The following is a 144179-nucleotide window of genomic DNA, read 5'->3' as shown; positions in this document are numbered from 1 at the left end:
ATTATTATTATTATTATCTAAAATGTGCATTGCATAGACATTATAAAGATTGTTCTAATTTGTTTTTAATCCTTACCCAAGGACATGCCCACTGATTTTAGAAAGAGGGGAAGGTGAGAGGAGAGAGCAGGAGAGAAACATCTATGCAAGAGAGGAATATTAATCAGCCACTTCTCAAACACTCCCTGACCAGGGACCAACCAACCAACTCAAGCACATGCCCTGACCGGGGATCAAACCCACAACCCCTTGGTTTCTAGACTACTCTCCAATCAACTGAGCCACACTGGCCAGGACAGGATTGTTCCAAAATTTGATGTGTGTTTATACTTAAATTAGCTTCTATTGCTGAGAAACACACCACCCCCAAAACTCAGTGGCTTTAAAAAAGAATCATTTTAACCACTCATGCGTCTACAGATGCTCTGGCACTCAGCTAATCGAGGCTAGGTTTGACCAGGGACAGAGATACATGCTCTAGTGCTTGGGAGGAGCTGTAAGGTCAGATGGCAAAAGTTATGAATAAAGACTGAAGCAAAAACTTGAGGTCAATGATACACCATATCACAGATCTTAAGAAATCAGTTCAATAACTCAACACGCTTACTTCCGTTTTATTGTGGTAAAAAAGAAACAAGATAAAATGTACCATCTTAACCATTTTTAAGTACAGTTCGGTGTTATTAAGTACATTCACATTGTGTGAGCATCACCACCATCCACTTCTAGGATCTCTCTCATCCTGAAAACTGAAACTCTACCCATTAAATAGTAATTCCTCATTCTTCCATCCCTCCAGCCCCTGGAGGCCATCATTCCACTTTCTGTCTCTGAATTTAACTACTCTGGGTACCTCGTATAAGTGGAAGCATACAGTACTTGCTTTTGTGGCTGGATTATTTTACTTAGCATAATGTCCTCCACATTCATCAAGCCACAAAAGGAGACCATAATAAAGAAAAATGCCACTCATGAACACAGATGCAAAAGCTTTATACAAAATGTATGCATAATGAATCCAAAAACACATTTTAAAAAACATGATGACCATTGAATTCATTTCAGGAATGCCAGAATATCTTCATTTTAGAACCTATTAATATATTTCAGCAGTGAATAGATTAAATTTAATGTTTATTTTATAAAAAGCATTTGATCTTAGTAAAAAAATTTGATAGAATTAAACCTTTAAGCAACTTTGTAAGTATTTCAGCATACTCAAGTGAGATAGTTTGAAAAGTGTTTAATGATTTACAACAGCAAGGGCCTAATGTTGGGAAATCAGCTGGGACAGTACCTATCTCAGGTCATGTTCCCTTAAAAGCAAAGTGAGACAGGAATTCAGATGAATGCATTTTACTTAGAGTGTGCTCCAGAGAAAGGGGGTGAGGGATGCAGGATATGGCAGGGAAAGAAACTAGCAAGAATATGATCTACCTGCAGGTTAGCTTCAGTCTGACCCCATAGAGAGTTCTGGAGCATTAACTGCAGAACAGTTGGTCCCACCTGCAGACAGCCAGCCCAGAGGCCAGTCTTCATGCTCCTTTTTCCCTCAGTCACTGGCCATGGGCCACCTGGTGTGGGGAGGAGAGATTGAGAGGTCCTGACATCCCTGGAAAGGCAGCCTTTTTTAGGTCCAAAGTGATCCTACCTGTCAAGGACAATACTACATATTGGTCATTAGTTAAAAGTTTGTAATGTATTCTGAAGCATAGTGAATTGTCCTCACAGACTGCCCACCCCAAGGTGGCACCATACTGCCCCTTCGAGAGGCCATTCCACCATCCTTTCAAGCTGGTAGTTTCTGAATGGTACACAGTGCAGTCCCCATAGTCCTGTGCTTTTCTAGTCCTGTGCACACCAAATTTGCTGTAAAATGTACCCCTTAGCAAGGGTCACCAACCCCCATGCAACAAACTGGTACCAGTCCGTGGCCTATTAGAAAGTGGGTCGCAAAGCAGGAGGTGAGCATGAATGTAATGTGCTTGAATCCTCCCCACCCAAACCATCCCCACTCCGTCCCGGCCTATGGAAAAATTGTCTTCTGGTCCCTGGTGCTAAAAAGGGTGGGAACCACTGGTATAAGGCAATGTTGAGCAGATGATCCCATATTCATAGATGGAACACTCTGTAAAACCTTGCATAGTGGTTTTGACCTAAAGTTCTGTAGGGGTTTTGGCCCAACCAAATACCAGTCCCAGTCAGGGTGAATAACTCTCCTTTCTAAAATTAAAGTGGTCTGATTAACTTGCTACCAGGTGACAGATTGGTCTCTTCAAAGGGTGGCAGTAAATCAGAAGCTCAGCATTGGTCTGTGGTTGCTGGGTCAAACATTCAGTGGTGGTAGTACCTGGATTAGCCCTGGTGAGAGGAGGCCCGTGCTGTTGGACAAACATGCATCCCTCCACCATCTCTGTTCCATGAGCCCACTGCACAGCACTAGGGAGGTTGAGAATAGAAACTAGCCAGCATCTACTGGCCAAGTCATCCTGTTCACTGGGTTGCTTAGTGCCTCTTCTCTGGTAGATGCACATTTGTGAGCATTAACAAGCAACACAAAGATTCTCACACTTGGTACCCTGACCATAATCCATGCACATCTCTCCTCTCTAAACTTGCTTATCTCCAATCTTTCACACATACTTTTTTAAAACCTCTGAATAATCAGCAAAACTATTCACCATTGCATAGTAGTCTATATATATCTTTAGCTTTTAGGCCTAAGAGCTCTTTTAGGGCTAGAAATAGAGCAAAGGCCCTGATTTTCCATTGCAGTGATTGATCTCAGCATTCTGTTCAACTATGTGTGAGGTCTTGTGATTTTACATATTGAATAATCCCCTCAAAGGCTGCCCACCTCTCTTATTATAGGACCAACATATCTATTTGCCATCTGTAGACCTCTGCAGACCTCTGTGGATGAGGGCTGTGCCAACTCTGTGGCCCATTCTGGTTAACACCCACCTGGCTTCTGAAGGTTAAATGCTGCGCCTGACACCACTTTGGCTACTATGGATACCAATTCTGGAATAATAATTCCTTCCATCAACCTCAGCTTACGAAAGACAACCTTCACTGTGCTTTTCAGCAATGTTGGTGCTCCCCTAACCAGCACGTTCTTGGTTATTATAGAAAACAGGGGCTCTTCCAGGGCCTCCCAAGGAACAATGTGAGCTGGTGGTTTCCTGTTCTTATAGAGCCAACCCACTGCAGCAGGCCCACCACTCTGAGCTTCTGGCCCCTTTCCCTACAGTCTGCCATGGTGGTCTCAGCACCTCTACTTCAGTTAGCACGACACATCACTTCTTCTGGGCAAAGTCATCCAGCCCAGTCCTCACTCCCTGAGCCCCTGCCAGGGTGTTCACTCTTACATAACAGGAGAGTTTCTCCATAGTGCCAAATGCTCCCTTATCCAGATTTACTGAGAATCTGGCATCGATCACATGCCCTCAAGGTCCACTCAAGAAACAGGTTTTCTATTCCCACCAGTACTTAGTAGCCAAGGCCTGTAGCTATGTTTACATCTGCCTTCTCCTCCATCAGCCTGCACAGCACTCTCCCAGTCAGGCCAGGCCAATATTTAACCTAGGGATGAGTCTGCTGGTCTGCAAGGGTGGGAAGAGCAGGACAACATTATCCAGAACAGTGTTGGCCTCATTTAAGGCTCTACATGGTCCTCAGGAGGGAAAGGGATGCTGTCCTCTATGAAGGGGAATGGTCCACCTACTGAGTACAGGAAGCCTAGGGGAATTTGAATATTTATGGGTTATGAATACAAATACCCAAATAGCTCTAGCCCAAGCTTCAAGGTTCTACTGCTTCCCTACCAGGACCCTGACTTTAGCAAGAGAGACTTGCCAAGGCTGAGAATTCAACCTTCTGGAAAGTTCTGCTACCCTAACCAATCATTTCTTGAGTCCACACCTCAGCTTTGTCTGTCCTCTAACATTAGGAGAAATTAGAATTTCTCTACTGCTGCCAAAGAAACCCTCTGGCTTCTAAAGTTTGCTTTGAATTCATGACTGACAGCCCCGAGCCTGACATTTTCTTCCTTCAAAGCATCCGTCCAAGTTCCCCAGTTCTACAGCTCTTTGATTACTGAGATATACATTCAAACCTATGAGATATTGTGTGAGCCATGCATCTATTTCTACCCACACTCCAACTAGTGTAACACCAGTAGAAATCTGTACAATTGTGCTGACACTGCACACCAGGGACTAGCAGTCCAGGGACTACACCTTCTAGCAGTGACAGTGCTGATGAATGGAGAAGTGATGAATTATTCATTAAAAGGGGCAGGTTGATATGCATTATGGGAAAAATGGAGACAATGGATTCTTACATTATACCATATACAAAATCAATTACAGGTAGATTATAAACCTAAATGTCAGAGGCAAAACAATAAGCATTTAAAAAGTACTCTCATGACCTCAAAGTAGGAAAGATGTCTAAACTAGATACGAATGTACATACATGAACACACATGCACAATTAGAGACCAGAGACTCTCTTGCACATGTGCACCAAGAGACATGAAGAAACCATTTACAGCAGCATTGATTAAAAAAGGACAAGTTCAGACTGTCCCTTGGGGGGAGAATGTGTAAACAAATCATGGTCTTTTAAAAAAAATAACGGAATACTATGTATTACCAGGCCAATAATGGGAATGAGTGAACCATAGCTACATACATGTATATGAATAAATCCTCAAAAATTTAAAAGCAAGTTACCTAAAAATATATACAGTATGACATTTTTAAAAAGTTCAAAATCAAGTAAAAGAAACAATGCTTAGCGAGTCATGTAAGTATGGTAAAAAACTAGACAAAATGAAAAGAAATAATTACTATAGAATTCAGGATTGCAGTCAGCTCTGGGTGAAGAGAAAGACACAGGATCAGAGAACACAGCATGTTTAACAATGTCGATCTCATTAACAACACGTATGTTTGATTCTTTTCTACACATCTAATAGTTCATAATTTTTATATAAAATAAAACTTATTAGGCAATGCTCTGCCTCAAGCTTCTCACTTTCTAGTAAGGGAAGTCAGACACATAAAAACAAGCTCAAGTATAAAATGTATAAGAAAACTGTTTCAGGGAAAAAGTAATTAATTATAACTGGGAAGATTGGGGAAGGTTAGTGATGTTTGACGATGAACCTTGAGTAGATTTTTAAGGAGCAGAGAGAGGAGAAGAAGTTACCATCCAGGCTGACAGCAGATTAGAAGAAGGTGCAGAGAGAATGCCAGGAAAATGAGGAAGATGGTACAAGATTGATTGTATTTCTTAGGTCTTTCTACCATCCCCACTACCTTAGAACAACTTCTATACCCAGGGTCTACTCACAGTCTCCACTGAGATAGAAAGAACAGCTTCTGAGCACAGAGAAGCCAGCCTGAACTGCATCCCCACCGTTCCCCACCTCCATGACCTTGGCCTGCCCCTCACTCTCCTGTGTAAAGTGGAGATGCCATGGCTGCAGCAGAGCAATTTCAAGGCATGAAAAATGTGGGCAAATGTTAGCTCTCGGTCTCAGGACACTTTTCTGACAATGGTTTGATTTTTATCTTTGGCTTGATTTTTATCCTTAAATTCTATGTAGCACACATTTTGCTCAGAGGGAAGGTGGCCTCACAGCCAACCCAGACATAACTTGTATGACTTGAGGCAAGTTGTTTGACCTTCCTGAGCCTCAGCTTCTTCACACTAAAAGCAGGAGAAACAATGAGTGAGGGACAAGTAAGTAGATGTCATCTCCCTTGCCATCAACAGGCAGTGGCTGCCTGGCACACTGAACAAGGAAGATTTCTGAACTGCTTTTAGCCTCTGTGAGAGAGAAGATCTGACCAGCTCATGTCTGATCAGTGGGCCATTGGCAAGGACGGCAGTCTTTGTCCCCTTCTAGGTTCCTGTGAAATCAGAGGCATCACGAGGCAGCTGGTCAATGGTCATCCAGTGTGAATAATCAGGGTTACAGTGAACTCTAGCTCATCTGGCTCTTCTTTACCCTGAGTAAACAAGCCCATTTATGGTCCAGGCTGATTTCATCCCTAAAATGAATGTCACAAAGAGCTGAGTGTACTTTCAGCAAATGTCCATTTTTAAGTTCATATCTAAGGTGACATCATGGACAGCCTTCCAGATGGAGAAGAATCTTTTCTGGAGGAAAGTTTTGACCTTTCAAGAGGGGGATTTAAATGGCCTCTCCTCATTTCAACCAGGCCTGGGAGTTCTAACTTTGATAACCAGTGCTCATAAAGGTTAGATGTGAAACTTTGATTTGGTATGAGTCACCACTGGCCACATGAAACAGGGCATACCCTGTCCACTGGAGAAAAAGTTCCCTGTGGCAGGGGCGGTGGTGTGAGTCAAACAACAGCTCCTCCTGAGAATCTTCGTGCTGATTATTTCCCCCGCTTCTCTCAAGCACATGGGGAGCTTTTTCCTTTGTTTAAAAAAGTTAAAAACAAACAAACAAGAGGCCACCAACACACCCAGTGGGATTTCAGAAGTTCATTTCCAAATTGTTACACCCTGAATTCCTTTGAAGGAATCTTTTTTTTTGTTTGTTAGTTTTCACTTTTCATTATGGGACATTACAAAATTTTACAGAAAGGATAAAGTATGAGCCGCTATGCAGTGATCACTCAGCCTCAGCAATCACGAATTCATGGACAATCGTGTTTCCTCTCCACCCTCCACTTCCTCCTCCCACCCCATCCCCTGGTGTATTTCAGTAAATCCCACATATCATAGCATTTCATCAGTAAATAAAGAATAGGGGTTTTGAACTTGTGTTTCATGAGTTAAATAAGAGATAGCCAAGCTAGTTGACACTGCCAACATTAATAACCCACCTGTTCCCGCTCCCCTTTTACAGAGGGCAATTCGTCCTTGCCACAAGGGGAGTGAGTGACAGGGCCAGGTGTAAACCCAGGCAGTCTAACTCAAGCCAGGGAGAAACTATTTAAACGTGGAACCCTGTCACATTGCCAGTAACTCTCTAATGAGAAATGCCAAATGCGGAAGGTAATGGCTAGTTTGCTTAATAGGCTCAACCAATATTTTCTGTAAGCATCTGGTATATTGAGAATAACCTCTTATTCATAAATAGTGGTTCATATTGATTGCCCTATAAGAGTTATTAGTGAGCATAATTTCAAAAAGAATAAACTAAAGTTCTGGACAGCCAACAAAATCCCTGAGACATTCTCTGGTAAGGGGTCTCATACGCCGATTTCAAGAATAACTGTGCTTCCTATGTAGGCTATGTGTTTCTATCAGCAAAAGCACCTGGAAAGGTCAAAAACATCGCACAAATGTAAGTGATGTGTCTCCCTCTCCACAAACAAACAGCCAGCAGTTTCTCCTGAACAAGAGTAAATATTGCACCAACTCCTGAGTTGCTTGTAGGTATCTAAAGGGCTAATCTTGTGGATGGCTGTCACAGCAATTCGGGCTGTGACAACAAACGTAAGTCTGAGGGAATGAAGTGTGCTCTAGACTCAGGAACACGAGAGCACCTACAGGAATTTCTAAATTACTATAAAAACCACTTGTCTCCAGCTTAGCCCTACCCGCCAATGCGCAAGTGTGGCCCAGCTGAACCCCAAAAGGAAAGCATTTGTTTGGATGTTGGACAGGACACAAAGCCACAGAGGGAAAGTTCATCCGAGGAGCCGCCTGAAGTGAGAAGGAAAAAATGCAAGTAATAAAGGAATCTCAAGAGGCCCAGAAAAAAATAGAGGCACTGAAATGACATTTCCTGTAGTTTCAGGGAAAACATCCACTGACCGCATCGCCCGGAGTCTCGTCCATGATCCTGCGGGTGCGGAGGGAGTGAGAAGAGGCGGGAACTGCCTGCCCTCTTCACGCAGTCTGAGGCCTCGAAACCAAGATATCTGCTGCCCTTTTCATAAAGCCCTCTTTTGGCATGTGAAAGAATGAAAATTTCTGAAAAACAATGCATCTATTAATTTTTTCAGCGTACCGAAAGGAAAAAATATTTACTTAGGTTAATCAAGACGAGCTTCCTTGAATTATTTTTGCATAAGGTGCTTGAAAAATATTTCTAAACAGACATCTACTGCAAGCACATTTTAAGGCAATTTAGATTTTAGTATGTTCTAGTGAATGGTTTCCTATATTGTAGATTTATCCCCAAAAAGTCCTTTAAAAAGTCATGGTCACTTTTTAAAATAAGAGCTAAATAGTGTCAGCTTTCTGAGTACCTTTACCAAGTGGTGATTTTTAAATTATATTTTAAATTTTGACTTAGTTTTTTTCCTGGATATAAGCTAGAAAAAGTCTGCTTATTCAGAGACATTTGTAAGCTACAGGAAAATTACCGATTTCAATGAGCCATGATTTCTCCTCTGTGAAGGGTCTAAGTTAGGGTATGAATCGTCCATTACAATGGCTCAAAAAGAGACTGGAGGCCGGGGGCAGGGCGGGGGGGGAGCAGGTGAGCAAAGCAGGAGGCACAGTGGGAAAGTCTACAAACCATAATGAACTTCATTTACGGGTGGCATGAGCTTTTTGCATCATTCACCTTTGTTTCCAGTCCCTAGAGGGCCATTTCCTGCTGATTTCCTTAAAATGGAATGTCGAGGCCATCCCAGCCTTATTCCTTTCATCCTCAAAAAACTAACAGCCTAAATTCAGCTGCGGTGCTGTTCCAAAGGATCTTACCAGGCATTTTGTCTCGCCTGAGCTTAGCAAACACTTGTTCACTGCTGTGCTCTGGTTCTCCTGAGCCGTGAAACAGCCAGGGACCACTTGTCTGGTAGATACACTGAGAGCCAATAAACATTTATGTGAGTATTTGGAGTTTAGATTCTATCCTGAAGTTTAGACAATGCTGACCACACTTTATTTTTAAAATACCTCCTTAAGTAACTATTTAGATTTTGTTTGTTTTGAAAAGCAGAGCTTTAATGACTAAACAAATATATATATATATATATATACCAGATACACCTCTGCTCCAAAGGAACCAAGAATAAATTTTCCAACCACAAGTTCTTAAATTCTAAACAAGGAAATGAATGAGTAATCTGTTAAAAGTACACCCTCTCCAAAATGGATAGCTAACTTTGAGTGAGGCAGGGTTATGATTCCCAACATACAAGTATTATGTGCATACCCTCAGGTAAGCTCACAACTCTTCGAGGCAGCAATATGTGAGGAAACCAGTGCATAGAGAGGTTCAATCACTGCCCAAGTCCCAGTGCCATGAGTGGCACTGCCAGGATTCAAACCCAGGCTACCCATCCCGGAGTTCATGTTAACTGCTCGTTTATGACAGCTAGCGTTATCCAGTGCTCTCCCTGTGCAGGCACCATGCTGAGCTCTTGACTTGCATGATCTCAGTGGCCCTACAAATTAGTACCATCATTACCCCCATTTTACATGTGAGACTCTGATGATTATGGTTCACTTAGAGAGCTAAGCTCACTTTTGAAGCCACATGTATCTTGTTATAAAACCTGCTCTTACCCGAAGTGTGCATCACTATTCCTGGGTTTGTATACTTCATGCATTCAGGTAAGCTAACATCATGCACATAGATTGCTATAGCAGCATGTGTCAGGCCTATGTTTGAAAGCAAAAATTAGAACAGATAGCATAGTAGGATACATAGGAATATAGAACTGTTACTTTTTCAGAACCATTAAGAAGAATGCCAGGCTGAAGATTACATTGTTATGAATAATGATTTGCTGAATCATCCATGTCCAGCCAAGCTTAGCATAAGGAGTAATCGGTAAGTGGCAGAGCACAGAAGCTAAATGCAGCATATTCTGCATACTAGAGCTCAGTACTCTTCAACTTTATACCAAATGCCTCTTTTACTATTGCGAAATGAAATTGATAGAAAACAAAACCTACACACATATCAAAAAATTTTAATGTGTAAAGATTTCTTTTGGATTCCAGAGATATTACAGAGTTATGTTATTACTACAAAGGAGAAACTTATTGTGCTACAACAGCACATTACAGCTGGCTTCCGGCAAAATAAACATCGTGAGCTGAGCATGTGTTTCAGCCTCCACACTCCTGAAGGACCACTGACATGCCAGTGGATTTTTAACCATAAACCATAAATTTTCTGATAAAGTGGGGAGGGGGTTGGAAGGCAGAGAGACATATGGTAATTGACTTAGCAGAATCAAGAGAATTGAACACCAACCCAGTAATGGGAAAAGTCCAGAAAGAACCACTGCAACAAACAAAGGATCATGGGGAGAGCCGGTCAAGATGGCAGCATATGTAAACATGGCCCACCTCTTCACACAACCACATCAAAATCACAGCTGAAATATAGAACAACCATTACTTCAGAGCCATCAGAAATCAAGTTGAATGAAAGTCTGTCAAACATGAAATTAAAAAAAAAACCCATATCCATCAAGACAGAGCTGGCAACCTGGTGCCATACCTGAGACTCCTTCAACCTGGCTAATACTGTTTAATCCACCCTGTAGATCCACAGAGATGCTGCCCCACCCAACTTTCAGGCCCACCCAGCCTGCTTTTCCATATGAATGTCTGGTCTTGGCTTATGCTTCACAACTTCCTAAATCTTCTCAAACAAATAACAGCTGGCCTCAGTGAGCCCCAGGCCCAGCACCAGCAGCAGCCAGCCTACATTCACAGCTTGGCTTCACCAGGAATCTCCAATCCCAGTCCAAGTAGCAGCCATCTCAGATTGCTTTATAACCCAGGCAGGGTAGCACTGGGCAAAACATAGGTGGCAGCTGACCCTGGCCTCCACCCGGGAAACTCCAGAGCCAGTGCACCCAGTGGACAGCTATAGACCACATTGGAGTACCACCACTCTGCTCCTGCACAGCTGATCCTCCACAGAGGGCAGAGGTTGGTGGTCAGTGGTCATAGCCAACCCTTGCAGCTGACTGACCTGGGTAAATGCCTCCCATTGATCTGCCAACAGCAACCAAGCCTCAATTATAAGAGGAGAGTGTACTCAGCCCTCATGAAGGGTGCAGCCCAAGTACCCAGCCTGGGTGGTAGAGGAGGCTGTACCACTGAACCCTATAGGACACCTACTACATTAGGCCCTACTACCAAGACACAGAGTCAAAAGAGCTCTAACTAATACACAGAAACAAACACAAGGAGGCTACCAAATTGAGGAGACACAGAAATATGGCCCATATGAAAGAACATAACAAAACCCAAGAAAAAGAACTAAACAAAACAGAGATAGTCAACCTATTAGATGCAGAGTTCAAAACACTAGTAATCAGGATGCTCAGAAAAATGATCGAGTATGGCCACAAAATAAAGGAAGAAGTGAAGGTCATACAAAGTGAAATAAAGGAAAATATACAGGGAACCAACAATGAAGGGAAGGAAGCCAGGATTCAAATCAACTATTTGGAACAAAAGGAAGAAGTAAACATTCACCTTGAACAGAAAAAAGAAACAAGAATTCAAAAAAATGAGGAGAGGCTTAGAAACCTTTAGGACAACTTTAAATGTACCAATAAGCAAATCATAGGGGTGCCAGAAGGTGAAGAAGAATAGCAAGAAATAGAAAACTTATTTGAAAAAATAATGAAAGAAAAATTCCCTAATTTGGTGAAGGAAATAGACATACAAATCTAGGAAGCACAAAGAGTCCCACACAAGTTGGACCCAAAGAAGACCACACCAAGACACATCATAATTAGAATGCCAAAGGTTAAAAACAAAGAATCTTAAAAGCATCAAGAGAAAAGCAGAGAGTTACCTACAAAGGAGTTCCCATAAGACTGTCAGCTGATTTCTCAAAAGAGACCTTGCATGCAAGAAGGGGCTGGAAAGAAGTATTCCAAGTCATGAAAGGCAAGGACCTACATCCCAGATTGCTCTATCCAGCAAAGCTATCATTTAGAATGGAAGGGCAGATAAAGTCCTTCCCAGACAAGAAAAAGCTAAGGAGTTCATCATCACCAAGCCATTATTACATGAAATGTTAAAGGAACCTTTTAAGAAAAAGAAAAAGATCAAAACTATTAACATCAAAATGACAACAAACTCACAACTATCAACAAATGAATCTAAAAAATAAAAATGAAAACAATAACAAACTAAACAAACAACCAGAACAGGAACAGAATCATAGGTATGGGGATCATTTGGAGGGTTTTCAGCTGGGAGGGGAGGGGGAGAAAGGGGGAAATGGTGCAAGGATCAAAAAGCATAATTGGTAGGAACAAAATAGACAGGGGGAGGTTAGGAATAGTATGGGAAAAGGAGAAGCCAAAGAATGTACATGCGTGACACATGGACATGAACTAAGGGGTGGGGGGCTGTTGCTGGAGGGAAAGGGGTAGCAGGCAGAGGGGGTCAAAAGGGAAAAAATTGGGACAACTGTAACAGCATAATCAATAAAATATATTTTTAAAAAAGGCCATTGTGACAAACAAGAAACTAGCTAAATTTCCGAGAGTTTTGAGGCCTGCCTTCTAAATGAAAAACTGTTGTAACCAGAAGGTTTATAGGAAACTCTTTGATGTGTGAAGATTAGATTGGGTGATTTCTTTGGCTTTTCGTCATTCACTTAGAAAGATCAGTGTAATTCTCTTATGGCTTAACCTAAGCCACTGGCATGTGTCATTTCTGGATGGTTCCTCCTATCGGTTGGTGGTCCGGGGCATGTATTGTCAGAACCTCCGGTTCTACCATGCCTGCTTATCACACTCTGTGACTGAGCTCTTTCCAACTGTTGAAACCACTTCCTAAGTACAAGAAATGAGTTGTTTTTCTACTCAAGTAAAAGGCGAGATATAAACACAAGCCCTCTTAAAAGACTGAATAAAATTATGCCAAACTGAAATACACGCCTTAAAAATCTGAAAATAATCACCCCTTTGATAAAAATAAATGGTCTAATCAACTGTTATTTTTCTCTACATACTGTCTTACTAAGGCAACATCAAAACACCAAATGGGAAGGTATTATAATTTTTTTCTTTATCAAAAAAATAATAATCAACAAGGGTTAGTGTGCAAAAGTTTCTGGTCTTTGAAAGGGTCATAGGGGTATCTGCGTATATTCTCTATATGGTCTTGATTGATGTGGATACTAAATAAATAGTAAACACCTCACTAAATGAGCATTTAATACTAATGAATGCTAACTCAAAATAGGGCATCAGAAAAATCACAGAACAGTGGTTTTAACCACATAGGCTAGGGTTTACCTGGTCATCTGCTGCAATAAAAGAAAACTTTTCCTTCTTCTATCTTTCCTGTCCCCAAACAAAGCTTGTGAAATGGTGCTTTATAAAAAGTAATGTAAAGGAATACAGATATTTCTTTTTCATATATTTCTCTACTTCTTTATTCGAGTGCATGTATTTTGGTTGTTTGAAAATTTAGGCTTAGGGGATGCATGAATCATATCAAAGTTTAGATCTGCAGGAACATCTGTGCATTTTTATTTCAGAGTTTTCAGTGAAAACAATACAAGTTGACTCCAGCCAATTTATGCACATGAACACTTCGTTGGAAAAACAGCTGAAGGGTTCACAGCATCAGAAATCAGGTTGCAGACAAAGACGCCGGGCAGCTGAGCACATCACAGGGTCATCACTACCAAACAACGATCACTTTCTACTTTTGGTCATCCTTCTGCCACTCGTCTCCATCCTGCCACCATGTTTAATCTCTCACTGCCTTGAGTGTCTGCTTCACTCCCTTAAAATTCAAAGTGTTAAGTGAGAACATCCAATTGTCCCAGCCTTGCTCATGAGCTCAGACTCGACCCCAGGGAGAGGAGACAGAATACTTTTCCCCCTTTGGGTTCTGTAAAGGAAGACCCGACCAAAATTCATACATTTGGGTGTTCCTCAACATCAGAAATGGAATTCCAATGTTGGACAACAAAAAAAATAACATACGACTACCATAACAGGTTGCAAACTTTTCAGCTGTTACTCCTAATAAGAAATACATTTTACAATAGTCACCAACATGCAGATGCACCAATGCATGTGCACATAAATGCAAGTTTCTCATAATACTACTTACTGTTACCAATCAGACCCACCACCTGCTGTCCTGTGACTGTTGCATGAACACTAGGGGTGCCTCCACAGACACGACCATGCAAATGACATTTCTAGAGTCTGCACTGCACAACCAACCTGCACGTACTTAGCAGCCTTGTTTGCAGTGCACTTTGTTCTCTTTTCTTCCATTTAACTTTTTGTAAATGTTCATTGCAAACCACTACATTGACTTCATGATTCATGCTATGGACTGAATTTTGCCTCTCACTCTCCAACCAAAATTCAAATGTTGAAGCCCTAACTCTCAATTTGACTGTTTTCAGACATATGGTGTTTAGGAATTAATTAAGATTAAATGAGGTCATAATGGTGGGTCTCTAATCCAATAGGACTGGCGGCCTTATAAAAATAGGGAGAGAGCTCCTCCCCCTACCCTACCCTGTTCACCTGGTGGGTGCGCACACACCTAAGAAAAGTCATGTCACCACACAGCTGGAAGGTGAGCAGGCAGCCATCTGCAGGCCAGGAAGAAAGCTCTCCCCAGAACCAAACCATGCTGGCCCTGCTTCCAGACTTCCAGACTTCCAGACTGTGAGAAGATAAATTCCTGTTGTTTTAAGCCACCCAGTCTATGGTATTTTGTTAGGACTGCCGTGGCAGACTAGGACAGCCCATCAATGAGTCGCAACTCCCATAGTCTAAAGAACACCACATGGAAACATATTGATCCCTTTAGAAGGCCATTTCTAGCTTTAGATGCTCCCTGATGGTTCCAAGCTGCACCTATTCCAGAGGAAAACTTACTATTCAGAACTTCCACCTCCCATTTTCCCTCCCTGGGCCTTTGATCCTTGTTTATTTCCCATTGGACTGCTTCCTTAATTCTACCTGGGTCATTAAACAGGTCGCCTGCCTCCTTTTCTTCCTCTCTTCCTCCCTCTCCCCTTCCTTTCCTTCTTTCTTTCCTTCCTTTCTCCCTTTCTTTCTCCCTTCTTTGTTTTTTCTTTCCTTCCTTTTTGCCTTTACTCCCTACTCCCTCTTCCTTCTTTACTGCTCTTGATAAGTGAATTATTTCAGATCTCAACACTTCCTTAAGCTACAACATCTGCTGACAGCATTTTCACTAACTCAAAATGGATTTCAAGTGCATAAGGATCAACACTGAATATTTGGCTTTAAAAACTTATAATTAGCAAAATTATAGGTTTTACAAATAAAAAAATAAAAAGGCTGGTTTTTTTTTAAATTTTGAAAACAAGTCTAGCTTCACCCACTATATAAAATTTAATCTAATGTGGTCTGGATTAGGACGTAGCCAAGAGAGATCTCTATCAAAGGAAATAACATTCTTAAAAATCCCCTTAAAAATGGTGTTATCTCCCCTGTACCTTGTTCCTACTGGTCTTGTATTTTTTTAAAGATTTTATTTATTTATTTTTAGAGAGGGGGGAGGGAGGGAAAAAGAGAGGGAGAGAAACATCAACATATGGTTGCCTCTCGTGCACCCCCTACTAGGAACCAGGCCTGCAACCCAGGCATGTGTCCTGACTGGGAATCAAACAAACGACCCTTCGCTTCACAGTGCGGCACTCAAACCACTTAGCCACACCAGCCAGGGCCCTGCTTTTCTTGTTTTATCTCCTCTTAGCACTTAGCATTGGCTTGTACTCCAGCTAAGAATGTGTTTTATCTGCCTCTTCTTTTCAATCTCTCCTTTTCCTGCTTCTACACTTTAAAATGTTAAAAAGGTCAAGAATTTTCATACATTGATTTTTACTACATTCAATTATTTTGTATGAATCATCCCATCTTATCCTCATACCCCTGGGGTAAATCCTCTTAACTCTACTTTAAAGGGGAAGACTTGAAGGCTCAGACAGTTTAAGCTAGAACTGCAGTAAATTTTGTCCATTTCCAAAGTTCGTGACTCTTTGTTTTCTACAAAATTGCCTTTCAATTGCATTATTGTACTCAAATCCAACCAGAGTACACTCTTTCAAAAATTCTATATTTGGACATCAGATGTCCTAGACAAGGATGCACCATGACCTACTGCTCTTTAAGTACCCGCAAGTTCAAGTTCCAATGGTAGGCACTGTACAAAACTCCCCTGGATGACAAGGTCTGTCCCATAAGAATTTATCATCTCTGCCCAAATGGGCTTCCGTTGAAACTTTCTGCCATATTTTGAAGAAAAATCCACCACGTTGAAAGCTTTATAGTTTCCCTGTTACTGTATTGAACATCTTATATCTTGCTCTCAACAGTAGCTATAATTTGAATCTATCTTCATCCTCCCATTCTAACCTATGATAATAAGCTTTTGTTCAGTATCTAAGAAATCATGTATTTGTAAAAATAGGACAAGACAGTAGTCAGAAAAACCTAGGCTCTTGTTGTGGTTGTAACTCCTGGCAGCTCTGGGTCTTTGAGAACATCAGCTTACTTTCTTAGAACATCATCTTTGCAGCCCTGAATTAACAGAATTCTACTAAATCTTCTGTAAGGTCTGTTTTTGTTTTGAAATTCAAATAATCTTTTCACCTTATAATATATTCTCAGTGTATCATTGTTCAGGCTTTTTGTAGCCATGAGACTAAAAAAGAAATGCTGCTAAACTGTTCTATTTAGTTCTATCAGTTCTAAATATCTAATTCTAAACACAGCTTTTTAGAACTACTGCTATTTTTTAGATTAGAATAAGTTGTTTCTCCAAAACGTGGGTGTTAATATTGTAATGTTTCTAGATCGGCAGGGAAAGCAAGGGAAGGGGAGAAAAGGATGTGGTGAGGGCAGGGCAGCTGGAGCACCTCAAAGGAGAAACAGTGGTCTGTCCATGTCCGGGGAAATCTCTCCGCCAGGCCCTGCAAACAGGACTGAATGCGGGAGATTCCCCGGTCACCCCTTCTGAAAGTGCCCTGAGGTGTCCTCCACCTGACCCCGGCGTGGGCCCTGAATGACCAACTGGTTCGCAAGCACGCAGCCGGGGGCTGTTTTCACTCTTTCCCATCCTCTCTCCTTTTAAAATGGAATTTCAGCTTTTCAAACAGTAAAACTTTGAACACAATTCAATACAAATCCTAAAGCTTATCTACGTGTAAACTTTCAATATTTTAAAAAATGCAAACAAATCAGACTCCCAGAGCAACAGAGCATCAGTGTGCTTGCATTTCTTGGCACAGCAAGACACTCGGAGACCAAACGTCTCAGGGTCATCCTTCATGCACTTTGGCTAATCAAACACAGCTACTCCCCAGGTACACCCAGATTCAATATTTTATGCATTGGGGAAATTTGAGGACATAGACCAGTGAGGGGATGAAGAAATTGGAAGTCCATGTGACTAGGTGCACAGTGGCACCTAGCCAGCCAAGCACAAGATGCCAATGGGAGCCTGTCAGTGCCCAAATGTCCTAGAGGCACCTGGAAACTGCTTTTTAACTAATGTGTGTTAGGGCTGGCAAAGGCCTGAGATGCAAAAAGACCACAGTAACACCTCCCTCACCCTCCAGCCTTATAGATGGTGGACAGCCCATGCCTACACAGTGTGCTTTGAGGGGCTTGGGAAGGATAACCTCTGTTCTTCCTACAGAACAGATTTCCCCACCATGCCTGAGATTTCATCATCATTTGGTCTCTTCAGTCAAGCACTGCCCTCTCTCTACTTTTCCTTCAAATTACAAATACTCCTGGGAATTATATCCCACTCACTCCCTGACACTTTACTATGAATAAGTCTAGTAAATGGACCAGCCAGTGAGGACAGAGATTAGATGGGAGGAGAGATGTGGTCTCAGGGGAAAACCTTCTCCTACATCACAGATTTGCCTGGGACAGGCCCCATCCCTATGACACGCACTTCACTCCCACGGCAAGGGGAAACCTGAGATCATGCTATGTTTTCTTGAAGCATTAAAGCATCTTCCCAGGATGGCCTAGGTTTGAAAACAGTATGGCAAAGGAAAGACACCAAATGAGAAAACAATAATGAGCATGCACAGGGTACCTGTCACTGCATAGGTTTTCGATACATGTTCCCTTTCCTAACGCTGCAGTGTCTCTGCCAGAGTCATTCTCCCACACCAAGCTGCATGCCCTGAAAGTGTAAGTTTCACATCTGAAATGACTGGAAATTTAAAACAAAGTTTATAAGAAATTGATCTTTGGGAAGGAAATGTTGCCATGGATACTAGCTCGGTCCTCTACCTGTTCAATAGCCTTGGTTGAGTCCAGCTGATAATTTAATTAGAGGTGAGAGTTAAAGAAAGATTTAAAATACCATTGATCATTGAACAACACGGCAGGGGTGAGGGGAACACCAACCCCCTGCACAGTAACAAATCCACATAGAGCTTTTGATTCCCCAAAAACTTAACACCAGTTGTCCCTCAGTATCTGTAGGCAATTGGTGCCAGGAACCCACCCCCCATGCCAAATGCTTGAATGCTTGAGTCTCTTATAATTAAAAAAAAGGTAAATCAGTGCATAGACTGGCCCTCTGAATCTGCAGACACTCAACCACAAGTGAAAAGCAGTACAGGTATTAAAAAACATTGACATATAAATGAGTGCGGGCAGCTCAAACCCATGTTGTTCAAGGGTCAACTGTACTTGCATTATGAAGAACACACTAGAATAGAGAGCCTTTCCCTAAATATTATTTGCCATTGCATATATCTCTGGGTCATTACATTTATAAGTGTTCTAAGCTCACAAGGCTGATTATATAATACATTATGATAATACAATAGCTCCTTGATTTTACATGTTAGTTTGTACTTTTTAAGGAAATAGACTTTTCCTGTTCCCTTTTTATATCTGTTGAATGAAGATATTATCTTCAATGATCTCACCAAACAAAAAAAGTCCTCACCACCTTGTTCATTTCAACTCTCACTACTCACTAACCTTTCCTGCACTCTGTCTCTCAGCCTCCCCACAGTGCAGCCTGGGCCTCTGGCTCTCATCGTCCTGTTTGCAGTTTCCTTTTCCTTCCTTCACCATTTCTTTGGGGTGTCTGTTTTGCTTTTCCTTTTTTTATTTTTAGGTTTTTGCTTTATTTTTATGCTTTAGTGCTACTCCCCATATGTCTACTTCTTACTGTTGCTTTTCTTCCTTAATTTTGAGATACTCATTTCTTTATCAGTTCACTGAACACACATTATGTACTTGTCACATTAATAAGTGCAGGGGGGCCAGAAAAGAAAGGCACAGCCTTTCTGTAAGGGACTTATAGTCGAGAGTGACAAATGAGTAAACCAATCTTTGTCACACAGCAGGAAAATACATGCCACGGAGGAAATACTGAGGTGGCGGGGACGCTTTCTAGAAAAGCTGACTCTTGAGCTGACTCCTAAGGCACCAGAATTCATGGGGGTCAAGCAGGCAGAAAGGGGGAGCTGGGAGGAACATTCCAGGCTGAGAGAACAGCCTTTGTCAAGATGGGAAGCAAGGGAAAGGCTGCGCTAGACTGGGTGACCTCAGTACTGGGACATGAGGGGAGGGTGCTAGGAAATGGGCCCGGAGATGGGCCTTGGTGAGGTCTCTGTGCACTGTCTGTTGGGGTAAGGAACTGGAATTTCATGTTGAAAAGGATGAAGGGCCATCATGTGTAAGTAGTGGAGTGACACGCTGAGAAAGACCATGCTTGCAAGGCCTGAGAGGAATCCCCAGGTGGGGTTTGGGGGCAGAAGAGCAGGAAGACAGTGATGCAGGTTACAAAGGCTGCAATGTGGGAGTAGATTTGGTGAGCGAGCAGAAATGTGGAAAGAGGAAGAGTTGAACATGGCTCTCAGAATACCAGCCACAGGGTGCACAGTAATGAGATTCCCTAAGATGTGGGCAGAGCAGCAGGTTTGGGAGAAAAGAAAGAAAAGTTTCCTTTTGGCCCACCTATGACTCGCACCCTGTGCATCCAGGTAGGGGTGAATAGAACTCAGGAAGGACCAGTGTAGGGGTCTCCAAAATGAATCGTGGCAGGTGGTTGCAGGTGGGGTGAGCCAAGGGCTCTTCTCCCTGGAGCCAGCCACTTTGCCTGACATGGCTCCTACCACTCCTAACTGCTCCCGACACAACCACCATATTGGCTGCTGTCATTCTCATCAGCCAGGGCAGCCAGCAAGACTGATGATGCCCAAACTCACCCAGCAGGTGTCCCATGACAAGAGCAGATGGCCACCTATAACTGCCACCATGGCCACCCCCTGCCAGTGGCCTCCATGTGCAGGGCCTACGTGTCCATGAAGGAGGTGAATGCACAGATGTTTAACATCCACAATAAGAACAGCAGCTATTTTGTTGCTGTCTGTGACATCCTGCCCCAGGAACTAAAATTGCTCACCCCTTTATCAGCAACACCGCAGGCACCCAGGAGCTGTCCCAGTGCATCTGGAGGTATTCCTGAACTGGTGCTCAGATGTGGGCATGGGGGAGAGCAACACCAACAACCTGGTGCCAGAAAACTGGCACTACTGGGATGCCACAGCTGAGGAGGATGTGAGTTTGAGCAGGAGGCAGAGGAGGAGCTTGTGGCCTAGAGCCGTCCTGGTAAGGAATGGCTGCATGTGGGCTCCCTCTTCGCTCACAACCTGTTCTGTGGCAACCAAAACTAAACCAGCACGCCAAGCTCTACCCCACCTGAGGACATGGGGCTGCATATTTCCTCTGCCTGATAATTCTCCTTGGTCTTCTACCTCCTCACCCGTGAAGTCTCCTCAGAGAGGTCTTCCCTGATCTCCCTGCCTAGGAAAGTATATCTGTTATTCTCAGTAATGGCACTGTAATTTTTCCCTTCCTGATACCTAGGGCAATCTGTGGTTGAGTCACTTACTTAGTTCTTCATTTTCTGGCTCTTTTACCAAGCCTCATGGTGGCAGGGGTCTGGCCTGTCCTGCTCACCACTGTATCCTGAGCCTATGACAAGGCCAGGTACACAGCAGGCCCTCGGTCAACACTTGCCGAATATGTAAATGAAGGATGCACCCAAATCTTCTTCACCAAAGAGGAATGTATCAGCAAGGTGCCAGCAAGAAACCACAGCAAACTTCAACTGAGGAGAGTTTAATGAAGGGGTGGCTTATCGAGCAATAGAAGAGCATGGAGAAACCAAAGGCACAGTGCAGAACCTTAGGATGGGGGCAGTGGGTGCTCCATTACCACTCCAAGGCTGAAAAGACCTGGATGGAGTGATTGCCAGTGCCCAGGGAGAGAGCAAGCAGGAGAGAAGGGCCAGGTGGCAGCAACGAGGACCTTGGCCTGAAGGAGGGAATCGAGGAATTAAGTGCCTGACTTCATGTTCTCCCTCGTCGCCTGCTGATCCCCTTTGCCCAAATACAACTAGAAGTCAGAGATGATGGTGATGAGAGAGCCTGTTAATGTGGTCCACACAGGCCAGCCCTCTTGGTCGAGGGCAGGTAGAATGGCAAATGGAGAATACGAGGCCTATCCAGAAGGCATCCAGCAATGTACTATGAAAAATAGGGACATTTATTGAAAAAGAAACAAGAAACATTGTATATAAAACAAGGACACCTCAGTCCCCTTCAAGTAGGCACCTCCTTGGAGTCTCACACAGTTCTCCCAATTGCCATCAGCTGCCCCATCATATTTTCCTAAATCTCATCAATGGTCTGAAATCTCTTCCCTTTTAAAGGTGATTTTAGTTTTGGGAAAAGCCAGATGTTACAGGGTGCCAAATCTGGGCTGTAGGGGGCTGAGTCACCTGGGTGATTTGATGTGTCACCCAAAAACTCTGCACAAGACATGATGTGTGAGTGGGCACACTGTCATGATGAAGCTGCCAATCACCAGTTACCCACAGCTGTGGCCTTCTGAATCATCTAAATAGTTCCTGTAGAGGAATGTTCAAGCTTAATGCAAAATTTGATGCAAATTTGTTGCTCTTCTTGCTCAGTCATTTTGAATGTGACAGCCACACAGTACACATGCTCACTCAATGGTGTGTACTGCCCCCACTGACTAGTACAGTGAAATCATTGTTCACACACGCACATTCTGGTCCACTCTCCTCGGCTGCCAGGTTACATGAGTGTCATGCAAACAGTTCTTGTTTTATTAACCATGCTGGACTTTTTCCAGACAGACCTCATACATATCACATGGATCACAGGACCCAATAAAACACACACACACACACACACACACAGACTTTTTAAATTGAGACTCTCATCAACCAAAAGGGTATGGCTGTATGTTCAGACTACATTGCAAAGGTTCCTGGTAGACAAAAAAGCACCCTCAACCCTAGAAAAGTCAGGTCTGATCCCAGCAGCCAAGGATCATATGGGAAGCATTTCCAAAGTATCTTCTCAGATGCTTCTCTCAAAAAGATGTGTTACATGAAAAAATGGGTAACAGAATCAAATAAGGTGAGAAAATCCTGAGTTAAATTGATTTTTCACTGCAAGGTTTCTCAAGCCCTTTATTGTTTCAGTGTTCATGGTTCAATTCCAAAGGAAAAAGCTTCTTGGTAGCCTCTCGGCGTGCTCTTCAGCATTCACCTGAGTGCTGCCCTGACGGTCAGGTTACTGCGGTTCTAGCTCCAGAACTCAGTTCTGTCACTGCCTGGTTGCATGGACACTGCAAGTCATTTGACCTCCTTGGGTCTCATTTGTCCTCCTTTGTCCAAGATAAGGAGTTGATCTTAGATGTTCATATTTTTATGATTCAATCTCTGTCTCAGAGTCAGAGTTGACTAGTACATTTGAATTTCTCAGGGCAAAAAGCCTGAATCAGAAGAGAACCTCAGAGTGACAGCTTCTCTTTGGAGTGTTCAATGGTGTCATGTTCCCTTCTTGACCTAGACCTTAGTCCTGACCTTGTTTGTCAACAGCCCTGCACAGCTCGGGCCTCTGGCAGTGACACACGCTGACCCGACTGCCTGGAGCAAATTACTCAGCCCCAGTTTCTGCCCAGTCTGGTTCTACTTCCATGACTCAGTCATCTCTATCTGTGACACTTTAGTATTCTCCACGGTCATCCTGCTGTGCCCAGGATCACATGTCCTGTGGTTCTGAGCTTAAGGACCTCACCAGCAGCTCCACCCATTCTGTCCCAGCAGTTTTCTTCGGCTGCTGATTTCTTTTCATACCATCATGTTTATTTCTGTATCTTCCACATTTTCCCTACCAACACTGGATAGCAGTTTTATCTTTTCTTTCTCTTCCCAAAGCTGCCCTTTCCCTCCACTTTCTGCTTCCTGTGGCTTCCCTGTATTCCTTTGCGCAGAAGTTACCACTCCTTTTCCACGCTGGTGCCTTCAAAACCAACCTTTCCTTCAAAGAGACATGATAGCAAGTTAGTTGTTCATTAGGGCCACTATGTTGACACTGGGATATGTCTGAGTGTGAAAGGGGGTGCCAAACAACATGCCAAACATATTGTACCAACAACAAACATAACACAGCAATTATGCCACAACAATAGGTGTAAACAAGGACTGTCCCAAACAGGTTTTATGGTCACCCCATTGTATTCAGACACACGACATACTATACCACCAAAATTTCCTATCATTTTCTTTTAGGAGGTGTGTTTACACCCTAATCCTGCAGATCTGAAGCATTGTTCCTGGCTGCATGGTTTCTTGAATCACATGTATTGCACGCTTCTGACTGTCCCCTAAATCAGCCAGATTCCTCTTCCAAGTGACAAGCTTCCTGAATGGGCAGCTAAACCTGCTGCCATGTTCAAGGTCTTGGTCACTGAAGTTGCAGTTCAGATCACAGCAGCAGCTGCATCCTTGCCTCTTCTCCTTCCTCTGTGCAACTTTCTTTCCTACCTTCCTTATCCACTTTGCCCCAACTTTCCAGCTTAATCTGATTGTCTGTGTTTTAGTGTGTCTACTGGCATCCACTGCAACATTTGCCAGGACTTTCCCAAAGTCAATGGCAAGACGTTTGTATCATCAATACCCAGACCTTTGCTAGCCTGCTTCTGCTGTGAGATTTGTGCTCCTCTTCTCTGCAGCTAGATCCTTTTTGGCAAGTGTCCACACTGATTCCACCAGTCTCTGTGTTCTTTTGCTGGTAAAACATAGAATCTCAACTCATGCTAATTTAGCCCCTTCAAAAATTCATTGGCTCAAGGATCTAAGAAAACTTTTGACAATGGGAAGGACAGGGATGCAGAGGAAAGAGTGAACCAGAGATCAGAGTGCCTCCCAGACTTTGTTGATATCTCTTGTCCTATTTAAGGTCATCAGCATGCATCTCTCTCCTAGATGACTAGCATTACCATTAGCATGTGCCAGGGAATGTGGTCTCTGAGCTTCCAAGTTTTCCTCTTTAGTGGTGTGTGGGTGCACGCACACACCTGCAGCCACAGGTATATTTCCATTAGTCCCTGTATGTGAACTTGGGGCCTGGCAACCAGGAGGTGCTGAATCACACTGGGCTGGAAGGGCACAGGAGGCCTAGGCACATTATTATTATTCTCTCTCTGAAGTATTGTTGAATGTGGGGCAGAGATCTCTTTACCGCTTGGTGATTACAGGAAACAGGTATCTTGGTGGTCTGTGTACACTGGTGGCTTCTGTTGCATCTCAGCTCAGACTCTTCTGCCAGTTTTTGTTGATGACTGGGTAAGGCAGAACTTATTTCATTTAACTGTTGTGCTTGATAAATGTCAGGCACACCTGAGTGCTTTTAACACAGAGAAAAGTAACTTCATGGCATTGGGCCTCCAGTCCAAAATCCAGAACCCAGCTTGGATATGAGCCTCAGTATCTAAGTGAAACAGCCAGAGCCGGAGCAAGAAAGGTAGGGTAGTTTCCACAAGAATGCATTTGCTGGGCTGAGGATTCCTGAATTGCCCACCTAAGTTAGGGAGGCCTATCCAGCAGCATCCACCTTTCATCCTCCTGGCCCCTGGGGGACGTGCTCAATGTCTCCTGCTGACCATGCAACACTCTATCAGCACAACTTACTCTAGCTTCTTTATTTGTTGTTGTTTTATTTTACTTGTTATTATCAGCTGCTGGTGAGGTTGTTACTTTGGGAAGGTCCTCACAGGCTGTCATTATATAATTGCCCCAGCTTACCACCACACAAGCCAGAAATCATCCCTAACACCTCCACCCAGTTACTTCTAGCACAACAAACAACTTCTTATTTCCGCCCCCTGGCTTGTTTCTCTAGTTCCTCCCTCTGCCAGGCTGTGTCCCCTGGCTTGCTGGGTTAGTCATATGCGTGTCAACTTTCAGTGGAGTTTCACCATGTAGGCTGTTTTGTCTGTCTTAGTAACTCCCAATTTTCCCTTACCTTTGACACATTTCTTTCTAGCACCTTGAACTTCTTCTTCAGATAACATCTGATACTCCCTTTTGTCAAGCTGCTCACACTCTTCTTTGTATATCTCTTGAGGTCTTTTTTGAGGACGTTGTTGCCCATGCACCCTTCGACCCACATACCACTACCCACTCACACAGACACCGCCACCATCACCACCATCTGGTGTCCTCAGAACCCTCTCTGCCCCTCTCCCTCTTTCACTTTATGGGTCTAAACCAAGCAAGGCCATGACTGAAGAAGAAGGAGGAGGAGGAGAGGAGGAAACAGAGGAATATGGTTAAAAGAATAAAATGGAAATAAATACATGCCTACCAAAAATCACTTTAAATATAAATGGCTTAAATGCTCCAATCAAAAGACATAGTTTAGCTGAATGGATAAAAAAATGACCCGTATATATGCTTTTTGCAAGGGATCCACCTCAGAACAAAAAGATATACACAAACTAAAAGTAAAGGGATTTTTAAAAGATATTTCATGCAAACAAATGGAAAGGGAAAAAAAACTGGAGTAGCAATACTTATATGTCAGTGGTACCAACATTTTTGGCACCAGGGACAGATTTTAGGGAAGATGGTGGGGTGGGGGGTGGGGCGAGACACAGGAGATGGAACTCAGGTGAGCTTCCCTTCACCTGCTGTGGATGGTGGGGATAGGGGGTTGGGGGATGGCTGACAGGAGGTAGGGCAGAGCTCAGGTGAGCTTTGCTTGCTAGCTGTGGAAGGAGCGGGAGGAGACAAGAGGCTACCTCATTCTTTCCCTTTCCTCTTCCTCTGTGACTCATTACGTGTGTATAGATTAGTGGAGGCGGTCCCTCAGGGCACTGAGGCTGCGTTGATGTTAACTTACAAAGTCCTTTCCTTTCTCCCTCTCTGTGCTTCGATTCTGAAGTTTCTGTTGTTTTGTCTTCAGGTTCTTGGGCCGTGTGCAATCTGATGTTAAACAAATACAGTGTAATTTATATTTTATTTTTCAGATCTATAGCTTCCAGTTGGTTCCTTTTTTATAGTTTTTCTTTCTAGGCTGCAATTCCACATCTATTAACTCTTCAAGTTCATTGTTTTATTAAATCCTTGAACAAATTTATAATATGTCTTAAAGTCCTGTCTAATAATTCCAACATGTCATCTTTGGAGCAGTTCCTATTAACATTTCTCCTGGTTATGGGTCATTTTTCCTGCTTTGTATCACATATAGTAATTTTTTAAAAATATATATATACTTTGAAATGCTACTTAGTGCTAAATTTTGATGTTTTTCTTTAAAGAATATTGGGTTTACTTTCGGTGATCCATTGATTTACCAATGGATCAGTTTGATCCCGCTGAGCCTCACTCTAGGCTTTGTCATGGCAGATGTTGGGTGGTCCTTGCTTTAGATGGGGCTTTTCTAGACCCCGAGGTCCTCAGCAAGCTCTCACCACTCTGGCTAGTGGGAACTCCAAGTCGCCCAGCTCTGCATGGCTTCTGGAGGTTCTGTCTGGCTCAGACCCTCCAGTGGCTGTCCTCTGCCCACCAGGGTCTTACCTTGCACCTGCACAGCTTAGTCCTCAGCAAAGACTCCAGAGGACCGTCTGAGAATGCAAGGTTTCTGGAGCCCCTTCTCTGTCAGTGTCCTCTCCCCCAGTTCTAGCCACTTTAACAACAGAGCCCATTTGCTGTTTCCTCCGCCCAGTGAGACCACTGCTGTCTGTCCGGGCTCCGTTTTCCTATGCCATGGTTTGGAAAGTGCCCCCAGGAAGATTCCAGGGTGAATGTACTGCTTCCTTTTCCCCAAGATCACAGCCCTGTACTGGCTGTTGTCTACTGCCTGGAAACAGTTGCTTCATATATTTGCCCAGTTGTGTCATTTTTTTATGTTGGGAGGGTGAATCTGATACTTGTTATTTCATCATGAGTAAAGCTCCTAGTCAACAGTAAGCTAATAGTGTGAAGTTTTTAGGGAGTCAAAAGTTGTATGAGGATTTTCAACTGCACATGAGGTCAGTGCCCCTAACCACTGTTTTGTTCAAGGGTCAACCATACTGAAGTCTGTCCAGGAGTTATCCAACCATGCAATAAGAAAATTAGAGACATTTATTGAAAAAGATACAAGATACAAGAAACATTGTACACAGGACAATAATGCCTCAGTCCTCTTCAAAGTAGGTACTTTGGGACTTCACACAGTTTTCCCAGTTGCCAGCAGCTACAGCTTCATATTTTCCTGAATCTCATTGATCGTCTGAAATCCGTTCCCTTTCAAAGGTGATTTTAGTTTTGGGAAATGCCAGGAGTTGCAAGGAATCAAATCTTGGGTGTAGGAGGAGTGAGTTATCTGAGTGATTTGATGTTTCACCAAAAATACTCTGCACGAGACATGATGCATGAGCAGGTATGTTGTCATGATGAAGCTGCCAATCACCAGTTGCCCATAAGCTGAGGCCTTCCGAATCATCCAAATAGTTTCCATGGAGAATGTTCAAGCTTAACACAAAATTTGATGCAGATTCATTGCTCTACTCACTCAGTCATTTTGAGTGTGACAGCCACACAGTACACAAGCTCACTCAACAGCATCAACAGTCCCCACTGACTAGTACAGTGAAGTCATCATTGTTCACACATGCGCATCCAGTCTACTCTCCTTGGCTGCCAGGTTACACTGATCCTGCACAAACCATTCTTGTTATAGTAACAATGGCAGGACTTTTTCTGGACAGTCCTCATATATCTAAAGTAGATGCTGGTTACTGGGACTTGTGAAAACAAGAGCCTGCTCCTTTGCAGGTTTTGATTGATGGAAAGATCTTAGCCAATGCAGAGCCTGATACATTGTTAGCAAGTTAACAAGAACCTAAGTAGTCTTAACCATACACACTAATGGTACTTTATAAGGTAAAAATGCAAGATGAGTCATTCAGATCACAGATAAGTTGGGCCAAGCAGCAATACAAAATCACCAAACCATGGGAGTAACGCTGTGTCCTCTCATAATGAAGCAGCCACCACAGGTTGCACCCTGTGGGTAGACAAGGTGTTGGTGTCGTGGAAATGAACACATGCATATGGGGGAAGATTTCAGACATAAGCTCCAAAGATAGTGCGCATTTCTGCATTTTCACTTCCTGTTGCACAAGTTCAAAAGTAACTGCAATGGATGAAAGTGATTTTCTTTACCGCAAAACTACTTTCAAGAGTATCCAAATAAAGATGAAAACTAAGAAAAATTTCATTGTCATCTTTAAGGTCACTAATTTAAGGCATAAAGACAGTTGGCAAATGCTGCTCAAGGCACCCAGTACCAGACCTGAAATAGCTCTCTGTCTCATTGGAGGAGATCAAGACAGAATAGCCAATGACTGTCAACTACTCACTGTGTTTTGCACTGTATGAGCATGTTATATGCACTATCTTTTTTATTCCTCAGAGCAACCTTATGAGGTAGCTACTATTACTATCACCCCATTTTAGGGACAAGGAAACCAAGACATTTTTTTGACATCCCACAGTTAAGAATGGCAGAAGCAGAACTGAAACCCAAGTGTCTCTGATTCCAAAGACCACACATGCTCTTAACCACTACATGCTATGCCATATGTGTACATTAGGAACATGCCAATGCCAAGCAGTAAGCTTATGGGAAAATGCCAAAGTGAGTGACAAAATACTGTTACAGAAGGTCATCAAAAGAGCAAAAGGCACCTGGAGAAGCTAAGAGATGAGGCTTGATTTAAATTCAGATTTGAACTTGTAGACAAAAGATTCGTAGGATGATGTTGAGGATAACTACCACACCTTCTCACAAATACTGCCATGGTGCTCTCAGAGAAAGAAAATTGGCCTCATGAGTCATTAAGCTGATTTACTGTGACCTTTCTTATATAATTTTATATATAATTCTTATATGTGTACATAAAATTTTATTAAAATTTCTATAAATATATATCCTAAAGTATATATATGTATATACATTTATAGGAGTACTGGTTAAGGCAAGTTCACATAACCATGTGTCAATCATCTCCATTATAGATGAGAAACTTCATAAAGTCTTGAGTACTATAAGGATTGATGAAGGTATTGGGAGAGAATTCTCCATGGGTCTACTTATTTCTGCATGTCTAACAAACACAGGCTTCCTAATGGCTCCTTGTCCTGGACTGTCTTCAAGTTTGTTAGCAAACAGCCTCAGAGGATATAATGTTTCCCCTCTGGTGAAAGGGCAGGCATGCTTACTCTCTATCATAAAAGATTGGGTTCTCCAAACTCAAGCCCCTCTCCTGTATCACAGCCCACTGCACTTGTAGGCATCTATCTTGGCCTGTCCACATTGCCCCATGGGACTTGGGGGCAAGGAAAACTGACACAATAAGTGGTCACATGCTACTTGCTGTGCCCCAACTGATAAAGTCATTTGTCTCTGACCCAGGAATCTCATGTCTCTGGCAACAGCCTTGAAACTGTGGCAGTTAATTATGAGTAGGGTAAAACTTCAGTCCCTTCACACTTTAGAAGATAGGAAAACTTAATTTTTTAGGTAGATCCATTCTGTCCTCATCCTTATTGAAAAATAAGGCATCTGCTTTGGCATCCGTTGGGTCTATATAAAGTAGATCCACCTTAGAGGTGGGAGAAACCAAGGAAGATGAAATGCCTGGGTCTCCCCTGAATGCTCAGACAGGGTGTCCAGGGACCAGGGTTAGTCAAGGGCAGCCCTTTCCATATCCATACCCTCAAGGTGCTCAACATCCAAAGCAAGGATTGACAAGGTGGCCCCTGAGCCAAATCTGGCTCACCTCTGTTTTACTAAGCAAAGTTCAGTATCTATGGCTGCTTTTGTGCCACAATAGCAGAGTTGAGTGGATGCGATACATACTGTATGGCCAACAAAGCCTAAAATATCAACTATTTGTTCCTTTGAGGAAAATATTTGCTGATTTCAGATCTAAAAGAAAAGACAGATACATAAAGAATGAAATATTCCCCCAAAGTATACTAAAGGCAGTGGTATGAACAGAACATTATGTGAGAATCAAACAGAAAGCCATAAACACACACACATGCACACACTAACATACACATATGTACTTCCCCCACCCCCTTGCACACATGCATCGGTCATTTACATGCATAATCTTATTTCACCCTCACAGCGGCTTTCCTAGGCATATAGACTGGTTCAAATTTAAAGTGTTGCCACTTACTAGCTGAGTGATTTGGGATAAATTATTACTTAACTTCTCTGTGCTTCACTTGCTAAGCATGAGTAATGCTACCTTATACTCATAGGGTCCTGGAAGGATTCAGCGAAGGCGTAGACTAGCCTCTGACACACAGTAAGCAATATGTAAATACTTGTTACTCTTTATCCCCACTCCTTTCCAGAAGAGCAGACTGTGGAACAGAGAGGTGTAGTAATTTTGTCAAGGTCACACAGTAGAAAAAGGTAGATGCAGAACTTAATCTCAGCTCTAACTCCACACCTGGGCTTTTCACCACTGTTATGATATTGCTTCTCAATAATAAAGGCTTATTGAATTTATAAGTAAAATCACCACAATAAAATGTCTTTACTTTTTAAAAAAGTCTTATTTTTTAAATTATGATTTGTGGTTTTTATTGGCATATCCTATGGGTCTCTGCACTGACTGAGTTCTGAAAGAGCCTCAATTGAATTCATTATATTAATACATTCAAACCTAACACTTTGATAGCTGTTCTTTGAAGTCACAACCACTTTTATTATTAAAATAATTATATTCATAGCTTTAAAAGCAAAGCTTTGTCAGTAATCTATATAATAATATTCAAAGTAATTTTAAATAAAGAATACTTTTGAATACTAAGCTCCAGGAAAACGATTTGATACTATTGTATTCCTCTAAGAATATAGCAAAGTGAAGTTTTCCATTTAGTTTTCATAAAGTCAGTTTATCCCACCCTCAGTATTCAGCGAGTTAAAACAAATAAGAACCATCAGTGTGTGGATTACAGCCTTCTTGTGAATGGCTCCAAGGGGAAAAGTCACCATCCCCTGAAACACCTGCATCTTATCCCCAGATTACTATAGTAGTACTAGAATTTTCCTCTCCCCTTGGCAGAGGAATACTCTAGTAATATCTTGTTGAAGAAAAAAGTTACCATTTAATGAATTCTATGTCAATAAAAAGAACAGGAAGTATCCATTTGATTTAACATATGGTTTTGAGCTTCTAGAAAAGTATTTTTCATGGATGACAATGCTCTTTCTTTGACAACAAAATAATACTTTGGAAGTCTTAAATATACTCACTAAAAATGCAGTGCAAAGTGGAATCCATTTATGACACCTGCTCAAAGGCTGGAGGCTTTGAAAAAGAATTCTGTTTATTTCTTCATTTAACTAATAGCTATTTTTGAAAATTAGATATTAATTTTAATGAAATGACTTGATCTCCAAAAGAGAAACTGTAGCTTTTGATTCTGACAAACTCACAAGTAGCTTTTGTACAAATTGTTTTGAAATCTCACCACCTCAGCAGTTTCAGAGTTTCACAGTTTTTAAGTGACAGGGTTCTAACTCAGCTCTCCACAGCTGTAGACGTCACCCCACATTTCCTGGATCTGGTTCTGACTGAATAACATGTTATTCCTGAAGGAGATCCTTAGCACGTTCTCTTCCCATTGCGGTGGCAGAGGTCACATGTTTTGGACAGCGCAGCACAAACGAAGGGGCTGCTGCCGGCCTGGGTCTTTGAGTAGCCGTGTGGAGCAGGATCCTCTCCACAGACCTGTGTGTGACAGGTAATGTGATAAGAGGCTTCTGTGTTAAGCTACTGAGATTCAAGGATTATTACCACTGTATAGATGTTCTATTCAAATACAACTGTCTTTGCTTCTTCTCCAAGTGAATCATCTTCTCCATCCTGATCCATCTTGGAGAAGATGAACCACTTAGATCATCCCATTGGTTTGTAGAAGCTCTTCTTTTCTTAAAGATATGAACATTTTATTTCTCACATATGCTGTTTTTTTCCCCTGCCTATAATTTTGCTTACCTTTTATTTTACTAAACTGAAATAATTTTGCTTATCCTGTATTTTTCTGAACAGGAATTTAAAAGTTTTATGTAGCCAAACTTGTCAACTATATTCTGTGGCTTCTAGGTTATTGTTGTTGTTGTTGTTGTTGTTGTTGTTGTTTTTAATCATAAATAGAAAGGAGCTCCACTTGCCAAGATTACAATTTTCCAATTGTCATCCATTGAATAGGCCATCACTTCCCCATAGGGTAAAAGATCATAAGTTTATGCCTGTTTCATGCTAATTTATTTATTACTGCTTTTTAATATATATTCTTATATATGGTGGAGGCAATTCCCCCTTATTTTTCTATTTCAAAATATTACTGGCATTCACATGCATTCATTCTTCCAGAAAAATTTTACAATTTGTCAAGCTCCAGAAAAGAAAATGTATTGAGATGCTATGTGAAACTATACTAAATTCATATTTTGATCAAGAAAATGCTATCTTTATTTATTTGGACCTCATTAAAATTTTGTTTTTAAATGTATTTTTTCTTAAATCTACTTTTAGGTATTTTATAATTTTGTTGCTATTGTGAATAAGTTTTCCTGTTCTACTAGATTGGATTATTATTAAATTTTATGACTCTGTACTTAACTGGTAACACAGAATAGATAAACTTCAAAGACCTGGGCATATAATTTAAACTCATTCCTGTTAACAATCACCCAGACTCTAGTTAAGATAGGTGGCATACATAGTGTCTCAAAGGTGAACAAACGTCTTTGGCGACGCCAGACGAGAAAACGTGGCGTCTGTCTACCCGGACCGTATCGCGGCGGCTCTGCATGGAGCCTCTCCTTCACTCCACCTCGATATTGGGCCCCATGAAAACTCTTTCCAAAACTTACCAGGAGGTTGTTTTTCAGAAAGGTTACTTTCTGTATTATATTTGTGGTCTGTATGAAGCTCCCAGAGAGGAATTCCCCGGTCTTTGCTCCCCGTGAGAAACTGCTCTGTGCTTGCACCTAGCGGCCCGGATTGGGCAAACGGAACAGACTATTTCCTTCCGCACGGGCTGCTGGAGAGCATGGTCTCAAATTTTCACTCACCTCTAAAACATGCATAAGATTTTCATGGATGCATTTGAATTCTAAGCTTATTTCTGGCCATATTGAACTTTCTTTCCTACATTTATGCCTGTTTTTCACTTATTATTTTGTTTTAATTTTAATTTAATTTATTGGGGTGACATTAGTCAATAAAAGTATACAATTCTACAACACATCATCTGTATACTGTATTGTGTATTCCCCACCCCAAGTCAAGTCTCCGTCCATCACAATTTATCCCTCTTTACCTTCTTCTACCTACCCCCACTCCACCACCCTTCTCTCTGGTAACCGCCATACTGTTGTCTGTTATGTTTTTAGAAATATTTATAGCTCATGAGTCTTTCTCTTTTTTTCTTTGTGTAATTCCTTCACCCTTCTCACCCAGCCCCTACCCCTCCCCTCTGACAGCTGTCAGTCTGTTCTCTGTGTCCATGAGTCCGTCTCCACTTTGCTTATTTTGTTCATTAGTTTCCACACATAGTGAAATTATACAATATTCACTTATTTTTATTTTGTTACATCTTTTTATCTTTGAAATATAAATGCTCCTTGGATCAAAACAGACTTGAAAATGCTTACAAGAGTTTGTAACCTCTAATCCATGTGCTAGTTCATGAAATTGTATGATAAATATAATTACCACACTAGTTGATATACAGAACTTTATTTTGAAATGAATTATACCATTTTTGAAATTTTTCTGCATGAAGCTGGTTCATGCAGAAAAATCTTGGCCTTAATTTCTAAAATCAAACTCACTTTTAAAAATCTGGTAAAACGGTAAACTTTTAAACATTAAATAGGTAATCTTTAATGTCTGACCAGGAAAGAAATACTTGACGAGATTCATCATATTACTTATTTTTATCTCTCTTATTGTTTGAAATGCATGTTTGCTCTGTTTTGTGCACAACTCCTCAGCAAAGATTTATTCCATTTCTATATTTCAAAGTTTTCCAGAAAAGAAGAATGTTTAAGTTGTTTAAATTTAAAATAATGTTTTTGTCATCCAGCATTAAAATGTGTAAAAGCCAAACAGAATTTCTCTCAACTGAAGGTATATTTCCAAGTCCACATAGATAGGACAAATACAACTTATGGAAATAGTTTTTAGAAATATTTATAGTTTAATGAAGTATCTTAGAAATTGTTCTAAATAAGTTCTTAAAAATGTGAACAAAAAATTTAGAATTTGTAATACTACAATAGATCTATAAATATTCAAACTATGAATAATCTTAACTCTATGAAAGTGAGAAAGGTGACTGAAGACACTAAACACCATTGGGTTTATCTAACCAGAGGCTGAAAACCTGCTGGAAGTGTTCGGGGCATGAAGAATGACAGTGATGAGGCCGCAGAGTTGTCTGGGATCAGCAGCTGAGTATTGTTACAGCAGGAGTCCCAAAAGGCAGAGATGGTCCTTAGGAAACACTGTGGTGGATTAATTTTGATGATAATAAGGGACTAATAAGGGACTACCTATTTATGCTTTTCATGAGGGACAGGAAGCATATGATGATCTAATCAGACGAAGCATTTGCCAAAGCCTGGATTCAGAAGCACAACCATATCTATCCAAGTTTCCTCATTTCTACACAGGGAAAAGCTTTCTAGTACTTTTATTTAAAGAAATAAAACTAATTGGAGAACTTCATAAAAAGTGTACAGAATTAATTTCTTGTTCTTTGAGCCCTTGTGTGTTTGATCATTTTAGAGAAATCTGTAAAGGTCTGCTTCTTTACTTTTCAGCTTCATCAGTCCACCTGGATGGAACATGAGGTCAACAATGTACACTTCAGGACGATGGCCCCCAGTCACTCCCTTCTGAGATTCACTCATCAGCCTAACTTCATTCCACGCTCTTCCGTAATCCCCTCGAACCAAAGAGCAGCCGATGCCAATTTTATCAGCCAGAGCCTGTGGGTGAAAACACGAGATCAACCAAGAGTGAAGAGGGAGAGGGGTGGGGGAAATCCTTAGTTGTAAGACCCACCTTGGTTGAATGTGAAGTACACAATTCTTGCAAAGAAGTGCTTAGATAGGAGGCTGAAAAAATGTGGAATATTGTGATAGGAGCTGATAAAATGTGGTGGGTTCCCTTGTTTCTCAAGATCCCGTAGATTTAAAACCTCTGTGTAGGTTCTGCTGGGAAGTGACATTTTTCAGGCAGTTCCACTGCATTGTATCAACACAAGACTGATAATATCTTTGGAGAAAAGCTATTCCACAGGCTTTCAGCAATGGTACATCTATCAATCTTTCCATGCGCCTAGGCTGCTCTTTGGCTGTGGTACACAGTGAGATTGAATGGAGGGACCAAATGGGTGGGGACCTATTTCTAGCCAATCTATTCTGGGTGATGTACATAGACAGATGCTATCGAGCAGGAGAGAAATTGTGAGTGGTTGGTTCCTCCTGGGCTGCCTGCTGCCACCTTCTCAGGGGTTGCTTATGTTTTCAGGGAGTTGACTCTTCAATTTGTCTTAATCTTGACATTATTTTTTAAATAGTAACCTTAAAGTAACCTGGAAACTTCTTAGCCACATTACAGGGGATAAGAGAGCTGGCTCAGACTGCCTGGGTTTGAATTTCAGCTCAGCCACTCACTAGTTGTTGTCACCTTATGCAAATGACTTGGCTTCTGTGTGCTTCCATTTCTTCATCTGTGAAATGAAGAGAACAGCAGTCTAACCACCCTCCTCATGGGGGTTTATAAAGATGAAGTGAATTAATTCGTGTCAAGTACTTACAGCATGAATGTTGGCACAGAGTGAGTACTCAATAAACGTGCCTAGTACTAGAAGGCAAGAATTGTGTTGTTTCAATAATCTCTATATTCATGTATTAAGGTAATGTATCTAATGTATAGATAGCACTCGGTGATACTGCGATTTCTAATTAGAAATATCTATTGGTCTTCATCAGGGTTTCTGGCACAGAACTCCTAAAATCCTTAGAATTTCCTAAGTGAGAGCCATAAGGGTATCTTTTGTCATGCTAATGAGATGACTGTTGGACCTCACCTGAGGATGGACCTGGTTGCCCAGAGAATCAACCACTTGATTAGAGGTTTGGAACTTTCGGTCCTACTCCCTCCCACTTCCTCTTCGGAGAGAGAAGAGGCTGGAAGTTGAATCAGTCAATGGCCAATGCCTATGTAATGAAACCTCCACAGAAACCTTAAAGGACAGAGTCCCAGAGCTTCTGGGTTGGTGAACAGGTAGAGATTTGGGGTAGTGAACCTCCTGAGGAGGTGGATGCTCTACACCCTTTCCCCACACCTTCACCTATATTCCTCTCTCCACCTGGCTGCTCCTAAGTTATATTCTTTTACAATAAAATGTAATCTAGTAGGTACGATGTTTCCCTGAGTTGTGTGAGCAGCTCTTACAAATTAATCAAACCCAAGGATGGGGCTGTTGGAACCTCCAACCTGTAGCTGGTCAGTCAGAAGCACAGGTGATGATAACGTAGGCTTGTGACTACCACCTGAAGTGGAGTAGAGAGCCATCTTGTAAGACTGAGCCCTTATTCTGTGGAATCTAATGCTATCTCTGCATAGACAGTGTCAGAATTGAATTGAACTGCAGAAACCCAACTGCTGTCAGAAAATTGCTTTGATGTGTGGAACACCTTCCCTTCTATGTTGGAGTTAGTACTGGAATCATTTCACACTCATAGTCTCGTGGGGTAGAGAGAAAAAATAAACATACAGAGGTTTGCAAAAGTATGTTTACAGTTGTTCACATGGAAAGTAATACAATAATTAATAAATAATAATATAAGGAGAAACTCTGTGTTTGGCAGACTCACAACTATAAGCCTACTTTTGCTTACCCCTGTATAATAATCTTTTCCAAAACAACTTTTCTAAAATAACTGATCTCTTACTCTGTCGACACATTAAATAATCAAAAGAACCCTGTGAAAGAGATACTATTGTATTTCCTGTTTTATAGAGAGTAAAGCTGAGGTCAGATAATTTCTGCAAGGTCATAGTAGGTGGTGACCCAATGTGACAGCCAGGGACTCTGTCTCAGGAGGTTGAGTTCTTAACCTACCTCCAGCTGAGATGAACCTGAAAGTCTCTTTTTTTCTTTGTGAAGTGAGAAAGCAGGTGATCTGCTTAGAGAAGAGATGACAATGGAATGGCTTAGAAAGAAGGGCCGATGTGGGGCATAGCTGCTGAGGAAAACAGGAGAAGCCTGCGACTAGGAGCTGGGGAAAGGTGGCCAGGCTACCTGCTAGTCCACCCATGATGGATGCCCTGAATCCGCTGCGACAATCCTCACTGTCATGTTCTGCAGCTGAAGTGGCATTAGTGGAAAGAACAGGCAATCAGACTGGCGGGCTGGCCAGGCAGAGGAGTAAAAGGATTGGAGGATAAAAACGGAGGGAAATTAGTGAGCAAATTATAAGGTCTGTGGATAGTTCATCTAGGCTTCCAACAAGCAAAAATAAAGCCAAACTATGGAAGAAAATGGGAAAGACAAAGTTAATATATGTAGGAGAAATGAAAGATTTAGGAGGGATTAAAGGATAAGAAACTTTCTCAATGAGTTAAATTAATAGTGAGAATTTCACTGGTGGGCAGGCAAGGCCTGTGTAATTAATTGCATGACTCAGTTGAAATGTGGGAGGTAAAGAATTCAGTTTGATGTGTTCTATTTACCTGTCAATAGTAAACCCATCAGCTTACTGGGACTGATGTTCAGGCTTCCAACTGGATTGAGTGACATTGATGACTCCATTCACAGGAATGGTCAAGGTAAAATATTCTTTTCTTAACAGAAATGGGTATAATACTGATTATTAAATAAAATTTAATGAAAATTTCACATTAAAAAAGAATTCAGTTTGACATAATGTTATAGACTGAATACTTGTTCACCCCCAGATTTACACATTGAAGCCCTTCCCCTCAATGTGATGGTATTTGGAGGTGGAGCCTTTAGAAGGTAATGAGGTCCAGATGTGATCAGGAGGGTGGAGCTTCCCTGGTGGCATTAGTGCCCTTAAGAGAGGAGGGAGAGACCAGAGCTCTCTCTCTCTCTGTGCCAGGTGATTTCACACTAAGAAAACGGCAGATGCAAATCAGGAAGTGAGCCCTCATCTGACGTTGAATCTCCTGGCATCTTGATATTAGATTTCTCAGCCTTTGGAACTATGAGAAATGAATCTTATTGTTCAAGGTACCCAGTCTATGGTATTTTTTTATAGAAGCCCAAGCCAACTAATATGGTGTCTCTGAGACACTTAAGTGTATCTAGCTAAAGGGTGAGGAGATACACAAATCTGGAGTCAGGAGATGTTTGTGGGACAGAGGAAAGTATCTGGAAGGTAGGTGGTATTTAAGGCCACAGGAAAGGATGGCCTCACCCTGTGAAGTACATAGAGAGAGAAGAGAAAAGAGCCTGTGTCAGAACCTTGCAGGACCCCAATGTTTGAGAGAGGGGTGGAGGAAAAGAGGTCTCCAAAGGAGACAAGATGAAGTAGTAAGAAAGGACAAGGTACTAAAGAGAATGGTGTCAAAGAAAGAGAATAATCAATGACAAATTGTATTGTCTATCAAGTAAGACAGACAATAGATCACTCTCGTCCTTCTTGAGAGGGAGCAAAGGCCATACAGCAGTGAGTTGAGAAGAAAAATGAGAGCTGTGCCAAGGAGGGACAAAGAGTTGAGATGACTTGGTTTTGACCATGAATGAGAACTGTCTATGGGTAGAAGCATTATCGTAGGTTTTCGTTCAGATAAGCTTGGGTTGACATTCCAGTTGTACCTCTGGTTGACCTTAGGTAAATTTCTTCTCTAAATATCTGTTTTCTTATCTCTAAAACAAGGAGTCAGTTCACTGTTGGCATTTTTGAGACTCTTCGCAATTATATTTATCAAGCGTCTGGCACACAGGTAAAAACGGTGGTGGTCATGATTATAGGGGCTATAGTAGTGGCTGTGGATATTATGAGAGAAGAAAATATACTTACTCCTCAAGTATTGTAGATTTAATTTTAGATTTTAAAGGAGAAACAGCTAAGAGAGAGAAAGAGATTAAAGTCAGGAGAGGAGAACTGAAAGAGCAAGAAATCCAAGGAGTTAGGACAGACTGACATCTCGATTACAAACAGAATTAGGGACTGGAGGCAACATACACGTGGATGTAGTGAGGCTTACAGGTACTTGGGAGAGGATAAGAACTTTATGCATTCAGTCTATAGTTTAGAAACCATTTTCTTAGCTCCTTTTACATTACTGACACTGGATACAATGGAGAAAAACAAAGATTTCTTAAACCCCATCCTTCTCCAGTGTACTGCACTTCAGTGGATGACGCCACTGTTACCAGCTGCCCCTCCTAGAACTTAGAAATAGTTCTGTTGTTCTCCTGTTTTCTCTCACACCACACCTATGCACTCAGCAACTCCCTTCCGCTTTATCTCTTAAATTTCCCTCTAAATTCGCCCCACTTTCACATCCTCGACTATGCTTTCGGTAAAGGTCATCCGAAGCATAGGATGACCTTTGCTTCCTATGGTCATCCTATGGATGTGATCCTATCCATACTTCTTGCTCCAGTAACCTTCCAACTGGTCTTCCTGTCACCAGTCTTGCCCCTGCTCTAGTCCATCCCACATTCTGTTGCCTGAATGGTCTGTGAAAATAATGTTGCCCACTCATTTCCCCTCAATAACTCTTGGCGGCTACTCACATGGTGCTTTATGATTTGGTCCTTTAGCCTCATCTAATTCTTCTCCTTTCTCCATCCAGACAGACTGTCCCACATTTCCCAAATGGCCCATTGACTCACACCTGTTATTTTGTATAAAGTTTGCTTTGTTTAGAATACTCTTGCCTCCTTCTTTACCTGTTGAAATCCTACGTCACCTCTAATATATATCATTTTCTCTTCTGAAATTTTCCTGACATTGCCTTAAGAACTCACATGCCTGGCTTAGGTACGCCTTGTATACAGGGGCAGTCACTTCAGTAGCTTTATATTCGAAGACCCCAGAAGAGGCCATGGCCTCTGATTGGTGTATGATAAATATTAAATGCATATGCTTTTAACAGTCTGTGAATATATATGTACTTCTGTGTATGTGTATACACATACATATATATATAGATCTCAAATCTAAGTGATAGGATTAATATTGCCCAGTTGGCAGCTGGCTTACTCTATTATGATAAAAGAGAAAACATTTTTACCTAATGGCAAATGAGGCAAAACATCTTAAATACCTTGAAAAGCAAAGCTCGATGGTAGAAGATCCCTTCTTTGATCTGCCCAATTGGCACAACATTGGATTTAAGTTGAAATTTTATTTCACTTATATGAAGTTGCCAGCCAAAATTCTGTAGTTTCTCTTTTGGAATTCTACCACCCATTTTTTCTGCCACATACCTGTGTCAATTACAATGAGATCAAATCATTCAAGTTTAATATCTCACTTTGGATGCTTTGATTGTAACTATATGTGTAATTATAAAAACTATATTCCCTCTGATTTTATTGTTTGCTTTACTTTTTAAAATGCACATACTATAACTAGGTTAACATTAGGCTTACTGTATTCAAAATATCATATATAAACTGAAATTATAATGATTTTATTCAATGCATGGATAGAAATGAATGCTAATTTTCCCAATAAGATATGAATCAGTATCATTAAATTTGTATCAATGGAGATTTAGAATTTTATCCTATTCTTGAAAAGTATTTGTAAATGTCTGTCTGAAATCCAAGGCACTGTACTAACATATGGTCCTTCTTTCAAGAAATTTAAACTCAGAGACAAGACAAACACATAAATTTTCCCATTAGACTTTCAAATATTTTTAAGTTTTATAATGTTTTGCTTTTAAATTTCATTATCCTTTAAATTTAGTGGGAGACATGACATTTATCTAACACTGAAGTCAGAGGAGAGAGGGAGAAGCAGAAAGGATAAATAAAAAACAGCTGAGGAGGCAAGGTGGCCGTGGTACCCTTTCCTGCGGGCTTCTCCTAATACTAGGCTCTCCCTGAAGAAATCAGGAAACGCACCTGCAAAAATCCTCTGCAGACTAAGGCTACTGTGTCTTAGGGTAAAGTCAGAACTGCATATTTTAAAGAAAGAATTTCTCCTTGTTGCATGTGGAAGGGAGCAAAAAACAATCATGAAAAACAAGGGAAAGAGCTGAGGAGAAAGCTTCTGACCTGACCCACAGTCTTACCGCCCAGGGGCACTGTAATGAAGGCCAGCAGCCGAAAGCATGGAGACAAATCTCTGTGTCTTTGTCCTGCTGTAGGCTCAGGTTAAAAAACAATTATTTGGGAATGATGAAAATTATTTCTGATAGGAACAAAGCATGAGGAAATTTGACAAATGTTGAAATGAGCTAAACCAGAGTTCTGCTTAAGTCATCACTTCTCAAGGACACGAGGAAATCTTTGGTAGCCAAAAATGTTTTTGTCCAGTTTTGCCTGATAAGAAGTCAGTGATCTGGTGGCTGGACTTCTTGTAGTTGTCACATTCAGGTTTGATGACTGCAGCTCACTTCTGTCTGGAATAGATGCAAGTTCCCATGGAGACCGCAGTTGTTGCGCAACCCAGTAGCTCACCTGCTGGTTGGTGTCAGTCAAGAGGGCATCCTCCGTTTCCAGTGATTCTTGTTCCCTTGCAGCTACCAAGTTAAGGTCTCAGCTTCTCTTAGTGAAATCAGATTAAACACTGAGCCTGCCCAAACATTTTGGTAGGCTCACTCTCCCACTTTAGAGCAATGTGAAACATATAAAAATGGGAGACGGTTGTTTGTATTAGTGAACAACTTGTGAGTTTACAAATAATCTACAATTGAATTTATTTAAATTGTGAACACTCTATATACCTAATGAATGATTTACTTTTCAAACTTTTGGTTCATTCATAAGTTCTTCAGGATCACATTGAAAGATGCTTTTCAAGGTTTAGCAGGAGAAAATGATGGGCTTGTTTATTTGTTTGTTTGTTTATGTATTTATTGTAAGGCATAGTTGCCATATGTACAGGCATTTTTCTTTAAACAATTTCTAACTTCTAGTTCTGATTCTTGGCAGAAATCTGATATAAAATAGAAATTGAGAAAATTTTTTAAATTTTTTAAGATTGTATTTATTTATTTTTAGAGAGGGAAGGGAGGGAGAAAGAGAAAGGGAGAGAGAAACATCAATGTGCAGTTGCTGGGGGCCATGGCCTGCAACCCAGGCATGTGCCCTGACTGAGAATCAAACCTGTGATGCTTTGGTTCGCAGCCCACACTCAAACCATTGAGCTACGCCAGCCAGGGCTGAGAAATTTTCTTTTAACCCATTGTGTTTCTGCTTCAGAGTCAGAGGTAGGGAACAATAAAGCTCAACTTTATTATGGTGTAGTGTCTGAAAATTGGCTAAAAATGCAAACCAGTAAAATAAAATATTTTTCAGAAATTGAAAATGAATATGTGTGTATAGACAACTTACTTTGCAAGAGCTTCAACCTGTTCCTTTGTATTTGTTATGGGAAGTATTGATTTGGTCACTTCATACACATAAGCACAGAAGTCAGGATCAGAGGGAGGGTACCATTCTCTACAGGGGCCTGCTTCTGCAGCCCATTTTTGTGCTGCCGTAACCTCTTCCTCCTCCTCCAGCTTTTCCTCCTCTTTCTTTCCTCGGCCTTTCCTTTAAGAGTAGACAACAGCAATCAAAATGAATAAGCACTCACTGTGCTCTGAATTAATCTGAAGAACATCCCAGAAATACTGTTTATACCTCAACAACCACACCACATAGTTGTCAAATTTTCAATGACAATGATACAGTTTTAGAGTTCCTATGTTTTGCAGTAGAAATTAATTTTCAAGAGAACACTACAGGATTCTATTGGTCTTTTCTACAATTGCATAGCAGGCTGCTTGGCCCATCACAAGTATGCAATAAATATACATTGAATTGGGAAAAAATAGGTTGTCTTCTCAAAAAATCTATGCTGGTTTCATATCATCTCTTGTTTCAGTTGACACCTTCTTAAGGAAAAATTTCTATCACAGTTTTTTAAGAAAAATTATCCAAAACATAGGAAAAGCAAAACAAAACAAGGATGGCATGAAATTCATGTCATGCAGGGGCAAAGGCTCATCAAAAGTTTATCTGGGGAGATGCACTTGGTTATTTTTTATTAGTAAATTTGTTGGAGTGACATTGGTTAATAAAACCATACAGGTTTCAAGTGTACAACTCAACAAAACATCATCTGAACATTGCACTGTGTGCCCATCACCCAAAGTCTCTCTCCTTCGGTCCCCATTTATCCCTCCTTGGCTCACTTTCACCACCCCACGCCCCCTTAAAATGTACTTAGTTCTCCACTTGGGAAAAATGGAATGTACTTAATAAACAGTAAAGATACTGTTTAATTAAAAGATATGATTAATTAAAAGTTCCTGACTTAGACATATTACTCTAAGTAACTTAGTTATCATGTAGATTTTTGTTTAGTTAAGATGCAAATTTCTGTCAGTGAAAAAGATACTTGCAAAGGTTATGGTTTATTGTTCTAGAGGATGACTAGTATCCAACAGGATGGTTTTTTATGTGGAAATCCTTTTCTAACATTTCTTAATTGAATACCTAGCTTCTCAAATGTTCTTTGAACCACTATTGACATCTTACTGACTGTCTCTAACTAATGAGTTGAGCAAAAACAATGGTGTGGGTTCTTTCGCCAGGTAACATGGAATAAGCACTCTTTACCCTGTCTCTCCCACTTAATACAGTCATAAAACCTGGGCAGAATATATACAATAACTGTTTGGAGACTCTGAAAAGTAATCAGTAGCAGAGAGACCAGAGAAGACATTGAATTACTCCTGAACTGTTGGTGAGTTTAACTTGTTTATTTTCATCCACTGTTCTACAAGCTGAACTGAACATAGCCCCACATCTGAAAGTGGGCATCAGCACAAGACAGCTGAGGCTCAAGGAGAAGCCTGTTGGAGGAACAGGAAAAAGAAAGTGAAGAAAAGTCCTGATTGTTCTCTTATTTCTCTCCATTCTCTTGTGCTCCAGCCCCTAAGGAATCCTGTGACAGTGGTTACAGTGATGGCATTGGGGTCCCTAAGAGCCTAAAACTGCCTTACACTCACTCAGTCCTCCTGCTGTTTGGCCGCAGATACGGATGCGGTCATGGCAAGAGTGTGTCAGGGCAAAGTTAATAAAGCTTTTAGCTTGAGTTCCAAAAGGGAAGCCCCAACGAACCAGAAAAGACAAAGAAGATCGTGGAGAGGAAGGAGCTCAGGAAAACAACCATAAAAATTCATTTATGCAATTCCTGCAAAGATGGAAGCATAGGTAGATACACATTGCCTCTTCACACAACCAAAAGAAGAACAACAACATTTTATAAACAAAAATAACCGGGAGTGCCAGAAAATTGAACTGTATAGAAGTCCAACACCCAAAAAGAGTTAGAGAAGAAACATTCATCCAGACTGGCAGGAGGGGCGGAAATGGACAGCCAGGGCAGAGAGGACAGTCAATAGACATCAATGCCCAGAAGATGCAGATGTAAAATGCTGCTATTAGTAACAAACACTCTTGAAATAAATAGAGTTAGAAAGTCTTAGAAAGAAATAGGAGACATAAAATAAAATTTGGGAGCTAAAAATATAATACCAAAACTTAGAAAAACATAACTTTTTGAATGGGTTTAAGAGAATAGAGATAACAGAAGAAATAATCCATAACTTGAAGATAGATCAATATAAATTATCCAATCTGAACAACACAAAGAACAAAGATTGAAGAAACAACTGACAGAGTTTCAGGGGCTTGTTGTGCAATACACAAAGATCTAATATTGGTGTCATCAAACTCCCAGAAGAAGAGAAAGATGAAGTACAGAAAAAAATGAATCATTAGGAGTGAGATGGCTTCATCAATTTGGTTAAAGACATAAATCTACATAGTCAAGAATCTTAGTAAACGTCAATAAAATAAACCCAAAGAATTTCACTCCCAGACACATCAAAAATAAACCATCAAAACCCAAAGGCAGCCCTGGCCTGTGTGGCCCAGTTGGTTGGAGCATCATCCTGGGTTGTGGGTTCGGTCCCAGATGGGGCACCTGTGGGACACAGCTAATTGATGTTTCTCTTGCATCAATGTTTCTCTCTCTTGATTCTCCTTCCCCTCCCACTAGAATCAATGAGTATACCCTCAGGTGATGATTAAAATAAAACAAACAAACCTAAAAGCAAAGCAGATGACACGATTGTTTATGTAGAAAATCTCAAAGAATTTACCGAAAAACAAAAAAGAAGAAACCTCCTAGAACTAACATATGAGTTTTTCAAGGTTTTAAGATATAAGATCCATATGCTAAAATCAATTGTGTTTCTACATAGGAATGACAAAAGTGAAAATGAAAAAAGTTTGGAAGCACTTACAATTGGTCTAAGAAAGTTAAATACTTAGGTATAAACTTCACAAAATATGTAAAGAATCTGTGTACTAAATATTAAAAATCCTGTTGAAAGCAATCAAAGAAGACTGAAATAAGTGATAATACATACTGTGTTTATAGATTTAAAGATGCAACATATTAAATATGTACTTCCTCCCCAAAATGATCTCTAGGTTTCATGTAACTCCTATCAAAATTCAAGCAGAATTTTTTTTGTAGGCATAAGAAAAATCTTACCCTACAATTTATATGGGAAGGCACAGGCCCTAGAATAGCTAAACCAATCTTAGCAAAGAAGAATAATCCAGACTGAGAGATACTAGCGGAGAGATGGAACAGGTTAATGCAACGAAACAGAGGACCCAGAATGAGATCCACTAACATGCTCAACTGATTTTTGACAAAGGTACAAAAGCAATTTAATGGAAGAAGTATAGCCTTTTCAATAATGGTGCTTAAGCAATTAGACAGGAAAGATTCTTGTGGTGATAGAACTGTTCATTATCTCAGTTGTAGTCATAGACACATGAACTTCCAGATGTGATAAAATTGTATAGAACTAAATACGCACACATGTTGGAAGTAAAACTGCGGGAACCTGAATAAAATCATTGGATTGTATGAATCTAAGTTACAATGTAATAAAAAGTCTCTAAGCAAAAATCAATATTTCCCAGCTGTATCATCTTAACCTTTTCCCTTTCCATAAAATAGATATGAGCATATTCACATACACAGTAAGATTTTTGTAAGTTAGGAACTGACACTACTAAGGGGTCAATTAAAATGGTAGAAAACAAAGTTAAGTTTAACTGCTTTCTAAAATTATGGTAATGGGAGAAAAGGGAACAACTGCAATTGAACAACAATAAAAAATAAAATAAAAATAAACAGATAAAATAAAACTACTGGATAAATTTATGAGATTGAAGAGCTCATCCCCATGATTACACAGAGCCACCTGTAAAACAAAGAGGTATATTTCCCACTGAGTATGTTGCCTGGAGTAAGAAAAATTATTTGGCCTATAGAAGATGCCATCCAATATACCAGCAAAGCTCATTGTGGAGGGCTATCTTATTGAGTGATTAAAAATAACAAGCAAAATAGAGACAGACTCATAGACAGAGAGCAGACTGACAGCTTGGAATGGGGAGACTGGGGGTGGTACTGGAGGGATCGAGCAAAAAAGAAAAAGATCTTGTGGACATGCACAACTATGTGGTGATTGCCAAGTTGGGGAGGGGTGTGGGTGGAAGTAGAAGAGGGTATGGGGGGGGGGGATAAATGGTAATGGGAAAAATTGAATAAAAATGATCTATTAAAAATAATAATAAAAAATAGATCATTTGCCCTGACAGGTGTGGCTCAGTGGATTGAGGATGGGCTGCAGACCAAAGGGTCACCCATTCAATTCCCAGTCAGGGCACCTGCCTGGGTTGTGGGCCAGGTCCCCAGTGGGGTCCACGTGAGAGGAAACCACATATTGATGATTCTCCCCCTCTCTTTCTTCCTCCCTTCCCCTCTGTCTAAAAATAAATAAATGAAATAAAAAAATAAAAATATGTATTTAAAAAATAGGTAATTTAACAGAACGCCTAAGCAGTACTGTGCTGTTGTTATAAACAGACGTACTTCAATGGGACTTCTTTCCCATGAAGACTGCCAAGTTATGTTAATAAGGGCTTCGATGCCTACATGAATTTCACTTCTAAATAAAAATGTAAACAAATGCTTTGAAATTATAAAATTTACTCCTATATAATTAATCCTCAGAAAGAACATTGATTCATGATTAAAGATAGCAGAACTTCTACCTTTTTTGCTGAAACTTTAGCAATACTGCCTCAGAAAGCAGATTTATTGTGTGGATCCAAAACAATAAGAACATTTTCTTATTGCTAAATAAGCAATATCATCTCCATAGGGGAATGAGTAGGTAGGTAGGTAAGTAGAGAGGGAGATTTGTCTGGCCCCAAATTGTGTATTGATATTTTCAATGTTTAATCACTTGCTCCTTTTTGATATCATTAATGAGCTGAATATATAAACTATAGAACAAGGCTAGAGGGAGAAATGTAAATACTGAATCTAACTCATTAGAGTTTTAATTTAAGTAGAAAACTTTTGGTGTGTGAAAAATAATCACAATACCAACTAGCTTCAAAAAATTCCACTTCAGTGATAAAAATAAGAAATTCATGGAATTTGATGTCAAATGAAACCTATTCCATTGAGTGTCTTATTTCCATCCCATCTGTTCCAACAGGATAAGAAGGAAGTATTGTGTCAAATGAAGATATGACTTATTCTGGGCTTAGGAGAATATATATATATATTGTGTGTGTGTGGTGTGTGGTTTATTTTGTTTGTTGTCTGGCTCTCCACTGGGATGTAAGTTCTATGAGTGTGGAAGTTTTTGTTCACTGTCTAATTTTCCCACACTAGAACAATTCCTGAAACCTAGTAGATGCTCAGTTTTTACTTTTTCCATTTTACTGATGAGGGAACCCAGGCAAGGAAAAGATAACCTATTGCTCATGGCACATAATGTAGAAGCCTTATAAAAAATAACCATTTCCTGCAAAAGTTCAGATTTCTATCTGGAAGAAATGTGAGTGCCTACATATGCCAACTAAGCCCTGTGCTAAATACTGGCAATGAAAAGAGAAACAACGTGAATCGGAACATGTTCTTGTCCTCAAGGAGCCCTCAGTCCACCAGGGGAGAAGCAGAGAGGCCGCATGAGGAGGAGGAGGGAGAGGGAGGCCAAACAGAGCTGGAACAATAGCAGCAGATTAGGAACAGAGAGCAGTACAGTGAGCAACAGAGACTGACAGTACAAAATAAAGCCAGAAACAGAAAAGAAACCACTGCTCACACCCTTAAGGACCTTTGGGGACAGTCTCAGTTTAGAAAGTATATGCTCCATATCAGTGCCAAATAGAGTCCAATATACCATAGTGGTTCTCAGGGGCTTAAGTCAACAATAATGAAAGGGTCATGGAGTATGGTAGAAGATCCAATGGTTTCTTGAAGAGCTGAAAGAGTTCACAAGAGAAATAATATATTTAAAAATAAGCTAAATAAGTAGAAAGTATGTTTTAAATTTGCCAGGCCTAAAAAGCACAAAATCACATTGTAAATCTTTCAGCCAAATAAGAAGTCGGTCCTGTTTCACTTGTCTCTTGCAGCTTCCTGCAGGGGCAGAGATTTCAGTGAGCAAGATGGGAGGGGCGTGGACACGAAAAGCAGGGAAAGAGAAGCCTGGCAACCGCTGAAGGAAGACAGAACGTTCATCTGAAGTTGACCACTACAAAGGGTTGGACTTCCAATGACTGACTAGAGACTGTTTCCGTAATCATTTTTGAATTAAAGTTACTGTTGGACTTTATAATGATCAAAGTGACTTGAGTTCTCACCCAGAGGCAGGAGAAAAACTCCCTCTGGGTAAGTTTTAGTGATAGCAAGAGACAAAAATAAAGTTAATTTTAATTACATTTCATGAGTCCCACTTAGTTCAACATACTGATTCCTAATAAAATCTTCCTATTTAAAAGCCACCCCTCCCTTTCACCGAATTTGGTGGGTAATTAAAACTTGACATGATTACAATCACAAGAAGAATAAATGCCACATTTCTTACCTTGATCCTTTTTCTTTAGTGGAACTTTTGCTAAGAGCAGTGGTTCGTCCAGAAGGAGGTTCTGATCTCTCTTCTGTGGGAGATCCAAACCGAGCACTATTTTTTCTTGTCATTTGAAAAGAACCACCATCAATTCGAATCACATGGAAAATAACAATCCATTACATTTACAAGGTATTTAGTACTTTATAAGGCATTTTCACTTTTTTATAAGCTTTGATTCCCTTCACCATTACAAAGCAGGCCACCACGCAGTGTTCCATCTGCAGGTCAGGAAAGGAAGCTCACTCACAGACACCGAGTCACGTGCTCAAGATCTCCCCGTGGGCTCACAGCGGACACCATGTTGACCCAGGTGCCCTGGCAGCTTTTCCAGAGATCTTTTCCATAGCAATTTTAAAAGCCAATTATGGAATTATACTACTACAAGGAATCAAAAATGGTGACCAAAATCTAAACTTCTTTTATTCCCAGATTGAGAGGAGAATTATTTGAGTACAGATGAAAGGTCATTTTTTTACCTGGTCTTTTCTTCACTTGTTCTTCTTAAAGAAGATGTAGAAGAAACAGTTTGCCCATAAGCAATGTCTGAGGATTTATCTTCTGTGGATGCAGGTGGAGAACTATAATTTTACATATATGAAAGTATGAACAAATTAAAATAATTTACTTATCAACATTGGCTTTGTCCTACAAAACAGTTTTTTTTTCTAAAAATCATATTTAGAGCTGATTTTAACAGTGACATATTAATTTAAAAGCATAAAGAAGAGGTTATGATAAGACAAGAAATATTATAAAGCTTTCCATGAGCTAGAATAGTGAATACTTTTATGAAATGTGTCACATAAAATGTATTATATAGATATATAAATCTATGTGACCATTTAAAGAATGGTTTTTAGCTCTCCTATTTACCTCTTATTATATGTACAAAAAACATTGTGTACTGCCCAGATTCCTGCACATGGTTCCGGAGAGCTGTAAACATAATTCACCTTGGTTTGCTCCTATCTATTAATACTTCCTTCAATTACTTCATGTTACTAGAAGACTAAGAAACTATGGCTGCTGAAATGCATCTGGAATTGACTGGTAACATGGAGTCAAAGGAAAAACCATGGTGGCGGTTCCTTCACACAGCCTATGTCAGGCTGTGAGTTTATGGATCAGTATTTATTTTCATGGCTGTGCTTGATACACGGGGGAAGGGGAAGATCCATTCTGGGAATATTTACATATTCACATGATGATGGGTAAACAAAAAAAAATGTGTGCTTCCCGCATCCCTGCTTCCCATAAAGACTCACACATCAGATTTACTGTTGACTAAGAGTACAGTGTGTAGGTCATTTGCTTCTTCTAGGCAGAGATCTTTCAAAGGCGGAAGTTTGGTGCCAGGATTTATCTGTAAATAATTTAAATATTGAAAAGTAATATCAGCATGGGTTATATGTTTTAATATGAATGCTGATAGAATATGTTCTCAACTGTTTGAGGTGTGTAATTTCACACACACACACAGAGTTAGAAATAGGACCCTGGAGCTTGTGGACATTGTGCCTTTGGGCAGGGCACATCTCTCCAGTTGCCCACAATCTCTATTGCTTTATTCTCAGCTGTTTCACACTATAATGATCAGTTTGGCCCCTGAAAGTATTTGAGTTTATAAATCTATATACATTAGGGAGAACTTATTGTCTTTAACAGTAACTAATTACTAAACAGATTACAAAAAATGGAGTAAGGCTATCTGAAAATAGGCTAGACAAAGCTCTACACTAGCAATTCATTAGCCTGGTGAAGAAGGCTTGACTACATCACCTTCTGAGGTCTTTTCCCAACCATATTACAGTTAGATTCCTTTCATCCAAGATACTTGTCTTGATCTTTTTAAAATAAAATGGATCCCCTGGCTGGTATGGCTCAGTTGACTGGGCATTGTCCCATAAACCAAAAGGTCATGGGTTCAATTCCTGTCAGGGCACTTGAGGGTTTGGTCCCCAGTTGGGGTGCATCAATGTTTTTCTCTTGCATCTGTTTCTCTCTTACATCAATGCTTCTCTCCCACTCTTTCTCCCTCCCTTCACCTATCTCTAAAAAATCAATAAGCATATTCTCTGGTGAGGATAAAAATATTAGAAATATGATATTAGAAACTTAATATTTTCTGAATGAATGCATTATAAAGTATATGCATTCTCCTTTATAAAGTAAATGGTCTCCTTAACTTTTTAAAAAATTCATGAACAAATACATTTTGTCCCCATTTTCTGATCCATGGCAACATATTTATGATGTGTTCATTGTTGGTTTCTCTGTTCTTTCCTCTCATTTCTCTTAAAGCAGTTTTGTACTAATGTTGTGCCAGGTCTTTAAAATTATTCATCAGCAAGATGGGCTTTCTAGGAGCTATGATTTCTCAGGGGCTTGTGCTCGGATTATGGGGGCCTGTGCCTGCGCTATGATGATGATGGCCAGGGGAAGCAGGAGGAAGAACTGAAGTGTTAGCTTAGCTGTGTTTCCTTATTCAAAATATAGCTCTAATTCTGTTGTCATGACAGAGTGTCTCCTGCAACTATGGCTTCGCTATGGGACTCTTCTCATAGCCCTGTCTCCTCTGCTTCTTTGAACCATATTGGCTCAAGACGGCTTCCCCTTCCACCTTGCTGACACCAGCTCTCGAGGTCCTGCTTTTGTGCTTCTGAGTTCTCCTAGCACCTCAGGAAGTATATTTACATATATATATAATTTGTATGGTGTTTTCTGAGATCTGCCGCTACTAGCTCTCTTGCGCTTCTTTTTTTTCCTTTTTATTCTTTTTCAACAGCTTCTGCCTGATCTCAGCAACTTATAGTAACTCTTAAATTTTTTTGAAGTCTGTGGATCATATCTGTTTCCTAGTTTTGCCTAAAATGGTATTTGTGGGTTTTAAATTTTCCCCATTCTTATTGCTTTTAGTTTCCAGATGAGGTAGAAAATGCTGACTTACGCAGCAACATCAAAAAGGCCTCAAGATCCTAATTCTTAGCTTCCCATTTCTTTCAGCATTAACACTGAATTGCACTCTATAATGTTTTAAAAATCATAATCAGAAATGCAGTTAAGTCAAACAATATTCTTCTACATTATATTTTTAAATCCAGTATTATAATTTGATAAATTTCTATTAGATTATAATTAATAAAATGAAAAACTTATACTTCTGTACTCATCACTAACACAGAACCTTGAAAATAACAGAACTCCAAAATGAACATGCTGTTTCTTTCATATCTTCTCTGAAACTTGAACTAGCTCAGAAAGCTGATTTGAGTAAAACTAATCAAATTCCAGTTAAAAGTATACACAAATGCAAAATCTTATAGCCACCCAAAGTTAAGGATGAAGTTCTGATTCCCAAGTTTCTGTATATAAAAGTATAAATTATGTTAGGTAGTTATAAAATTGCAATGTAATGGCATCATGATTAAAGAAGAAAGTATTATCAAATGTGCTGAAATATTACTCAGTGCTCCCACTTACCCGGCCATAATCATAGAATCCATCACTAATTATGTCACCTGATGACAAGTAGCCAGTCCGGCTATATTTCAGAGGCAGGTGATAGTTGAGCAATTTGTTATAAGCTACCTCACTGAATTTATTTTTTCGGCTTACTGACAGATTAATTTCTTCAAGGTTATCTAAAGCCCTGTCAATGGAAGCAAAAGGTATCATTTGTCTCATATAAGCAATCCAACATTAAGTTCTCATCTATCTACCTACCTAAGATCCTGAATGAGATGGAAAAGTTAAAGTCGTCTGCCCTTAGGAGAGTAATGCTGACAGAGTTATGAAGACAAATTACTCCTTTCTGAGAACACATATGCCTTGTAGTAACTCATACTCAAAGAGTTAAAAAGGGCACTTTCAGAAAAAAAATTCTTTGTGTAAAGCAAAAATAGTGCTGAACTCCAATTTTTGTAGCTAAGCAGGCAATAAATACAAAGAATAAAAATGTTTAGAAACAGGGTCAACCTGTCTGAAACCTAAAAACCGTCTTCACAACAAACTCATCTGCCGTTGGTGAGGGGAACTGATTTGCTGAGGTTGGCTGAATGATGAACTCTGACGAAGAAATTTGGGCCAGGGAGGGAGGAAAATGGAGATGGTCCTCAGGGCTCATCCATTGGATCTTAGCCTTGACAGTTGAGAGAGAAATAGGATTGTGTGACAATAGTTGAGAAAAAGGAATGAGAAGCATTTCTCAAGACAAAAAAGCGGAGAAGGAAATGCTGAGGATGATTTTGTAAAGGTGGTGAGGGAGATCTTGAGGTGGGCAGGATGAAGGAAGGGCCTGGCTTCTACTAGGCAGTCCTTTCAGAGGTAAGGCTCCTGTTGTGACATGCAGCGCCCCTGAGCACTCTGGAGACCTGGGACAGAGAGGGTGGACTCTGCTTGACCTTCCTTGGGCCTGAAAAGTGTGCTTCTTCATCTTAGGCTCTTCACCTGAGCCAGAAACTTGAGATGGCTCCACTCACCCGAACCTGCACAGTTCAGCGGCCGTCAGCTCGTCACTGGCGCAGACCATCACAGCCCAGCTGGCATGCCTCCTGACCTCGTCGTTCTTGGAGCGCAGGAGCTCTACGAGCGGCTCCAAAGCACCTGAGTTTCTCAACTGAAAGTAGAAATCAACAATTTACACATCAGAAGTTCTGCATATAAGTACTATGAGTTTCAAAAAATCTCATTATTTGATTGTTTTCAAGGTTGTAACTATGTAAAAACATTTTAGGATGTGTCCATATTTAGATTTATTAAATTCAAGGGGAAAAAAACAATCACAAACCCTTACAGACAGAATTCTAATTTTCTGCTCAAAGTCAAGAAGAGGCCACAGTAAAGTAACTGAGGGAGGGCATAGAGATTTTGCACAGGCCAGGGACTGGGGAAAAAGCCATCTCCTCACTGCCCACCAGTGGGATGCCCTGTACTTATTCACTCAGCTCCTCAACACTGAACGTCCATTTGGCCCTGAGGTAGACAGAAGAATGGTTCCCCAAAGATGCCCTCATTCCTGGAAGAGATTTTGCAAATGTGATTAAGTTAAGGAGTTCAGATGGGAAGGTTGTCCTGGATTATGGGATGGGCCCAATGGAATCACAAGGGCACTTAAAAGAGGGAGACAAGAGTGCCAGGGCCAGAGAAAGGAGGTGCGAGGAGGCAGAAGTTGGAGTGATGGAGGAAGGGCCCACAGCCGAGGAATGCAGGTGCTGGTAAAAGCTAAAAAGGCCAGGAAGTGGGTTTTCCCCTAAAGTCTCCAGAAAGAATATGGCTCTGCCAACACCTTGATTTTAACCCATTTTCAGATTTCTGACCTCCCGAACTATGAGATAGTAGATTCGTATTGCTTCAAGATACGAAGTTACAGTGGTTAGTTGTGGCAGCAATAGGAAACTAACACAGCCCCCACGGCAGGGTAGGGCTGTGGACACTGAGGCCAGGTCCGCAGTGTGGCCGCAGCAATGCTGAGGCAATGACCTAAAAAGAGACCCATTTCTGTTGTCCTTGTATAGTGTCTTTTCTTCATTTCTCCAAAAAGTAAAAAAGAGATGAAAAATAATAAGAGAACTGGACAGAATTACATTCATTACATTATTAAAAGAAATTACTTATGTATAAAATTATTACAACCAGAAAAAAATGATTGACTGAGCTGTTGTTTCACTGTCTGAAATGCAGTGCTCTATCACCTGAGCCTGGGGGACAAAAAGCGTATTCTGCAGGTCTCTGTGTGCAATATCCGAAGACGAGAGTCCTTGTGGAACATGATCCACTTTCAGTCACTTTCTCCTCAAACAAAGGGACTCTGGCAGACACTACACATCAGCATATGTGACTGGGCAGCTCAGAAAACTTTCCTGAAGCATCTTATGCTTAACAGGCCAAACTTCTGAACATCTTTATTTCTGAGTATAAGATAAATAGTAACCTAGCTCCACGTGTTCTTTTGGCAAAGATGTAATTATTTATTAATCCCTCCACTCCTTCCTTCATTCCTCCATTCATTCATTCATTCATTTCATTTACTCATTTAACAACTGTCTACTCACTGTGCACTATGTGCCAGGTGTGTATTAATGACGTGAACACAAGAAAGAAAATCCTCAGTTCCCTTCCCTAAAGGGGCTTATTAGAATCTGTCATACAGGAACCATATTATGTAACATGAGGGCCAGGGAGGCTTGCACAGGGTGCAATGGGAGTGCGGAGGAGGATGCACCTGAGTTTCAGGACTGGAGAAAGGTCTCACAAAACAGGGTGACTGAGCTGGGTTTTGAAGGAGAAAACAGGCATTTATTGGGATGACAAAAGTGAAACTAGCTCCCCAAGCAGAGGAAACAAGGAGCTATAACTAAGAGAACAGGGCATGCTGGCAGAATCACAAACAGCACGGTATTCTGAGGCACAGGGCTCCACTTGGAAGAGACTTCAGGCTCAGGCAGGCAGGTGCGGATCACTGCGGCCCTCGCATAGCACTCTAAGCAGCTCACCTTTGACCATGGGGCAATGGCACCCCACCGGGGACTTGCAGGAATGGGATGAGGGTCACATATTTGAGAGATCAGTCTGGAGGCAGTGTGGGGAGAAGGAGGTGACAGAGGTAGAGAGATCATTAAAGGGTCAGCTGCAGTGCGCCAGGAAATAGATGGACTACTCTGCAAGCTGCACAGAGGTGTAGCCAAGACACTTTTGTCTATCACTGTGTTCCCCATCCTTAGCATAGTGTCTGGCACATAGTAGTTGGTAAAGAAATATTTGGTGGCTAACTTACTACTTTAATGGATGAATACAAATGAACTGAATTAAAGGGCACAGAGAAGGGGGATAAAACAGAAATCTAAGAGACAGAAGAGGAAAGACATGGGAGCTGAGCATATAGCACAGTGTGAGAGCATGGACTCTGGGCTTGAGCTAACACTTACCACCTCAGCTTAGAGCCCAGTACTTCATTAAGCCTCACTGCCCTCATAGGTAAAATGGGAATTACAAACATACCTATTTCAAGTGGGGCTCAAATGAATGTCAAGTGCTTAATACAGTGCTTGACACAAAGTAAGTACCCAATAAATGCTAGCTATTTTCATTTACATTGAGGAGAGAGGGACAGAGTGCTAGGCTGTTTGAATGAGTGCCATGGTGACAAATGAATATAAGAAAAGCAAGAGATAAAGGGAGGTTTGTAGGATTATATTAAATCTTTCTGAAGATTTAACAGAACCAACCACAAGTAGGAAACATACTTTTATGTGATGGACTTGTAAAAAATGTAATTCTATCTTCTAAAATTTTGTGATATAAGAAACAAAAAATATGTGTAACCTATGTGCACAATTTCCAGAATCAAAGTAAAAGGCACACCTATTTGTTTACCACCAGCTCAAGAAATGGCACATTTCAATAACCTTGAACCCCAGGTGCTCCTCTGAATCACATCCACAACCTTAATCCCCCAAGAGGAAACCAATTTCTTGAACTTGGAGCTAATCATTCCCTTGCTTTTCTTTAAAGTTCTAACTTGTATGTGTGTGTGAATGCCTAAGCAACATATTTCTTAGCTTTGCATATTTCTGAATGGTATATATGTGGAATCGTAAGATACATTCTTCGAAACTAGCTTTTGCTGAGCATTAAGTTTGTTGAGATCCATCTCTGTTGATGTCTGTAGCAATAGTTCATTCATTTTCACTGATGTGACATCCCATTTTATGAATATACCATAATTTATTTATCCACTCTATTAACAGTTGGACAGTTGGTTTGTTTCCAGTTATTTAGACATTATAAACAATGCTCCCTGAAGCATAGAGGCAAGAGATTATTCTAGGAATATACACTTAGAAGCAGAATTGATGACTTACAAGTTATGCTCACCTTCTTAGTTAGATAATGCCCTTTTGTTTTCCAAAACATTACATCAGTTTTGAGAGACTTAAATAATGGATCTGTTCAAACACTTGAAAATGTTTCAAATTAATCCGCCCATAAGTATGAACCAGAAAAAAGAGAGCAAATGTTTTTTAAAACTCTCACCTCTGTCCGGGCCTCAACATCACAGGCAGTCGCCGCGATGGCGAGAGCAGCTTTGCTCTGCACGACCGTGTTTGCAGACCGCAGCGGGACGATGAGCGCATGCGTGATGTCGTTGCTCTGAATGATATCGCGCAGGGCCGCCTGCGTTGCCATGTTCGTCAGCACAGTGGCAGCGTTGGCAAGGGCTCCATCTCGTTTACTAGACAGGAGGTTTATTAGTGGACTGATACCATCAGCTTCGGCAGCAGCACTGGGTAAATGAAAGCAAAATGAGTGTCATTCATCCAAGTCCAAGAAATTATCTTTGGAATGTACAATGAGCTATAAAACAAATGAGCACATAAATACAATTGTATAAATAAATTAATTTACAATGTGATGAGCCCAGAATTGAGGGTTCAATGATTTAAATGAAGTCTGGGGATATGTCACGTATGAATGAATTTAAATAATCCTTTTCCTACATCCGTAGTTCTGGTTATAGAAAAACATGTGACTACTTAGAAACCCTCCCACAGATGTTCATTTTTATTTTATGTTATTTTTAAAGGTTTTATTTACTTATTTTTGGAGAAAGGGAAAGAGAAGGTGAAAGAGAGGGAGAGAAACATCGATGTTATAGAGAAACATCACTTGGTTGCTTCTCATACAAGCCCCGACCAGGGGCCGACACAGGCATGTGCCCTGACTGGAATTGAATGGGCGACCTTTTGCTTTGCAGGATGACACTCAGCCAACTGAGCCATGCCAGTCAGGGCTACAGATGTTCATTTTTAAAATCAGTGATACTCACAAGACCAGGCAATTCTATTCAAAGAAAGTCTATTAAAATATTCCTATCCAGCAGGAAAACAAAGCTTTAAATAGGAGGAATACATGAGCATGAGAACTCTTGATTAAGTTCAAATTCTTTAGCCCATCTTTCCATTTTTCAAATTAGGTTGCTAATTATTGGCAGAGGTTAGCACATTTGGAGGCAGCAAACCATTTTGCATGTGAATATTGCTTTTATAAATTAAACATCAAAAATGAAAGTCATGACACCGACATAAGTAGGTAATTTCAGTAATGTAGGCATATTCAGTTGTTAAATTTCTGATATTTCATATAAAAAGACTACAGTTATCCATTAATATATTAACATTTTCTCACAATTAAATGAAATCTCCTTTTAAGAACACCATACTTTCTATAGACCTTGCTTTGTAAATACTTAAGAAGCTCATAAAATAGTAAATATAAAAAAGGGTCCACTTTAATGACTGGAAGACAATCAATAATGTACTATAATGTTTGGGATGGCTTCCAATAAGAGATGTTCCAAGCAATAAGATATATAAAGGATCTGGTTTCAAAGGGAAACCGAAAATTGTGTGTTAAAAATCCATTTAAATCATCATGGGAATAAAGGTAATGAGGACAATAAAAGCATACTTGAGGCTCCAACAATATCCACATCTATTTTAAGTTTATATTTGGCATATTTTCCAAAATTTACAGCTATTTTAATAGCCCCCAAAACAAGCGAGCCTGTGTGATGCAGCCCACCTCCCCATACTCTAATGCACTGAGCTTAGCTGGCACTGTCACTTGCATTTCCTGATTGTAAAGGAGAATTGACAAACTTAAGCACAGAAGTTATCACAATTGTTCAGAAAATAAACCCTCGATAAGGAGACCGGTAGCTGTAGGTGAAAGGAAGCTACGGTAGTGACGTAAACCGGAAGGAGCCTGAACAGCAGAGACTGGGAACAGAAGTGACAAGAGGTGGCAGCTCTGAAAAAAAAAGGGCTGGGTTGGTGTTAACCTTGAAGGAGCTTCCCACCCTGGCTTATACATAAATCACCCAGAAAGCACACCATGCAAACACCAAGGCAAAGTCAGCGCCTGACTCCACTTCTCCCTTATTTGCTACATATTTATCCCTTCTGTGGTGTCTCTGGACAAGCATCCCTTAAAACTAAAATTTGGTTAGGTGACATTTAACCCAAATTTATCAATATAAGAATATTGGAAGGATGTTAACTTCCTTTCTTAGAGGATAAAATAAACACTTTTAAGATGTCATATATAATTCTCCCTTCTATTATTAATTGACATGGTGGTCGTTTGATTTATGAATACAGGAGAATTTGGGGGCTCTAATTTATTTGTTTATCAGAAAGTTATCATATTCAACTTACAGTTGAAACACTGAATTTAAAAAACAGCAAGAGTTTTAAATGATGAATATATTTTTATCTAAATTTTAATGTATTTTATTGATTATGCTATTACAGTTGTCCCATTTTATTCTCCCATTTATTCCCCTTCCAGCCTGTACCCTCCTCTCACCATCATTCCCCCACCTTAGTTCATGTCCATGGATCATTCATGTAAGTTCTTTGGCTTCTTTATTTTCCATACTATTTTTAACCTCCCCCTGTCTGTTTGGTACCTACCATTTATGCTTCTTATTCCCTGTACCTTTTGCCCCATTCTCTCCCTCCCTTTCCCCGCTGATAACCCTCCATGTGATCTCTATTTCTGTGAATCTGTTCCTGTAATACTTGTTCTCTTATTTTCATTGTTGCTTTTGTTTTTTTAGGTTCAGTTGTTGATAGTTGTGAGTTTGTTGTCATTTTACTGTTCATAGTTTTTATCTTCTTTTTCTTAGATAAGTCCCTTTAACGTTTCTTTTAATAAGGGCTTGGTAATGATGAACTCCTTGAACTTGACCTTACCTGGGAAGCATTTTATTTGCCCTTCCATTCTAAATGAAAACTTTGCTGGATAGAGTAATCTTGGATGTAGGTCCTTGCCTTTCATGACTTTGAATACTTCTTTCCAGTCCCTTTTTGCCGGTAGGGTCTCTTTTGAGAAATCAGCTGAGAGTCTTATGGGCACACCTTTGTAGGTAATTGTCTCCTTTTCTCTTGCTGTTTTGAGATTCTCTCCTTATCTTTAATCTTGGGTAATATAATTATATGTGCCTTGGTGTGCCTATTTCCATTGCCAGATTAGGGAAGTTCTCCTTCATTATGTTTTCAAATAAGTTTTCCATTTCTTGCTCTTCCTCTTCTCCTCTGGCACCCCTATGATTTGGACATTGGAACATTTAAAGCCATCCCAGTGGTTCCTCAGCCTCTCATTTTTTTGAATTCTTGTTTCTTCATTCTGTTCTCATTGAATGTTTATTTCTTCCTTCTGCTCCAAACCATTGATTTGAGTCCCAGTTTCCTTTCTTTCACTGTTGATTCCCTGTACATTTTCCTTTATTTCACTTTTCATAGCCTTCACTTTTTCCTCTATGTTGCAACCCTACTCAATCATTCCTGTGAGCATCTTGATTACTAGTGCTTTGAACTCTACATTTAATAGGTTGGCTAGCTCTTTATCACTTACTTGTATTTTTCTGGAGTTTTGATCTGTTCTTTCATTTGGGCCATTTTTTTTCTTGGCACACCTGTTGTGTAGTAAGGGACAGAGCCTTAGGTATTTTCCAGGGTAAGACAACCTATGTCACTGCATGGTGGTGCTGTATGTAAGGCAGGAGTCCAAGAGGGAGCAATGCCACCTACTCAGCTCTCAGCTAGCTTTCAGTCATTCTTCTGTTACCCACAAGCAAATTGGGCCCTTCTATTGCTGATTCCCAGGTGGGTGAGTTTGTGTACATTCTAGGACCCTATAGGTCTCTCCAATGAACTCTCCTGTGAGGCTGGGAGTTTCTCCTGCTGCCTGAACCCCCACAGGTTTTCTCAGTCAGAGGTTTTGAGGTTTTATTTCTTATGCTGGAACCCTGAGTCCTGTGGTCTGTCTCACTCCCCAGTTGTTCCTCCCGGTTTCTCTGCACACAAATGTGGGACTGCCCACTTTTCCAGCCACTGCCTTGTCACAAGTCCTCTACAACTCGGCTGCCCATCTCTACTACCCCTCCTACCAGTCTGGATGAATGTTTTTCTTTAACTCCTTGGTTATTGGATTTCCATACAGTTTGATTTTCTGGCAGTTCTGGTTATTTTTTGTTTTTAAATTTGTTGTCATCCTTCTTTTGGTTTTATGAGGAGGCAAAGCCTATCTATCTATACCTCCATCTTTGCCAGAAGTCTTGGATCTAAATGATGAATATATTCTAATTAATTAATATATACTTAACTCTTTCCAAAAAATCATTTTATTCCTTTGACTTATTTTTCAGACACTTAATGCAATCAGTTCCTTAAACCAAATACTTTTTAGTTTTTAATCATTATAAACATACCTTGGTTAAAATGCACCAGTCCTTTGTTACTTAATGGTTTTTCATTTGATGATATTCACTGTTTAAAACATCTTGGAGAGGAAAGAATGAACACACAGTGGAGGTAAATCAGTGGCACCCACGACAGAAGCCAGAGTGTATCAGGTAAATCCACACCAATAAATTCTTACAGGCTTTGTCTTCTGTGTATCAGGAAGCTTTTGGAAAATTTAAATGAGTACACAGGGTCATGCTGCATCATTTTAATCTCTCCTGTTTAAATAATAAATGGGGTCATGATGATTAATTTCTCTTGTTTATAAATCAGGTGTGCCTCTGCTCACAGCCTTTCTGCTTGGGTTTTGTCTCTGCCTTTCTCCTGTACAAAGTCATATTTGGCTTTGGTTCATTTATAATCCACCTCTGCTCTCTTCTTCATCCTCCATGGAGACAGTCAAGGGAAGTACATAAAAACATGGTTGTTTAAAACACCAGAGACTCTAGCACACAGTGGAATATGGCTTCCACTGAACTGAACACAACTGCCCGCACGGGAAGACAGACCACACACGCACAGCTGGGAGAGCTGCGTGCACGATGTGGACATGTCTGCTCGTGACTGTGTGCAGCTCTGTTCACGTGGGAAAAGCATCGCTGCGATTAATTTATTATGATAAAAAGCCAAGCTATTATTCTTACCTAAAAACTAGTTTCAGTTATAAGAGTGTAGAATTTGTACTAAAAAAAAAAGAATTGTGTTAATTTTGTGTCTTTCAAACCCACGACATTGTTTTGTTTCTCCCTGTCTTAAACACACAAGCAGAAGCCTGCCATGTTCTAGAGCACATTTCAGTCTCCTCGACAGTGCAGCACAATCTGAGTGAATAGGGCAGAAGTCACACTGCTTCGTTAGAACATCCAGAATTATAGGGCCATAAGTCATCACAATACTCTGAAAATATTTTCTGATATTTACTACCATTAGTCTCCATCCAGCTGGAGTTTAATCAAATAAGATTTTTATATGTAAAATGAAAAAAGAATCAAGCTAAAATAAAAAAAGGGGAAAGTACAAAAGCATGTTTATAATCATATATGTGAAAAGAAGTCAAGTTTGACATGTCATGTCTATCTACTCTATTACCAAGTCCTGACTAGTTTCCACCTCCATATGTCACAAATCCCTCTCTTCTCTCCATCTCCATCTCTCCCACGGAATCCGATCCACCATATTCTCTTGTGAATTAATATAAATACTGTCCTAACAGGTCTCTCTTCTTCCTCTCCAATCTTTTCTCTATCTTACAGCTAATGTAATCTTTTTACTTTAGTGTCCTTTTATGGTTCACTAAAAACTGTGGGATTTCATGTCTGCTGTGAGCCTTTGCATTCACGTTCCCTTGATCCAAAACACCCATCCCTACACCTCTTACACCTCTGCCTGAGGAGCTCAAGTTTGCTCTTCAAATGCTGCTCAACCACCCTTTCCTCTGCAAAGCCACCTGTGACTGTCACTCCTCTGTGCTCTGTCTGCACCTGGCACCTACTTCTTAGAGTTTGAGTCTTATTTATATGCCCAGTGCTGACAGATCAATGGGAGTGACAAAGAAAACCTCTGTGGGTGTTGAGAAGGGGTGAGGGAACAGCACTCAGCTCAACTTTGAGTTTGCAAGAAGGGAGAGGACCCAACAACAATTGGGATCCCCACTTGTATCATTTACAGCTGCTGTTGAAATTGGGGTATTTCCTCCCCACCCTTGATGTTTCTGCAGTTATATCATGAAGTAACTTTTAAATGCAGTTTTATAAATGAAATCTTGCACTTTGGACACCTTTTGAGGGATCCTTCCATTTTATACACCAAAGGTACCTTGTCTGTGCAGACACTGTTGACTCCGTTTATTTTGGTTGTGTCATCAGATGACACTACTGGGTACCTCTCAGACTCTGACACTTGCTGCAGTTTTAAGGTTCCCATTTAACACCTCAGCAAAGACTGGTTCCATGAATCAAGGGTGACCTTGGGCAGCACAGAAATCTGTTTAAAAGATCCCACATACACAGTGATGTGTGGGACCTGATGGAACAAATGGTAATACTGGCAGTCAGACCCTTGTTTGTTAACAGTGATTGCAACCACCCCCACCCTGGCATGACTTGCCCTGTGGCAGCAAACACGCTGCAGGTGGTCGGACAGGGGCATGTGCAGCAGCCCCTCAGGGATGGCATGTTTGAGCCTTGTGGGCTCCCAGTGCGTCTGTACAGGTGTAAGGGGGTGGGACACTGTCCATTATGAGAAACAGTTTTCCTGGTTATCACGGCCAGATTTGGAATGCTGTGAACAGGATTCTTGACTCTTGCTCCAGCCAGTTTTTCAACAAAGGTAATGATCTAATCTGTCTAGTGTGTTCCTTAAGTTGATCGATTCCAGAGCCCAAAACCACTGTGACCCCACTGCAGCCTCGCTGCAGCAGAAGACTTCCGTCTGAGCCTCCGAACTCTGGCTGAACTCCAGGACTGATGAAAGCAGCCAGGAGGGTTTTCTCCTTTTTAAAAAATAGTATTTAAAGAAGCTTATCAGGCCCTGACCAGTGTGGCTCAGTGGGCTGGGCATTGTCCTGCAAAGTGAAGGTCACCAGTTCTATTCCCATTCCTGGTCAGGGCACATGCCTGGGTTGTGGGTTCCATCCCTGGTCGAGGTGTGTACGAGAGGCAACCAATCAATGATCAATGTTTCTCTCTCACATTGATGTTTCTTTCCCTCTCTTTCTCTCTTCCCCTCTCTCTAAAAATAAAGAAATGAAATCTTTAAAAAATAATAAATAAACTTATCAGTAATAAGGGAGAAAATCACAATTAGTTGCAGGCAAGTGCTTGAAATGAAGAGTTTTTAAGTGACATAATTACTAAAGTAAAACCCAGCCACAGAAACAAATGCACAAAGTTTTCCATCCTATAGCAAAATTAAAGATGCAAAAATCATTTTAAAATATGTGAAACCAAATTGTTTCTCTCATATTGATTCATTTTGGTAGGCATGGTTTTGAGATATTCAGAATGTGCTTTTCTGCTACAGTTGCTGTGACATCATGGTTTCTCAAGAGAAAAATGCTACTTGCAAAGAGACTAGTACCTGCTAACCTCCACACACAGGATGCAGGTTTTTGTCTGGGGAAATCAAGTGTAATTTTCTTACAGGTGACATGGAATCCTCATTGACCTATCTGTTCAATCACAATACTTCACTGCTATGCATGCCACCTGCTGTTTCAAAAGCTGGAATGCCTGCCAATAATTAATCAGCTGCCATCAGGAAAAAATGGCTTTTGCAGTCACCAAAGGTTTTTGTTTAGCCTGGAAATCAGTCTATTTACATATCTGCAGATGGCAAGGGATACAACCATATTGTTGGTTTTCTTACCTAAATCATTAGGACACTGAATGCTCGAGTGTGACAGCAAACGAAAACCCCCGGCACTTGCCAGGACGGGGTTACTGTCACCAGCTCTAACGTCACTTCTTCAGAGAGGCCTTCTTGGACACGAGCTCTGTGCCACCCCTAGGACTCCCTTCGAAGCCCCGGTGTCCTGTATGCCCTCTCTGTGACTCTGTGCTGCAGTATTTAATCTGTTCTGTTATCACTTCTGAAATTACCTTTTAAAATTTCTCAAGTATTGTTCGTCTCCCTGACTAAAATGTAAGTGTCCCGGAAGCAGTCGCATGGAACCTTTGTCGTGTTTCCCACCACCTCCCCACCGCAGAGAATGGGGACTAGCACAGAAGGAATGCCAAGTATTGGTGAAATGATTACAAAAGAAGCAAACGATCAGAGGAGATAAGTTCTTTAGCTTTAGGGATTAAAGTGATATCAGTGGTAAAGTGTGATCCCGTGTAGTTCCTGGTAGAAGTTGAGTTCCAGACTCTGTGATACTGGGTAGAAGGTAACCACTCAGAGGCACAAAATACAATAGACAATCTAGATTCACTTTTTATTGTTTGTTTTATAGTTAAGAAAGGAAAAATTTAGAGAGACTATAAACTTGTTCATGAAGCAATTCAGTCAACAGACACAGGGTCAAAGACGAGGTGTTCTGATTATTGGTGCATTACATTTTTTACAATCATCCATTTTTTTAAGCTTTAAAAAGTAGAGTATTTTCTAGGGAAAAAAGGGCAGAACCTATCTGGTTCACTTCATCATTCCTTAAGGAATGAGAAACAAGGCAGACCACTTGATTTATAGCATAATGGGACATTTTTACTAGCCATTGGATATATTTTTTGCCTTTTCTTACTCTTTATAAGAGAGGGAAAAGGAAGAAGAGAGAGAGAGGAGGGATGGTGGGAAGATGAACATAAGCAAAGAGGGGAATGAGGGTGTGAAGGAAAGGAGAGGAAGAAAACTCAGTCCTCCAAAGGTGCTTGTTGGAGTTCAAGGAACCCTGTCCTTCCAGTCTAGAGGAATTCAAAGAGATCAGGAAGCCAAAAGGAAATGTTTCGGTGGGAAAGATTTGGAGAAGTTCAGAGTCAAGGAGACAGTGAGCAGAAGACAGATAAAAGTTGCACGGGTGGAAATCAAGAGCTTCAACTCCTGCGAGCTCCCGATAGATGCACAGGGCAGATGGCCTCAGCATGAGGGTCCACCCCACTCTGCGACCTCCAGCAAAGGCCGTGCCTGTTTCCTTGTCTGCAAAATGGACGTGACCACAACATGCCCCGCCCCACAGGGCTGTTTTTAGGATTTAATGATATATTCCATTTTGAGAACTTAGCTCAATGCCTGGCACACACATGCTGGCTATCATCGTTGTCGTCATCGTCGTCGTCATCATCATCATCATCATCGTCACCTGCTTATCCTCTGTGAGCCACAAGGGCATAGATTTCCCTATATGCTGTGACAATTTCTTGAATCATGGGAAAATATGATATTTCCAAATTTGCATGTGTGTGTGTAAATTTTCATTTTCAGACAACTTCTCAGCCAGACAGCCAAATCCCCAACATCTGCAGGGCTAGAGCTGGGGCGATTTCCTCAAGAATCCCACCCAAGTGTTTCCATTCAGGTGTAGTCACTGAGCAATGAAGGCCATTTCCAGAGGGAAGACAAACCTAGGGAAAGGCTAATATAAAAGGCCAAGGGTGAGCAAAAGTGAAATTTAGATAGGTTTTTGAAGTACTGCTTCAAATTGAGAGAATGAGAGAAAATTCACAAAATACAAAGAAAGGCAAACTGATCATTTCCTCTGAAAATCAGTAATGTGGCGCATGACTGTATGTTTGGAAAACAGGCCTGTCTGATGACTTGTTTTCATAAGGATTTCTGACGTTTCACAAGGGTTCTGTCCAAGATAGACCATCTAAAAGAAAACATACACTTTCTTGAAAGCCAAAATATTAAAGTGCGCACATCTTGCACTGTTAGATCTGCCATACGACACAGTGTTGAGTGAGTGTCTCTGCACTTACTTTGCATTAGCGAGATTGCAAGTGGTCAGATTAGCCAGGGCCAGGGCTGTGGCTTCCTTAACCTCTTCATTGTCACTTTTTAGCAACTGAACCAATTGTGGAATCCCTACAGAAATAAGAAGGGTAAAATGTAACTTTGCCAACATCCACATCACTAGAATATAGTAACCTAAAAATGTACAAAAAGGTTTTTCTGGTTCACTTACCCTGATGATTGAAAAAGTCTTTGCTGCCTGAATTCTCACACATTGCCGAGACAGCTTGGGAAGCAGCAATCTTAGTCCCATCACTTTCAGAGCCTAAAAGGGCTACAAGGCATTTTTCAACCTCTTGTTCATGAAAAAGTTTTCTGTTTTGAGCTTTCACAAGCCAAAAGAAAAAAGTTAAAATTTTGCTGCAAACACTGTCCAAAGTATGACAGGAATTCAAACTATTTGCTGGCTTTAGTCACAGAGTGTCTAAACTACACAAAAAATATTTATATTTAACCTTTAGTTCACAATGGTTATGCAAAGTGGGTAGGGGATATTGCTCTCTTTTCAGTTCCCTTATACGATATCAATACAATGGCAAAGAAAATTCTATAACAAGAGCGAGCAGGGTTTTAGGTTTAGCAAGAACTTATTTAACAACGGTCAGGGGCCTGGCGCAGTGCTGTGTTCACACGTGCCATCTCCTCACTGCGGACAAACGCACACCTGTCCATCTGACATTTACTTTAAACACAAACCCATATTTGAAGAGTAACTAAGATCTATCAACTGGTGAGCTGGAGAAAGTAAAAATGAGTGATAAGCTATGATTCCATAGTTTATGAGTTAATACAAAAATCATAATCATCTTTTATATTAAGGTACAATCGATGGTGACATATCAAAAATTAAATTATTTAATTACTAAATTATCATAAACATAGTCATAACATATATTAGCATAGTTTTGTATTTTCAAAGTAAATTTATGACTTTAAGCACATACCATAATAATTCACACCTCATTATAGAACACTAAATTAAAAACCAAAGTATTTTAGTGTTCTTTTCATTCCCTAATGTTTTTTTCTTGATTTCAAAGACTTTATTTATTTATATTTTTAGAGAGAGGGGAAGAGAAGGAGAAATCGAGGGAGAGAAATGTCAGTGTGAGCGAGAAACTCTGACCGTTGCCTCTCTCTCCAACCAGGAGTTATATTAGTTATACATACTTTGATTAATTGTGTTTTTCAGAAATGCTTTTAGAAATAAGCACAACTAGAGTTTCATTTTAAAATTAATATATAATTTGTCTTCTCTCAACAATACTTTTAAATTGCCCCTTTCACAGTCGTAGTATCACATTCAGATGCCGCCATACTTCCAGATGCTCTTGGGTGTGGCTCACCTGACACATGCGTGTCTGCTGAGCAATCTGTCCACAACTGGCACGAGCTAAATTACTAGCGCTTCTGTTCATTTGTCTTAAAACAATCTGGAACCATGTCTTATAATCCTATCATTTTAATCCCTTGCTCCTTTTATTTAAAATTAGAATTCAGGCCCTGACCAGTGTGGCTCAGTTGTTTGAGTGTTGTCCCCAAAAGCAAAAGGTCACTGGTTCAATTTCCGTCAGGGAACATGCCTGGGTTGTGGGTTCTGTCTGGTTGGGGTGTGTACAAGAGGCAACTGATTGATGTTTCTCTCTCTCTCTTCCTTCCCCCTCTCCAAAAAATAATTAATAAAATAAAGTTTAAAAAATTAAAATTAGAATTCAGGTAGGCCATAATGGTGTCATTAAAAAAGCTGCAATTAATATACTTAAATCTCAACTACATGGCTCCTAAAATGTTTTAAAATATATGCCATCCTTGTTAGTTTTTCTGAATAAACAAGATCTGAAATTTTCCCAGAATCTCTGAACTAAATTGCTTAGACTTATAATTAAGACTTCCCTGATGGCTCTAAGTCAACCACACTGAACAGAACACCCTGAGTGTAGATTCTATCGGGAAAATCAGCCAAAAGAATTAATTTGAAAAGACTAAGTTTGGAGTACGTAATTGTTGCATTAAAAAAATACATACGCAATTATTGGGAAAATTTTTTAAATAATTTAAATACTGTGAGCAATTAGGTTCCCAACCCTGCTGAAATGTTTCTGTGTACATTTTCACTTATTAAAAACAAACTTAGAAATAAATAAAAGATTTTGCCATTGATACTTTGGACAAGAATTTGATCTCCAAAATATATAAAGAACTCATATGACTCAACACCAAGAAGACAAACAATCCCATTAAAAAATGGGCAAAGGACCTGAACAGACACTTCTCCAAGAAGGACATACAGAGGATCCAGAGACATAAGAAAGGATGCTCAGCATCACTAGCCATCAGAGAGATGCAAATTAAAACCACAGTGAGATTCCACTTCACACCAGTCAGAATGGCCATCATAAACAAATCAACAAACAACAAGCATTGGAGAGGTTGTGGAGAAAAAGGAACCCTAGTGCACTGTTGGTGGGAATGCAGGCTGGTGAAATCACTGTGGAAAACAGTATGGAATTTCCTCAAAAAAGTCAAAACGGATCTGCCTTTTGACCCAGCATTCCACTGCTAGGATTATATCCTAAGAACCCTGAAACACCAATCCAAAAGAACCTGTGCACCCCAATGTTCATAGCAGCACAATTTACAATAGCCAAGTGCTGGAAGCAACCTAAGTGCCCATCAGTAAATGAATGGACCAAAAAACTATGGTACATTTACACAATGGAATTCTATGCAGCAGAAAGAAAGAAGGAGATCCTTCCCTCTCCAACAGCATGGATGGAGCTGGAAAGCATTATGCTAAGCGAAATAAGCCAGGCAGTGAAAGACAAATACCATATGATCTCACCTTTAACAGGAACCTAAACAACAAAACAAACAAGCAAAATATAGCCAAAGGCACTGAAATAGAGAACAGGCTGACAGAGACCAGAGGGGAGGGAATTTCAGGGGAGAATGGGAAGGGTTTACAGGAACAAATAGAAAGGACACATGGACAAAAACTAGGGGGAGTGGAAATGGGAAGGAGGTGGGGAGGGAGGGGTGGGTGGGCTGGGATAGGAGTAAAGGACAGAAAACTGTACTTGAACAATGATTAAAATAAAATTGGAAGAAAAAAATGAAATGTTTCCCATAATATACACATAGACATGTATACAGCTATGAGTATACATGTTTAGAATATAAATCACTTAAACTAGTCAAAGCTGTTATCATTTATATGAGGAGTGATATGGAAGGGGGAAAATAAAGTCACATCTTTTATTAAATCATATGCTCTAAATATACATAAATTAAAACTGTAATTTTATTTCATTGCTTGTGATATAATTAATCTCTCATATTTTACAGATTTTTAAAAGATTTTACTTATTGATTTTTATTTTTTATTATTTTATTTTTAGTGGCATTTTTTATTGTTGTTCAAGTATAGTTGTCTCCATTTCCCTCCCTTTGTCCATGGTCCTTTATACATATTCCTTGGTGACCTTTCCCCTTTTTCCTCCTGTTATCCCCTCCTCCCTCCCCTCTGGTCACTGTCAGTTTGTTCTTTATTTCAATGTTTCTGGTTATATTTATTTCTAGAGAGAGGGAAAGGGAGGAAGAGAGGGAGAGAAACATCAATGTGTGGTTGCCTCTCACATGTCCCTTACTGGATACCTGGCCCACAACCCAGGCATGGGCCCTGACTGGGAACTGAACCAGCGACCTTTTGGTTCACAGGCTGGTACTCAATCCACTGAGCCACACCAGACAGGGTAAATCATATTTTACAGATTTATGTCAACCTAGCTTGCCACTGAAATGCAATTGTAATGAATATATAGTGGGAGCATATTATTTTTCACAACTCTATAGCATGGCACTGATCCAGCTGAAATTTGAAATTACTATATAGGTATTCTTCCAGATGTGGGTTTATGGAAACAGCATTTTCAGGATCATAAGCAATGTGCTCATTCTGTATAATTCTAAAAACCAAGAGAAATAAAGGCTTAAAACTTAATTTAGGACTGAATCATTTTTAAAAGATAGGGTTATAATTAAATCGTATTCAGTTTATTATACCCTTGACAAAGCAATTTCTACTTTAACTCACTGGCAGTGAGATGAATTTTGGCCTTGAATAGTAAGTAGAGCACTATTGTCAAATGGTCATTTAAAAACAGACAAATATTCAAGTGTTCACTAGAACTAATCAAAATCAAGGTGACAGAGGAATACATATAGTTAGTCTATATAAATTGAGACATACGATCATAAGCTGCTTTAGTAATTGCTTTTGCTGCATTCTTCTGAATGTCAGGAACTGTAGAGTTTTCTGCGAATGCTAAGAGCTTCTTAAGAACCCCTGTCTGTTGAATCATCATAGTATCCATATCTTCAAGGCAATTGCCAAGCACTGAAAGTGCTTCTGTATGAAGATCATTAAATTCCTAATAATAAAAGGAAACACAGCTTTAGAAAATTGTACTAAAAAAACTTACACATTCCAAGTTTACACATGGACTAAGGTCATACATTCCAACACATGGACTAAGGTCATACATTCCAAGTTTACACGTGGACTAAGGTCAGTCAGAAAACAATGTAATCCATTTTGTTGGGACAGAGGCCCAAGGACACAGTTCTGTTTATTAACATAACGTCACTCTCCCTAACCATTTGCCCCATCTTTTCTCATTTCCCCTAGTCCAAAGTGTTTTACAGATAAAAATAATTACTGAAAACTTCCAGCAATGGTATCCAAGTGAAGGTGCTTATACAACCTCCCATGGACAACAATTTTAAAATCTGAAGAAAATAGTTTTTAAAAAAGCAGACAGAAGAAAAGGTTATTTTCCTTAAAATCTCCAACTGGTAGAGGGGAGTATTGTGAGTGTGTGGCTTTCTTGCCTGCAGAATTTTCCAAACCCCCATAGCAGTGGAAAACTGCAGCCTTGAAATTTAAGGTGGGGATCCTTAAAGTGAGAGAAATGCAGGAAGGATGTGCTACCATCATGGTATTCCACACAGCATTGCTTCTGGTCAAGTTCACTTCACAGCAAAAGAAGTGTGGAAGTGGGCCCATACTCATGGAGTTCACTGGCCTTACCCTGGCCCCCATTATCCTAAAGCAGCTGGCTTGATAGAATGGCCTTTTTACGATTCAGTTACAGGGCTGGTTAGGTAGCAATACCTTACAGGTCCGGGGCCATGTTCTCCAGGAGGCTATATAGGGTCTGAATCAGCATCTAATATATGATGCTCTTTCTCTGACAGCCAAGGTTCATGGGCCCAGGAATCAAGGGGTGGAAACAAGAGTGACAACACCTATTATTACCTGTAGTGACCCACTAACAAAATTTTTGCTGCCTGTCTCAGTGACCTTATGCTCTGGTGATCTACAGGTCTTAGTTCTAAAGAGAGAAGTGCATCCACCAAGAGACACAGAAAGAAAAGATTGCCATGTGGCCACCCACTTTGGGTTCCTTATGGCTCTAAATTGATAGACAAAAGGAATTTCTGTACAGGCTGGGGTGGTCGATTCCTACCACCAAGGGGAAATTGGACTGCTACTGCGCAGTAGAGGTAAGAAAGAGTTTATTTAGAAAACATGAGATCCCTTAAGGTGTCTCCTAGTACTATCATGCCTTGTGATGAAAGTAGAGGGAAAGCTACAGTAACCCAACCCAGGCAGACTACTAATGGCCAGACCCTTCAGGAATGACATGTGGGCCACTCCACCAGGCAAAGAACTAAGATGAGCCGAGGTACTTGCTGAGGGCAAAGGGAAGATGGAAAGAGTATTGGAAGAAGGTAGTTCTCAATACCAACTATGACCACATGATCAGTTGTAGAAAAGAGGCTGTAGTTGTCATGAATATTTCTTCCTTATTTTGTTATGAATATGTGTGTATATTCAACATCTTTAATTTCTTCCCTCTCTTATTCCCTTACATAACATAAGAGGTATGACTTTATGAGCTAGTATTTAAGTATTGTTAATTTTACATCATAGTATTTAAGTTAGAGGACATCAAGAAGACTAATCATCCAAGGACTTTGTACCCTATCCTGGGGAAAGTGCCGGCACATTTTCATTTGTACACAGGATGTCTGCATCATTTAAGGCAGCAGCAGACCCTGCTATTGTCTGTTTGGAGATGAAGTACGATTTAAGGAGATGTGTGTCGGTGCCAAACCGACAGGAGTGCACCTGTGAGGGTTAATTTGTGTTTTAACTTGACGAGGCTACAGTATACAGATGTTTGACCAAATATTATTCCAAATCTAAAAAATTTAATTATTTAGATGAAATTAATATTTAAATCAGTAGACTGAGTAAAGCAAGATTACCCTCCATAATATGGGATAAATTATTCTTCTTGCTTTACCCTAGAGAAAACTGTGGCAGACCAAGATTAAAAGACTAATTCTACCCATTTTAGGAATTCGTGAAGATCATAAAGAATAATTTAAAAACCTTAAGCCTTGTAAACCAAAAGATTTTAATTGAGGTATAATTGACATATCAACATTATATTAGTTTCAGGTATACAATATTTGTGTATATTACAAATATCTCCACAGTAAGTCTATTCAACATTTGTCACCTTACACAGTTACAAATTTTTTTCTTGTGATGATAACTTTTAAGATCTATTCTCTTAGCCACTTTCAAATATACAATACAGTAATATTAACTACAGTCACCATGCTATACATCACATTCCTATGGCTTATTTATTTTATAACTAGAAATTTGTATCTTTCGAACCCCTTCACCTATTTTGCCCAACCCCGCTTCTGCCAACTGCCATTCTGTTTTCAGTATGAGCTTGGTTTTCTTGTTTTGTTTTTTACAGAGTCCTTATATAAGATCACATGTATTTGTCTTTACCTGTCTGACTTATTTCACACAGCATAATACGCTCCAGGTCCTACCATCTTGTTGCAAATGGTAAGATTTCATTCTTATTTATGGCTGAATAATATTCCATGGCATGGAATAATAATATTAAAATTATATATATGTGTATGCATATATCTTTTTGAGTTAGTGTTTACATTTTCTTTAGAGAAATACCCAGAAGTGGAACTGCTGAGTCACATGGTAGTTCTATTTTTAATTTTTTGAGAAACCTTCCAGAAGATTTAAAAAATTATTTTAGAATAGCCTGTATCATTAGTCTGATTTAATCATGCTGATAAACTATGTAGTGACAAGCAAATTAGTCCACTATACTTAGTACCATGCTTAAATATAATAAAATTTCATTTAAAAATATTATACAATTCACACTTTATAATAATATCTAAGAAAGATACATTTTCCCATGGACAGTTGAATAAATGTTATAAATACCTTAGTTTCCAGGATCTTAATAAGGTGGTCCATTCCTTGATGGTCTCTTAGCATCGCTCGTGAGCCCTTGTCATTTGTAATAACATCTAAGGTTTTGAGAGCTAACAACTGAATCACTGGGTATTCTGACTTCAAGAGCTCTAATATAGAGGGGATTGCATTCAGTTCTTGAAGCATAGCTCGACACTGAAAATCCTGCCATGAAATGCAAATGATCAACTAAGCAATTTATAAAGCAAAATATAGCCTCAAGAATGAAGAACTTCTATTTTCTAACAAAGAATATTCTAAGTTATAATTTTCAAATCTTTTATTCCAGAATCCCTTCCAAAATAACTCACAAATAAAGATAAGCAAACTCTCAATTGACAACACCAAAATATTCATTTTAACTATGCAGACATTGTCAATAATAAGAAATAAACATGATCTATGACTTTTGCAGTATCTATTGTTTATTATACAGCAGATTCTTATTACTATAAATGCTGTTACAACAAAAGCTATGCATAATGAAATTCTTTTCACACCCTCTGTCCTATTTCAAATAGTATTTGATAAAATGAATTGATGGCATCAGTTCCTTATTATCTTCATTCAGATGGACTGTTTAGGAAATGCTTCTATGCATGCGGTGCTATTAGCAGGCCCTGCGCATGGAAATGCACATCAGGCTCAGTTCAGACACATGACCTTTATTTAAGACATTTACAACATCAAGGGGTCATTAGAGGCTAGACAAATTGCTCTGCAGTGTGTGTCTGCAATTTCACATGTGTGAGTTGTGGGGGGGGGGGGAGGTTGGTTGGACTGAGCAATGGAGAAAACAAGACAAAATGCCATGGAAATCTCCCCAAATCTGACATTTTAAATGAAAATATGGTAAATGTAAAATAGTATTGAAGGTGGAAAAGGTCCCATTTCCATTTTAACTTTCCTTTATCCATCTTTCAACTGCTAGTATTCAGCTTCCTTCAGACATAAAAATTTTTGGTTTCTGTTTGTTTGGGTTGAACTGTATCTTCCCAAAATGTAGGTTGAAGTCCAAACCCTCAGTGCCTCAAAATGTGACCTTATTTGGAAACAGGGTCATTGAAGATGTAATTAAGGTCATAGGGGAGTAGGGTGGGTACTCAATGGTGTCCTTATACAGTTGATGTCTTCATAAAAAGAGAGAGAAATGACAGAGGGAGAGATTGCTGTGCTGCAGCTGCAAACCAAGTGATCCAAAGGAGCGATGACCACCGTCAGAGCCTAAGAAGAGGTAAGGAACGGTTCTACTCAGAGTCCCAGAGGGAGCACGGCCCTGCTGACGCCCTGATGTCAGACTTCCAGCCTCCACAGCTGTTAGCAAATACATTCCTGTGTTTGAAGCCACCTAGTTTGTGGTCCTAGAAAATTAGTGCACTGTTATCAACTAGTACTTCTGTTGTGGAGAATAGTGGGGGTAAAAGTCTTTTCATTTCTCTTTGAGAAAAAAAAGTAGGGAAATAGAGCTGTAAAGAGTTCTGGGATGTAAAACACAAACATGCTTGGAGGATTATTTTGGCTTATTGGATAAGGGTAAGTAAGCCTTAAGTAACCAGAGAAGAAAAACAAAGCTGAGCTGATTCTTGAGGATGACTTTTGTACGGAGGAGTAAAGGTAAAATCAGTCAGTGTCCAGCCAAGTGGTGAGGACTGCTAAGGCCAGGAATGTATGCTTTTGCTGCCTTTCGTATGAGCCTATCGGGCTCTTCTCTGTAGTGTTTGTCTAGACAGTTTGCCTCTTAATGTACCCCGTCCCACCTTCACTTCGCCATCTCTTCCTTTCACACTCGACTGCTGGCTACTTACATGGTGTTTTTGTATTTTCAAATGACCTAAAGTTGATCAAATGTGCATGGAAATTGTTCAGGAACCTGAGTAGAAAAAGAGGCAGAGATGCCAGTCCATTGTGTCAGGGAGCTGACCTGCTGTGGGTGTGAGGGTGCAAATGTTGGGTTGGGAGGTGGGGCAGCGGTGGGGAACCAGGAAAGAAAACACAGATTGAAGAGGAGAAGGTGGTCAGTTTCCATCAAAAAAGAAAGCAGCACAGTGAGGTCATATGTTGCAATTGTGAACAATGAGTTCTGTTCAGCATACTCAGCTCACTAGGCTTTCCCCAATACAGAAGCCTGTTCCAAAATCTTGGTACACAGACCAGGGCATATATTATATCCAATGTGCTTAGCTCACAAGGTTAGATCAATATATAATTGCCCAGGTTAACCCTAGTTCAATGTGAATATTAGATTTCCTGTTCCAGAAGGAATACATTTTATCTAGAATAATCCCACCTTAATTTGTAAACAACTCTATTCTTTTAAAATTTAAATACATTTCCAAAATGTCCTTTCATGAGAGACAAATACTTATAAAATGTGAAAACTGAAAAGAACTTACGCTAAACTTCCTTTATTTTATCTCTGAAAGATCTCTACTAAACAGAACCGAAAATAACTGATTAATCAAAGCTGGTGAGTTTTAAGCTTTTTATTTCTGTTTTTGTTTCTTAGTGGGAAAGCAAATTCTATAATCAGCTTTGGTCAGAACACATTTTCAGGAATTAATCTTACCTGGACCAAGTTGTGAACGCACTCAATAGAATTCTTCTTCACATCCGGGTCTGGGCTGCTCAGCAGTCTGATGAGAGGCTTTAACCCACCGTGTTCAAGTATTTGCACTTTGCTGGTGTACTCTGCAGACATGTTTGCTAGGCAAAGACTAGCAAACTCATGGATAACTACTTCTTCTGCATATCAAAAATAAATAACACAATTATGCTAAATGCCTATTCGACCATTACTCTGAAGCATGTTTTGAAAACCAAAGCTCTACAAATCTTACCTTGGTTGGGGCCCACCTTGGTTGGAGAGATTTTAATGACAATTCACAATTGGTATCCCATAAACTATTTTCAATAAGTAATGTAATAAAACACCAGTCCCATTTTTAAAAATACATATAGGATGCCAATTTACCTTCTGGAGCAAGCTGAGCAATAACAGAATTCATGACATCTAATTCTCTTAACAATTTTTTAACATCATCTACAACAGAAGAAACAAAATATTAATGTTTATTAACAATAATAATAATGGTCATGCCTGTTGACTAGTCCCATGTGAGATATGTCCCACTATTATTTAATTTTACAGATAAGGAAATTGAGGCTCAAAACCCCACTTCAAGCAAACGGTGGGCCAGGTGCCACACCAGGTCCGAGGTCAGGCAGGCTCCAGCCCCTGCTCCGTGATCACTGAACTATTACACTACCTTCTGAAACACTAGAAAAAATAAGCATAAAACGATAAAATGTGGCTAGAACACATCAAAAAATTGAGTTATTGTGACCTACACTTGTTTATTATATAATAGTAATCCTTTTTTGTTTTGTTGGGATGGTGTTTTAAAATCTTAATTTCAAGAAAACTTACAGAATACACATAAATATGATCTTCAGCTTTCTTTGGATTGACACATCCTGTTTTTTATTAAAAAATTTTATGTATTTATTTTTTTACAGAGGTAGGAGAAAGACAAGGAGAGAAACATCTATGTGAGAGGGAAACATAGGCCAGTTGCCTCTTGTACACCCCCTACCAGGGACCGAAACTGCAACCCAGGTTTGTGCCCTGACTGGCAACCAAACTGACAACCTTTCTCTTTGTGGGACAACGCCCAAGCAACTGAGCCACACCAGTCAAGGCAATACATCTTGTTTACATTTTATTTTATTATCAAATATGCCAAAAATACTTGAAGATAAATATACTGATTTTTTAAGTTCACTTTTGTATTCTTTATATGAACATAATTAAGGCTAGACAGGTATGCCCCTGTTTCTTTTTTGCCATCTTTAATCCCCCCTTCAGAGAAATAAAACATAGCTTCTACTTTAGTTTTGCAGTTTTTCTTCTTGGTCAATTATCCTTGTCCATAAGCCAAAATTAGCATTGTCAGAATTTTGGAAAATTTCACTTTGCAGCAGCTGAAGCAGATGGGTTGCTGGGTGAATTCTTCCTTATTAATTCTTGGGTAGTCTTGCCTTTTATTAGACACCTGTTCCTGTGGGATTCAGGGATGTGACTATTCTTCAACTTAGGCTGTTTCTGTTCAAAATGGCTAAACCAGAGCGAGCAAAATGATAGCCAGCTGTATATAGATGTGAATTGGCTTGAAGTACAAAAGAATAATCGAGCTTCTGGGAAGTGTTGTGTCCTGAGGTGGAGGACATTATTTTATAGTTGAAGCTCATTTATAATAAATGCACTACCTCCACAGGTTAAGAAATAATAGCCTTTCACAATACTCAGATCCTTGCAAGTGTCCCAGTGGACTGTAGAAATGTGCACCCTCTAGAAAAATCTATTGGCATTCTTTTCTCTTGTGAGTCCAGTGTGTATTGCTTGGAATGACTTTTGTGAAGGCCACACTAAAGTCTCCTGTTTTTACATGCTGGAAGAAAAATAACTCTGGGCTATTAGATCTCTTAGTACATTCCCCACTTAGCACACAAAATAACCTTCCGTGTACTTCAAAGTTTCTGCTGCACCACTGACCACGAGGTGAAGAAGATTCACACTCTGTGCACCTACTCTCTGCTCCTCTTACTTCTCTGCAGGGAGGATCCGCCCCCTGAGGAGAGCACACCTTGTGGCACTGTGTGTGACACCATGTCTTGGCCTGTTTGAATTAGTTGGAAGTTGTCATCAGAGGATTCTCTGTGCCATGAAACTCCCTTCTAGATATAAATTTGGCCCAAATCTGTTCAACGACAGATCTCCTAGGTCCATCCACTAAACCATTTCCTTATGGCTCAATAGACAATTCTGATTCACTGGCAGCACTTGTAAATTGACGGCATCATCGATCCACTTCTTATTCTTCTTTTTGACATCAGATTATTCGAAGAACCTTTGTTTTCTTGAGGTTAATTCAGTAAAAATAATGGATAAGCTGCTGCTTCTGTCACTTTAAATATGATGTTGATCTCTGTCCCCTTCTTCCCCACAGAGAACCCTCAGATATGGCAGCTGAATAGAAACTCCCTCTTCTAGTTGGGTCACAGGAACATGTTCTAGCTAAACAGTGTGACACCTTCAATTTTAGGTTGTTGCACAACTGCCAGCACCTTACTTCCTGGAGTATTGGGTTGACCAAAAAGGCCATTACATTTTTTCCATAAAATAAAAGACACATTTTTCATTGTCACCAAAAACTTTATTGATTTGGATATTTTGAGCACATTGGCTATACCATCCTATTATAGGCTTCTAGTGGGTACAGGGGAGCTGCTAAATATCTCCCAATGCATAAGGCAGCCTCACAGTAAAGAATTATTTGGCCAAAATGTCAATAGTACCAACAAACTTCGCAAACCACTTTTAACACATTCAATCAGTCACAGCACCTTCTCTGCACACTGTGCAAATCTTTTATTGCATTTCAGTTGCATCTTTACCTTTCTTGAAACAATAAAGTATAATACTCTGAAGTTGTTGCATATATTCTTCCATGTTCAATGTTAGAATGGCTACACAAAAATACACCAGTTTTGATGTTTTTGTAAATACACACTGATATGACAGCTGTCACAATACAATCTAACAAAACTGTTTCAAGACAACTAAGCCCTACTAGAGCCATTTTATGAAAAAAACAAAATGAATTTTTTGGCCAATAACAACTTCATGCAATCTGTTTTAACTACATTCTTATTTACAATTTTTTGGTTGTATAACATTGACCATCTAATATATCCTTGACCTTGCATACTCTTTTACATTAACTTTTTCCTAAGATGGCAGGATCTTCAGATTGCCTTAAGTGAAGTCTTGGCTTCAAAAGTTACTTCTCCTCACAAGGATCCTGATGAAATCTCTCTTTAGCTGACTTCATTAAATGAGTCTCTGTTATATGACCTCATCAAGCTAAATACAACCGGCAGGCAAAAGAAGACAACAGTTCCATTTTGATAAAAATGTTTAACAAAGTAATTTAAGGGCCTGTCTCAAATGACCCAGGCTTAGCATAGGCACATAGCTCACCCACTTTAGAAGAACGAAAAGAAGCAGGAGGAGGAGGAGGAGAAGAAGAATTTGTTTGCAACTGCCAAAGGGAAAGATGGGTCTCATAGCAATCCTTTTAGAACCTGGAAGTCCATTGGAACATTCTGTTGGTTCATCCTCTTTGAGTGTAGTAGTGATATTATGAGCAACAATAAAAATTAAAAAAAGAAAAAATGAATATAGTGATATTATTAAATGTGTGAAAACCATATGAAGATACAAATTTCTGAAGCAGCAGCAATTTTTTTTAAGAATGACCAAAGATGTCCTGGCTGGTGTGGCTTTGTGGGTTGACCACTGGCTTGTAAACCAAAAGGTCACCAGTTTGATTCCCAGTCAGGGCACATGCCTGGGTTGCAGGCCAGGTCCTCAGCTGGGGACATACAAAAGGCAGCCAATTGATGTTTCTCTCACACATGAATGTTTCACTTTCTCTCTTTCTCCCTCCCTTCTCCTTCTCTAATAATAATAATAATAATAATAATAATAATAATACATTTTAAAAAGAATGACCAAAGATGATAAATTAACTGTGTTGTTTCAGAGATGCACTTACTTACAGATTATTCTGTAAACATGACTTTTCATTTAGATCAAATGACTAGCTGCTCACTTTTTGTTCCAAGTTTCCACAGACATGTATGAATGGTGAAGCAATAAGTGTTAATGGGTTGGCCCTCTTAACAAAAAGGAGCTTCACAAGCAGTTGAGGATACCATGTGTTTATCCATTTCCTCAGTTCAAACAGAAAATTAGTTCAGTTAATGCCAAAGATCATTTGTTTGGGCTTTTTTCACCCAAATTACAGATCAAAAGAAAGCTCTTAGGAGTTCGTTCAGCATACCTGAGACTCAAGCACTCAGTGGAGACCTTGAAGGCAGCAAAGCTCTTGCCTCGCACTGGCCACAGCCAGCCCCGCAGCTCACATAGTATGGTTTGGGGGGGTGTAAGAGGGTTATCTCATTTAACACCCAAATGCAACAAAAATTCCTTATATTTTGGGGCCACAGACTTCTTTAAAAACTTAGGAAATTCAGTTTATAAATCTGCTCAGGATAATTTTGCAACCACTTAGAGGGTTTCATAGACTATAAACTCCTCACATATTAGAAGATAAGAATACAACATAAAATGAATAATAGAAGAACAAAGCAAGCTGGAAAAAAGTCATAGAGACCTAAACACTAAATTAGAAAATATAAGTATAAAAAGGAAATTATAATTCTCCTTTCCAAATGAGATGCATTCTCCTCCAATATCATTTAGAAGGAAAACCTGACTTAGAATGCACACTAATGTTAAGGACCATGAAAGATTTGGTGAATAGAAAGTTTACTCAACTGTGAGTCAGAGGGTACAGTTCTAATTCTGGCTGTAATCTAAATTTTGCTAATAATCCCCTGCATAATTTTGGGCAAGGAACCTAATCCTTTAGGGATAATTCCTATTATTACTATTTTATTGTATTATATTTTTCCATTACCATTTATCCCCTTATACCTTCTTCCACCTCCACCCACCGCCCACCCCCCACAGTCACCACACTATTGTCTGTCCATGAGTCCTTTTTCTTTTTTGCTTGATCTTTCCATCCCCTACCCACTCCCCCACCAGAGCTGTCACCCTGCTATCTATGAGTCTGTCTCTATTTTGCTTGTTAGTTCAGTCTATTCATTAGATTCCACATGTGAGTGAAATCACATGATATTTGTTGTTCTCTGACTGGCTTATTTCACTTAGCATAATGTTCTCCAGGTCCATCCACACTATCACAAACTTCTTTCTTATGGCTGAGTAGTATTCCATGTGTAAATGTACCATAGCTGTTTTGTCCACTCATCTACTGGTGGACAATTGGGCTGCTTCCAAATCTTGGCTATTGCAAATAATGCTATAATGAACATAGGGTGCTTATAATCTTTTGAATTAGTATTTTGGGTTTCTTCAGATAAATTCCCAGAAATGGAATCACTGGGTCACAAGGCAGTTCCATTTTTAATTTTTGGGTTAACTCCATAGTACTTTCCTATTTTTAAAATGAGGAGTTTCACAAGAACTGTTACAAAACACTTTTGGTTTTCACATTCTTTGGTGTGTAAACAGAATAAAACATAAGAATATTTTTTATTTTCCCTTTTTTGTTTATAAATACATTCAATATGGTGCCTTCAATATGGCAGAATTAGTATACAGACAACCCCTGAGATAAATTTTTGAAGGCCCTGCAATACAAATGATTACTACCTCATTTAACTTCTCTGTGCTTCAGCTGCCTCATATGTAAAGGAAATAATAGCGCCAACCTCATAAAATGATTCAGCACATTAACAGCACATAGAACAATGCCTGGCACATTATAACTGCTACATAAGTATTGACCGATGTCATCATAATCCAGGTTGTGGAACACCCACTCCCCCACAACTGTCCGCATCCTGCTCTTATCCACAGAAACGCTCCCAGAGCCCCAGCACAGCCACCACTTAGCACTCCCGCAGCTGCCACCAGAGCCCTTTCCACTACAGCACCCCTCCCTCCCGTGGAATCTGGTTTCCCTGGTCATACAGATGCTGCTCATACAGCCTCTGTGGCTGCGGTGGTCAAGGCAGATGCCTGACAAAGCTCTCCTTCCCCTCCCCTCCCCAGCCTCACTCATAACTGACTCTGAAGACACTAATACCACAGTCCTGCTGGACAGCACAGAATAAGGGAACCCCACTGCCTCACACAGGGCCCAGGGAAAGTGAGGTGAGGGGAGGCAGGACGTTGGGGGAAACTATGCTAAGGGAGAAGGTACCATGGTTTTAGCCGACCCCTATGATAGAGACATGTTTATTACCAGCAGCCTGAGTTTCATGTTAGAATTCAGTCTTCACCAAGAATATCATTTTTTATTATAAATTGCAAAACTTTTGTTGGCTAACTCAGAAACCTACCATATGGTATGAAAATGCCTTACAAATGGAAAACATATCCTGTTCATTGGTCAGGGACTGCCTTTATTTGCATGGTTTTGGTCAAAACTGATATTCTAATAGATACACCATTGTATTTTAACTAATATTGTTACTCTACCCTATTAAATATATGAAAATATTCAAGCAAGTAATAGGCCTGATTTGTAAGGAGTAAACGCATGTCTAAATTTATTTTGGGACAAAATATAGTTTGTGGCTTCAAAAAAATTAATGTATCAAAACACTTTACCCTGGTCTTCCTTCACTATAAAATACATATGAAATGTAATTTAGATATAGGCAGACAAACTACATTTTACTGACTCAAGAAAAAAATTATTTCAATTTTAAAAGACAGTGACCGCTCTCCTAACTTGTAAGACTGGCACATACTATACCACCAAGTTAGAGAGTAGTTGTACATATTTTTATATTTTAAAAATATTCCTTAAAATGTGAGATCATATATTTGTTATATCATACTTTACTTTTTTATTGATATTAAAGTCAGTTTAAATAAAATTAAAATAAATCCCTTAACATTAAACTTAAAAGAAAGATAAGTCATTATATGAGATTTATTTTTAAAAGTTGCTACTTACTGTTAGAAACCAGGATTCCAATTATCATAGTAGCATTTCTTCTTACAATTTTGTCTTCATGGGTGAGCAGTTTAGTTAAAGTTTCCACGGCTCCAAGTTCAAGGAGGGTTGATTTATTTTCCTCACCTGACATTATAGGTAAAAATAAAATCATGCATGGATATCATCAATTTCACCAAAACTTCTCTGTGTTATTCCAATTCCTCATTTGCCATCTGCCTTTCACACTCCTCTGCGGCCACACGTGTTTCTCTCAGAGTGGACTTTAGAGCACAAGCATCCTGGACATCGGCTGTTCTACCTTCCCCATCACATTTACAAAGCTGGCTCCCTCTTTTTTTAACTAAAGTTATTGGGGTGAATAGAATCATATAGGTTTCAAGTGTACATTTATATGATATGTGATCTGTATATTGCATTGCGTGACCACATCCCAAAGTCAATCATATTCTACCACCATATATTTGGCTTCCTTTACCCTTTACCATCCCCAGCCCCTTCCTTCTGGTAACCACCATGCTGTTGTCTGTCCGTGTCTATGAGATTCTGTTTTATATACCACATATGAGTGAAATCATATGGTTCTTAGCCTTTTCTGATTGACTTATTTCACTTAGCATTGTCATTCAGATATAGGCAGACAAACTACATTATACTAATTCAAGAAAAAAATTATTTCAATTTTAAAAGACAATGGCTGCTCGCCCTGCACCTCCAGAGAGGTCTCCTCTGACTACCCCATCTAATGTCATTACCACATCCAAGACTTCCTTATCTCTCTCTATCCCACTTTATTTTTTCATACCACTTAATGACCTTCGTGCATTGTTTGCCTACTCCACTATAACTTAACTTCCTGTGAGGACAATACCCTTTCTGTTCTATTCTCTCATATCCTCAGTGCCAGTCACGTGCAGACATAGTTAATTACATAATTGCATCATTAGTTACAAAACTAATTAATACACATAGGAGTGTGTTATTTATTTTCTATTGAATGATGGTCTTGAGTTCTTTGTGTTATTGATTTTTAATTTAATTCTATCGTGGTATGGCATATTTTCTGTAATTGGAATTCTTCTGACTTGATTAAGCCTTGTGTTATGGCCCAGAAGATGGCCTATTTTGAAAACTGTTCTTTACTCACTTGAAAAGAATGTGTATTCCGCTCTTTTTGGAGTGCTCTGTAAACATCAATTAGGTTAAATTAATTCATATCGCAATTTCAATTTTTTAGATCCTGAAGGCTTTACTATTGACATGTACTTTCATTTATTCATGGGGCATCAAAATCCCCTGCTATAATTGTGGATATCTATTTCTCCTTGAACTTCTAGCTTCATGTATTTTGGAGGTCTGCCATTAAGTATATAACCATTTGGGATTTTTCAGAGCCTCTTGATTACTTGATCTCTTTGTCATTATAAAATGGCCTTCTTTACCTCTACTACTATCTCTTCTGTCTACTTTTATGATGTTAATATAACTACTCCATCTCTCTTTTGGTTGGTGCTATCATAGGATATTTTTCCCTTCTTTTACTTTCAAACAATGTATGTCACATTCTAAGGGCATTACTTGACATGGCATGCAGTTTGGTTTTGCATTTTACCCAGTATAACACTCTTTCCCTATTAATTAAAGTACTTAGACCATTTACATTTAATTTGATTTTTTATATGATTAGGATTAAATCTGCCACATTGTCATTTGTTTTTATGTTCCATTATTCTTTTTTTATTTTCTTCTTCTTTGTATAAACTATAAACATTTCTTATGATTTTATTTCATTTCCTTTGTTGGCTTATTTGATATCACTCTTTGTTGTGTTATTTTCCTGGTTGTATCCGAGTCTGCAGCACACACAGCCTATGGCAGCACGCTCCCCAGTGGCTGTGCGAGGGCCTTCCTTCCGGCAGTGCTCCTCCCTCCCCTTCCATCCCGGTGCCGCTGCTGTCAGGTGTCTCACACACGTGCTTCAGACTGCAGATATGTGGTATTATTTTTGTTTAAAATATCCAGTTTACTTTTTAAGTAATTTAAACTAGAAAAAATGTCCTATTTGTTACTACTTCTAGTACTCTACCTTTATTCTTTGTGTAGATCCACATTTTCATCTGGCATCATTTTGCTTTTGCCTGAACTGCCTACTCTACTGCAATCAGCAGTGCGGCCCTGCCTGCAAGGAACAGCTTCAGCTTTTGAATGTCTGAAAAGGACTTTATTTCAGGTTTCTGAAAAATATTTTCATTGAGTTTCTATTTTTCTAGGTTGAAAGTTTTTATTTTTCTTTTAGTACTTTAAAGATGGTACTCCACGGACTTCTTGACTATATCATTAGTGGTGACAAATCTGTTGTCATCCTTATACTGGTTCCTCTGAACCTAACATTTGTTTTCTGGCTTCTTTTCTATCCTCAGCCAAGGACATGCTCATTGATTTTAGAGAGAAGGGAAGGAGGAAAGAGAGAGAGACATCAGTGTGGCAAAGAAACACCCATCAGCTGGCCCCCATATGTGCCTCGACGTAAGATGAACCTGCAACCTAGAAATGTGCCCTGACGGAGAATGGAAATCTGCAGCCCTGCAGTTCACAGGACAGCGCTCCAGCCGACGGAGCCACAGCGGCCAGGGCTGTTTTCTGGCTGCTTTTAAGATTTTTTCTTTATCACTGGTTTCAAGCAATTTGATTGCAATGTGAGCTGCTATAGTTTTCTTCGTATTTATTGTGCTGGGTTTTGATGAGATTCTTTGATCAGTGGGCTTGGAGTTTTCATCAAATTGGGGGTACTTCTGGCCATTAGTTTTTAAAATACTTTTTATGTCCTTTGCCTTTTTCAGAAACCCAGTCACACATACATGCAGTCACTTTTGATTTACTTACTGATTTATATCCTCATTATGCATTTTTTTTCTGCTTCTTTTTGATGCCTGGTAATTTTTTTTATTGGATGCCAGACATTGTGTATTTTACCTACCTAGGTAATGGGTATTTTTGTATCCTAGAAATTTGTTCTGGGACACAATTACCTGGAAAAAAATTGATCCTTTCAGATCTTTCAGAACAGTGCTCAATCTAGGGCTAATTATTTCTAACTACTGAGACAAGACCCCTGTGCATTCTGCACAAAGGTTCACACATCTTGAGGTTTTTCAGTCTGGCTGGGAGAACAAGCACTACTTCCAGCCCCATGTGAGCCCCAGGCACTATTGCCACTCATCCCATCGGGGTCTTTGTCTGACTTCAAGTGCTTTCCTCATGGACGTGCTGATCAGTACGCAGGGCAGGCGAATACTTGAGTGGGACACTTTGATGATCTCAAGTTCTCTGTCAGTGCAACTCTTTCCTCTCTGCTACTCTATCCTGGAAACTCTTGCTGTCTTGTCCCCTTGGACTCTCAGTTCTGCCTTCGCAATTCACAGTCCAGCAGGCTCCGCACAAGCTGCCCCTACTTGTGCTGCAGTCCGGAAACTCTCTGAAATCAAGAAGCTCGGGAAGTCAAGGGCTTATTTCCTTTGTTTCCTGCCTCTCAATGGTCACTGTCCTTCATTGTCTAGTAGTGTTTTGCCAACTGCTACTTCATATATTTTGTCTATTTTATTGGTTGTTTTAGTTGCAGGCAGGGTGGTAAATCTGGCCCCTTACTCCATCTTGGCCACAAGGCAAAGTCCCATCATTTATCTTAAAAAACTATTTCAGAAAACACTGCTAGTATAAAACACCTGACTTATAATAACTTCTGTATTGATTAACATAAGGTACATGCCTACTTATTTACTTATCGCATGTCATATAAAAGGTGACACATAATTACGTACATAAGATAGCGAGATGACTTATGATGGCTCTGTAAACCTGAATGACACTTATGCTACTACGGATGCATAATCCAATGTCTCCCTGAAATTGAACCAGAATTCTATATAATCTACTCATGAACTATACCTTCCAGAACCACTCTGGTTTTTGTCCAGATTCCCAATGATGACAAGAGTGACACAGAGTATTTCACCATTTGCTAACCAAATATTTTGTTTTCTCTCATACAAGTCCCAACCAATGTTGTATTATCATTTCTTTAAAATCAAATTGCTCCTTAGTTTAAAAGGTCTTGTTAAAAATACCAAGTTACACTAAACTCTTCAAATAGTCCCAATTAAAATGTTATGCAGTATAATAAAAATCTAATTTTACTACAATTTGGAATGAACCAAAATATAACCATCTCTTATGTTTGTAAATCTTCTATGAATAAATCTCCCAAAGAATATAATTTGTAAGATTTACCATGTTTTAACAAACTTTACTTTTTACGACAGTTTTAGTACAAAGATAGTATAAGGAATTCCCACATATATCACACTAAGTTTCCCCAATTATTAGTATTTTACATTAGTAGGTAATTTGTTATGGTTAAGGACCCACTGTTGATACATTATCATTAACTAAAATCAATAGTTTATTCAGAGTTCCTAGTTTGAGCCTAATGTTCTCTTCCTGCTCCTGGGCCCAGTGCAGGGTCCCCCGGGACTTCCTGTCGTCACTGCCCTCAGCCCCGCTCGGCTGCGGGAGTCTCCCAGACTTGCCTTATTTTGGTGGCTGTGCTGGTGTGGAAGGGCACTGGTTAGGTACTTGTTGAATGTTCCTGAATAGGGATTTGATTTTTTTTTAATCATAATTAGGCAGGGGTTACAGGTTTGGGAGGGGGGAATAACAAAGACATGTCATTTTCATTATATTGTGTCAAGGTCATTGACTTAATTAGGAGATTATCAACATGACTTAGCACTGTTGATTGATTTTGACCACCTGTCTGAAGTGGTCCTGTCAGGTTTCTCCACTATAAGCTTATTCATTTTTCCCTGTTTCCATGTTGTACTCTTTGGAAAGAAGTCAATGTGTATAGCCCACACCCAAAACAGTTATACTTTGCCTTCTGGAGGGCAGAGTCTCTACATAAGTTATTGGGAATTCTTCTGCATGGGAAATCAGTCTTTCCTCTCCCATTTATTTACTTAACTTATTTATTTAAGTATAGACTCATGGATATAATTTTCTACTTTGGGTTATAATCCAACACTACTATATTTTGTTGCTGTAATTGTTTTGGTTTTGATGACTGGGAGCTCTTTCAGTTCCTGTACCATTTACAATTTTTTAAACTACAATAAAATCTTCTAAATGACTCTTCTACGCAGTGACAAAATTACTCCTTCAGATTAAGTTAGGCACTTAGGGAGAGACATTGTTTTCAGGTGATGCATGAAATGGTATCTGGTTGTCTGAAGGAATTCATCTGACTAGAAGGAAGTTAAAGACTGGGGAGGGGAAAAAGTCTGGGAAGAGAAGTACTCTTTATGTAGTAAATATTTTAAGCAACTAATGAAATAGATAAACTGAAAAATTCAAACCTTTTAAAGCAAATTTATAAATGGCTTCACATGCTTTGGCCAAAATTTCTTCTTCTGGAGAATTAAGCATCAACACCACAGTTGCTACATTTTTGCTTTCAATTGTTAATGGATCAAACTGAAATGCAGAGAGAAAAGTATCAGGTTCACATCTGAGCTTAAAAAGGACATTAAAAATGAATAGTGTCGTAATACTTAAAAAATAATACTATCTTAAAAAACAATGTGGTCACTGCCCAGTAAGTGCATTGTAAAGTTTTTATTAAAAAAGAAGAAAATATTACTAATACAGAGACAGCTATCAACATGAAAGCTCTGTAATACCTGGAATACGGTGGAAAGAGAAAAGTGTTTTGGAGTCAGGCAGACTTAGTCTCTCAATTTAGCCAGGTGGAATCTGGCAAGTTACTTAAGCCACCACAGTTTCGGTCTTATTTTCTGTAATGGGTATAATAATGCCCTTCTCAAAGGATTAAGGAGAGAAGTAGAGATCATACATGTAAAGCACTGAGCACACTGTCTGGCACATAATAGATACTCACTGGATGACATATGTTAGTATAATTCTTAATCAATACACAAGAATCCTTGAGCACCTGTGTATATTGGATGCCCTGACAGTCTCAATACTCAGTATCTGCTTTCTGACCACTAGGCTCTTTCTGGGAAAGCAGCAATTACATGTGTAAAACAATTTAAAAGCAAGCCCTGGCTGGCGTAGCTCAGTGGATTGAGCGTGGACTGTGAACCAAAGTGTCGCAGGTTTGATTCCCAGTCAGGGTACATGCCTGGGTCGCAGGCCATGACCCCCAGCAACTGCACATTGATGTTTCTCTCTCTCTCTCTTTCTCCCTCCTTTCCCTCTCTAAAAATAAATTTTAAAAATCTTTTAAAAAATTTAAAAACAATGGAAAACAACATATAAAAATGTAAAATTGGTTGAAATCTGGAACAGATGAGATGGTAATGCAGTATAAAGGAAGTATAGGGCCCTGGCCCTGTGGCTCAGTTGGTTGGAGCATCATCCCATACACCAAAATGCTGCAGGTTTGATCCCCAATCAGGGCACACACCTAGGTTGCACGTTTGGCCCACAGTTCAGGTATGTATGGAAGACAACTGATTGATGTTTCTATTTCTCTCCCCCTCCCCCTCTCTTTAAAATCAATAAACATATACTTGGGTAAAGATTTTCCTTAAAAAACAGTAAAGATTAAAAAAGAAGAAGAAGAAAATAGGACTTTAAGAAAACCTGCACCCTGCTGTGAGACGATAACTCGCGTGCAGCTGGGATGAACAGTAACACACTCATGACACCTGCAGACTCTCTCTATCAAGGAGAAAGTAAATTATTACACTATTTTTCTTCCATTTCCAGAGACTGGTGGAGGAGGGAGTTCTGCTTGAGTTAAAGAAAAAAAATTGAATTTCAAAGCTTTAGCTGGTTCTTTGTGTTGGCCCTTCCTAAATGGGCAGCTTATTGTGTTCTGGGATACAACAAAAATTGGTGTTCAGTTATAGGTAGAGGATGGGGAGACAGATCACTCTGAAGAAGGAAGCATAATTGTGTGAGGCTGGAAGAATGAAGAAGACAGAGAAGATGGCAGTAAGCAATGACCTGAAAGGACATGGCTGGGATAAAAATTCCTCCTGGAGGGGAAATAGCTGTTGGATTTTAGGGCAGCATTATCTAACATCCAAATTAAAGCTGTTGTTCGTGTACGTCTAACTTTATACTAGAATCTGTAGGAATTACATAAGTCATGTTGTTCATTCTCAAGCCTCTTAGACTCTTTTTGGAGAGACAAATCCTCAGTCAAAGTCTGCCCTACACACCAGGCTGGAGGCACTTGTAGGTTTCCAGTGACATGTCCAGTGAGGAAAACTACGGCTTCCAGCAGAGCCCAGAGTGATGGCTAGGATGCTGGTTGCAACATTGATCAGCAGAGCATGAGAACTTTTAAGGGAGAACTTCTGGAAGTATTTGGGGATTGAGGCTGAGAACTGTTTTGTTTAGTTATTAAAGGGTAGCCCAGAATGCCAGAAGACTTGGAGTCATCTGGGTTACAAATGTGGCTTACTGACCACCTCTGTTTCTGAAAAACTAGGGAGTCGGATTTTGTCTCTTAGATCTCTTCCAGATATAAAATTCTAGAATTCTAGGAAGTACAAAAGCATATGGCAGAGATAATAAATGTGATGAGGAAGGGGAAATAATATAAACTGGGGTAAATGGAGAAAGGTCCTTGGAGGTGGTAGAATTTTAGATAAGATTTGAAAAATGAATAAAATGGAGTAGGTTGAGATAAGGAGGAAGAATATTTAAAAGGGAGAAAAATACTAGAAAGGTTTAAAAAGGAATAAATGTGTTTATGATGATAAAATAGAAGCTTGACTAAAAAGAAAATATACAATAGAAAGCAGAAATAAAATTGAATAATAAGGAAAGATGAGCTCTCAACAAGTGACCTAAACCCTCCCTTCACCCATCTTTCTACTGAGGTTAATCAACAATTCTCAGAGAGGAAAAGATTACAACACTAGAGATTTACACCTGGCTAAGTGACCATTCATACATAAAAAGAGACTTGTCCAGGCATTCACAGACTCAACAGGTATCTCAACTATCTACTCAAATCACTTAGCAAAAACTCCAGCCAGAACTGGGGAATACAAAATATAAAAACAATAAAGGTAGATTGATGTGGTAAAATATATATTGTAGTTAAACTGAATAATAATGATGCTGTGAATCATAATATAATTCTTCAGAAAGGTTCCTGAAATAATAATGACACATTCTAAGAAAAAAAAAGCTAGGTTTTAGGTTTACTCAACAAAACTCAGGTAAAGGTAAATTTAGCAAAGAGAATAGGACTGTCACCTGGTTATTACTTGTTTTTTATATTAATAGAAAAATATAGGTTTAGATATGTGTATTTAAAGGCTGTAGATGAGTAGTAAAAGTTCAAAATTAGAAAAAAGTGGGGGTAAGAAATAAGTTGTTCAACTCAGAAAAAAAGAAAATATAAAACATACAGCATAAAAATATAGCAAAGAAAAACCAAAAACTTATTATAAAATAATAGGAATAAAATCAAGTATATCAACAATCAAACTAAACACCAATAGAGTAAATAAACTTCAATAAGATTGTCAAATTGGGTTAAAAAGCAAAATCTACTCTGTTTTTTTTTTTTATATTGGCTGATATTTCCTCACCTGGATCTTTCAGAGTACAACACCTCTCTGGCCAAGATACAGAACATTTCTATCACCCCTGAATATTTCCTCACACTCCTTCCCCAAAACCCTCCCAGAAAGATAACCATTATCCTGACTTTTAGAATCATCACTTAGTTTTTCCTGTTCTTGAACTTCACGTAAATGGAATCACATAACATTCATTCTTTCACATCCACCTTCCGTAGATCAGCACAGTCTTTGAGATTCACCCACGTTTTTGTGTTACTAAGTCATATTTTTATGGCTGTATGGTATTCCACTGTACGGATATACTGGTTTGGCTTTTTTCATTGCAGTTTGAGGCTGTCATGAATAAAGCTGCAATGAATATTCTTATTCATATCATATCTTTTTATGTATATATGCCTTCTCTTCTCTTGGGCATATACTGAGGAATAAAACTCATGAGTCATAAGGTAAACATATATTTACCTTTCACAATTATAGTTGAATAGTTTTCTAAAGTGTTTTTATCAATTTACATTCCGACTGGCTATGAATAAGAGTTCCACATCCCTACCAACACTTGGTACTATCAGTCTTTTTAATTTGCCTTTCTATGGCTCTTTTGTGATATTTTAAATCCATCTGCTTTTCATAGTTGTCATAGTGAGGAAATGCTCTACTGCTACCCACCACTAGTATATCCTGCTCAGAAGCAGAAAGGTTCCCATTACTTTTTAAAGTTCTCTTCTGTCTCTTCAACTTGATTCTGACTCAGTAGCATCCACCTATCACTTACCTTTGTCTTCTGCCACTATGCTTGATATTCCACCAATTTTTCTTTGCCTACTCACTTTGTCTTCTTAGCTGACTCTGCCTTCTTAGCACACACAATGTTCGGACTTTAAGGGTTTCTTGGTAGCCAACCAGCACATGATTAAAGATACAGTTTCATCATTCAGCTACTCCCACCACAGCTATCCTTCAGTTCCACTGAGATCCCCATCCATTTACTCCCTCCACTTTCTCGTCATCAGCTTTCTCATTGTTTCATTTCTTATGCTACTCAGGTTTTATTACCTACTATTTTAATAACACTCCTGCCAAACCCTAACTCTCCTTGTTTCTCTATCTTTTCATCAAATCTATTTTACAAAACCTAAGCCATAAATTAACACTAGTATTTGCTTTCTTTGCATTTTACCCAATCATCACTTTCAGAGTCAAAAATCTTATGAACTATTTACTTTTCTTCATTTTCCCACTCCAGCCTCCTGGTGAACATGTGACTTTCACCCTCATCAAGTCACCAAAGTAGTTCTCACTAAGGTCATCATCAGTGATCCCCATGCCACCTACCGCGTCTTGATAGTTTTACTTTATTCCTAGAGAATTGAACTAATAAAATAATGCTTAAAATTATAGAAGCTTATGGCTTATTTAATAGGCCTCCATCTGTCTGGATATATTTTCTATTATTTATTATTCATGATAGTTTGGGTGTTAAAATTCTTTGAGCTTTCTTTTATTTCCCATAGCTACATTCCTCCAGATTTCTATATAATATCACTTAACACACTGCACTGGCTCTGTTTTACGTTTACTTCAGCACATTTTATCATAATTTATTCAGTTCTTCAGTCCCAAAACCTTGAAACATCGCAAATCCTCTCTTTCCCACACCCCACATATAATCCATCAGCAAATTCCGTCAACTCTACCATCAGCCTGTGTGCTCACTCTGGCCACTTCTCAGCTTCTCCATGGTTACCCCTGGTCCCAGCTTTCCTTCTGTAATAGCCTCCAAATAGGCCTTTAGTTTACATTATTCTTACACATTGTAGCTAGAATGATCTGGTTTTTTTTGGTTTTGTTTCTTAAGTGTAATTTTATTTTCCCCATCACCATTTTTCCCCAAACCTTTTCGCACCTCCATGCACTCCCCTCCCCCGCCCCACGATCACCACACTGTTGTCCATAATCATGAGTCCTTTCTGTTTTTCTTTTTTGCTCAACCCCTCCACTGCCTCAGTCTCTGCCCCCAGAGCTATCAGCCTGCTCTCTGTCTCTGAGTCTGTCTCTATTTTGCTTGTTAGTTCACTTTGTTCATTTTTAAAAAATCAGAATTTATAAAACTCAACACCAAAAAAAAATCTAATTAAAAATGGGCAAAGAACCTCAATAGACACTTTTCCAAAGATGACACAAAGATGGCCAATAGACATGAAAAGATGCTCATGCCACTAATCATCAGAGAGATGCAAATTAAAACCACAATGAGATATCACCTCATACCTGTCAGAATGGCTATCATCAAAAATAAAAAAACAACAAGTGTTGGTCAAAATATGGAGAAAAGGGAACCGTCAGGCACCATTGGTGGGAATGTAGATTGGTGCAGTCACTGTGTAAAGCATTGTGGAGTTACCTCAAAAAATTAAAAATGGAACTGCTTTTTGACTTAGCAATTCCACTTCTTGGAGTTTATCCAAATAAACCCAAAACACTAATATGAAAGAATATGTGCACCTCTATGTTCAATGCAGGATTATTTACAGTAGCCAAGATTTGGAAGTAGCCCAAATGTCCATTAGCAGAAGAGTAGATAAAGCAACCATGGGACATTTACATAATGGAATACTACTTGACCATAAACATTTTACCTTTTGAGACAGCACGGATGGATCTGAGAACATTATGCTAAGTGAAATAAGCCAGTGAGAGAAAAAACAAGTACCATATGATTTGACTCATATGTAGAATCTATTTTTTGTTTTAAATATAACTTAGTTATTGCTACTCTTCTACTTGTAACCTTCCAGTGGATACCCCTGTCTGCACCTTAGGGAAAAAAATTCAACCTTTTTAACATAACCTAAAATGTCCATATGATCTTACCACCCCACCACAGTGGTGACCCACCTCCTAACTCTTTGCTTACTAATCTCCAGGCATACCAACCTCCTTGGCCTTCCTCGAACATACTAAATCAAGCCTTAGCTATTGCTATCGGCTGGGATATTCTCAGCCAGATATTGGCATAGCAGATTCCTGCATTCCATTTAAGCTTTTCTGAAATGTGACCACCCTGGGAAGGCTTGCCCTGAAGTAGACCCTACTGATAGTGATGTAGATCCCAATACCCTCCATCCTGTATCCTGCTCTTTCTGTATGGGTCTTATCACTACCTGAATTATATTATTATTTGTTAATTATTTCCCCAACTAGAATGGGTGCTGCTTTGAGGCCTGAACATTGTTTTGTTCTCATGTATATGCCCAAGATGTAGAACAATATTGGTCCAATAAATGAATGAATTTCTTCAGGCAAAGAACTGTGTTTTTCTCTATCTCCATTACCTAGACTAAAGCTGGGGAATGGAAACTCAATAAGCATCTGTAAAGTACCTCAAAAAACTTCTTTTTTATGATTTTGACCTAAAGTACCTTAGCTGTGTGTTGTCTGTTGGTGTAAGGAGAGAAGTTTTTCAGTGATTCACGAAACCATCAGTGGGCTGTTCTAGGAATACATTGTCCCACTGAAAGTGGATGCAAAACTTTTCCTGTGCAGTTTTGTGGGGAGAGGGTCCACAGTTCCCATCCTACCCTCGTAAGGCCCCTGGCCCCTGTGTGGAACCCCTGAGAATCACAGCCTTGGGTCAACTTGACTGCTTAAGATAATTTCCCTAGCATTCTGGCAGATTACCTTCTCCATCAATCCCCATTCACAACAAATTTCCCTTTCATTTTATAACTCTCACTTCAGAGCCCTCTGACATTTTAATATTTTTAAAGCTGATTTTATAAGGATGGGAATAAATATACTATATTGAAACATGGATATATCATGATCTCCACAGAATGACTAGAGTTCTCAACACAGTAGAGTACATGAAAATACACTTAAATGACAACTATAGTATGTACTTTTCATCCTTCTTCAAGGGTTTAGAAAACACTTCAGTATTTTGCCATCCTCGTTAAGGAAAAGGTAATCTGGTGTCTGAGAAGCTCGAAGCAAAGACTGGACTGTGAGTGTTTGCACTGAAGAGCTGTCGAAGGAGAAGGAACACCGGTGTCTGGCAGAGAGGGGAAGCATGGCACGACGTTTGTTTCTCCTGCAGAGCCTACAGCATCATAGTAATTTTTTATTTAAAAAGGCTCTGAGAATAAAACAATAGCTCTACCACAACTAAATAAATAATACTGCACTGTAATTACACATCCCATCTGCTTTCCTGTGAGAAACAATCAGTCACCAAGCTGTCTGTGCAATTATAATTTCATGCTCTGAGCAAAATAAATGATGAACCAAAATCATTTACAAAGAGAAAAGGAGGAAGGGCAACCATTTTGATTAAGCTGTGAACTTCAAGCTCAGTCAATCAGAGAGGCCATAGGCTTATAGGGACGCTTTTATATGTCTGCAGTCACAGCCACAGGTGACACCTGAGCACTTGAAGTGTAACTAATGTGACGAAGGAACTGGTTTTTGTTTTTTTGAAAAAACAATTATTTTTCAATTGTTAATTTTAATTAACATAAGTTTAATTATTATAAATTTAAATTTAAGCAATCACATGTGGCTAGTTGCTGCATTAGCACAAGTCTAAAGAACACAGTCACAAAGTTGAACAGAGTGACAAGTACATAAATCATGATGGCTAAATGATTTTTATGGTAATGGTAAGTCCAAATAAAAGGCTTTTTTTAATTTTTATTGGAAGGTATGGACCACATCACTAGTCTCAGATCATGAGGAACCAATTACACAGGAAAAGAGGAACAGAAACAGAAGGAAGTAGACTGTACCACTCTAGCAAGAACTTTTAGTAGAGACTACATAGCAGTTAAAATATGCTAAAAAGTGTGAAGGTTAACATGAAAACAACTAGTTCGTTTGGCCTCTAGTTTGCTTTACAACATGATTCAAGGTAACAAACATTTAGAGCAAACTGATAAATATTTATGCACTTTTGTATATGTGTATTATTTATGAATTGATACTGTATTTCTTATTCATGATGTTTTACCTGTGATGAGGGAGAAAGATTGGAAAATTAGTCCCTATGATGCTTCCTTTCTAGAAAAAATCTGTGGCAGTTTCAGCAGTCTCTGACAAAGAGTTAAAGGTTGAGTTGTGAGGCTGATGAAGAAGGTTCTGGATAAACAAGCCCCAGGAGACATCCCAGTCTTCTAAAGAATTGGGTTTGGTTGCCCAGGTGAGGGAGCAGGTTCTACTACTGTGTGTTGCTCTGATTCAATACTCACCAGGCTTAGATTCCCACAAGCACTTAACTAGGGAGAGAAGTTGCTGACCCATTAACATAAGTATTCAGTTGATACTTAATCATTGATATTCCAGAGCCAGGTCATAGCCTCTTGTGAGGTTAGAAACTGTGATTTATCCACTGAAGATCAATTGCCTCTGAAATACTAAAAATAAAATTGCCATGCTCATAAACTCATAGACCTGACCATGAACCATGATGGTTACACACTAGGCCACCAGGAATTTCAGTGGATCACCTGCCTCCTTCTACAGTTCTGCAGAATGATGGACAGAGCCCTTAACTTTGTCATTAATGATAATAGCACTGGCTAAGTTCTGAACTAATGTCAGTCAGTGTTCTAAGCTTCTTATATTGATCTACTCTTCCCTCACCTCTATGAGTAGGTATTAAGTGGATATCCTGTGAAGTGGATATCCTTACATCCTCACCAGAGTATACAGAAGTTAAGAAATTTGCCTCAGGGGTTCTGGCCAAGATGGAGGTATAGGCAGAAATGCTTCCCTTCCTCACACAACCAAAAGAAGGATAACAACCAATTTAAAAACAAAGAACAACCAGAATTGCCAGAGAATAATTTGCATGGAAGTGCAACAACCAAGGAGTTAAAGAAACATTCATCCAGAGTGGTAGGAAGGGTAGAGACTGGCAGCTGGGGCAGAGAGGATACCTGGCAAAGCAAGGCTTTGGACCTCATGGGCGATGCCACATTCGCATACAGATAAGTTGGGAGGAACAATAAGGAAATAAAACAGACCAAGAAACCCAAGGTTTCAGTGCGGGGGGCAGAAAAAAGACTCAAAACCCCTGGCTGTAAAAAATCATCTGTGGGGGTTCCTGTGGCAAGGGAAACTCCCAGCCTCACATGAGAGTCCATTGGAGAGGCCCACAGGATCCTAAAATGCACACAAACCTACCCACCTGTGAATCAGCACAATCCGCTTGTGGGACTCGAGGGAAATGACAGAAAGTGGACCGAAAGCAGAGCAAGAAGCATTGTTCGCTCTCTGACCCCTCCCCCACAGACAGCACCACAACACAGCAAAGAGGGTTGCCCCGCCCTGGCAAATACCTAAGGCTCCACCCCTTACAATGTAACAGGTGCACCAAGACAAAGCAATATGGCCCAAATGAAAGAACAGATCAGAACTCCAGGAAAAGAACTAAGTGACAAGAACTAAGATAACACTGGTAATCAGGATGCTGAAGGAATTCATTGAGCTTGGTCGCAAAATGAAGGAAGAAATGAAGCCTACACAAAGGGAAATAAAGGAAAATATACAGGAAACCAACAGTGAAGGGAAGGAAACCAGGACTCAAATCAACAATTTGGAACAAAAGGAAGAAATAAACATCCAACTGGAACAGAATTAAGAAATAAGAATTCAAAAAATGAGGAGAGGCTTAGGAACCTCTGGGACAACTTCAAACACTCTAACATCTGAATCACAGGGATACCAGAAGAAGAGGAAGAGCAAGAAATTGAAAACTTATTTGAACAAATAATGAAGGAAAACTTCCCCAATCCGGCAATGGAAATAGACTTCCAGGAAGTCCAGGAAGCTCAGAGTCCCAAAGAAATTAGACCCAAAGAGGAACACACCAAGGCACATCATAATTAAGTTACCCAAGATTAAAGATAAGGAAAGAATCTTAAAAACAGCAAGAGGAAAGGAGAGGATTACCTACAAAGGAGTTCCCATAACACTACCAGCTGATTTCTCCAAAGAAAACTTACAGGCAAGAGGAGCTGGAAAGAAGTATTCAAAGTCATGAAATGCAAAAACTTACATCCAAGATTACTCTATCCAGCAAAGCTATACTTTAGAATGGAAGGGCAGATAAAGTGCTTCCCAGATAAAGTCAAGTTAGAGGAGTTCATCATCACCAAGCCCTTATTATATGAAATGTTAAAGGGACTTATATAAGAAATAGAAGAATATCAAAACTATGAACAGTAAAATGACAACAAACTCACAACAATCAACTACTGGACCTAAAAAACAAAAACTAAGCAAACTAGAACAGAAACAGAATCACAGAAATAGAGATCACATGGAGGGTTATTAGTGGAGAGGGAGAGGGGGAGAATAGGGGGAAAGATACAGGGAATAAGAAGCATAAATGGTAGTTACAAAATAGATGGGGGGGGCAGTTAAGAATAGCATAGGAAATGAAGAAGCCAAAGAACTTATATGTACAAACCACGGACATGAACAAAGGGGGGGTGAGAATTCTGGAGTGTTGGGGGGTGCAAGGAGGAGGCGGGTAAAGGGGAGAAAATAATTGGGGCAAATGTAATAGCATAATCAATAAAGTATACTTAAAAAATGAAAGAAAATTGCCTCAGATCGTGGGTGGTGGGTGATAGATGGTGTGAGGATTCAGACCCTGGCAGTTAACTCCAGAGCCTTAGTTGCTGAATAGCTTGCCTTATACTAAAAGCATTTCTGCCAATAATTTTTAGTGCAGTCATTCCACAGAAAGTTTGCCTTGTATTACAGCACCACAAACAGCCTTTCAGTCAGACATGGAAATAATTGGGGCAGGCAGAATATAGCTGTATTGGTTGTTTAAGCCATACCTTCCTATAGCCATCTTCTTAGCTAGTGTTCCCTTTTATGAGAAGGAATGGAGATCAGTAAACCATATATGCACGTATTATTGTATGTTTTGAAAAGAAGGATATTAAGAAAAACAAAGAGAGTTTTTTGTTTTAACCATATCACCAAACATTCTTCTCTCTGACCCTGTTATTACCCATTTTAGCCAATAGACAAAAGACTACTGAAAATAAAAAATCTTAGACATGCAGCAGAATGTTCATGGCTTCACAATCTATAATACCCCAAATGGGAAACCACTCAAAATGCCTGTCAGTGCTAGAATGGACAGGTAAACTGAGGTATTTTCATACATGGAAACATTATACAGCAATAAAAAGTCTAATTATACACAACAGTATGGCTAAATCTCAAAAACGTGCTGTTGAACCAAAGTCAGGCAAAAGAGAGCACAACTTACGGTTCCATTTATATGTTTCAGATACCGGCCCCACCACATGATGATGGTGGAGTCCTTGGGGGTCCGGAGGGGTTGCTGGAAAACTGCTTGTGTCTTGTTTTTTGATCTGGGTGCTGGTTCCATGGGTGTGTTCATTGTGCAAAAACTAAGTGAGCTGTATTTTTTTGTGCACTTTTCTGTATGTGTATTATGCTTCAATAAAAAGTTTATAAATGGGGGAAAATAAAAATCTTTAGAAGCACTGTTTTCAGGAAATATATAAGTACAAAACTACCATTAGTTGATACAGAAAAATTTATTTCTCAAGCACTTATGTATCCCCTTTTTAAATCTAGTTTTCATTTATACTTTGTACATCAAACCTTGCCTAGACTTTGAAGATGTATACCTTGTAAAATATTCCGACTTCAGATACCTTAAATCATAGCATACTGTTTTAAAGTACCAGAATTTACAAGATAGAAAAGTGATTAGGTATTTTAATACTACTCTGTCAACTTTTTAGCATAAAGTCAGAATGGGGGAAATGTGGAGAGACCCTTGGGAGAAGTAGTAGCCTGGGGCCATTGGTAACTGCTACACTGCCTTTGGCTGCCCACAGGGCTGCTGGGAACTGAGGAGGCGGAGCTAGACTTTGTTAAAGCTGGGATTGGGATGGCTTCTCAAGTCTCCATGTGTCTCCCCAAGGATCAGGATACAGAGGACAATAGCAGTGAGGCATGATAAAATTACACAAAGTCTCTTAGACAAATATATCCATTGATTAATAGTCTCTTAATTCTAATTTTAATCAGAAAGTGTTTGTCATCAAATGCTGTGTTCATGAGTCCACTTTCTAGTAATAAGATATCAACAATGCTCTTTTGCATCAAAGATAGGTAATGCAAGCCTAGAATGCACTAAAAAAAGAGAATTTGTAATGTTTTAAAATTCTGTCAAAAGGAGAGCAGCCAGACTGATAAAATACATTAGGATACCACAACGACTGTCTCTGCAAAACTTTCTTAGACCTGAGCAAACAGATGCTTCCAACTGCATTGAAGTGTCATATGTAAGTAGTTAGTGTGTGTGTGTGTGTGTGTGTGTGTGTGTGTGTGTAGCAGAGTCTAAAGGATTCCCATGGTTTAAATCTTAGTGACTGAGTGTTAACTATGTGCCAGGCACCAAGAACTTGATTACGTTTTATTTCATTTTACAACAACTCATACAACTGAAATGAGTTGAACATTACAATTCCCATTAAAAAGATGAAGAGAAAAATGAAATAATTTGTCCAAATTTTGCAACTTCATTTAAAAAAAAAAAACCCAGTTTGCTAGAGGCGGGGCTGCACTGGAGCTCACATCTGTAACCACGATGCCCCAGTGCTGGCGGGAGCTTCCTGCGCTCAGCTCAGTGTCCTTCAAACCATCAAGTCCTGTGAGTTGAGTACGTGGTACTTATTTTTCTTTTCTATTCATGTTTGATTTGAAGAAAATCACACCATGTGTCTTTCAAAACAACTTTCTAAACTGAAATTTGTCCATGGTCATTTTTTTATTTTAAACACAATCTTCCAGTAACTCAAAAAATGTAAAGAGAGAAGATAGAAACATGCTTTTAAAAGAGAGCAATAGGGCTTTGTATTGCAAGGAATGCATTATTTCGGCATTTGGAACAGAAAATGATGAGCCCAGACTTCTCTCTCCACAGAACTGGAGAACACATCTGATGTCCAGAGGGTTACCTTCCGACAACCTTGTGTGCCTGTCTGACAACCACAGCACGACTTCCAATTAACTTGGAAAATGCACTTGGGTGATTAACATTAATGATAGACTGACAGATGTAAAGTATTTAAAAGAACAAACCAAAACTATTTATTCATTAACTTGGCTTATAAACATGCCATCCACATACTGAAAAAGCTAATAATCACTCTCTAATTGTGTTAATTATGTAATGACAATGTTTGTTTATATAATGTTCGATTTCTCTGACTCATCTTCTCTGACCAATTTTTTTTTGGACTTCTGCCACTGTGTACTCATGTGTACACTGGTACATGCCAAACTGTTTGAACAATTTATTTTTAAAACTGGTTGTTAATATGCTACTAGTATTCAAATCAGAAACTTACCACATCCTTAGGAGGAGGTTCTGCTTTCTTCTTTATCTTTTTACCCATTCTGGGAAAAGATGCAAAAAATAGTTAAAATATCATTTATACATTATATATGTAAAAAATACTCAGTTACGTATGTCCTTACAAGGTTTATTTCCTGTAAATTTTACCTAAAAAAGACTATGTGATGCATGCAGAAATTACTGCACATGAAATATGTTACCTACCTCCCTATCCAAACCATAATTTTAAAGTAACTGATTGATAAGATTGTTGGGCATTAGTCCTGGCTTCCAAATTGGAAAGCAAGAGAATATATTAGTGACATAACTTGTATTTTACCATGCTGACAGTTCACTTATATAGGGCTTGGGAGATGAAGTCCAACTTACTTTTGAGAGATGCAAGAATGTTTTGCCTCAAAGAGACAGATTTTTGTCTGCTCTCTTGCATTGAGCTATCCCAGGCACCTAGAACAGTACTTAGTAGACATTCAACATTCATAAAAATGGTTAACTCTGCTTTTCCTGGGAGTCAGGATTTTGTGAATTATACCCAAGATCTACCAACCCCAGATGAACATTTGTCATCTTCCCAGATAACAAAGTTTTCTCTGATATAATCTATAGCTTAATAAAAAGTAATTAAGATTACCAAGAAATGCACTCTTGGGAAATCACAATTACCTTGCAAGACCCTTTTCTACCTGCCCTCGTGTGTCCATGCCTGTGTGGAAAAAACTCAAAGAGATAGTAGACACAGTTGATATAGCACAGAGGAATAACTCCACCTGGGTACAGAAATCTTTCCAAGATGTTGGTGACTGTTCGAATAACACTAGAAATCTTCCAAATTTTCTCCAGAGAGAACATGTGACATTACGTTTGGCATTAGGCAATCTCTGATGTTACTTTCTAGTTTCAAGGAAATTACTACAGTCTCAAGAGAAATCCTGAGAAAGAAAATCCTTGGAGAGAATCTACAGTGCCAAGGCCAGTTCAGATGACTTGTCAAGGGAGAAGAGCAGCTCCTGGCATTAGAGACACTGACCAGAACTTATCACTTATGTTAAAAAGCCACATGTTCACAGAAACCCACAGGGACTTCTGAAAGACATCTATTCCAGGTCCCTAACTTCAGGTCACATAACTTTCAAGATTTTTGATGGCTGGGGTGAGCTTACTCTGTGATGCACTACCTCACACTGTATCCAATGTATTAAAAAGTCAAAATCTTGACTTCCATTATATATAATTTTCATCCCCCATTATATATAATTTTCATGCAAATGGTTTTAAAACATTTCAGTTGAAACCTCTCAGCAATCAGTTTGTGCACCTGGAAATTCTTGCAAAATGAGGAAGCTATTTTCAAATGTAATTGAATTTTAATATTAATGTAAAATATTTAATTTAACATTAATTTTCCCATCTTCATATTTTAGAGTCATTTTTTTTCAAGCCTCACACATCTTTAATAGGTGCTTAAAAAGCACACCAGCCATAAACATTGCACCCATAATATATCAAGCAAACAGAAACTATTTTGGAAAATACAACTGATGTCCAAAAACAAATGAAAGTCTATCCTATGATTAACCCCTAGAAAGTGAGATTTCATAGCTTGTAATAACCAATTCTGAAATACAGCATTCTTAAATTTAACAAAAGAACTCCTTGTGGATATTTGGGAAGCAATTAAATTACACTGGCATCAAGTTGCTTCAAGTCACCTGATTTTCATTCAGGAAACTGTTTATACTATTTCAGCACAGTGGTTTTGAGTAACTGCATACTGAAGAGTGCAGAGGCTGGAAGGGTCTAAACATACAGGATCACAGTGATGCAGCTGGTCCTAGGCTCTGCTGTGAAGCAGGAAGTGTTCAGTTTGTGTCTTTATCACCATACGTGTGTTATTGTTAATGGGAGAGGAAGTATACAGCTGGCACAGGCCAGGGACAAGGAGCCTTAGAGGTGACACTAATGTTTAAAAAAAAAAACTTTGTAAATTCATTTCACTGAAAATTAACATGTCACAATTAAATTACCTTATATTAATTTATTCTTTGAAGATTTTCCTTTAAAGCTACAGAGATGTCAAAATTAAGAAAATAAATCCCTTTGACTTTTTGAAGTGAACTAAACCTGTTTCCCTTGACTATTTTACCACCTGTCCATTGATTTCTTTTATTGCACTAAAATATACATAAAATTTACCATTTTAACCATTTTTAAGTGTACCACTTTATAAAGGTAATACACTTCACTACAGAGAATTTGTAAAAGTCGAGAAGGGAATACAGAATAAAACAAAAACCACTCAGAAATACGCTTTGGGAGAAAACAGTATTTTGATACAGTTCCTTTTTTGTGTGTGTTTTCTACAGTGATTTTACCATCCTCCTTGGATATCTATTCCCTATTCTCAACTTCCCTTCCGGGGACCACTTAATGGTTCCCTTCCGGGGACCATTAAGTCTTAAATTAATAACCAGGTTATGAAATCTCAGTCTCCATTTATTACTCTAGTCATCTCCAATGGATCAGCATATCATGTCATTTAAAAAAATATTTAAAAATCCACGGTGTATCCAGCCCATCTCCTATTATTAAGCATTTGTTTCCTGTTTTATGGAATAATGGACAAGGCAGCAATGAACTTTAGACATAGATGGGTGAATCTTTAGGCATAAAATCTTCATCCACGTTCTCAACTGTTTTTTTGGGGATAAATCCCTAGCTTCAGAATAACTAAATGAAAATGTATGAACCTCATCGCATTGGGTATGAAAACAAGCCACCTTTAGACTTGTAGCTTCTTGATTATTGAAGAGGAACCATATTTTTTTCCATGAGTTTATTGATTATTCGTATTTCTCCTTCGTGAACTTTCTGCCTCGGCGATCTTAAATATTTGCTAACGGGGAGATTTATTTTAAGAAGACGTACAGGGGAGGAGGAGAGCTAGAGGAGACCCACTTCCCGGGTCAAGGAATCTGAACCCCTCCCCTCTTTTCTCGGGGTCTCAGTCGTGCTGCAGGTGACACGGGAGCTGACCCGGCAGCTTACGAAACCCACCCCTCCCCCAGCCTAACAGAGGCGACCCTTTAGCTGCCCCTGATGTCCCCACCCGCGCGGCACCTCTTGCGTCCCGAGTTTAGCTGGGACTTCTGCCCTGGGCCTCTCCACCCCGCGGGGCAGCGGTGCAGCCGCCCACCTGCCTTTCCCGGACGGGAGATCAAGCCGAGTCCAGGCTCCGCAGACCTAAAGAACAGCAACCGCCGCGGCCTGCGCTCCAGTCCCAGTCCAGCTGTTGTCCCGGGTTGCTAGGCGACTCAGGACGCGCGCGTGCGCGCGCGGCGGGGACCCGCCTCGGGCGGGAAAGCGCGCGCTCCGCTGTCCCGCCGGGATCGCAGTCGCTACCCGCGTTATCCTTAGGTTACCAAGAGTCCCTTGAATTGGGGCAGGGTAGACATTGGAACCTCTTCCGAGCCGCGGAGGTCCAGCCTAGGTGAAAACTGGTGACCCGGAGGCGGTGCAGCTCGGATTCCGGTGGGAGAGCTGGCTCTGGACGCGCCGACGCCGAGATGCTCGGCGCGCTCCCCACCGCGACCGGGGTCAAGGTCTCGGCGCAGACAGCTCCCAACCCCCGCTGCCCGGACTTCGCTCAGCTTCGGGGACTTCGCTCAGCTGCAGACCTGCGTTGCCCACCGTTCCCTCCACTAGAGTATCCAGTCTTTCCCCACAGAATTATCCCTTCCCTTCAAAAGTTCCTCTTCTTCCGTCGTTTCTTTTCTTCTTTCTGCCATTCCTCCCAAGTGCCTAGAACCTCAGTTTCCCTTTCTCCTCCTCCAGCAACTCCAGTCAGCGCTTGAGTCAATTGGCCAATGTTTTTATCCTCTATCTATTTTGCCCCCTCTGATCTTACTGTCACCCCGATCCAGGGCCTCCTAACTAACGACTGCGATTTCGCTCTCCTTCCAGTTCTTTCTACAGACCACGGACACATCAACTGTCCAGAAATCTTTGGTCTAGTGTGTCACTTCCCTACTCAGACTTCACTGGCTTCCTAAAATAGGGTCTAAACTCATTAGCCTGGCGTTCAAAGCTGCCTGCCCATCCCTATTCTTTCTGTGCGGCCTTATTTCCCACCACACAAGCCCCAAACTTACTGTCCCCCCCAAATTTTTCCATATTTTGTCCTCTCAATGTCTGCTCACTCTGTTCCTTCATCATCTATTCAACAAATATTTATTAAGCGGTTACTATTTGCAGGTCATGTGTAACTCTTGGGATATTCTTTCGTTTCTACTTAAGCTCAGCTCAAGGAACATCTTCATAAAATATTCTTTGAATATTTGATTCTTTGAATCAAATATTCTTTGATTCTTTGACTTTTGCAAAAAATCTCTTCCTCCCCCAAATCCCTCTGACACACTCCATCTCCCACCTGCTCCTGTTGGTCCTCCAGCCCTAAGAGTGATAATTTTTACAGCTGCTACTTTCACATCCCTTTATGTCTCCTCTTGCATTTTAATTAAACTACCTGATAAATAGCTTTGTATATATTTAGCAATTGTTTGTATTAAGTTTTCTACAGTCAGATAACATGTGATTTGTCTCCTGATTGGACCTTGAATATTGCACGCCTGGATCTCAATCTCTCCCCCTCTCTCCCAGGCCTTTCCCCTCCAGTGTACGTGAAGTCTCTACTATGCTTCGTGCAAAACAAAACAACAAACAAATAACGAAATAAACCTCCTTTTGTCCTGTATCTCCTCCTAGCTATCACTGTTTTTCTGTTTCTCCTCTTGACCATGACTTTCCATAAAAGTAGCTTGCATTTGATACTTCCACATTTTTAACCTCTCATTCACCCCTCAAACTATAGTCATCTGGTTTGTCCCCACCGATAAAATTACCAAATCCATTGGCTGTTACTTAGTCTTCATCTTCCTGGATATCACTGCTGCATATAACACTCTGGGTGATACCTCGTTTTTGAAACACTGTCCTTGGTTTCCTTGATACTATTTGCTCTTGACCTCCTACTTTCATGACTATTATTTAAGGTCTTTCTTTATACCATCTTAAATGATATTCCCCAGGGATCTGTCCCCAGCTCTCTTTTCATACTATATGCTTTTCCAGAGTGATCTTTTTCATATTTGTGATTTCTCTGCCATATATTCAGCTCCAAATCAGACTCTAATATTGAGCTCTAGGTTTATATATCTGTCCTCTTACTGGACACCTCCACCTGGATGTTCACAGGCACCTCAAATATCAACATTACCTGCTTAAACTCATCACCTTTCCAATATAAACACATTCTCCTTATCAAGGAGTATTAAGGTAAGCCTCTTTAGTTTGATGAGTATGAATTTGTAAAAAGTTTAAATACAGAAATTTTAAAGGAGGAAATGATGAGGATATAACTTTCTGCATCTGAAAACTCCTGATAGGTAGGTTGATATAATAGTAGAAGTAAAAAAAATTTTATACATTCTCAAGAAGAGACATGAAAGAGTTTCTACCTACCTAGGGAACAGGGGGTAAATATTCTGCCTAAATGGCAAATAGCTTCCTTCCAAGAAGAAAAGTTCTTTTATCTGCTTTACCTTAATTTTTTCATGTCACACTAACTTAAGTTTGATTTTAGAGAAAAAAATACTACTAAGTTCTAAATTTTCAAGAATTAGTTTTTCTAGGTCTCTCTCATGTATATAGGAGGCATAGTAATTTGTTTTTATTTTTTTTCAAACTTCTAGATGAACAAAATATCTTCAACTATATTAACAAAGGATTGCCACATACTAGATTTCCTAGATGAATCTAAATTAGCATATTAATTGTCATGTAAAAGATGCTTCTGCAGTGCTGGTAAAATGAATTCTAGTACAACCCAATTCTTGAATGGAAAAGTTGAATAATCTTTTTACTATGTTGTCATTCAATTGTTAAACTATTTATACTCTGTTTTACATTATGACTAACAATCCAAGGGATAAGGTATATGAAGCATTATAAACTATGAACCACCAGAATAAGGTAAGGTAAAGTTGCTATAATCTTTGGTTTAACTAAGCGCTACTACTACAGTAGTCATTATTTAGGGGTGTCATCTCTCATTTCTGTGTCTGGTAATAGTAAATTGTCCCAGCCTATACCATGAAGTTTAAGTAGCTGAAGACAAAAAAAAAAAAAAAAAGAAAGAAAAAAAGAAAAATGTGTTGATGGCATTTGAAGACTAAAACCTCTCTAAGTCCCAAGTTGTTTTTTCTTGGTTTTTGACTTTAAATATTCATTTAGGGAAATGTGTGCAGTCTGTCTGTCTTGCACACCAACCTGCCAGTTCTAAGATGCTGTGTAGTGATGAATTCTCTTTACTCAAAGAGAGGTTAACTCCCTGCTCCTGGGAGTCAACTTTATACCCTTGGAATGTCCCAAGTAATAGGAATGTGTTGTTAGTCACAGTGGGCCCCTTACATCACACCTAATAGTTTATGTTAATAAAAGGACTCATGATGGACACCTGATAGGTTATGCTAACAGGTGGTTCAGTGTGGGGTCCCTGCCTGCACCAAAAGACTTAAAGTGAGGACTGGCTACACCAGAAAAACTAATCATATAATTAGAGGGTTGGAACTTTGAGCCACAGACCAGTTTGATCTCCAAGGACGGGAATAGGCTAGAGGTTGAATGTAACATGTGGGCCATGACTCAGTCAACCATGCCTACTTAATGAAGCCTCAACAAAAGCTCTGGATAACAAAGCTCCTATGAACTTCTGAGGCTGGTGACACTCCATTGTGTGTATTGTCACACAGAGACACCAGGAGAATAATGCATCCCTGAGTACATGGAAACTTCAAGATTGGAAGGTGGGCAGGTTTCAGGGTGAGGTTATTCTGTGCTAAGTACACTCAAAACTGACAGTCTCACTGCTCATCTTCTTAGCAGGAGGTGAGTGAAGGATTTCCTCAGAATCTACTCAGGGCCTCATAGCTTCCCTTAAGCTGAGCCTCTAGTTGGTGACCCCTCTCGGTTTGCAACTCTTGGTTTCCAAGGTCAATAGCTCTGCAAGTGCTCAGTGGGGTCCAGCCCTCAGGAACCCCTCACAGGTGTCCTGCCCACGCTCTCAGCCACCAGTGCCACGCATGAATCACCTCTTTAAAAACAAATATTGCCTGTTCTCACCACGAGTGCTCCAATTTATTTCAAAGAATGGGGTTTTCCCAAGTGGGATTTGTTAACTAGAACTCAATTCATATTGACTCTTTACATTTTCATGAACATCATCAAAAGTTGCATACCTTGACTCAGGTGCAGGTTTTGTTGCACCTGATCAGGGATAATATGAACATGGCCACGAGGTTTTGGAGTGGCCCACACAAATGAGGAACCGAGGTTGAGGGGCCATTAGCTCTGCTGCCAATCCACCTCACCCTTATTTGGAGACCTGACTCCCAGTGGGGACACTACTTGCTTTGCAGTGAAAATGACTTATAGTTTAAAAGCAGCATAAAATGAGGAAGAATTGAACGGTGAAGTTAGAAAGATCTGGGTTCAAATACCAGCTTTGTTTGTTTCCTTGCTTTGTTTCCCCCTGAGTAAAACTAGAGGTAACAATACATCTTTTACACGTGTGTGGTGAAGACTACAGAGCTGGCGTGTTTTACTCCATGCATGTGAAAGTGTAATACTATTCACTCGGTGAACAGCGGGTCCAAATCCCATTCAACAGTTTTCATTAGAATTTGGTGTGCATGATTGAAATCTACCTTGTGCAAAGGCAAGTGAGTTATTAACTTGCCAAACACCAACAGGCACAGAACATACAAGTATACACATATATTCCAAAATAGTACAAATGTAAAAAAAAAAAACCATCAAAAGTAGAACCACACTTAGCCTGAACTGGCAGCTCACAATTTTTGACCTCAGTATCCAAAAGGGATTCGACCCAATCCAGATGACGACAGCCTGACACAGCAGCAATACAAGAAGAGCATGCACACGATTTGCAAAGCTCTCAGGTATCTTCTGCCTCCTTATGATACATGTTCCACTCTAACCTATATCCCACCCCTTAGGGTGCACCTCCAGTCCCGGTGAGAATCACACCTTTCACAGAAATTAAGGCAAAATACTGAATTTATTCAGTTGACTTGACCAATCACATCAGATAAAAATGTTGGTTTCATTTGCACGATATAAAAAAAATACTTTAAGTAGGAATAGTCACATGCTTTACAATGTTAAATATATATATATAAGAAAGACTCATGAAGGCATTTGATATAAAACATACATAGTATGCTATTTTAATATACAAATGCTCGAAAGAAAATAGTCATAGGAGGTACAAAAGTAGCATCATTAAGAATTGACAAAAGTTTCCATTTTTCATGAAGGTCACGTTCTCATCCTTTGGGATGTACAGAAATTATGTGGTTTACACAGTTTTATCCACATTCAAAACGTCATGTTTTAAATGTTTTAAGCATGGCACGTGCAGTACAAAATGTTTCCATAGGAACACAACAGAACCCGGCACTAATGGCCTGCTGTCAGGTGGCGCTGCACTGACCAGCGAGCCACTTTCCAGACACTAGTTCAGCTTATTGCTACAATATTCAAGTTGTTCTATTCACCCAAAATATAACTTTAATTTAAACTAGAATCTACCAACACAGGCTCAGAGACTTAGCTAATATACACTGATCTATACAAAACAACTATTCTGCATTAAATGAACTTCCCATACTTAAGTTAGAATCAAGAATAGTAATTTTAGGCTAATATATTACTCTTATAATTGGTATTTTTAAAAATTTGAACAAAGTGCACAGTGAATGAAATCAGTCACCAGAAACGATCCTCCTATACATGTTTAACTTCCTCCCCTTCAGTCACACCACCTGAGAAATGAGGACTTCAGCTCTGGTGGGTACCAGGGCAGCTCCACAAATCACACACACAGGAGCCACATGGAGTCACACTCCTGAGTCATGGGAGCCCACAGTGCCAGCCAGTAAGTGCTCCAATGCACTAGACAGAGCCCCTGTGTAGAGTCAGCAGAACGAGCTTCCAGGAGATAAAAGCTGAGTCTTAATTTAGAGCAAACGATGTCATCAGTCAGCCATATTCCAATGTTGGCGGACCCCGGACAAGGTTGAAATAGCCAGCCAGGGCTCCAAGGTCAATGTAGAGAGAACGCTGTCTCTTTAGCATCTCTGATTCTTCAGTGCTTCCTGTACATGAAGAATCTGAAAAGGGAAACATTGAAAAAGTAAATAAATGGCCGGGAAACATGTTCAACACTAAATACATGTTCCTTCTGCAAAAAAATAAAATAAAATAATAGCTTGGGCCTAATGAAACAGCATTCAAGGCCTGGTTTTAACTAAAGAGCTACAGAACTGAACACCATGTGCTAATCCATGTAATATGTCATACACAAGAGACTTCAAAAAAGAGTCAATGACAGCAAGAAATTAGCTAGAAATCCTTGTATATTTTCCAATGTCCCAGATGGTTCTCTTTAAATATGGAGAAGTCAGACAAGAAGCACAGAAATGCAAACAAGCATTCCAGGCTTGACATCTGGGTTTGGAACTAAATGGATTAAGAATGCCACAGATTTTAATAACAAAAATAGAACCCTCTCCCACACATATTCAAAGCTCTGGGAATATGTGCTGATTCTCTAAATGGGAAAGACTCATATCGGTGTAAGCAGAGGAAGACAGAAATGCAGCTTGGCTTCAAACAACACTTCATCCGGGCAGAGCAGTGCCTTGACGTTTCCGTACAAGGACTGGCGTGGCTTTTACCGTAACTGCACTTCACAGAACCCCTCTCCTTACCGACAGCAAAACTGTCCTGCTCGATTTGCTTAATATTATTCTCTGTTGCATAAAAGCAAGTCAGACGCAGTTCTCAATGAATGTGTTACCTACACTTGCACTAAAAACCTGTTATGGCTTGCTGGTAAATTAACCATTTTTAAAAAATGCTTTTGCTAACATTCTTGCTGAAATTTCTCAAAGAACTTATGGCATCAAAGAAGTCCCTTTATTCTTTCTTCCAAGTGCATTCACACCCCGTCAGCGTCAGCGGTGTGATGGTGACAGAGAAAGAAGGGCAGCGCGCATAGCAGAGTGTCCGTACCTGCAATGTTCTCCGGAAGTTCCAACTCCTTCCTACTCAGCAGCCTCTTCCGTTCAAAGAGGGCAGAGTCCAGACTCTGACAGCGTGGCTGGTCCTCTCTGGGGGGGTTCAGGGCCTCATGTTTCAGCAGGTCTGCTGCCCTGGGGCGGTGATTGGGGTTCCTCTCCAGGGCGGCCTCTATCAGCTCTCTCATGCCGGGACTGCAGTCGTCCGCAATATCCTCTAATGGAGGGGCCTGTTTGTGGATCTATCAACAAACCAGCCCTCTCAGTACATGTAAGCATCAGTACCTGAGACCACCCACTCGAGAGGAAAAGGACTCTATTAACACCAACTGGAAACTCACCAGTCTCCCACCTCATGCCCTGCAGCAAATACTGTTCATACCCTACACAAGTTACCCTTTAATTTCCTAAAAACATCAAGTTAAACCCATCTTTTGGTTCAGTGAAGAGGTACATGCTAGGTTTGAATAAACACCGACAGCTTTACATCTCAACAGTGGCCCAAGGGTCACCATGCCGTCATGAGGAAGTACCTGTTCCTAAGTCTCCCAGCAATAAAATGGGAGTTGTGTGTTTCACTATGGGGCAAGCTGGTGTGGTTACCTATAACCTAATAATTGTTTTAAGTGTTCAAAGAACACATACAACTGCTTTGGCTCAAAGATTTATGCTACTCTGAGGCTACTAAGTGGCATTTTATTATTACATGTCTAACAGAATAGTTTACCATTAATGCCTAACATACATTTTAGTGAGTTCCCACTAAACCAGCAAAGTCTTCTTCGCAAGAATGAGGCTTTCTCCACAAGAGAAGAACTTTCGGCTGCCTCTCATGGGCCACTAGCACTCAGGAAGGAGAGCAGCTTTCCTGAGCAGGTGGAATCCCACCCCCTCAGTCCCAGGAAACCCCCACTTACTATGTACAGGTAGGAGGGGTAGGCTGAGCGAGGGTAGCGCTTCACCCAGGGCGGGGTGCCCGTCTGCATGTGGATGAGCGTGGCCCCCAGGCTGTAGATGTCTGCCTTGGTCGAATGGCCCCTGCACAGGATCACTTCTGGGCTCATGTAAATCTGAAAAAGCAGCAGGAAACACCGGTCAGACTGCCGTCATTGTCTGGGTCTCCCCAGTCCAGTTCTGGAGGCTGGCTCACCCACTGGTACCACGTTTATTTATTGCACCTTCATCCCTTCAGGGGAGCGCCACTGCTGTGCTCTCCCGTAAGCTGAGGAGGATAACGGACAGCCACCTGGGATCCCTGCTCATCAAAGTTCTGCAAAGCACTGATGCATGTTTAATGTTTCTGCTAAAACACCACTTCCTTCCATATTTAAATGGACACCACAAATATTCTCCACTTCCTGTTTGTCACTAAATTGCCAAACCTCTAATTACCTGCAGTAATCAAAGGCAGCAGAAGCCCACATGGTATTAACACTGATCACTTGAAAGAGAAGAACTTTAAAAAGTGAAATGTTGTAAAAGTGATCTCAATTAGGTATTTCTGTGAACAAGTTATTTCTACCTCCCATGCAGCCCAGTGACTAAACATTCAAGGCTGTGTTAACACTGTGTCAGTTCAATTTGGTGTCAGAAGTCTCTGCTTGGAAAGTAGGGCTAGATTTAGAAGTAGTTTCTCTAAGGAGTGTTTGTTTCTACACTTTAAAAAGAAAGAGAAAAAGAGAGCAAACCCTGGTGCCCAATGACCGGTATTTATGGCTGGTCTAGACGTATCTTAATGAACAATATTTCACTTTAAGAAATTCTATATTGTTTGTTACGAGAACAATGAGAAGGGTTAAGTGTTCCCAGAATACATATCAGAGTAAAGAAGTAAAGAACCGGCTTACAGAAAGTGGGGAAATTGCCCGGTTTCCCCATCTAAACCCTGCTCAACTACTTCCTACAACACACTTCTGGGCTGGCTCTGGCACTCATTCTCATATTCTCTCTCTCTGTCTCTCGGCAAACTGGCCAAACCAATCTTCTTGTTCTCAAACTTCCCCTGAAGCAGAAACAGGTCCTGAAGTACTTTCTTACTCAACACCATCACAAAGTAATGCAGTGGCAGGTTTAACTGTCAGTAGGGGATGCCCACTCCCTGACCTCCCAGCAGAAGGATCAAAGTGTTTACTGTTGATGGAACCCACAGCAGCGGTGCAGCAGGCCTCTGCAGGCTCTATGTGACTGACATTTGGGGACAGCAGTGTCCTGTCCACCTGGAGATCTGGCTGTTGCCCCTCAGGCAGATTGCCCAGAGCTGCGAGGCCCAGTGGCTCAGAGGTCCTGCTTCCTCAAGTTCTGCAAGAGCCAGAGCAGCAAGGCATGGAGCCCGTGGACTCTGCAAGCTGGCTGACAGATGACACGGAGATCAGGGCGAGGCTCTGAGAGTGGCACACCCTTGAGCATGGGCACTGGTACGGGGAACCTGGGTGTCACATCAGGGGTCAAGGCCCTCACCTCTCAGCACATTTATTAGAAAGGGGAAGAGACTGTGTGTGTATGTGTGTCCACACATATGATGATTGCATGTGAACTTACATAAAGACCAAGCATTGAATCAGAAGAATATAAAAACTTTCTAAAAAGGACCATGCTATAACAGTGATTCTAATTAGCTACCTGCATTCATTATTTATTCTTTCTTTGCATCATGTAATTAAAAAACAAGATTAAATATATATCAGATTAACCCTGTATACAGGGGTGGACAAAAGTAAGTTTACAGCTGTAACACTAATAAATAATATGTAATACAAGAATAAAATCTGTGTTTCAAGTGCTCAAAACTATAAACCTACTTTTGTCCACTCTCTCTATGTATTATATGGTTACAATATAATGTTCTGAATGTAAATGCTGAGAGAGAGATCCAACACAGGTGACTAGTCTCTGCACTGATGAGCTATAGTGCAGGGACCAAAAATCATCTACAGCTATGAAGTAGTCAAGTGAGTAAGTTCCAACGGAAAGCAAATCCGTATGGTTGACTTTGACTCACTGTATCTTATTGGGTCTTCAAGTATGAGAAAAACAAGCTCGCTGACAAATGTCCACTGGTGATTTCACAGCCTTGCTCATGATCAAATTTTAGCTCCTGAGTGACACACATATAGTAAAGGCAGGCTGATATAGAAGAGAGTTTATAACTGTAAACACTAAAGACCAAAGCTAATTGAAGCAATTTACTTTTAGTTAAAATAACCAAATTCATATACTATTTGAGAGTAGTAAGATTAACTCATACTCCAGCACACATTCTTTTTATGCTAGAGAATCCCAGAAAGGGCATATCTTCCTCTAGACATTGCAAAATGTTCAATTTGGTCATTTTGCCAGGAAGAAAAAGGTATTTTCCATTTTTAATACCATAAGTAGTTTGTTTCTCAAGCTGGCTCCAGGAAAAATGATAGAATGTCACAAACATTCTATCTGAACTTCTGACTAATGCCAAAATATGCTGAACATTTTCCACAAAAAAAAGTCCTCAGCATTAAGTATTATTAGATTTTGTGCTTTGGGCAAGTATTCTTAAGATCCTGGGCTAAAGCATTAAAAAAAAAGTCTACAGTTTTCTCTTCTGAATATTATTCTGCTCAAAGATGACTATCAAAAATCCTCTCTCAAGTATTTTCCAGCATAACTTCAGTAATATCAGCAAAAACAAGGATTTCTTCGGCTGCCCGGACAGTCTTTGCTTTCTAAGAGTTAAGAAAAGGCTTACAGCCCTGACCAGTGTGCCTTATTTGGTTGGGCATCATCATGCAAAGAGAAATGTTGCTGGTTTGATTCCTGGTCAGGGCACATGCCTGGATTGTGGGCCTGATCCCTAGTTGGGGAACATGAGAGATGCAACCAATCGATATATCTCTCCCTCTCTTTCCCTCTCTCTAAAAATAAATAAAGTCTTGAAAAAAGAAAAGGCTTGCAGAATCTTGTTTTGAAATGAAGTGTTTTCGGGGTTTTTTTGGGGGGGTGGGGCATGCATTGCAGTTGAATTCAGTACAATCAATATACCTACCAGCTAGACTAAGGGTTGATATTAGGTTGAACACTAAGACTGACCTGGTAATCTTGAGGCAAAGTCCCCTCCCACCATGATCTGGGGGCACTTCCAGCAGAGAGAAGGGCATGGGGCTGGGAGGCTGACAGTTAAGCACCCACTACAGTGGAATGAGCGGGGGAGGCAGCTACTACACCCAATTACCTTCCCAAGTGCAACCCCCATTGGCTGTTGTAATGGACTGTGAACTAAGTTGTTGCCTGTTAATGACTCGGGTAAATTTAACACAGCTCCCTCAACAGCAGCCTGCCAGCAAGCAGAGGCTCAGCAGACACTCGCCAACTATCAGCTTAATAATGTGAATGTTAAATTAATTTTTTTCTGAAAACCCAGGAACATATTTCTCTGAGCCTCATTTGGATTCAAGAAAGTTTTATTTTGGTTTTGCTTTATTTTTCTTCTCAAATGTAAGTATTATAACTAGTTCACATCTTCAATAAAATTTATTTATGCTATAATAAACTTGAGGTTTATTATAAGATCCCTAGGATTAAAGATAGGCCTAAAATGTTGTCAGTTATCAATAAATATTATTAACCATGAAAATTGTGGCTGTAAATGAACCAAAACAGGAATATTAGATAAACTAAAAACATACACATTAGTTGTATTAAAAATGTATACAGTGGTTAGATCTTAGACTTGAGACTCAGAAAAAACTGGGTTCAAGTTCTGGATCTATACCTCACTGAGAAGCTATGGGCACTTTATTTTAAACTTTTCAATCTCGTTTGCTTATTGTAAAATGAGAATTGTAACAGTACTTGCTTATGATGATAGTATTTACCAACAAGAGGGTTGTGGTGAGGATCAAAAAACCACTCACTTAAAGCACCAAAGCAAGCACTTGGCACCGAGCAAGCACTCATTAAGTATGTTCCAATGATAATAAACATTTAATGCAATGATTTTTCTCCCCTTTGTCCTTTCTGCAGTAATGCTAGAACATTTTTTATTTTTGCTCTATAAGAAATTGACCATTCTTGCGGGAATATAAATTATACCTCTGTTCCTCGGAGGTCCTTAGGAAAATAGATGTCTTCAGTCATCTGAACACTTAGGCCAAAATCCACCAAAACGGCTTTTGTGGACATGAAAACAATGTTGCTAGCTATGAAGAGAAGAACATTTTTAGTATAAAATTGTCTGCATACACATAAATAAAATGAAAACACTATCGAAAACAGCAAGTCCCAAATCAGAATAGATTGAGAAGCTTTCCCTACTGAAATGGGTGTAATACAGTCAAAACAGGAGGCTGAGAGTGTAGGTGAAATTACTTCAGATCTGTCAGGAATTCAGCTGAGGTGGACATAAATGACTGTAGTCCAAGATACAACAGCTAAGACATAGAATCTACCTCAATGTTGACTGATGGAAAAATGGGTAAGGAGAATGTGGTGTGTGTGTGTGTGCGTGTGTGTGTGAGATAGAATATTATTCAGCCACAAAAAAAGGAGGAAATCTTGCCATTTGTGACAACCTAGATAGACATTGAGGGCACTGTGCTAAGTGAAATAAGTCAGACAGAGAAAAACAAACACTGTGATCTCACTTCTATGTGGAATCTAAAAAATCCCAACTCATAAAAACAGAACAGACTGGTGGTTGCCAGAGCCAGTGGGTGGGGAAAACAGGTGAATGTGGTCAAAGGGGAAAAATTGCAGTTACAACATGAATAAGTTCTGGGGATGTCACACATAGCATCGTGCCTACAGTGAACAATACCACACTGTACATCAGAAAGCTGCTAGAAGAGTGGACTTCAAAAGTTCTCACCACCAAAAACAAATTGTAACTATGTAAGGTGATAAACATTAATTAATTAACCTAATTGTGGTAATCATTTTGCAATATATACATATATCAAATCATTACACTGTACACCTTAAACTTACATAGTGTAGTATGTCAATTATATCTCAAGCTAGAAAAACACACAGTAATGACCAAGAGTTTGAGTTTCAAATTCTATGACATAAGCATATTATCAAGCCACTTTCTAAAGCAAAAGAAGTAAAATACCCATTTTTCTCAGTGAACATTTTGCTAGTGCAATTGACCTTTAAGGGTCCACAGCCAGTTTCTCTGCACATTCCTTCATCGCTTGCTCCTAGAGAGCGGTCAGTGAAGGCTTCTTGAATAAACTATTGCCAAATTGATGTCCAAAATTGAAAAGCTATTTGTTTCTCAGAAACATGCAGGTGTGTGTGTGTTTAAGTAAATTTGTATTTTAAAAGCCATAAAGACATAGGCGGCACTTAATAGATGTGAGGCTCTAATCTTTCCCATGGCTGAATAGGCACCCTTCCTGATGACGCTGACAGTCCAGCGACCCCTCTTGATCCTAAAAGGTGCTTCAGAAGCACAGAGGAGGAAAGTGCCCAGTGTTCCAAGGGGGCAGTGCTCCCTGCCACTGAGGATCTTTAGTTTGAAGGAAAGCACCCATTTGCCTCCCATCTGATGAGTCTCTTGAAGTCAGAAAGGTCCATATCCAAAGGTAACTCACGTTTAATATCATGGTGAATCACTTTCTTTGAGTGTAGAAAATCAAGTCCCTTGAGAACATGCTTTGTCACCCAAATAATTTCAAATTCTCTCATTGGTCCACAGCTCTCCAGTTTCTCCAGAACAGACCCGCCCTCGCCTGCTTCCATAAAGAGATGGACAGTTTCACCCCATAGGACGGCGCCATATAACTCAGCGATGTTCTCGTGCCGAAAACAAGCTTGGATTTCCACATCGGATGGCTTAAATTGATCTACTGGAATCTAAAACACAAAAATACCGGTAAGACTCTCTACATAACTCCAGGTCAATGCAGGGTCCACACCCATGGACCCGGAGGGCCAACTAAAAGGGACGTAAACATCTGAAGATGTTGGTATCTTTGAGGTTTCCTGGGACCACTACCCGTTAGATACCAGGAGGTGACCGTAATTTAGGTCAACCCACAAAATAGGAGACAAATAAACGCCCTCAGGGTGCCCTGATCTGTATAAGATTGTACTGCCTTGTTGAAATAACGTTGACTTGAGATGAGTCTTTACATTACGCTGGCTTCACATAAACAATTCAAAATAAGAAAATTAAAAAACAACAGGAGTATAAATTATTTTCATATAGAGTATAGAAATCCAACCAGAGAATCATTTATGACTAAATCGAAAGAGAGAGTTTCTTATTTATTATAGATGTAATTTCTAAAATACTTAGATTTTAGGTCATGTTTCAGTATTTCTTGTCATGAAATAATGTCTTTGGTCCCACAGCTCATGCTAACAATGCATTTAAAATAAGCACTTGGCCCTGACTGGTGTGGCTCAGTTGGTTGAAGAACTGTCCTATAAACCAAAGGGCCATGGGTTAGATTCCCGGTCAGGATGCATGTCTAGGTTGCAGGTTCAGTTCCCAGTTGGGGGACGTATGAGAGGTAACTAATTAATGTTTCCCTTCTCATATCAATGTTTCTCTTTTCTCCTTCTCTTCCCCTTTCTCTATAATCAATCAGCATATCCTCAGGTGAGGATAAAAAAAAAGTCATTCATAAGAAAGAAGTAAATGTTTCAGTGCAGATAGATATGAAATGTCTCCAAAATAGAGTGCTAGGTGAAAAAGATGAAGTACATATATTATTTTCCCACTTGCAAAAAAAAAAAGAAAAGAAAAATTAAACTGTATGTCCATAGGGACTTTCTGGAAGGATATGTAAGAACCTATTAACACTCGTTCCCTGAAGGAAAGGCATCTCATCCTTCAGCCTACTCTCTTTTGATCTGTCTGGGGTTGGTAATCACATGTTTTTCTTTTTTAAGAAAAAAATATAGCTTAAAAATTAAATATAAATACGACAAGGAAAACAAACAAGCTCTTTTCCCATGCCTTTTATGAGGAAAGTGACACATGGGACACTTTGGTTCTAAGAGCTTTGTAAAACATCACTAGGTTTTTTTTAAAAGAACTTGAACATGTCCCCTCTGCGTGCAAGCTTCACTTGCCTTATTATGACACCTGCTCTTTTTCTTCTAACACCAGAGAGCCCACCAAATTTCTATGAAGGAACAAATGAGGCCAACATATCGTCAATCTTTTAAATTGACAACAGGGAGTGAGATGATTTTCAATTATTTTTCATTTAACTTTTGTTAAATGAGTTTATTGCACTTAAAAATGTTTCAAAGTAAAACAGACATACATAAAAGTGTAACACTGGTTAAGGATCAAACTCAATGAATTATCAGCCGAACACACCATGTAACCTGCATCTAGATGAAGAAGCAGAACTCAACCCACACCCAGAGACCCCTGCAGGACCCCCCCTTCCAGTCCCCGGGAACCCACTAACCTGACTTCTAACAGCATGGATTTTGTTAGCCTGTTTCTGGCCTTTCTATAAGTAGAATCTCATACTGCAGATCTTATTTTGTGTCTGGCTGTTTTAGTTCAACATAAAGATTAGGAGACTCATCTACATTATTATTACTGTAAGTCACTTATTTTCTTGGGACTATTACAAATGGTGCTGCCATGGACACTCTAGTATGCAGCTTTTGATGGCCACGTGCACAATGATGGGCTAATAAGAAGAGACGGGATCTTTTCAAGAATTGGTCTTTTTAAATTTAACCCTTTTCCAGTTTCTGCTTCCCTGGCAGACCCCCACCCCCAGGGGGAGGGACTAAAGGAGCAGCACAAGACTTTGATGCTACAGGAACGTGCTCTTCTACACCCTCCCACCACAAGAGGGGTGACGTGAGATGACGTTATCCAAACTGGTGCTAAATTAGCCAGCACTTTCTTTTTTTATCATGGCAAAGTAGGTTAAAATCAACAATGCACTATAACAGATTTCAGGGCTGAACAGCCCCAGGTAGCAAGCAAACCCACCAAACACAGGTGCTTTTGAATCGGGCAGCCTTAGACCAGATCCAGTTGATGGCTAACAAGTTTTAAGTAATGCAAATAAACAAAGCAATGCCACAATCCCAAACATGCAGTGCGCGCTGTCTGGTTACAGAGTACATACCAGTTTACATGCCATTCTTTTCTTGGTCTTGATATCTTGTGCTAAGTACACTTTCCCAAAGGCCCCCCGAGGAATGAAATCGGAGCCAATATTCCTGTAAGTCAGCTTCCAGGGGACGAGGAGAACATCAGAGTCTATCTGATAGCGTCCGTTTTGGGGAGTGATTACCTACAACAAATAAAAATGCAGGAGAGTGAGAATCCCAGCAAAGTCCTTTTCTAAGACACACCCTCTAAAAACTGGTTACTTTAGATTGCATTCCTCCTCACAGTGTTTGAAGTTCGGTCACTGTGTGTAATCATAACAGTGTGCAGGGACTATATTTAGTTTCGACAAGGCAGAGAAAGCATGTAACAGAGACATGTCCATCCCTGGTTGGACCTGATCAGATTTCCACCTACTCAGGAGTCATGAATTGCCAAGTAGAACTTAAAAATGGTTTACCTAAGGGAGTGTGACTACTGTGACCAAGAGGCCGAAAATAAAGATTGCATAAATATAAACTGTGCCTGCAAGGTGACTTGCTTCCAATTAGACCATGCAAGCCTGTTAGTCCGCATAGCTATTACTCACACATGATGCACCCCGAGAGAGTGTGGAAATAGAGTGAGGATCATGGAGGACTCTGAAAAACAAGGTGTTATGCCTGAGCTATGAGTTGACAGTGCTACCTAAATAAAGGGCAGAATTATTTCTCATCTACTTACTCACTTAATACTTATCGAGTGTATAATATGTGCCAGGCACTGTGTTTGGTGCTGGGGAGGCAGCTATGCCTAAGAGACAGATGACCCCTGACCTCCAAGAGTTCGTAAGCAAGCACTCAGAATAAAAGATTTCAAAACCAGTCCACTCCAAAACCAGGAGATGTATTCTGATAGCAGGGTGGGTTACAAGCAGCTGCAATTGTGAAAACTCATCAACCTGCACACTGAAGATCTGTGTATTTTACTGCATACAAGGTCTATCTCAATTTTTAAAGAGTAAAATATTAAACAGAGAAATAACTAAAATCAAAACAAATTAATAAGGTAGTCAGCTCACAAGAGACATGACATGGAGTACAGGCCTGAAAAATGTTTAAAGCGTTTTTCCAAGGGATAAAGCATCTCAAAAATACAAGTGTTTCCTCAGTGTAACTAGATTATGAATTCGGGAATTATGGAACTGCCACAGCAGCATCACGTTACTCATACAAAGCAAAAGGGGACCGCAGGGCACATGGGGTAGGAACGGACACCTGGTTCACGCACAGACTCGGTGTGGCGGGGGCTCCTTACAGGCCTCCAAGCCGGGAAGGTTCCACTAACCAGAAGGGCTATTTGCTCAGTCTCCCCGATGGCTAACCTTAGCGACACACTCCGCAAACAGATGTGCTCACTGTTAGGGCATGAAACGGAGTAACTCGAATGCTTAGAAATGTGAAGTCACTTCATTGAAAAATGAAATATTTACCAAGCACTGCCTCTGTGGGATCCTGCACAGAGCCTTGGAGGGAAAATGACTAAGGACGGACCACAGACTTAACTCCTTTGAAATATGACCTCTTTTCAAGAAGTGTGTCACCTCAGGTTACAGGAGGCCTCTTTTTCCAGATAAGAACGTGATGAATCTAGTCCCCTCCCACATTCAGGCAGAACCACGCTCACCGCATTCAACTGCACTTGAATATTACCTTTCTTTTTAAAAAAAGATATAGACACATAATTTACATATAAAATAGTTTCTTACTTGCCTTTCTTGTTATTACATATTTACAGATCCAGTTTCAACAGAGCCCCTTGGTCATCCACTTCGGTGTTTAACTCACTGCCACAAAAGCTTTACTTTTGCTTAACCAAAGTGTGTTATAATCCAATTTGACCCGTGCCCTCTTATTCTAAGAGGATGAAACATATAACAGCAGCCGCATAACCAGTGCCAATTATCAAACAGGCACTAGACTCAGTACTTTACACATTATCTCACCAAGTCTCACAACAGTCCTACGCGGCGCTATTTTTATCTCCTTTTTAAAGATGAGAAAACTGGCTTCAAAGGTTAAGTAACTCGCAAGTCAGTGACAGAGTCAGGATTCAAACTCAGAGCTGTCTGACCCCAAGGCTGCCACTCCTATCCTTTGGATTAGAGCCTTTTATCTTCTAGGAAGCTATAATTAAAGCTAAGCCAAGACCCAAACCAGTTATTAAAACCCTATGTTTACATGTCACTGGACACACCTTAGCCTTCTCCTCTTTGGATCAGGTCCTGCAAGGGCCTTCACCCCTATTTCACAGTCTGCCACAGGCAGGGCGTCCCCTCCGAATGCCCCACAAGATCTCCTCGGCCACCTTTGAGGACAGGCCCTAGTGGACAGGGTGACGGGCTGCTTTGCAGTTCTGCACAGCCCCTGGTTTTCCCCTCGCCCTGGACCTTCCTTCCCTGTTTGGGTTTGAGATGTTTTTGTTTTCCCCCTTCTTCTTCTTCTTCTTCCCAGGGGCCCTACCAAATAATCTTGTGGATCTCCATGCTACGTGTTTCTGCCAGTTCTTCAACTGCAAGTGCAAATATAAGCTTTTGACTTCCTCAGACAGGTCACTGTCACAAGTATTGGACAATACTGGGCCAGGAGCAGCACTTCAGAAAAATCCTTAGGCATTTCAGTGAAAATAAACTTAGTGAGAGACCCATGTGATGTGGCTGCTATGAAATGGATGAGTCCTCGGGCTCCATGAAAGAAGCCATTGACCTACAACAGAGGCACAGCTGGCCCTGTCTCACTCCACTGGTCACACCACAAATGGCCCGCCACACTCATGTGCTGGGCTTCGAGACAGGCACTGCACAGGCCTGCATGATGGGAGAGACCAGATGCTGGGGGCAGCTGACACTACAATACCTGAGAGGCTGCAGACACGATGAGACGTGTTTGTGAATGAGGAGAAGAAATGTGGGGAACAGGCAATTTTCAAAATATTGCCAGGACTGTCACGAGGAAGAAGAGCAACAATTATGTACAACAAATACCGCAATGGTGTGTGTTCTTTCAACACTCACTATGTGTAAACAGGTCACGTGCCTTCATCATTCGTTCTAACAACTATGGAGTAAGTGCTGTCATGTTACCCATTTTCAAGATGAGTAAACTGAGTCACAGAGGGGTGTGCTAACTAGCTCAAGGTCACACAGCTAATCCATTTCAGAGCTAAGATACATACACAAGCAATTTAATTTGTGGGCTCACAGTCTTCCCCACTACTTATCCCATGTACCTTTTGATGGCCAAAGAGTAGAAACAGGACTAAGAGGAATCAGAGATGGATTTTAGTTTTATCGAAGGAAGGAGGGACTGTCTTACAACCAGAATTGGCCAAATATGAAATTAAATGTCCCACAACATGATGAACTCTTTATCACAGCTCCAGCAGTTACTGGAGATGATAAGTGGGGTGATTGCAGCATCAGACAGGAGACGGTTTGATCGGTATCGTTAAGGTTTTTCCATCCCCGAGAAGCCAGGACTAGCCCCTGAAGAACAGCATGCAGCCTCTCACACCCACGTCTAGGAGGGAGCCCTGTGGGCCCTTCAGCTCCTCATATCACCACAGAGTCAAGTGTTTGGAACTCATTTTAGGTCATTCACCCCAGATCAGGTTATGAATTGTCTACACTATCAATAACCTGAAAAGCACTCTTATACAAAGCAACCCCAGTGTTAGTCTCCTAAAGTTTCTTCCCCGGGTCCTGCTGGAAGTTGGTGGACTCTTTATTAAGTATTTTTAGTAAAAGAGCATACACCTGAACACACACGTGGGCCATCATTTAACATGGCTGTGCTTTAGGATATTTTTGTAATTCCTAGGGGTGTGGCACCTCCACCCTAGTTAACTAATTACCTCCACAGGCGCTGTGGTGCTTGGTTGCCTGGAATACTCCATGTCTCCATGCCTCCAGGCCTTTGCACGTGCTCTTCTCTTCAGCTGGAACACTCTGCTCCCCACCCCCTCATCTGGCTGACTCTAATTCCATAACTTAGGCATCAATTCCCCTTGGAAGCCTCTCTGACAGTCTCCTGGCTGCCCTACCCCCCACCCCATGGCTGCGTGAGGTACTCTCTCTGACCATCCCCACAGCAATCATAGCATAGTTGTCCTGGGAAGTACCACATTGCATTATGATTGCCTGTTTACTCGCCTCTTGCAATCGCCACGCAGTAAGCTACCAGAAAGCTACCAGAAAGCACAAACCATTCAGTGCTGTATCTCCTGCATGTGGAAAAGCACTAATACACTGTGGCTGCTCCAGCCTTGTCTAGCAAATGAATGGCGAACACTTGAATGAAAGCATTTGGTCCATTCATAGATACACTTACAGTAGATTTTGTCATGGAACCAAGCTGTTTGGTAGATAATTAGCTGTCATTTTGCAAAGCAGATAGAGCAGCAAACGAAGCCCAAAAGAGAAAAGTTTTGAGAGGGTATTAGGGGGAAGACCATGGGAAGAGAAAGCTTTTGACCACAGGACGGTTCCAAGGAGACCACGATGTGAGGATGAAAGGGAGTTGAAGCAAACCTGCGTCCTGTACTATCTTGTCTCTGGCTATGATCAGAGACAGAAAGTCGTGTTTCCTATGTCATTACTCACGAAACACACAGCTGAGACAGGCTGCAGCAGTCACAGGGATTGATCTGATTCTTAAGGGCAGTGACAGGAAAGCCAACCCTGGCTCCAGAGCCATCTGACACCGGGCTGGTTTTCCCAGTGAGGCACGGCCTACGGTCCCGTGGATTTTAAGGTTTTCCTGATATTGTTTTGTTTTTAAGTTTTGCTTTATATTTTACATTATTGATCATTTTTTAAAATAAAACATCTTTTTAAGGTTTTCAAGATCCCTGCCTTATAATTGAGCTGGCCACAAAGTTCATTTAGTTTTTTCTGTACAATGGCTCTAGTAGTGCTTAGTTGTCTTTAACTTCATTCAAAACAATTTTGTTAGATTGTATTGTGACAGCTGTCATATCAGCATGCATTTTTAAAAAACGTATCAAAATTGGTGAATTTTTGTGTACCTACTTTAACAATGAAGATGGAAGAAAATAATCAACATTTTTCAAGTCTTATGCTTTATTATTTCAAGAAAGGTAAAAACACAACTGAAAAGCAAAAGTATCTGTGCAATGTATGGAGAAGGTGCTTTGCGAAGTTTCGTGGTACTATGGCCATTTTGGCCATAAAACTCTGCTGTGGGGCTGCCTTATGCAGTGGAAGATGTTTAGCAGCACCCCTGGCCTCTACCCACTAGAAGTCAATAGCAGGAGATAGTGACATCTCAAAATATCCAAACTAATAGAGTTATTGATGAAAATGAAAAATGTGTCTTTCAGTTTAAGGAAAAAAACTAAACAGACATTTTGGCCAACCCAATATATATCCTATTCTTAAATTTCCTCCTAAATATGGATTTCTTCATTTACAGGGCACAGACCCTATGCCAGGAACTGACACTACTCTTACCCTTAGCTCATCTAGAATTTTCACTTTCTTTAAATGTCTTCATTTCTCTCCTTTTCTGAATTGGCTTTTTTTTTTTTTCAAACTCCAAAACCTTCAGGAAGCTACTTCTTTGTACTTGTTGTAAGTTTCCTGGATTCCTTCTGTGCATTCCCAGGGAAGGTCTATGTGCCATCTCTCACTAGTCTGAGGGGCCAGGGGAAGCGCAACTGAGTCTCTACATATTTACAAGCTAGAGTAATTTGTTTACTCTGCATGTTTTCCCTTGAAATGTCCATTTTGACAAATAAATGTTAAAAAAAGAAATACGTAACCAATTATGTTTGTCACTATGGATATATATTTATATAATTTTGAACTGGAGTTCTTTAGTTGTATTTTAACTACAAAAATCAGGTGTTGCTTTTAGTTTAATGATCAGCTGAAGTAATATTCTCAATGTAAAGTACTTCATCAACTATTAAATACAATTTGATACACCAGACCAAAATAAGTCACACAACCATGTAAAATGTAATCTTCCTCCAAACTGAACTACAGATGAACATAACTGGCTTCTAATAAAATAATTCACTACATAGCTGTCCTAAATTACTGTGTTGTTTTTAACTGAATGAATGTAGTATGCGAAAAACCAAAAAGAATTGAATTCTTTGTCCAGACTCTTTACTGTTCAGCACTGACCTTCTCCCCACATTAGCCATTTTGCTGTTTACATGCATCAAAGTCAAAGGAGTCACTTTCATCAATAAGCAGGCTCTGCAAGTTACCGCCTACTCCTCTGTTGTTCTTTTTCAAAAATTAGATCACCTTTAGCCAACACCTACCATCACCTCTGACACACTAAGAGACTGAGAGAATGCCAGGCACACCTAAACACATCACCTGATCTACTCGTGTGGCAACAAAGTGTTGTCATAATATTTTGGATGATTTGCATACTTCGGTCTACGTAAATATGTCATGTGTCATCCATACTGTGTCAATTAAAGAGAGTGAATCTATACATAGCTATTTACTGCCTACACATTACATTTCTACGACTGAATTTAGCCAGTATTGATGTTGTGACTTTTCCAGATGTGAAAAGAAAAAAAGAAGAAAAAACCCACTTTCAGAAGTATTAACTATTCCCCCTCAGATGAAGGAAGGATTCTCATTAAGTCTTTCTCTTCTTCCTAATTGATAAGTCAGCTTTTTAATTAATTGTTAAATTAAAATACACTTCCCTTCATCCCCTATTTGTAAAACTACTACCAAAAATTTTTATTGGAACTTTTAATGAAGACTCTTTTTGTATCTTCAACATGAAGTTGATTCTTACAGATGTTACATTTTTAAAAAATCATACCTGCCAGCCAGTATAAAGCAAATTCATATGCCACTGTGCATTAAATGAAGCTGCAGGGTTAAGCTACACACACAGCACTCAACTGATTGGGAAAAGACATACCATATTTAATAAAATTCCAGATTCCTGTCGTCTGTGTCCATAAAGACGCTTTGCAGTGTTGGATATGTGGTTCGCAAAAGCTAGCAGGTCCTCCACGGTTCCATATCTGACTGACGACAGCCATGGCCCCTCCTGGCCGCTGAGCAGCAGGGACTCTGAACGCTCCTCATTCCGATTGCTGTCTTGACACATGGTCATTAGACTGGGTTCATAACCTGCTGGCTCTTCACTTGCATAAAGATTTTCCATAATGTCTATTACATCAGACACATTCAAGTGTTGAATTAATAAATCAATTTCTTCTTTATTATCACTTCCAGTGCTCATGTACTCCATTACTGTTGTGCTTTCCAGACAGTCTGCAAAAGAAAATATAAATACTGTGTTCACTATATTTGTGTTTTGGCATTTGAAGTCGGTGGGAAGCTGTGGGAAGCTGACATAAAATGATAGGGCTTCTACATGTCTTTATTTTAAAAACGAGGGCTCTGTGTCTACAGATGTGTGAATTCAAGTTGTCAGGGGAGCAAGGGACCTTAGATAACCTTCAGCCCAGCTCACTCACTTTGCAGAGGGGAAACCTGAGACCCAGACAGCTTACTCCTCACTGACTAAGTAGGTGGCATCAGCCACAGCCACTGGAAACAAACTTTCCCTAAACACAAACAGCTCAGGAATCCCAGGAGCTGAGGCGGCCAGGTCCTTTACAACTTCCAGCTCTGCTGCTCCCCCAAGGCGGCAGCCCTCCCTGCATGGGTCTCTATGCCTTTTACGCCTTGGGTGTTAAAGGAAAAGAACTACTTTACCACATTCAGGAGTTAACCTCACAAATAAAATTCAGGCCCCAGAGCTAGAAGCAAGTAAAATGGATTTTAATTTAAGCAAATTGATGGTCATAGGTCAACTTTAAGGAATAATTCTGATGCAAATGCCTTACACAGCTCATTTAGACATGGGAAAAGCCTCAAATCCTCCTTCTGCGAGTGAGCCGTATGAAAAAGGGAAAGAAGATTCATTTAACCTGTGAATCAGCTGGCCTCTCTTGAGACCAGAAATTTTCACTACAAGGCATACACCTCGAGGTGCCAAGAAAGTTAATTTGACACGTAGATCAATGACCCTCTAGAAGCCGTGGTCTTACACGGAGGCCAGGAAAGCCAAATTTATCATAGGCAACACTCAAGTTAAAGCCAATCAACTCTATTAGCCACTATTGTACTTCAGTTCTTATAGACACATCAGATGCTACACCTGGGGACTTGTAAATGAGAAAAAGAAGGTAAGCCAATGGTAAAAACGATGCTCAGAATTTTAGAACAACTGTACTCCAAAGAATTAAAGATAAAAAAATGTGAGAGACCTAAAAGAATCCGGAGGCCGGTATGTCTTCTTAAACCATCGTGCTCCCAAAAGCGCAGCCTCGCTCTGAAGGTGTCTCAGGCTCTGAAGGTGTCTCAGACGCACAGGAGCACAAGCCTAACCCATGCCACACTCAGAGCGACAGTGACTGCCTGGAGCTGCAGTGCGAGGCTCCAGGGAACGTCCTACAGGCAACGCACCACTCGGCCACTGAGTGCACCTTGTTTCAGAAAAGAACCACGCACTACACAGATGGTGTATTACAGAACTGTGCACTAGAAACCTATATAATTTTATTAACAAATGCCACCCCAATAAACTTAACACAATTTTTAAAAATTAAGTAATTTAAAAACTAACAAAAGCAAAGAACCATACAATGTTGTGTCATCATTAACTTACTTGACATTCATTTTCTGATGTGATGTATTGAGCTTCAGAAAAGCAATGTAGCATCCTGCAGTCTGAAGTTCCATCTAGACTCACACTGCCTGGGATCAAATCTTGGCCCCTCTCTTAATGTCTGCATGACTTGGGCTATAGCACCTTAGCTGTGCACCTCAACTCCCCCGTCTGTTAATGGAATCACAACTGCACCTGCCTCATAGGACAGCTGTGAGGGCTAAAGGAGCTCATGTGCTTGGAGTAGTGTCTGGTGCGTGGTAAATAAGCTGTGTCATTTGTAAGTGCTATTCGGTGCATAAAAGATACAAGGACTGAGTCAGCCACCTGGCTTTGCAGATATTAGGCTTCCTTTATCTGCAAATGGGATGTGGCTACCTAGTCCCCAGCTTCTTCACAGTAAGGTTTTAAAGATTGTATCTAAAACAAAAGACAAAGAAAAAAGTGGCAGAAACCTACAAAATGTTTTGACGGCTGTTATCACCACAGTTGCATCAAGAGAGAAAAGAAAGCTCTCTCTCAAAATCTTATACACTCTTGGAGTCTACTGAGTTATGAAAAGAATTTCTCCAGTTAAGGGAGGAACACTGACTTGGGTTTCACTGAGCCATTTAGTTGCAGTTTCTACTTGTAGAATTTACTGAAAAACAGAAGTTAAAACAAAAATAGCCCGATCTAGGACCCCACTGACTGGAAAGTTCCAAGGTTGCTGGACTGACTTATCAAATGGCTGACTTGAGAGAAAATACAGTTCCTAATAGTAATGTGACTCAAGAAAGAGGAGGAAAAGTCCGTACAGTTTACCAGTCAGTCAGCTGATCCAGAGAGGAACGGCAGGTGACAGTTTTTAAATCCCGCAGAAAGGCTCAAGTAGTTATATGTAAAACCTAAGTAAGAGCTTAAATACACACAACCCCAAACTTCGCAGTGGGGGCAGGGCAGGGCAGGGCCGGAGGGGGAAGGGAGCGGGAGGGAGGCCTGAAGGAGGGCAGGGGCGGTGGAGGAGTGCATGACTGAGACTATCATCAGAGTCAGGCATTAATTCCTTAGCAACACGCGGCTCCTCTCACGCAAACCCGCGCTCCCGGAGCAGCCCTGATGACCAGTCCGCCCACTAAGTATCCCTGCAAAGAGCCTCAGCACGTTCAAGCCTAAATTTAGCAGACACTTAGCAGATTTCCAAGTTATTCATGATCAGTACTCACGTAGAAAAAGTGATTGTGAAGGTATTCGACTTTAACAATAAAGACCCTTCCCCACAGTTTAAAATCCTCATTAAATGCCTACTTCTTAATAAAGTAGATGACTGTGCCACTTTTAGAAGTGGAGAGATGGGTAAATACAGTAAAAATGATTTCCTTCAAGTTACTTGAGAAATCATCCATAAAGCCAAGAGGAAATCCTATTGCTAAACATTAAGGTTAAATTCTTGGCCCCGTGCATCTATGAAAACAAAAGTGAGGGAGGGTTCCTGGCAAGCGGGAATAAAAATGGCCAAGGATACAGGCATCAGCTTCTGCCTAACAAAGGATGAGCATACCCGAATTACTTCCCATTCAAACAATTTTTTTCAGCCACAATAGCACACTGACCCTCAGGGCACATCTCCTATCATATCGTTTTGTCAACAAAAAGCCCCAGAATGATGCAGTTAGCTGCACAGAAGCACAGCCACTCTGCTTGAGAACCTCTAGATACCTCAACCATCTAATTTTCCTTATAGAACGAAGTAGTAAAGGGCCAAGCGCCCGGAGTGGTGTACACAAATTCAACCCGTCAGAGTTGGGGGCGTCTGCTGCAAGCGGATTATATTCTACTTGGCAAATACCTGAGACTTAGGCCACAGATAAGTAAAGCAGCTGTACTAGTGTGTCGTTCCCTGTTCTCATCAGGACGCCCTTTATTCTGGATCAAAATCTATCTCCAAAAGCGAAACACGTAGACACTGTAATGTCTCACTTAAAGACAGCTCGTGGCCTTCTCTCCTTTTGGGATAAGCTCGTGCTGCCTTCTAAGCATTGTTCTCCGCCCAGAACTAGAAGAATTTCGGAGTCCTGATATCGCATTACCACCGGGAAATATCTGTGAAATAACTTTTCGCCCCGTAATATTCTTAGACCAAAAGCCCGGCGTTCGTGTTCTGCTATACTCACCCTTTACCGGAGGGTGTAAGCATGAAATTAAGTTTCAGCTCTCCAAACTCTTCTCTGCTCGTCAACTCCCCACCGCCCCACACTCCCTTCCTCCCGTTCCTGAAAGTCTAGGGAGCTTTTAAGAGTTCGTAAATCTGAAAGCGCCGGTCATTTGGCCGACGGCAGCGGGGCCCCCAGCCTCTGAAGTGCACTCACTGGGAGTCGGCACGGAGAAGGCAGCCGTCCGGGAGGCATTCGCGGTGGAAGGCGCGCTGGCGCGGGTCCCTGCTTCCCCGCTCACTGCCCGGCCCGCACTGCTCGTAAGCTAGGGATCCGGGAAGGAGGAGGAAGGGGGCGGAGTCGCGAGTCCACAGCGCGTGAGACCCTTGCGCAAGGTGCTTTCCAGCAGTGGTGGCCGCAGCCGCGACCCGCCGGGAGGACGGAAGCGCAGCCAAGCGAAAGGTCGGCACGCCCCACCTTCAGGAGCCCCGGAATCTGCCCCCTACCGGGGGCACCCTGCCTCTCAGCGAGAGAGGTGGGGTATCAGGGAGAGCTGAGACCAGAAGATAACGCCTAAGCCCCCGAATTCGGGGTTACCTGCTGCCTCCGCTTGCCTCCGCAGCCTGGGCGCTCCAGCTACCGCCCCCCGACGGCTTGGCGCGCAGCGAGTGGCCGGCCTTCCAGAGCCCGGCGCGCCGGGACTCCGAGGTCGGGCGGTGGAAGAGGCTGGAGCCAGGGCGACCGGCCCCAGAGCCTGGTGCGTGGTCCTGACCCGAGCGGACTGAGGAGGCCCGGCAGTCCTCGTCTGCCCCTGACTCACAGCGTCTGAGCCGGCGGAGGGGCGGCGCGGCGCGCGCTAGCCACCGCCTCCCCGCCTTTTCCATTTCCCCTTTCTCTCCGTAAACAGAAAGAATTGCGGGGAAGCCTAAGCCCCAGCGCAGGGAAATTCCGTCCTCCCCCCCGTTTGCCCTCGGGGCTCCCGGGCGGAGCAGTAGGCGAGATGAGGGAGGAGCGAGCGTAGTTTCGGGAGGAGCCCGCTCTGAGCGTTCGAGTCGGGGATCGCCACGCCACCTAGGGGCCGGGGACTGTAGTCGAGCGCCTGGGACACCTTTGAGTTTTCCCTCGGACCTGGTGGCCGGAAAACCGGGTGGAGTTATAAAGCGCGACCGCGCCTCCGCTCCCCTTCCGGGTCCCAGGAAGAAGATCGTATTCCTAATGAGGGTGCGCCCTAGGTGTTGTTCAGGGGTCCCAGGCCCTTTCCCGGGCCACCGAGCCCCTGGCGGACCAAGGTGCTTGTGCTGTCCCCGCTGCGCTGCGGGAGGCGCAGTAGCGTCTGGCCTCCTTTAGCCTCGTCCAGGTTCCGGTCCAAGACCAAACACGCAGTGCTACTGCCGGTGGTCCGGACCCACGTACTTGGATTTAAAGGTTTGGTTAAGGCTGCAGCAGGCTGGGCGAGAACCTGGAGGACGAGCACCTGGAGAGGGGTTGGTGTACTCCTCCAGGAAAACCTGGTTTTGTTTTTTGTTGGACCTGGTTATTTTATGTCACCGCCCCACTACGAAGTGTGTCAACCGTTCTCTTCCTAACCCCAGCTGTGAGTCCGGGATTTTCTGTTCTGATTGGAAAGAAGATCAAAGATCGTTTATAGTGTTCTTCCTTCTTGAGTGGAAAGTGTTTACTCCAGGTAAAGCCGAAATACAATTGTTCTAGGGAAATAGCGCCTCTTTTCACGAAACACTTGTCAGGACATTCCCAGTACTTCCTGAGTTGTAGGCTGCCCTTCGAACCCCCCAACCCCCACCCCAGCCCCCAATAGTGCCTTAGTGTCCAGCACTTATGAGCCAGACATTTGGCAAGACAGCCTGAGAAAAGATGATATTAGGCAGACATCCCCTGTGTGTTACCCACCTGGAAGCGCCCGGATTCAAACGGCCTCACACTCTGAGGCCACCCCCTGCCCTTTCCAGAACCCAAGCTCGTTCAAAACCGCATCAAAATCTCCACGTGAACTCGGGAAGTGGAGGAGTCCCAGGCACCTGGTGGAAAAGCCTTTCTTGGGGACTTGTTTTTCAAATTCTGGAGGGAGGGAGCGCGGCTTGCACCAACCCTGGGGCTCTAAATTGGTAGGGATTGCAAGCCCAGGTAGAGGGGTAGAACCTCCCTGGTCTGGACTGGAACTCTGTGGACTGCGGCCCAGTCTCCAGAGCAGATTATCCCAGTTTCGGCTGAAAATGAAGTTTGAATGCTTTTTTTTCCTCTGTAAACCAGGCTGGCCAGGTTGTTACTTCCAATGGTAGCCTGAGACCAGTCTGTCCCTCCTCTGCTTCCCTTGACCAAGGAAGGATGATCTTTATAAGCATTTTAAAAATAGAAACATGGAACCATTCTGCCCCCACCCGCTTGAGTGAGATCATTAAAACCACACCTAATCTTCTGGGAACTAAGTATTAGCCTAACTTCCTACACAGATCTCCCAAACACAGCTGCATTTTAGAGACTGGTGAGATAGTTGCTGCAGCAGGGTTCTGGCTTACCAGACAGATCTCACCTAACAGGGTAAATTAAGAGGTGTTACTCAAAAACATTTTAAAACTCTAACAGAGATTGTATCTGGTGACTCAGAAGAGACTGAAGGAGAACTAAAAAGAAAGAACTAAAATTTTTCTTGATGAGACTTTCTTATTTTTTTTAATTATTGATTTTAGAGAAAGAGAAGAAAGGAGGGAGAGAAACATCAGTTTGTTGTTCCAGTTATTTGTGCATTCAATTGTTGCTTCTCCTGTGTGCCCTGACCAGAGGTGGGACCCCCAACCTTGGTGTATCTGGACAACATTGTAACCAACTGAGCTACACGGCCAGGGCTTTGATCAGGACAGTTAACCTGGGCTTACAAGAGTGATCCTGTTCTTTTAGAAGCACTAGGAAAGTGACATTTAAACTGGTCAGAGAGACGCCTCCTGAGTCAGTGTGCACGGGTGGTGGAGTTACTCAAGAAGCCATTATCAAATACATTACTAACCAGACCTCTTAAAGCTGTTGGCAGGAAACAAAATGCACTTTAAAAATAAGTTGTAACTTGAAGAGGCTTTCTCTCTAGTCACAGGTCAGGCAGTAATGGGTTTGTAATCTGTAGTTTGGACATCAGAACTTACTTACTCATGGAATCAAAATCACTGACAATGGGTAGGTTATGGACAGTGCATTGGCCTATGGAACTCCACATAGGGCTCTATGCTGGTAAATACAACAGGACATTGCTTGCCAGTATTTTGCATACTTATAAAATACAATATTTTAGAGAATACTGGATAAATTGGAGTAAATTAGGGAATACCTACATGTGGGTTGGTGAAAAATGTGTTTGGTTTTCTTAAATAATTCAAGGAAGATAATTAAATACTGATTTTGAATAAAGCTTTAAATAAAATATTTTTAAAGGGGAACTTGAACCTGATTTCATGAGCATAACTGTTTCCTATTGGGAGGGTCAAAAAAGTTCATTCGGTTTTTTTCTGTACAACAGCTCCAGTAGCACTTAATTTTCTTTAACTTCATTTGAAACAATTTTGTTAGATTGTATTGTGACAGCTGTCCCATAAGTGTCCTTAAAAAAAAACAACTTACCAAATTGGTGAATTTTTGTAGCCATTTTAATATTGAAGATGGAAGAAAATACACAACTTTTCAGCATATTATGCTTTATTATTTCAAGAAATGTAAAGGCACAACTGAAACACACAAAAAAGATTTCTGCAGTATATGGAGAAGGTGCTCCGACTGACTGAATGTGTCAAAAGTGGTTTGTGAAGTTTCGTGCTGGAGATTTCTCACTGGACGATGTGCCACAGTCGGGCAGACTAGTTAAAGTTGATAGCCATCAAATCCAGGCATTGTAGAGGATACCGGCCAGCAGTATCCATCTTGGCTGTGGATGCTCATCGAAACACGAGAAAAACATACACAGAGACAACCAGGTCCTGTGGCGGAATAGGGACAGAAGGGCCACTCTCTCTCGTGGAGCGCTATGGCCACTCACTCTAGTGGAGAGTGCACCGTATCTATTCCCAAGCAGATTTTTATTGAGAATACAGACTTAGTTTGTGGATTCACAGTCTGGCAGAAAAGATCAAAAGAAATAGGTGACTTACAAAGATGCAGACAGAACTCCTGCTGTGATTTTGGGCAGAGGTTTGAGTTTTATCATATGAAAGGACTGCAGGTTCCAAAGGTTTCCTATCTGCGCCTTTAAATTCCAAGTTAATAACATCCTCCAGCAAACAAATCTCACAGGATCTTGCATATTCTATGTCCCAGGCCTGATTACCCGGGGTGGGGGAGGGGGCAGGGCGGGGGTTTCGCCGTTTCTTGTCTGGGCTGCACCGCTCCTACTAATTTCCACAGGCTGAGAAGGGCAGGAGACAGAGGCAGCCAGGGGTCGATATCCATCATGCCTTCATTTCCACAGCCCCGAGTCTCTTCCCTTAGGGCATTCTCACATGATCGAGTCTGTCTTAGATTCATTCTCTTTCTTGGAGAATTGTTACCCATCTTTGACTGCCGATCATGCCAGGGAAGTAAGTTTTATCTCTTTAGTGGCTCCTGGTCTGGAGGTCTTTCACTCAGCCTAAGTCATAGGGAGTTACAGCTTCCTGAGACCAGGCAGGGTGGTCCCCAACAGGTATTAAGTGAGATCAACACTATACCACATAGGAGATAGCTGACATACTCAAAATATCCAAATCAATAAAGTTATTGGTGAAAATGAGAAATGTGTTTTTATTTTACAGAAAAAACTAAATGAACTTTTTGGCCAACACAATATATAGTTTTATTGTAACAACTCTACATATTTACCAATTAAGATGTTTGAATAGTGACCTCTTCCAACTTCTGATAATAACCTTCAGGTGAGAAACTGTATAGACAGAAGATAATAAATCTTCTGTCTATTAAAACCATTATTATACCTTTTAAAAGTTTTGAGTGGTTGAAGTGTATTTTAAGAACCCAGTAGCTCTTCTTTTTCTTTCACTGACATATGCTTTCTTATGTGAGTGGGTTTTGATTATAATTGAACTTTTTCACATCAAATCTTTCACAATGACAAAGCTTTAACTTGCTTTCATCGGTTAGTTTGCATGCTACTAAAAAGACAGTAAGTCAGCCCAAAGGTGAAATACCCAGTGGAGGATGGGATTTAGGGCTGCCTTCCCCAGCTGGAGAACCAACAGCTCCATCTCAAGCCCTGCCTCCTCTGCTGGCAGTTTGGTGAGCTTTGGGCAGGCTCCTCTGATACCTGATACACAAAGCCCTTCCTCCAGAAGGGCCTGGACCCTCTGCAGCTGCTGACCCTGCTCCCCTCATTCAGCATCTCTGGGTAGATGTCCCTCAGACCTTTGGAGACCACGTGGTACATCATTAGATTCTGCTCTCCCCCAGTAGCACCCTACGGCAGTCTCAGATGAGACTGCAGAGGTAGCAGGCCTTGGAGGGTCGTGCCCCATCTGGCTGCCTTAAGGAGTAAAGGTGAATCTATCATGCATTTGTGACAGAGTCAGTATGCCCTCTGCTGCTGCAGCCCTCTCCCCTTCACATCCTCTGTAGGACTTTGGGGGTGGAGTGCAGACAAAAAGAAAGGGATGATTTCCTCTGGCCTCTTCCTTTTGCCTTCTCACCTTCTAGGACAGTGCTGTACTCACCAACCTTAGCCATCACGGTGCAAAGTGGGAACAACAACTGCAGGAGAGACATGGGGCTGGGGCAGAGGAGATGGAGTCCTCATGTGAGGGAGGGGAGAGAAATCCCCCAGTAGCTGTGGGAGGGGAAGGGAAGTCCCTAAATATTCTCAGTTGTGGCCATTTCTGCCTGTAAATGGAGTCTGTCTATCAATCAGAGGCCTTCTGCTCTCCTGTACAGAAAACTACAACTTAGGTCTCTTGCAGTGCCTCAGTTGCCTTATTTTATATGATATGTGTTTTTATTAATTACTTTGTGCTGTGACTTTCTCCAATTTGAGGTCCTTGAACCACATTTTGGAAACAGAAACCGCTGCTCTGTGCTTCTCTCTTCCACCTCCTAAATGGAAAGTCCTGCTACAGCATTTCTTAACCTTGGGCTTCCAGAATGACCACGTGGCTCGGAAGCTGTACAAGGCTCTGTGCTCAGGCCTGTGCAAGAGCTTTCACTTTTCACATTTGAAAGTGTGAGGGGGAGAAAGGTTTAGCAGTGACCCTCCCCCAACTGCCAGGAGCCGCGTGTCCTTAGAGCAGTCCTGTGTGGACCGGGGGTCCCGCTCACAGCCTGGAGCACCTCTTGCCATTCCTCATGGCCCTCAGGACCCTGCCCCAGTACTCCTATCGCCTGAGTGCACTGCTCAGAAAGGGCCCTACCTTGATGTCCGGAACTGTTACCAACGTATTGTTTAAGGGGAGGATTCTTTTTTTAAAAAGTGCTTCAGTCTGATCCCCACTCTGTACCTGCAAACATAAATGCGTAGGTAGAGAAAAACACTAGAATAGCCTACTCTCCAACAGCAATGATTTTCTAACCTCCTTTGAAATGGTATTCTTCACATGCAAATGTGAGGAAACTGGTCAGATGTTTTTCAACAGCCTAAAAAAGGTGTGGTGTGCTTATATGCATTTGACATGTTTTAAGCCAAGTTGGTTGAACTGTTTTTGCTCTTGCAGTTATGTTACAGAACTAAAATCAATGGACAGCAGATTCACTCTCTGTGTGAATGCGGAGATGTCTTTCTTTATTAAAGCCCTGGATTCATGTTCATCAGAACTTTTTTTTAGTATCAAGATGCTTTGCTTGATGGATTTTATAATAATGAAGCATCGTTACACACTCCATCCATATTAAAAATAAGAGTAATAGCTATTGCATTTTGAGCACTTACTATATCCCTGGCACCCTCCTAAACCCTTTCATTGGATCATCTGGTGACACCCCTGAGCGGAGCTCTAGTCTGTCCATTTGCATGTGGGATTTACTTGAGTTCAAAGAGGGTAAGTACTGTAGTTCCCCTTACCTACAGTTTTGCTCTCTGATGTTTCCATTACCTACAGTGAATCGTGGTCCAAAAATATTAAATGGAACATTCCAGAAATAAAAAATTCGTAAGTCTTAAATTGCGCACAGTTCTGAGTAGCAAAGTGAAATCTTTTTCTGTCTTGCGCTGTCCCATCTGGGACAGGACTCGTCTCGGTTCAGCATCTCCATGCTGCATACGCTTCTAGCCTATAGTCACTCAGTAGCCTCTTTGTTCTCAGAAGGTCTGTCTCAGCATCTGCACTGCAGTTTGGGCCATCCTAAAGTCACGATGCCTCTGTAACTCACCCCGCCTCATTTCATCACGTAGGCATTGTATCATCTCACATTATCACAGGAAGGGTGAGCACAGGACAATACGATATTTTGAGAGACCACATTCACATAATTTTTATTACAGAATATTGTTATAAGTGTTCTGTTTTATTATGTTATTGTTCATCACTAACTGTGAATAATTTCTAAATTAAACTTTGTCGTAGGTGTGTTATATACAGGAAAAACCCCCACAGTATATATAGTGTTAAGATAAGGGGACTACTGTGATGCTCCAAGAAAACTGGATGCTAATCCCCGTCTGTGTGACCCTAAACCCAAATTAACCACTTCCTGTATCTGCCTCCCACTGCAAGGGCACCTCTGTGCACAGCTGTGCTGACCACAGGCCACTTGTGAAATGTCTTGGATCATTTTCCCATCCTGGTCTCTCTTTTGGAGGAGACTGACTTTTCCTTTTCAGGCTCTCACCTCTGGCCCCTTCCTCAAGATCTGAGTGGATTGCAAACTTCTATCTGTAACTGGGAGAGGAGAGGCAGGAATTTCAGCTATCTCCCAGAAATAGAGACCTTGGGGAGGGCTGGGCCCAGAGAGCCTCAGAAATGGAATGCTAGTTTTACTTATCCTTTAGGTAAACCAGCTTTAATTCCTCTTGGGGTCTGCAGACACCTGGAGAGATCTCCTGCCTCCTCTCGCTGGGTTCTGGGTAGGGTGATGGGTATGTGGGGGAACTGTTGGAACTTAAGGCCTGGTCCTAAGATCCTTAAGAATGCTGATGGTGCCAGGTCAGCTTCTCCACCCACCCCCACCCGAGCCCACCGAGATCCAACACAGACTCTCCATCCAGGCCAACGGGCCAATGCCCTTCCCACAACAGGAGTCCTCTGCCCAGATGCCCAAAGGCTGTGGTATGCTGGATGGAGCCCATTTCTACCTGCTCACAGAGCCATGTGCAACTCTCAGGATCTGTGAGAGCTGCTTTTAAACACAGTCATTATTAAAAGTGAAATGATATCAAATTACAAGTGAATAAAATATACATTAAAAATAAAGGTAATAAATAGTACTTCCCACTTTCTGATTACGTAGTACATCTTATAATTTTCTAGGCTCCTGAGGTTACTCATGTCTCTTATATCCGCGTGGTGGAAATAGTGTAACGTGACGTGCACCTGTGCATCGCTTTCCAACTCTGCATCTGGGGGCCTCACGCTGGAAGCTTCACATCGGCCGTAGTGGGAACATTTACACCACACGCGTCAGCAAATGCTGCATGCCAGGGCAGAGTTTCAGACAGCTGGTTGTCAAATATGTGTCAGCCCACCACGACCTATAGGTAAATTTTACATTCTCAGGTACTTTGATACATTTTAAGTTACCAGTTTTGTGCTTGTACTCTACTTGACTTTTTCTAATATTCAATAATACATCTATATTTCTCTTGTTTCTACCCTGGTAGGAAAATCTCTGGCAAGGAAGGGCAATGGTGGGCCACCACCTTTCTGTTAGTGGAGGCCTTCCTCCAGCTTCAGCTCTAATAGATGAGCAGAGCCAGGGGGAGGGGAGAAGCTCATCAGTGGCCCCTCCAGAGAGCCAGGCTGCAGCACTGTGAGCCTGACCGCTAGGCAGGGGGGTGGGCTGCTCTCCCTCAGAACCTAGACTGCTGTGCTGATGCTGCTGGGCTCAGGATCAGTGCCTCCAGTTGGCCTCATAGGAATCACCTGGGGAAGTCAGATTCCATAGATGGAGACTTGGGACCCTGAGGTCTGAAGTTCAGAAAGCTCAAGGGGAATGTTCCTGGGAAATACAAGGCAAGAGTACTTTTTGGATTCAAACATCTTGCTCTGGCAGTTTCTGTCCACCTGGCCTTGGGCCAAATACTTAAATTTAGAGAGCCTTGGGGTTTTTTATTTATAGAAGGGGGAAAAAATTAAAGCTACTTTATTTTCATTTTGTTTTTTATATTGTACTATCAAAAGTTGTTATAACCTTTGACATTAGGAGAAAAGGTAAATCAATTATTACATGTGTTTATACTATACTAAAATACTTTCAAAAAGCATATACTTCCATTTACTTGTTAGTTGTTATCACTAACACAATAACCCTGAAAATTGCTGAAATTCGCTGAAATTCACCTTGTTTTACATTTGAGGAATCTGAAATTTAGAGATCAGTGACTTGTGCTAGATACTAAAATAATACACACAGCGAAAATTTCAGCACTCCCAATGCGCCCATGACATCCGAGATTCGTGAGGACAGCCTGGGGCACAGACCTCGGAAGGGGGCTGGCACGAAGAGATACATCGGCTTACCTCCAGTTACTCACAAATGGAGAAGCTCCTGGTGCATCACATGGGTCCCAGAAGCCCCATCTTGAATGCACAGGTTATAGCTTTAACTGGCCCCCTCAAAAATCACCAAAGTAGAGAACACACCAAGAATTCCGACTTTTAAAAAATTTAAATCTGATTGCAAAACAATTCATGTTCAATAAAACATTCTGAAAAATAAAGATGATAAAATGTATCCCCACTCAGATCAGAGATAACATACTGTTAACCTTTTAGTGAACAGCATTCTGATTTCCTTTGTAATGCATGGAAATTCAGATTTTGTTACCTTTACCTCTGGTAACTGCTTCTAAAGTCAGCTGCTGTACCAGTGAAAGGCAAAAAATAACCACCGCATCATTTTAAAGGCATTTTGCTCACTCATTCATTCAGTGTATTATTTGAGTGTTTTATTATGTGCCAGTCATAATTCCAGGTGCTGGGAAACAGCAGCGGACAAGGGGATGACCTTCAGGGAGCCTATAACTTGGGGACAGAGACAGAGACACTGGACAAGTAAACACATATGAGGCTACACTTGTGACAACTTCCTTCCGTGAAGTAACTGAACAAGGTGAAGAAAGTAAAGAGGTGCGAGAGATGCTGTGGAGTGGACCTTCCTTATGTCGGAGAGCGCCTTCCTGTGAATGTGCCCCTCACAGAAACACAATGATGTGGATTATAGCAACCTGGTGTAGGTCCAAGGTTGCTGTGTAGGAATAGCTGTCATTCGACTCCAGGCTACACTTCTGTTATTAGTTGATGTGGATAGATTCTCAAAGTAAGCAAAGATCTTAGAAGTGATTTAATCCAACACCTTCACTTTGTAAGTGATGAGAATGGTCAAGGGGTGACTTAGCTGGAATCACTAGCAAATAACAGACCCATTTCCGGGGGCTAGCTTTTCTACCCACGAATCTCACCTGTCATTCCTGTAACATGCGGCTCCTTTTAGAGAAAAGTGACATAAAGAAATGTTGCTCTGTGCAGTGCCCATAAATACACCAAATATACCATATTTGACCGTGTATAATGT

At 40.6% G+C, this 144179-nt stretch overlaps 2 protein-coding genes across 3 annotated transcripts; both read right to left on the bottom strand.

The window, feature by feature from the left end:
* Positions 1 to 35164: 35164 nt before the first annotated feature.
* LOC123831189 (armadillo repeat-containing protein 3-like) lies at positions 35165 to 107033 on the bottom strand. Its single transcript, XM_045857963.1, has 19 exons — positions 106855 to 107033; positions 103389 to 103437; positions 89767 to 89884; positions 84356 to 84481; positions 77707 to 77775; positions 77302 to 77477; positions 74706 to 74900; positions 71613 to 71793; positions 67536 to 67688; positions 67330 to 67435; positions 57642 to 57891; positions 54089 to 54225; positions 53091 to 53259; positions 50876 to 50973; positions 50087 to 50188; positions 49566 to 49670; positions 42937 to 43137; positions 40695 to 40857; positions 35165 to 35371 (listed from the first exon to the last, which is right to left on the bottom strand). Exons 2-19 carry the CDS (start codon positions 103434 to 103436, stop codon positions 35165 to 35167), a joined length of 2604 nt encoding a protein of 867 aa, XP_045713919.1. The 5' UTR covers position 103437; positions 106855 to 107033.
* A 4636-nt stretch (positions 107034 to 111669) lies between these two features.
* Positions 111670 to 134436, bottom strand: MAP3K8 (mitogen-activated protein kinase kinase kinase 8). 2 transcript variants are annotated; one of them, XM_045857944.1, is made up of 8 exons: positions 134073 to 134436; positions 129583 to 129941; positions 122640 to 122807; positions 120123 to 120384; positions 118618 to 118724; positions 114471 to 114623; positions 113549 to 113795; positions 111670 to 112644 (listed from the first exon to the last, which is right to left on the bottom strand). In XM_045857944.1, the coding sequence occupies exons 2-8, from the start codon at positions 129916 to 129918 to the stop codon at positions 112514 to 112516; spliced, it is 1404 nt and encodes a 467-aa protein (XP_045713900.1). In that variant the 5' UTR covers positions 129919 to 129941; positions 134073 to 134436; the 3' UTR covers positions 111670 to 112513. The 2 variants fall into 2 exon arrangements, with proteins under 2 accessions (XP_045713900.1, XP_045713901.1); XM_045857945.1 differs by lacking the exon at positions 134073 to 134436 and adding an exon at positions 133692 to 134065.
* Positions 134437 to 144179: the final 9743 nt, after the last annotated feature.

Source organism: Phyllostomus hastatus, unplaced genomic scaffold (genome assembly GCF_019186645.2).
Source record: "Phyllostomus hastatus isolate PE091 unplaced genomic scaffold, TTU_PhHast_1.1 phas_scaffold_1674, whole genome shotgun sequence".
Classification (NCBI taxonomy): Eukaryota; Metazoa; Chordata; class Mammalia; order Chiroptera; family Phyllostomidae; genus Phyllostomus; species Phyllostomus hastatus.
Note: the sequence above shows the minus strand (reverse complement) of the source record. Positions and strands in the feature narration are given on the sequence as shown.

Bases quoted from the DNA above. Each gene is read 5' to 3' on its own strand.
- LOC123831189 (XM_045857963.1), bottom strand. From the start codon at position 103,436: ATGGGTAAAAAGATAAAGAAGAAAGCAGAACCTCCTCCTAAGGATGTG. The intron at 74,901-77,301 runs GTAAGATTAATT...ATTTCATGGCAG, and splicing joins GCGTTCACAACTTGGTCCAG to GATTTTCAGTGTCGAGCTAT. The intron at 53,260-54,088 runs GTGAGTGGAGCC...TTCCATTGACAG, and splicing joins GCTGAACTGTGCAGGTTCGG to GGCTTTAGATAACCTTGAAG.
- MAP3K8 (XM_045857944.1), bottom strand. From the start codon at position 129,918: ATGGAGTACATGAGCACTGGAAGTGATAATAAAGAAGAAATTGATTTA. The intron at 114,624-118,617 runs GTATAATTTATA...CTGCTTTTTCAG, and splicing joins AGGACCTCCGAGGAACAGAG to ATTTACATGAGCCCAGAAGT. The intron at 113,796-114,470 runs GTAAGTGGGGGT...GTTTGTTGATAG, and splicing joins ACCCCTCCTACCTGTACATA to ATCCACAAACAGGCCCCTCC.